This window comes from Populus alba, chromosome 4, assembly GCF_005239225.2.
Source record: "Populus alba chromosome 4, ASM523922v2, whole genome shotgun sequence".
NCBI lineage: Eukaryota > Viridiplantae > Streptophyta > Magnoliopsida > Malpighiales > Salicaceae > Populus > Populus alba.
This window is the reverse complement of record NC_133287.1, coordinates 22498543-22602327: the sequence shown is the minus strand read 5'-3', so window position 1 is coordinate 22602327 and position 103785 is coordinate 22498543. Positions and strand designations below refer to the sequence as shown.

The window sequence follows — 103785 nt, the reverse complement described above, 5'->3', positions numbered from 1 at the left end:
ATCTGGGGAATACCAAGTGACACTTCACTGAATTCTTTTTATCAAAACATGTTAGAGCAGATAATTTTTTAAAAAAGGGCCCTCGCGTGGGCCCTTTTGAAATGGATCAGGCACTAGCATGGTTTGCTAGGCCTTGTTGCAACTAGCATTTTTTTTTCTTTAATTTTGCCTTTTAAAAGATTTAAAATTATGTTTTTTTTTTTAAATGTGATTTTTAAAATAATTTTTTAATTTATATTTAAATTAATACCCATTTTCTCTGATATTTTATTTTAACAATTTTAAATAGTGGTTGTTTTTCAATTATTTTGTATGTATTTAATTTTTAAAGATTACAACAAAAATTAAAAGGCATCAACTTTTTATTGTGCATGAAAATACAATTCACTCTCTTGTAACTTACTATGGATTGTAATAGTGTATTTTTTTTTTATAAAAAAATTAATTTTAGTCCTCAAACTTTTATTTTTATGTGATTTGACCCTTTTAGCCTAAATTGGCCCTTAATTGCATAGTTTTTTAGGAGGGAGTGTTGAATTAAAAGCTAAGGACTTGAAATGAAAATCTCGAGTAACATGAGGGGTAAGTTGAAAGTCTCATTAAAACATTAATTTTAATTCTTTGTATTTTTTAGATATTAGATGATCAATTTCTTAAATTTCAAGACAATATATTTGGGTACCTAACTTCATTTTTTTTTCCAGTCCTTTATTATTGGAAGGAGAGAGAGAGAGAGAGTTGCTGGATTCCGTCTTAGAGAGAGAAAGTCATCGTTGGGGAAAGATTCCGATCACCAAAATTGTTTATTTTTGTGTCAAAATGTTCCATATAATAAAGGAGGTTATGTTTAGGTGTTTTTTTTTTTACCTTTAAAACATGTAAACCAACAAATATGAGCTCGGAAATAATTTTTGTTTCGGGTGGATTTCAAGTTTTGGGTTGGTTTTTTGTGGTCATGGATTCATTTAACAAGGTCGCTAAGGTGTTTTTTGGTCAAAATGAGATTTTTGATAGAAAAAATAAAGAACTAGTTTTTCTAGCCACCATAGTGGCTGGATTTTGGATTTCCTAGGAGACACATCATTTTTTAAAAACATATTTGGGGTGTATTCAAACTTTTTTTTTTAAATAATGGCCTGCACTTGTACCCGGTGTTGTGGGCCTACATGTGGGCCGATGCTTTATTGGGCCAAGCACCCAACAACACCTGGCCTAATTCCTTTTTTTTTTTAGTTTTTTAAAAAATAATGCATTATTTGTCTATATTTTTTTGATTAAATTTTTGGTTTATGCTTTATAGATTGTGATTATTTTAAAATGATATTTGGTGTGTTTAATTTTTAAAGAGATGGGTATTATTAATCTGTGGTTTTCTCTTAATTTTATATAGATTCAATCTTTTTTTAATATTGATTTTTTTATAAGATTTTTCATATGTGTAGCGTTGCACTTTCTTTTATGTAGTGCTCAATAAATTTTATATGTGTGTTAGTTTCCATTACAAATTTTATATATTTTTCTATTACAAATTTATTTTGATAAGGAAATTTATTAAACAAAACCAGTTAAATTACTTGTGTTGTGATTTTAGATATCTCGATATTTTATTTTTGACTGGCTTTTCTCAATTTCATTTTTGTTTATTGTTGATGAATTTTTTTTCATTACTTTATATAATGATTATTGAGTTGTTTAATTTGATATATGCATAAATTTTTAATTTACATCTAAGAGTTACACACACACTATTTGACTATTGCTTGCTCAATAAAGTGTAAAAACTTTAGATGCTCTTAGGTTGCTTTCTCTTAGAGGAAAATTTTATCTTTCAAGATGAGTGTTTGAGGTATGTATCATACTCATTTTATACATTGGATCCAGACATATGATAGATATATAAAATATTTTTGTAGATACTTAAACTAAGTTATTCATGTTCTTGTAGTAACAAAAAGTTGACAAGCATTTGTTAATTTTTACTTACTAACAGCTGTTGAGACTTCACTTCTCACTCAAAAGTTGGGCTTCAATGCTCTTTTTGTTTATTATGCCATTTTTTATTTTAAGTTGCTCAAACAATGTCTATGTTAGGTGGATATCTCTTTACATTTTATAATTTTATTTTTATATGAGATTTGAGATAATTTAAGCAAGGTTTTTTGCGTATCAATTATCATTGCTTAAAAGCCAAATTATATATATTTTAATGCTATCAGCTCTTGATTACAAGCTTATAAAAATGTTTTTTTTCTTTCAATTGTCTTACAATAAAAAACAACCCATGTTTCTAGAAGTAGCTCACAGCAACATGTGAGCAACCTATCTAGTATTATTCTTAATATATGATTTTTTTATATTTTATATAATTGAACTTTATTTTTAAAGATTAAAAATATTTATTTTTGGATATTATTTCTAACAAGTGCAACCTTGTGAGTTTTTTTCCCTTTGATTTTATTCAATCAATTTTATGTGTGTATCAGTTTCTACTTTCATTTGATTAAATAAAAAATTAATTTTAATAAACACAGTTATTGAATACAATCAAGTACATGGATCGTGTTACGAGATAAAATATCTTGATTTACATTTACCTCATAATTTTTTCAAATATGTATTTAATTATCGTTAATGACTTTTGTTTTTAATTTGCTGACATAAATGATTCTCAATTTATTTAATTAAAAGTGTATAACATTTTCAATTATGTAAAAACAAATGTGTTGCAAATGCATGCATTTTCAGTTTTTTTGTTGATAAAAAAAATACCATGCTCGTTGCAAAGTACGAGCCAAATAAGTAGTTTATTTGTATTCTAGAATCATTATGGACCTTCAATGTTAAAAAATAAAGCTCATTTTTTTTTTTAAAAATCCAACCCCCATTTTTTTATATTTTGTTATTTTTTTTCTCAATATCATTATCATATTTTTGTTAAAAGCCGTTTGAGTTATTTTTATACCGATCAAGTTGATTATATCATGTTGAGGCAACTCTCACGAGTTTTAATTTTAAACTTAAGCTAATTAAGGAGTCAAGTCAAGATGTTTTTTTCTTGTTAATTTCTTTATTTTTTTTCATTTCATCTATATAGTGTTTTTTACCGGTTAGTCAGATTATTTTTGGATTGATTATGATGATTAGATCATATAAAGGTAACTCCCACATTATTTGATTTTAAACAGGACAAGAAGAAGAAGTTGGTTAATGATGTTTTTTTATGTCAATTTCATTTGTTTTTTTTTTTAATTTTTTTATCGTTAGAATATGATGCTTTTAAATTAGATAAATTGATTGGATTAGGTCATAATAACTTTTACCTGATTTGATTTTTAAATCAAGGTTAGATAATAAGTCGAATTAAAAAAATTTAATATTAATATGATGAGTTGCATTTAATAATAATATTAAATAGTTTTCAATAACTTAATTATTTTTTAAAGACAACTTAGAGCATAATGCCACATTGTGAACTAGTATTATTATAAGAAAAAGTTATAATTCTTAAAAATCTCATTTTCTAGAATGATTTCTAACTAATTTCTTATGGTACAAACAAATAAAAAATTATTTTATAAGAAATTATTTTCCATGAAATTCAATTTTCATTTTTTTTTTTCACATTTTCGGAAACAAACGAGTCCTTTAATATAAATCCTTACTCCTTACTCTCTCACTACTTGCGTATTTCAACTTAAAAATCAAGACAGAATTATAAGCTACTCCACTCCTCCTTCGTTTCCACTGTCAAAACAGCCATGGAGATCGACAGCGAAGATAAAACCCTAGAAGAAGAACTAGACGACGAAGACAATAACAACAACGACAACGGAGACCAACTTCCGAACCCCAAACTCCAGAACCCCAAACTCCGGTCCGACTCCGATTCCGATTCCGATTCGGACTCAGAAGACGAATCGCAGCAAAATCTAGAGCTTAAAACCCTAGAAACTGAGCTCTCCGGTAACCCCGCCAATTATGACTCTCATGCTCAAGTAATTAACGCTAATCCCTCTTTCTTTCTGAGCTTCTATTTGTAAAGTAAGTAAATTTATTGTATGCATTGATGCTGCTTGCTTGCTGTTTTTTTAGTATATAAAACTGTTGAGAAAAATGGGAGAGATAGATAAGCTTAAACAAGCAAGAGAAGCCATGAACAATGTGTTTCCACTAAGCCCTGACATGTGGCGTGATTGGGCTAAAGATGAAGCTTCTATTTCTGGGTAATATTTTTTTTTTGTATTTTCAATGACTATTTTGTTATGCTTTATTGATTGTTGCTGGTGGTTGTTGAGTTGATTCATTGATTGATTTGTTTTTATCAGGCCAGAGGGTTTCGCGGGGGTTGAGAAGATTTATGACCGTGGAGTGTTTGATTATCTGGTGTGTTCTTGTTAAACTCTTTTAGTAATACTTTAGGGTGTCATTTTGTTTTTTAAATGTTTTCAGGACTTTTGGTGCTCTGATGCTCTACTACTGTATATAGTGTGCATTCATAGAACGACTATTGTTTGATAATGGAAGAAACACATAGGATAATAGTTAAATTTTGAAAAAAGGAATGCTATGCTCTCAGGAATCAGGACCATTATGTTATTGTGTTGTTTGCAGATAATTTAGTTTTATAGAATTATCTATGATTTGTTTGGATATCCCTGCTTATTTTCATTGGCAAGCTTTTATAAGATAAATAGACCTTGCGTTTATTCAACTTATGTCATTTTTGTGTGGCTTTCTCAGCTAAAAAAAGAAAATATAAAAATAAATTCCAGTATTATTAATTTAAGAAAATTGAAGCTGATGGTTTCATGGTTTTAATTCGTTGTGTGATTGTCTTTACATATTAACTAATGGCATGTGCTCTGAAGCTCGTTGCTTCAAAAGTTGAGGTGGTTGACTGTACCATTTTTCAATGCAGTCTGTTTCTCTTTGGTGTGACTATTTGAATTACATACAAGAACATGATCCTTCAGTGCGAGAATGTTCTCCTGATGGCATTTCAAAGGCCCGAAATCTCTTTGAGCGTGCTCTTACTGCTGCTGGTTTGCATGTTGCTGAAGGAAACAAAATTTGGGAATTGTACAGGGAATTTGAACAGGCGGTACTGCACACCATTGATGAGAATGACATTAAGGTTGGAATTAACTGTCTATATCCAGTTTCCAGTTTGTTTTGCTCGCATGTGATATCTAAAGTGCCCATATCCTTAGCTGCCAAAATTTTCATTGTATTCGCTGGATCCTTTTTTTTTTCTTTTGTATAATTCATTAAATGTCCTTTCTGTTTGCTTAGTCTAAGACCATAGTTGTATTGTGTTTAAGCTGGACAACATTCATCTTGGAGCTTGGAATTGTGCATCGTAGATTTTTTTTATTAACTTCTCTAAACAACTGTGATACATGGGAAAAAAGAAGAAAAAAAAGGTGCTGATTAGGCATGTCTTAACCCGCCTGAGCAAATTAATCCCCGTCAAGATTTTTGAGTAAACCCTTTAAACCTCTATTTTCTACTGCAACATGACCTGAGAAGCTGTTCTTGCGGCTAACTTGATAAATATGACCAAGCCTGATAAGAATTGCTTGTGAAAAAGTTCGTTGATGCGTCTTCTTGCTCTTCACCTTGTTTGAATCAACCACTTCATCACAACATTCCTCTATCTTATTGGAGCTCTGAAGACCTAGTCAAGAACATGGTACAGGTCTGCATGATATCACAAGAAAACTGCAAAGATTGGAATTAATTGATGGAACTTGATAGTTGATATAGCTGATGTATTTTCAACCCGATGATAGTGTTAATATAGTGTTAATGCTTAACTCATGTTGCCTCATAGCATGAAAGAGCCCTTACCTTGGACCCAGCAGATACAATTTCTAAGTCCAGATGCTGCCAACAGATGAATTCTAAATAAATCCAAATTCTCAAGTTTCTAAATTTGCTTTATATCCCCTGGAGCAGTTTGTTGTGAAGCAGGTTTACAGAGAGAAATTTTTCAAGTTAGTTTTATGGAATTAGTGGTATCTTATGTTAAGTAATTAGCTTTATGAGTCTTCTAACATGCATTTAAGAGTTCAAATTCTTATTTGCAGGCAAAGGAATTACAGGTCCAACGCATTCGCAATATTTTCCACCGCCAATTGTCTGTTCCACTTGTTAACTTGAGGTCAACACTCCTTGCGTACAAGGCCTGGGAGGTGAAACAAGGGATTGATCTTGATGCCAAATCTAGTGAAGTTGATGGTTTATCTTCTCATCTTGCCTCAGCATACCAAAAGGCCATGGAAGCTTATAATGCTCGTGCTCCGCATGAAGAACAGATTTCTATGCAGAATATATCTGATACAGAAAAAATTCAAAATTTCATGGTATGTAGGACAACTGTTATAATTTAATAGAGCTTTTGATAATTAATAGCTCATTGGGGACATCCTACTTGTACTTTTCCTTTTGCTTCATTTTTTGTCCAAAATTTTTCTTGCATTATTCCTTCAATTTGAAGTTCATTTACTTTTAACTGCAGTTTGGTCATTCTGGTTATAGCAAGATTTTTTCCTTTTTGCCTGCTTTTCCTTAGAGCCTCAATTTATCAAGGTCCCCTGTTTTTATTGTGGTATTTTTTGTTTTCCAAAGGAAGTTCATATTTTTATTGTTTTGCAGAACTACTTAAAATTTGAAAAGTCTGTGGGCGATCCAGCACGGGTTCAAGTTTTATATGAGCGTGCAATGGCTGACTTTCCTATATCAAGTGATCTATGGCTTGATTATACTCGCTATCTGGACAGGACTTTGAAGGTTGTCCTTGAATTTCTCTATTCTCATGTTTTTCCATCTTCCAATTCTGTAGATTATTTACACACTGTCCCTTTTCCAGGTAGGAAATGTTCTGAGGGATGTTTATTCCAGGGCAACAAAAAATTGTCCCTGGATAGGAGAGCTTTGGGTTCAGTATATGCTTTCCTTGGAACGTGGTCGTGCTCCTGAAAAGGAGATATCTTCTGTATGCTTCTCTTATCACCCTTAGTTCCAACCATATACTTTTTGAATGGAGTTCATTTTGATGCTTTGTGTTTTTAGTACAAGTGTTGCCAGCCAAATTATTTGTCTCCCCCAATCCCTTTAGCTTCATATGACAGATGATGTCTCTTTCCATCTGTATCTAATGACAATAAAATTCTAGCAATTTGTTTCCTGTTGATTCTTATCTGTGCATATTATAAATATGCAGTATTAAAATATGCTCTTTAAGTTACTCATTTGATTTCTTCCATGATTTCAGGTTTTTGAAAAGTCCCTGCAATGCACTTTTTCAACAATTGAAGAGGTACATTTATGAAAAGCTCCTCAAAATGTGGGCGTGGTTTCCAATCTATCCCTATAAGTCTAGTTGCTCCCAATTTTTCCTTGTATTGTAGGTTATTCTCCAATCTAAACTTCTGGTAAATATTTTAATGCAAACCAAAAAAATGCCCTAACATGAGAAAGACAAACTCAACTTGATTTACTATTTTTTTTTAAAAAATTATTGTTGTATGATATTAAAAATTCTTTTTTTTTTTTTCATTTTTTATATAATAAATTGAGTGAAATTTGAATTTCTCATGTGACAGCAGTTAAGTTAGTTTTGATGAGAATATTTGATAAAATGATAGATTGGAGAATAGCTTTATGTCACGGGACAAATTTGGAATAATTAGACTTGTAAGAATATATTGCAGACTGGGGAAAAAATAAAAGGACAAGTTGATCTAATTCCTTTTTTTTTTTAACGTCTCAGTGTCATTGTTTCCTGTTTGCATCAGTTTTCTTTGTTTATTCAGTGACTTTTATTTGTTTCAGTACTTGGATTTGTTTCTAACACGAGTACATGGTTTGAGGAGGAGGATCGTATGTGGTGGTGAAGTGAATGGTGTCTTGGATTATTCATTAATAAGGGAAACTTTTCAGGTTTGTATAAACATGTCGTTTATTATGCTTTTACTCCCTTTTCTTTTCCTTTTTATAGAATTGCTTAGTATGTTACAAATACAAGGAAAGCTTTAACTTTTAAAAAATCATAACCTAGCCTAATGTATAAACTATTCTCCAAGCTTCTAACCCACCTTACCAAAAATAACTTGTAAAATTTTATTATTAGGTGCAGAATTTAAAGATTGCACCAGTGTCTTTTTTATTCTATATATTTGGCCGAGCTACATATTTGTTCTATTCATATTCTTACCTTGGTCTGCTACATCAGTAAGACATTGGAGAAATGTTGACTCACCAAGAATATGTCAACTTATGAGTGAGGGTTGAATCAATTGTTACCTTGGATTGTCTGTGGCTGCATTACGGTTGGATGTAGTGGGGTCTAAGCGTCATCCTGTAACTAGATCTGAAAAGAGACTTCTCTGTGTTCCTTGTACTAGCGAGCTAGGTATTGATGCTATTGAGCTGTTTGTGTATGCTTTCCTTTTCTTTTTAAGCTTGGCAACTTCTGTATGCTCACTGTATACACATGAAGGAGATTTGAATTCATTTTTCTCTCAAATCATAACCCTTAATATAATACCACATGAACTTAATGATTTGTAAATTAAATGTACGTGAATCATAATTCATTTCATGCTTGAATCCTAACCAGTAATTTAATACAACTTGGGCTTAATATTCAAAAATAAAATATATGTGAATCATGTCAGAGTGAGTAAAGAAAGCTTGCATCACTTTTTGAGGATAAACTTTTTTGGTTAACATAAATAAAGCCCAGAATTTAAATTATGCTTTTAAAAAATAATAAATTATTATTTTTTAAAAGATTAATTTAAATTCTGGCAATAACATATGGCTTTTGGGGCTACCAATTTGGTTTTTGTAACCTACCAAGAAGTAGAAATTAGAGTAAAGAATGGAACTAACCAGTTTTTAACCTTTTTTATTTTTATTTTCTTGGTTCAGTTTTTTATTTTTACTAGCACTGGTTCAATTTTTCCGTTCATTGTTTTTTTTTTTTACACGCCTAGTTTCAATGCATTTTCTGTGGATGGTAGGTGCATATTGTTCTTTCAAGAATTAGATATCCAAGTGTTGCTTATATGAGCTTCAGTAAGATTCTCTTAAGACAGTTGATTTTAATTGCTCTAGCTGTTGAGGCATTGGTCAAATAGTAGAACAATCAAGCCGGAGGTCCTGGGTGTTAGCATGCCCAAGTTCAATCTCCCTACCCCTAACCATCATAAGATTGCTTGACCTGTTCATTGTTTTTCTTGGCACGCCTGCTTTTTTCTTGGAGGGTATCCACAGTTGTTTCCAGAATCAAAGATGCAGGCAGTGCTTATATGAGCTTCCATAGTACTCTCAAGTCAATTACTTTGGATTGTTTTAGCTCTTGAGGCATTGGTCAAATGGCAGAAGACTCCAGCCTGAGGTCCTGACCGTTAGCATGCCCAAGTTCAATCTGCCTCCATCCAAACCATAAAAAAAGATTGATTTTGATGCTTCAAGATTTACAGAGATCTTTATTCTAATTTTTAACAGTACATTCTGGGATGATTTGTGTATAAGTAGATAATGTGTGTGGTGGTGATGAATTCTCTATATTTTGTATTCTTTATACATTTTGGAGCAAGTAGTTATATAGTTGCATTCACTCAATTTTAATCCTAATACTGAATTATTTTCCATCCAGCATGCCTCAGATTACCTGTCACCACACCTGAAGAACACAGATGGTTTGCTGCGTCTGTATGCCTACTGGGCTCGTCTAGAGATGAATTTGGGAAAAGATTTAGTTGCAGCTCGCCGAGTTTGGGAGAGCTTGCTTAAGATCAGGCAGACCATATATTCTATTCATCTAGTTTTACCAAAGTTGTTTTATTTAGTACTAGTTGTCTTCCATATTCTTTAATTTAATGTAATGCTTCTTAATTCCTTTTCCAGTGGCTCAACGTTGGAAGCTTGGCAGGGTTTTATAGCAATGGAAACTGAATCGGGTCACATAAGTGAAGCTAGGTCCATATACAAGCGATGCTATAGCAAAAGATTTCCTGGAACAGGTTCAGAGGTATATTCGTTTTTTCTTCATTTTCTTTTGTGCTGTGATATTTTTTTTGTTTTGTAAACATACATATTCTTTAGCATTAATAGTTTGCTTGTTTATTTTCTAAACAACAGTGAAGATGCAATTCATAGAAACAATGAAGCCTATTGTATTATCTTTTCTCCATTGCACATGGAGGAGCAGAATGCAATCACAAGCAAAGTTAATGTTGAATAAAAAATGATTCATACTCTTAGTGAAATCTTTTTGACTTTTCTTCATCCGGAAGAGATTAAGATTCCATGTTGGAAAATATGTAAGAGTACTCAGACCTTCAGCTAACTCATTTCCTAGGAGAATCTAGACTTGACAATTAGGCAATATACCCTTGAATTTTGATGAAAGAAGACATAAATTGACAATTAAATTAACCCTAGTTTAACGAGGCCTACCAATAAAACATTGCATGTCTTGCCTTACCAGCCACTAAATGCCATATAAATGATCCAGTAAACCAAAATCTATAGTTGATGCGTTGAAACCATGAAAAAGAAACCACTAATTTCTTTCTTGGCTTCATCAAATCAAGAGAAGGCTAGATGGTTTTAGCTCATATTGTATCCAAACATTGGCCTATCTATTTGCCATAATCTGTGAAATGGAATCATGGAATTGGATAATTGCTTGCTGGTTGAAAAGTACAAATAATGAAATTCTGGTAAGACTAATTATGCTGTATAATATTCTGAAGGGAAATAAATCATGGTCTCCTCATAAGGAAGTGGTTGTTAAGGTTAACCGCAGTGAGTTATATTATAAATTTAAATGGAAGCGCTGCACACGGTTGTATCTGATTGTCATGTTCTCTGTTTTCCTAAAATCTTATTACATTTTTTGTTAATGCCATGCTCCTTAATAAAGAAATGCATTAGGCAATAGCATTTCTTGAAAAGTTACAAATTCTAATCACTTAAAAAAGATGCTGATACATATATTTTTTGAGTCAGGACTGAAAGAAATTGCCTTTTAGCCATATGGAACCCTTTTGCGAGAAGTGTTGTGATTTTGGGTTTGAAACAAGGAGTATCATTTTCAAGGGCTTACTTTGTAGTATAGGCCAAAGGACCTTGTATTGAAACTCTGCATGCGAGTGTGAAAATGTTAAGCCTTGCACACACAATTGAAGGCATAAAAGATAAGACCAATTGTGTTGCTTAACATTTTTCAATTAGCTATGTTTTATTGTAAATCTAACATGGTGGCACCTAGGATATTCATATTCTGTTGGTTGACAATGCTGTTTTTGATCTCTGACTTGTGATGTTTTGCTCAATATCTGTATACTGCATTTTGGATTAGATGATACTTTCCTTTCCTAATTAACAGAATCATTCAGGACATTTGCCATTCTTGGTTGCGATTTGAAGAGGAGTTTGGTACACTAGAAGATTTTGACCATGCTATACAGAAGGTACACATTTCTTTTGATATATATGATGAAATTTAATGTTTAATATACTTAATGTGCATATGTAGTGCATTTTTTATATAAATGGATCTTTCCAATTGATGTTCTTCCATTAGTATTCATCCTGGGATCTTTTGGAGTTAGAACAGAGAGGAGGGTGAAAGCCAAAATATTATTTCTGAGAAAATTTTGTCTTGTCTTTCTCCATTCCGTGTCACCTTTTCACTCCCCAATTTTGATAGGTGATAAATGAGTAAAGCACAGATCTTTCTTCAAATAGAATGGAGCATTACCTAGTTTTCCAACAATTTGGCTTGGTACTTCAGGTAAAGCATCCTCTCCAACTGATGTTGGTGGTTGAGGTTGACAAGACTTGGGTTGTTTTTCACTGAAAATGGCTTTGGAAATTTGTTGTTCAGAGAGACTTTCTTGGGAAAAAGTGATAGTTATGACATATGGCAAGACATAACAGATGGGTATGAAAGCAAATGTGTGCTTGTTTTGCTCTACATATTGCATATAAGATTGGAGGTTGGAGATGAGTATTGTTAAGTTTGGATATCTTGTGTGAGGAACTCCCCATAAAGAAATTTCATGATTATAATGTTGTTACATAAATGGGAGCTGTTGTGATTATGTTGAGTGACAAGCTATTGTCGTGCATTTTATCCACTGTATGCAATAATGGCAGGCACTATTGTTGATAATTTGTCTAGCCAGCAAGACATGATTCAAGGAGTTGTGGTGCGATTCTGGACTGGGGAGAATGTTGTATTGGCAACCAAGTAACTCAAGGTTAAATCATTACCAGATGCTTTTTGACTGTAATTCTAAGAGGAGGATTGGAAGGAATAGCAAGCCTTTGATGGAGTGAAACATTGTGGTCATGGAGAAATCCATGACGTTGAGAAACTTATCTTAGTTGCTGAATGCTTCCTGTCCATAACTTTCCTGGAACCTTCTTTAAATTTTTGAATGAGCTTCATTTTTTACCTTCTTCATTCTTGTTTTCTTTTTGGTTCTATCTTTTCATCCATAAGGCTTTAATTTTTGTAGATTCCTAGAGTTCATGGGTTGCAGATAGTTTGGTGTATTTTGAAATTATTTACTATCCTACCGATATATGACCGAGTACATGTCTTATATATTGGCCATGGAGTAGCTGGATTGGATGGCTTGAGGGACTTAACAACAGCTAAACTTCAGAGCACTAGCATGGCAGTTAATAGCCATTTCATAGTACTGAGTAATTGGGAATAGTTGTTGCACTTGAATTCAGAAGTGAATAAAAAATGTTGTGCCCTATGTAACTTGATGCAATCTTAACTTGCATCTCTTGCCTGGAAGCATGTTTGTTTAACAGTTTTTTACAAGATAAATTTTTTGCCTCTCTCCTTTCTCAGGTTACTCCTCGTCTAGAAGAGCTGAAGTTGTATAGGATACATCAGGAAACAAAAGCATCAACAGATCAGAGTGAGGTATCTGGGAAGAAAATTGCTCGTGAAAAGAGAAAGGGTGGTTCAACAGCTACTGGCAAAGAGTCTCCAGCAAAGCGGCAAAAACAAACAGCCCAAACTCAAAAGAAGGGGTATGAGGATAAAGATCAGTTGCAGAAATATGAAGTAAATGAGGTCCAGGAGGCCCAAATTGATCTTGAAAAGACAGACAGCGCCCCTGATGAAAAACAAGTGAAAGGTTCTGATGTTGTAAGAACAAAAGGCTATACAGACCAGTGCACTGTGTTTATCTCTAATATCCATTTCAAGGCAAGTAAACTACCTCCTCCCCTCCTACCAGTGCCCTGAATAAGGAGGACCTTTATTTCATTTTTGATATGCGGGGATGGGAACTTATAATTTCAATATTGACTACTTTTGCAGGCAAATTCTGAAGATATACGGAAATTCTTCAGTGATGTTGGAGGGGTGGCCTCTATTAGAATTTTGCATGATAGAAATACTGGAAAATCAAGGGTCTCTCTCTCTCTCTCTCTCTAACACACACACACACGCGCGCGTGCAAGCAAAGGAAGCATACATCTTTCCCCCTTGTCATTTCTGCTTTTACTTTTCCCCTGGACTTCCTTTATGTGCTTTCAGAGATATATAAGATACTGGCCACTTTAGCTGTTATGGAAAGTGCACTTTGGTAATTCAGTTGAATGTTCCATATCAAAGATCTTAGTTAAGACTTGGATTGTCTGCGCTTCTTGTTCAATTGAGCTATAGAAAAATAGAAAAAAAGTGCACCCTAGAATGTGGCCTAATGCAAGGAGATCAACTTTGTTTCTCATAGCAACCTACTGTTAATGGCATTACATTCTTTTCAAGCTTTTGAAAGGTTTTATTGTTCTCCTTTTTGCTTTCATATAGCTTATCAATTATCTTATTGGAACATTCAGGGGTCTCATGGTGAATTTTGTGGAAGACACAAGTCTGGTTAGGCACTACAGATCACAGGCTGAAAATCTGAATCAGTTGATGTTAAGATGTGCCTTATCATGTGATTGCCAGTTGGTGGAAATACCTATGTTTTTTTTTCATTTTTGAACTTGGCCAAACTTTTATCCAGGCATATTTCTATACTGTTTAGCTAGGAAAAGAGGATTCTTTTATTTTCTTTCTTTTTTAAAAAAATTCCAGAATTTAGGTATTCCATACACTGGAAAAGCTCCATACATCAGGCACAAAGAATATGTAGTAGATCATATGCATGGAGCAGAAGGTTTAGTGAAAAGTCATCATGTGATAGTCATATGGTATATTTTGCATCATTTTATGGACAATTGCTTTCGGATGCTCAATATCCTATGTTGACTTTGTGAAGGGACTGGCTTATGTGGATTTTGTGGATGACGAACACCTTGCTGCAGCTATAACAAAGAACAAACAGCTGTTATTTGGGAAGAGGCTGAGCATTGCCCGGTCAGATCCCAAACAGAACCGAAGAGATGGTCGTAGAGTTCCCAGGGAACAAGGTACATTTTGCGTAACATCTATTACTCTCTTTGGGTGCATGTCCAGTTCAGCAAGTTATTAAGCTTAGAGGGAGTAGTTAGTTTCTGAAGTTACTGAACACTTTATACTCAAGGTCATGCTGTCCTAAGGGTTTTAGATCATACTGGAGAACTTAAGGTTATAAACTGGCAACCTGCAACAATAAGCAATTATGTATAAATTGCGTATGCTCAAAGCAAACTGTCAAATGGTGTTGTATCCTTTTCAACATTACAAACTTGGAATAGTATAAACTATAAAGAGTAATCTTTATAAATATTGAACCAAAATTAAACTATAAAAAACAAGAAGCCAATATTTATAGATTTGCATACTGCTTAAAGCGACTGTCAAATGGTATTTATTTAAATCCAGCCCAACATTACAACCTTGGAATAGTCTAAAGAGCAAGATTTATTAATATTGAAGCTCAAATTAAACCACATTTAAAAAAAAAAAATTATAATTTCATGCAACCTTAGAATCAGCCTGATCAAGGAAGTTGAGATATAAACATAAGCATTCTGAGTTTGACACGGACTGTAATTGCTAGAGTAGAAGTTCTATGAAACCAAAGTTTGGTAAAGAATAGAACATGGTAGCATCAATGTGTGAAATCTGACTACTACCTGGTATAAGAACTGTGTGACAGTCCAGCCACAGATAGCCTTGAAGTACAACCAATTAAAATGGAGAAATGCCTGGAAATGGTAGAGAAGAAACTGGAAAGAAGAGCTTCAGTAGTAATAGAAAGAATGGATGGAACAAAAGAGAGATCCGAAGGGGAAAAGAGGGCAAACAGGGAGAGAGTGTGGCAGCATCCTTCCTTTTTCTAAATTTTTAAATCTGTGCCATCAGAAATAGGCCTTAAACATGCATAGAAGATCCTAGAAAAAAGTTATAGGGATCAGCCACTAGCCTTCTGCTCAAGAGTAACTTAAAAAAATTGAAGTCACATCAGTTGAATAATAATTGCTCCTTGTGTCTCTTGAGTGGGATAGCAATGACCTCCGCTACTCGTGCCTCCATGCGTGCAAGCGCACATTCCATTTTCTGATGTTGATTCTTTTACTTTGATTATTTGTTTGCTTTGAACAATAACGAATGAACTTAATCTGCAGCTTTTGCTAGTGACCGAAGAAGGCACAATTGGGAATCTGCATCCAAAGAGCATGTTGATACACACAATGCATCGGGATCACAGGAGGCTTCGCAGACTGCTACTCTCAAGTCAGATGACAACATCCAGTTCAAGGGGAAGAACATATTCGCAGTGCCAAGAAATGTTAGGACACTTGGCTTGTCTGCAAACAAGTTGAAAACAGTGGAAGAAGGAGATGAGAAACCAAAGTCGAATGATGAGTTCAGAAAAATGTTCATTAAAGAATGAGGTATGACCCTCTACAGACCCTTGCTAAAAGTTCTTGGTCACGAGGAAGTTATCTCTTCAAATGTTTTTGGCATACACTGGCAAGAATTTAGTACTTGTTTTAGGATGAAGTAACTGTACTAACTAGCCACTTGAGGAAACAAATCTTCCGAGTTTTCTAAACTAGTCATTCTGGTATATAGCATCGACTTGCTGGGAATATGCATGTTGGGTGCAACTGATTTGATATGTATCAGATAATGATCACGGTTTTTGTTTTGGGATTGGTGTTAGAGCTGTTTCTTGTTTGCTGTTCGTACTGATTAAAATGTATCATTTGAATAGAGTAGAGGCTCTAGGAATACTTCAAAATTGTCTGGCCAAGCTGAAGCATAAGCGAAGGCCTCCTATGTAGACCTGTCTTTTGAAGAAAGCAGAACCTGCAAAAAGTACGACAGTTTTTCATGACCAAACATGGTGTTCTCCTATATATATCACCATCTTAGAAGTTCATGTAATATTTGCTGATGAAAATCCTGCAGAACAATTGCGGGGCACAAGAGAGCACTGTTCTATGCTAAAACAGGCATGGGCTGATGATCTTGCTTTTAGCCAATGATTTGGATGGGATCATCTTCTTAGGTTCATGCATTGTGATTTTAGTGTATTTTCAATTCGCGACCCTACCCGCGACGTTGCCCTAATTCTGCCATCCCCAGTGACCATATTTTCAGGTTGAAACTCGAGCTGGGTCCGGTATGCTTTTGTTTCCTGTATTATCAAAACAGGCAACAAAGGTATTCGTTCAATAGAGTCAGCTTCATCATGGGCTCAAAATTCACATGTAATCTCATGGATAATTTAGCCCCGGAACAGGCTAGCCATGAGTGGCAATGGAAAGGGCAACTTCCTATGGATAAGAGGCCAGAACTTCTTCTTCAATTATTGCTGTGACTGCTTACCTCTCTTTTTTGTTACGGAGAAAAGCATCTGTTTACGTAATTTAGTTAAATAAAACTCACCTGAGTTATGGTTTAAGTTATAAAACCAGGTCTGACATGCTCACTTACCCGGTCTGCTGGGTTCGGATTATGTTGTCTGAACCGGGTTTTGTGATCATGGAAATGGTTATATGGAAGAAAAAACCGTAGTTTCTATATATTTCATAGAAGCACATAACCTTCCAAGTGACCAATGCCATGCTGCGTCAAATCTAGAACTGAATCAGGTGTAAGGTAACAGGAACAGAAACCATTTCTCAAAAAGAGAAGCATCTGTGCAAGCTGTTAATGCCCAAATAGGCGAAACCAAAACATGTAATGAGATGGAAATATATCCCTCTTCTCTACACTCTCTCTATAATTGTGGTACAGTCCCCATTATTGGTCATGGCTTCAGCAAACGCAGGCTGCTGGTGACAACTTTTCATTTTCAATGCATAAACAAACACCAACGCAAAGGCGCCATTGTAGGTGCAGAGTGTGGGGGTGGATCATGACCACATAAATACTCGGATCCCAGATGGTGTCAGAATCTTTCACCTACAGCAGCTAACCCTCATAACTTCTCTGAGAAAAAGCCATCAAGCCATAACCGCCCATAAACATGCATGGACTTCTCAATTTGCGTACTGATCCTGCTATGGCGGTGTGCAACTGTACTCCTACGGTACTACCAGGACCCAAAAAATTCTCTCAACGGGTTCTTCTTACTCGCTTCAACCTTGCCTTTCCACACAGAATCTTGATTAATCAAGAGTGAAAGGGGGGAAAAAAACAGGAAGACGGCAAAACCAGAGGAGCTCGAGAAACCCTAATCAGGATGTTAATAATCTCACACAAGGAGGTAAAAAAAGTCTAAAAGGTATTATGTCACATGGTCCGATGGCGAGGTAATATGTGACAACTCAATCCTCCAAGCTCTGCTGCATCATAACCAAAGTTAAAAAAAGAATAGAAGAGACAAAAAGGAAAGTGTAAAGAAAGGGGAAAAGGATGACTGCATTGGAAACCAATTATGACTTGTGGCTTTGGTTTCATGTGCTTTGTATGATTAGTTGAAGAGCTTTTATTGCAGTCTGTTGAAAGTGATTACCCACGAAGACATGGGTGGAGTTTGCATCAACCATGGGGAAGGAGTACTGCCACCACAACCTACCCGCTGCTGCTGTAATCGCTGTCCTTTTTTTTTTCTTTCGTTGTTGCTGCTATAGAAAGACAAGAATGTCAACAATTTATGGAGACATACTGCATGTATTATAAAATGCAAATATATTAACTATGTTGGTAGCTCAACTAATCAAGTTTTTTGTTTGTTTTTTAGTAGTTCCGAGTTTGAGTTTTTTTAAAGTCATTAAAGACTTATATGGTTATTAACTATTGAGACTGTGAAATTAATTGAGATGTGCACAAGCTGACCCGAATATCCAATTTAATAATAAAAAAATACAAATATATTTTGGTTATAGCCTGCTTTAAAATCCCAAATGTTACATGTAGTTTTATAATTTACATTTGAAGGTTTAGATTGCAAATTACATAATTAATGTTCAAGTTGCTTATTATAAAGTTAAAAATAAAATAAACATCAATTAATGCTATTTCATTTTTGATATAGTGCAGGGACATATGAATATATATATATTAAAAAAAAAAAGTATTTTCTGGTTCAAATCTCATCTTTGTATATAAGCAAAAACTAAAACTCTTTGTATTATTGTTATTTTATTCTTTGATTAGTTTTCATACACTAAAACTAATTTAATCATGTTTCTAATTGTATTTTAGAGAGAAATATCACATATTCCCCTAACTCTCTCTTAATTAGATTAATATGGAAGATGATTGCAGTAAAAAAATGTAATTGGTCGATAATCAGATTTTAACTGCTAACAAGTTTTAAATTAAACTCTATCTAAGATAAAATTCGAGTCAATAAATCAAAAGAATAAATTTTTATTATGAATAAAAAATAATTAATAGGTTGAAGATCGTGTTTTGACTATATCGACAAGCTTCTTTCCTTTTACCTAAAAGTCAGGTATTAAACACAATGGATGAAACATTGAATTGCACAAGGAGGGAGACCCAAAAGCTTATAAAAGCTTCTCTCTCTCCCTCTCCCTCTCCCTCTCTCCCTCTCTCTCCCACTCCCTCTCTCTCTCCTTCTCTCCCTCTCTCTCCTCCCTCTCTCCCTCTCTCTCTCCTCTCCCTCTCTCTCCCCCTCCCTCCCTCTCCCTCTCTCTCTCTCCCTCTCTCCCTCTCTCTCTTCTTTGGGATCATGAGGCATTAAGCATGCGTTCTCTCTTTTTACAGAGACAAGAGAGTCTTTATGGGATCACGTAAATGGACTGCCCTTCCATTTCTCTCTCTCTCTCTCTCTCTCTCTCTCTCTCTCTCACACACACACACACACAGTACTATTCTTTTAATCATTATTGCTTTTGTCTTCTTTTTTTTTAATTGGTATTCTTATATTTTTTTAAATTATTCCATTTTATTTCATCTAAAAGTCAAAGTTTTACGAATACTAAATTTTTTATTATATTTTTAAATACATTTTAAGCTTACAATTCAAGAATGCATAGCAGGACAACAATAAAATATTAAAGTCAACAATAAGTAATAAATCATTGATTTTAAAAAAAATAATATTTGAGGTTTTTTTATTATTATTTTTATGAAGGATCAATAATGATTGGACAGAGAAAGCAATATATATTTTAAAAAGAAATGGGAGGGAAAATCAAAGGGTTGACTGCCCTAAAGAGTTAATGCTTTACCTTTTATTTATTTCTCTTTAAACGTGGCCATCGATTGGGAGGTAAACCTAAAGAGAGAATAAATAAAATGGAATAGAGTAATGGAAAGAACTAATGTCATTTATCAAGGAAAGAAGAGAGAATGGTAAAGTTTTTTTTTTTTTTTAAAAAAATATTTTTTTATTTGAAAATATATTAAAATAATTTTTTTAATTTTTAATATTAACACATTAAAATCATTAAAAAAACACTAAAAAATATTAATTTGATTTTATTTTTAATAAAACACACTTTTAAATCACATGTAAAAACAAAAGGTATCGTAATCTTAAACGAATCTTTAACAGATCTTATCATTGTAAGCTGTTGGATTTGGAGAACTAATGTCATTTATCAAGTAAAAAAATTAATCATAGCATTTTTTTTTTAGGGTTTTTGAGCAGCTTATATCATATATCATGCATGCCCATATTCTAATTTTTAACCTCAAGGAACTCTCGCTATACATTTTGCATCCAATTAATAATGCTATTTCAAGAGAACAAATAACAAGAATATAAATAACAAAATTTAGAAGATATTCAATATTAGATTGACATAATTCATCAATATATAACTACCATCCATATTGATCATCTGATTTGGATTGCTCATAATTTTTCTTTTAATCTATTCTTATTATTATTGTCATAACCCGATTTTAACTCTCTTTTTTCTAGAATATTTTTCAAAAGTCTAAAAAATATGATAAATAATAAAAAATCTAAAAAATATGTTTTCAGTCATGTGCGTGCCTATTTTACAATTTTAAATGTGTTTTAAAATCAATATATATATATATATATATATATATATTTGTTGATGTATTCACATCATTTTCATGATTTTCAATGTTTTTTTTTTTTAATTTAAAATTCAAAAATATGCTTAGAAAAAATAATTTTTTTTAAAAAAAAATATTTTGAAAAAAAAGAGTTAAAATCAGGTCATGACAATTATAAATTGCAGTATAACATTATTATCCATGTTAACAAGTATATTATAGCATTAATTAATAAACCATAACTTTTGATTTAGATGTCTGATTAGGACTTGTAAACTTTTAATCTGAAAACTAATTATGAGATCTTATAAAAATTCACTTTTAATTAGCCTTTTCAGGAATTTGATTCACAAATCATGTCCATATTGCACCTATATATTTCGAGATTTAAGTTACCATATCTTTGCAATATTTCAACATGTTCTTTTCTTTAATTTCTATGATCCGAACTTCATATTCAAGTCCCTCTTAGATGAGTTTGTGAATAGAAACTATGGAAAAATCCTGAGAGAGAGAGAAGAAAAGCAGCCTAGAAAAAGCTTCAACGATTCACATCAGACCAAAATAATTAAAGACCCTCGAGATCGAGGAACATCATGCATGGATTTTACAGGCTTGATTCTTTATGTTAGAACAAGCCCAAAAAAATTAAAGAAAAGAAGACGAGGAATATTCATACAATAAAATAAAGTTATAGTGAGCCAATGAAAATAAAAAATATAAGGAATATACAAAACTATAATAAAGGCAATCGATCCAAGGTAAAATGCTAGCTTTTGTCCTAGCTAGCTACCTAACTTCTTTATTTTTTTTTATATCCCAACCAAAAATTACAAGGTGGTTTTGGACAAATTTATTGATCAGATCAACTTGTTTCTTGATTTGAATTGAATATAAAAAAAAATCAATTTTAACAAATTTATTGAACAATCAACTTGTTTCAATTTGAATTGAATATAAAAAAAATTAATTTTAACAAATTTATTGAACAGATCAACTTGTTTCTTGATTTGAATTAAATATAAAAAAAATCAATTTAAAATTGATTTGAATTAACCCGGTTAAAATTCAATTTAATTTAAAAATTTAATAACTTAAAGTCATTTTAAAAATTTTAAATATTAATTAGATCAACTCTTTCAATATTTAACATAATTTTTATACCGGATTATGAATTAGGTAGGGTTTATTAATTTCGGTTGTTGGAACATATACAAGAAGGGATGCTTATGGATTGTGTAAAAGTAAAAGCATATGATCTTTTTTCTTTCTTGTTGTTTCCTTGCTTTGAATCTCATGCCACACCTTGGAGAATGTTATGTTGTTATGCCCTAATTAATATGTGGCCTTTAAGCCTAAGTCAAGACAAAATCAAAAAGTTGTGGGAATATTCCCAACGGCTAGTCTTTGCCCTTTACCCTTTGTTCTTTTAAAAGAAAATAAAAGAATAAAACAAAAAAAATTGTAGATTCTGTTGTATATATTATAATGCGAAGGGCCCAAAAAAAAATCATCAAGGGCGAATTTCCTCTTAATTTGGTCTATATTGGTTCTCAACGGGTGTTTTTTTTTTTTTTGGTGTGTGTAGTCAACATTTAAAATTACAAATTGAATGGGACCGGGTATTTATTTGGTCCCTCGTGTTTTTTTTTTTTTATTTATTGTGTATGCATTTCACCACCATACATAGCTCTTAAATGTTTAGGATTCATTGCATTGACACCCCTACTTGATGCGTAATTTGGACCACAAGGACACCCTCCTTAGCCAATACTCTCTTGTTTTTATCACAACCACACAAGTCTTTATATACAATACCACTGGTTTAAATATGGGGTCAATTTGGAAAAACAAAATTCAGACACATATATATATATATATATATATATATATAAGGAGAAAATTTGGGTAAAATTATATATTTCTTTTAATGATATTGTATATATTACCATGTTGTTTAGTATTATTTTTTCCTCACACGTTTTTATGCACCAATGAAAAGATTAGTTTCTTACATTTTTTTTTACATAATACTCACCTTAATTACTTTAAAAAAAAAAGTCTTTTTTCTATACAAAGTACCGTCTTAATATCCATCTTTCTAATTTATTATGAATTCATAACTTTCATTTAAAAATGTTTTTTACCCATATTTAGACCTTGTATATATACTCTTTTTTTTTTTTCTTATTGAAATCTCTTACTCTTTTGAATCTGTAAAGATTTCTTTATCACAACGTTGTTAGTTCACACCAATACTAATTATAGTTTTGTTTTCTTGTTTTTTTTTTTTTAATTATTTAATTACAGAAATAAGAAAAATAAAAAAAACAAGAAAATTAGTTTATTTTAGTTAGCTAGGTTCATTTAGTTATTTTTTCTTAATTAATTTTTTTAATCATTTGATTTTCATCTCAATAGAAAAAAAGAAAAAAAAAATTGAAAGAGTTATTTGTAGGTCTCACGAAAGAATCTCTAATTCACACAAATTTTTTTTCTTGATATTTTTTTTAATTTTAATTTTTTACATTAAATTATTATTCCTTGAGTTTTGTGATTCATTCACCTTTTTTTATATGAAGTTATTCCAGGTTCGGGTTAGTCAAGTTAATCCTGGTAGACTCATGATTTTTTTCAGTGTATTTTAGTTGATTTAACTATGATATTTTTTCTATATCATTTTTTAAATTAATCATTTAAACAACATAAGTGCAAAATGAGGTAGAATGATAGCTTGGCAGCTTCGAATCCTAACAGTGTAAGAAAAGAAATTGCTTTCTACATATGCCTTGAACATTTCATGCTCAAGCCAGCTAGAAACATCTTGAAGAGATGTTCTTCTTTTTGGGAGAATGAAAACGATCGTCAAACAATTCACACATATGTTTCAGAACATGAGAGAGAGAGAAAGTGTGGAGACATGAGTGTGAAGTTAGCAAGAATTAATGATGCCTATTGTTATGTGGTGGTCACTCTTGCAATATTTCATATTCCTGAATCTATAACAAAGAGACAATATAGATTATTTGTTGATTATGTTATTAAATTTGATTCGATTTATAATCTAGTTTAAGATATGAATTATAGATTGAGCGAATTAACTCAAGTAGATGCAAAATGATATATTTTTTAATATTTTTTTTAAAATTAAAACAACATTATTGCTAAAATGATCAATTAGGTTATAGGTTAATTCGCTGCAATGACCATGTAAAACTAAAATAATTTTAATTTAATTTTTTCTAAAACTCGATCCAAACTAATAACCGGTTCAATAAATTATCGAGTCGATTTGTAAAGCTAGGAGGATTGTTGAGTAGTTGTCAAACGAAGAATAAAAAGGTTTCCATAGATAAGCATCTCCTTTTATCAATCAAAACATAGGATCACAACTAAGTCTTGTTGTTATCTCATGCATAAAGTAACCCTAAATGGAAAATAATAATGGCTAGTCGTGTTGTCTAGTTGGGTAGCATGCCCTAAGCTAGCTAGCCAAAGCAAAACCAGAAAATGAGATTTACATAGTTTCATTTGAAAATGGAGAATGATTGGCATCTTTTAGGAAAGCTTTGTTTCCTAAGACAAGGCACCAATAAAATTAGAAAGGGCAAAAAAAAAGTTGGTATCTAAAAGTAATATGTAAGGGGATATCTTTTTTTATTAATTTTAGGGTAACCCTACGCTAGCTAGCTAGTCGACCATAGTAATAAATTTCCTTTCATTAATTAACCAATAAATATCTAAGAGATATGACTGTATAGAAATAATTAATAATTAATAAATTTCTATTTAAAATTGTATGGATGCTTGTTCTGCCTTTTCCCAACTAAGCAACGAATTGCTTTAGTCGCACATTGTGAGAAACATAGCCCTACACTCAAATTATTCATGTTCCTCGTTCTCTTGCAAGGCAAGGGAAATATTGTGCATGGCAATATATCATCAAGCTTTATTTTCATTTGAGAATATAATAAGAAAAATTATATAAATTAACCCAAATGCCTATGTTTTTCTATTCGACAACAAGAGAGTATTTTTAAGCCAATTTACGCATCAAACTAACAAAATTAGTTTTTTTAAAATGATTTTAAATACACATTATTTATATTTCATATTGATATAATTATAGATTCGTAAGGATATATATATATATATATATATATATATATATATATATATATATATATATATATATATATCAAAAGGCAGCAAAAGCATCAAGGAAATTAGTTAATTTATGCTAATGCCTATCGAATGGTTATATCAACATGAAGGAAGTCATTTATACAATTAATGCTCCCATCGATGAGACTACGACTTGGTTTGAAGCAGGCAAATCATCATACATTTTTGGACCCATCTTATTATTAATTGACCCCATACATACATACTTACATACACACATGTATGTATGTGTGTGTATGTATAGACACACACTCATAAAATATCAAAGGTTAGTAGGTGGAATAGGAAGGGGAAAAGGGATAAATAATATGGAGAGAATTTAATTAATTAATTAATTAATTAATAATTTTCTTGTGGCATATATATACTAATTTAATATACGTAATCAAACCATTATTCAACACGATTATATCTATTGAAAATAAAGTTGGAGAAAGAAAGAAAGAGTAAATAGGGTTAGATAGAGCACATCGACATTCTAAAGGTTTTGTTGGATAAGATATGAAAGGTATGTTCAAATGGGAAAGCTATGTCTTTGCTTACATTTAATCAACAATTGACAATGATTAGTAGCTTTTTTAATTTATTAAATAAAATAAGATAACAAGATTCTGACTGATGGATTTGATGTTCTGAAATAGCTAATTAATATTATATCATTTTTTTTTTTTTTTTTTTGAAGTAGTTGTCATGTGTGATCTTGATGGAAAGGACAATATAATTTATTTATTTATCTACAATAACCTAATGACAGGAAATTGGCATGAGATTTAAATTGGGTCATTAATTTTTTTTATATAAGGGATTCATTGTTTGATTTGTAATTAAAATTAATTACACCAAAAAGTAAAATCGTAAAAATATTTTTGCATCGGCCGGCAACTTGATAATTTCAGTGCTTGATTTTAATGTTTTTTCAAGTTAAATTCGTCATGATTCACAAAGATAAATTAAAAAATATGGCTTCCAAAAACATATTTAATTTGATGTTTTTCCTCTTAAATAGAAATAATAATATTTAGAATAGTTGATAAATGGTCCACGCCCATCAAAAGATCCCTGGCCCCAAAAAATAAGTATATATTACCTTAGAATAAAAAGGAAAAAAGATGATACCCACGATTCTGCATGATTGAGCCAACAAATTAAAAAAGCTTGGCCAAATCTTCAAGCTTTTTGACATTACATATATATACAGAGGGCAAGTTCTAAGCCACTGTTTTTTTTTGAGTTTATATATATATAAAGAGAGAGGGTATATAGATCCTTAAATTCCTTTTCTTTTCATATTACTTTTTTTTTTTAAAAAAATATCCTTATTAATTCTTATATCATGACAGTACCTATTGTGTTGGGATAATATTTGAAGATATCCTTATTAACTTGATGGATGGAGACAAAAAGAAAATCTAAGAAGAGATATAAATTTTGAATATATTTTTTTTTTATCTTTTCAAAATATTCCCTCTCTATCATCTTTATTATCATCATGTATCTTTTATTTGGACACAGAATACGGTCGATTAGAATTACAGACGTTAGTAACTTATCTAGAGATTACTAATAAAGCTTGGAAAAGCTGAGGAGAGGGTCTGAGAGCAGTACAGAGAATTTGGGCTGGCAGTGATGGAGATTGATGGATATGCGTGTTCCTCCCTCTGAAAGCAAGAAATTTTGGCTCTGAACATCTTGAAAACTGTGATCAAGGTTCTGTCATCACCACCATTTATTCTTGTGGACCCTTTACCATAATTAACCATCCTCTCCTCTCTCTCTCCCAGTTTCAGTGCATGATTTGCAAGGATTTATGGCTTTTTTAACTGTTGTAACGTTGTTTTTTTTTTTGAAAAAAAAAAAAAAATTTATTTTTATTTTTTAAAAATTAATTTTCATATAGTATATCAAAACAATATAAAGATATAAAAAAAAATTTAACTTAAAGCAAAGAAAAAAAAAACAAAATTATTTTTTTAAAAAAAATCACTCTTTGAATGTAAAAAACAAATAGAATAAATATTTTACTTATAAAACTTGATATAATTTAACATATCAACATGGTATCCTAGATGTAAATCGAATTAAGTTTTATTTTTACTAATAGCCTGGTGATATGACAATGTTTTTTTTTTAAAAAATAATTATAATTAAATGGACTTGAATCGAATATTAATTATATGCTAAGCAAGATATTTTGATAATGAAAAAGTAACTCTCTATTTGTAAAACAATAATTCATATGCTAGGAAAATGATAGTAGAATAAAAAAAAAAGTTGAAAAAAGATAAAGTAATAGTAATAGTGGGCATGAGGAATTACTAGAAGAAGGGACAACAAAGATGAGAACAAAAAACCTAAAGAGGGATAAAGTCTCTAAATGTGGTGTGGATTGTAGAATAAAGGCAGGGATAATGAAGAATAAAGTGATTTGGATAATCACATTTAATAAAGGTGGGGCTAAATTTTTTTTTATTTTTTTTTCTCTCTGGTGTAAAATGTGGAAAGGGAAGCAATATTACATCAAAATTACAAGAATTATATAGTAAAGTATTTTTTCTCTCTTTTTTTTTTCTTAAGCCCAAAGTTCCATTCAATCGTGACCTTTAAACCTAGTTTTGCATCTTGCTTTTGACAATTCCTTGTGGAGAGCAATTTACCATTCGAAATGGAAACATGAAAGGTATATTATAAGCTTGATTTACTTTCATTTTCGTTGTAGCTCTGCGAAATTAATCCACCGGATTGTGTTTAGTTAGTATTTTAATAGGGTATATAGAAAAGATATAAACATATTTAGTTAAAATTTGAGTTAAATAAATTCAGGAATTTCATAAATCAACTTGATTATCAGTTGAACTTAAAACCTAGACAAGTGAAGTTTTAGATCATAAATTTTTGAAATCAACCTTTTAATCAGGCCGAGTTTAACAACTTGCTATTATAACACTTCTTTTAACGATTTTTTGTGTTTTTTTCTTCTCTATTTTCAAAATAACAAAATTGCTTGCAAAGATAAATGATTGGTGTAATTGATGCCATGGTCCGGAATATAAACCATTCACATGGGTTGCATGACACTGTATATAGTTCAAATTAATGGGACAGTTGCTGCATTAAGGTGCTATAGGTAGTGAGATTATAAACATGAGCATCATTTTGAATCACAGACTTGGTCGGACCAGGCCCTCTTCGACGGCTCACCATCATCAAATTAACCTCTCAAGATATGGCAGGCGGGGTGTTCTTGGTAGCAAGGCATATAACCATGGCTCCAAGTAGATCGAATTGATGGGATTAGCCTCTTTACTTTTTAATTTTGAGTTCTAGAGGGAGGGAGAGGGAGGGAGAGAGATTTAGGGTCCAATTTCTTTTCGAAGAACATTTCTTTTCATAATTCTTTTTGTGGTTCTCTCTCATTTGTCCTCTCCACTCTCTGACACACTGCTCTCTACATGGCGTAAACCATTGATGCCTGATAGTGCAAGCAAAGCAAAGGAAGCACCCCCACCTTCTTCTTCTTCTTTTTTTTAATGCCCTTCACTAAAACACACTGTCTTCCTCTTTGTCAGTAAAAAAAACTGCTTTTCTCTCTCTCCTCTCTCTTCTTTTTGGCCCTCAGCACTTCTATAAGCTCCTTGTTTAGTGCTTGCTTCCACAGCAAAACCCACCTCCCAAACTCTCTCCCATCTCTCTTCTCTCTTCTCCTTCACCACCCATTTGTTACACTCTTTTTTCTCGTCAAATCCTCCCCCTCTTAGCCAAAACCTTCTTGTTTTCTCTTACAACCATTGCGGAAAGTGTTTAAGCTCGGTGTCATCAAATTAGACGAGTTCATTAATTGTTGACGGTATATATCTTGTCTTCCTCTTCTATAAGCCGCTTCTTTCTTTCCTTCCATTTCTAGAGCTAGGTTCCCAACTAGCTAGCTCCCATGCTCCATCGTTTTCTTACTTGTATTTTATATATATAGGGTCTAGTGTTTGAGGGTTGACTCTCCCTTCCCCTCCCCCCCGATCTCTCTGATCACTCTCTTTCAAGAAATGGAAATGTGTGGAGAGACAAATTAAGTGGTTCTTTTGATCATACATATTGGTATTGACAGCTCCTGAGTCTACACCGCTACTGAGTCTCCTGCTTCTTTCCTTTTCTTCTAATTAAGTTGACCGTTGAAGTAATTAAGAATTAAGATGGGTGTTCATGAAGGTCTAGGTAGTTGCTGAAACTTTTTTTAGCTTTAATTGAGCTTTTTTTATCAAAAGATTGACCACCCTTGTCTGGCTTCATCATATTAGCAACTCTCTTTCTTTCTGCTACTCGATCACCTTAAGCTAGCAAAGTCCAAAGCTCCTGTGATTCCTAAGATTAGGTCTTTTGTTTTTGCTTTTGTCTCCTTTTAGTTTTCGAGAGGGGGTAGAAGAGTTTCTAAGATCGATAAATATGGTGTCAAGTGTTCAAAGCTAGGTTCTGTAGTCTCCAAGTGTGCTGTGTTGCTTCAAGAAAAGGAGACCATTGCCATTATTAAAAGGGAAAAGGCCTGGGATTTTAAGAAAACAGCCCACTTTTTTAATTCTAATCATTAAGCCTCTTAATTGTGCTTCCTGTCTGGTTCTTTCTCTTTTGGTCTCCAAACAAACAAACAAGAAACAAGTAAAATATTTGTCGAAAAAGTGGAGAGGAAGGAAATGGAACTTTCAAGTCATGAGGCGGGGATCCCCATCCCACTGAACAGTACATTTGGGCATGGACATGGCCACTTGATCCATCATGATCATCCTGTAGTGCCCCACAACCACAACAATATCATCTCTTCCACCGCACCACAAATCCCAAGCTCCAACAATGGCACCTCCATAACAACAGCAAGTATAGACGACAATCATGTGCCTTACAAGAAAATGGTCAGGTACAGGGAATGCCTCAAGAACCATGCAGCTTCCATGGGAGGGAATGCCACTGATGGGTGTGGTGAGTTCATGCCCAGTGGTGAAGAGGGTAGCATCGAAGCTCTCACCTGCTCAGCCTGCAATTGTCACAGAAACTTCCACAGGAAAGAAATTGAAGGCGAACACACCTCATGTACCGAAGATCATTGCTACCATAACAGCCCCCATTTCAACAGGGTCGGGAGGAAAGTTATTTTAGGTCACCACAAGAGCATTCTAGCCCCTGAGGCCTTAGGCTACCCTACAGCTACTGGTACTCTTATACCCTCGAGAGCATCAGCACCCCACCACCAGATGATAATGTCCTACAACATGGGGTCTCTTCCTTCAGAATCTGACGAGCAGGAGGATGGAGGTGGGGTACTGCTGGCCAGGCCTGCTCAGCTGATGAAGAAAAGGTTTCGGACAAAGTTCTCACAGGAACAGAAGGAGAAAATGCTCAACTTTGCAGAGAAAGTTGGGTGGAAGCTACAAAAGCAAGAAGAAACAGTGGTGCAGCAGTTCTGCCAGGAGATTGGTGTCAAGAGAAGAGTACTCAAGGTTTGGATGCACAACAACAAGCACAGTCTTGCTAAAAAGAACCCTTCCACCACCACCACCACCACGACCGCCACAACCACTTCAAACAGTTAAGAAGATTAACCCAGCACCAGCACATTATCATCTCTCTTAAGTAGCCAGATTTGGTTTAACCCTACTTGTCAGTGAAAAGTAATGACTCTACTACTGCTACTTTTTTACACTATCTTTCCCCCCCTTTTTTTTTTCTTTTTTCTTTTGGACCTGTTTCTAGTATTTAGGAAAATTGGGGTTTAATTAATCATTGGAGATTTCAGTCTCGGGTGGTGTTTTTGTCCATTAATCCATTTTTAGTACATAGAAGTGGATTGATTATGCAATGCTTGAGTTTAAATTAGTACTCATCATCTATTTAATAATATATACTCATCATAATTAATTAATCCATTATATACTCCATAATTTAATTATGATACTATTATAAAACAACCATAACATAACTATGCATCAATTAATTCGCATCCATATTTTATAATATATCGTACGTGCATATTCCAAGTGCTAATTACTTAGCATGTTGAGCATATCATCCATATATATTGCACATAATCAGGTGTAAGGATTTATTCAAGATTTCTGTAACTATATATTTGTTAACTTAAGATTGGTTAAACGGGGTATACAGGTTATAATATATAGTTTCTTATTTAATTTAATATAACCCTAAATGAGAGTAAATGGCCATTTTCAATCTCAAATAGCAATGCCAGTCAGAGAATGAAGATCTAGAGAGAGCGAATTCAGGGTTGGATTAGTGATTTTTTTTGTGTAATTATTAATCTCATGATTAAATAGGTTGATGTTAAAAATCTAAATAAATTTTTAATTGAATGATATAATAAAATCTAGACTTGATTGATTTAATTTAATTTGGATCGGGTAGATAAACACCCACAAAAAAATAAAAACCTTAATTTGTGATGTGGCATGTTAGTTTCAATGAGTAGGTATTGATGGTTAAAAGAGCAGCTGCATGCCAAGCTAGCTGCTCCATCAACATTAATTTCTGCATGGTCTCACATGCATCACTTTGTGTTATTAATTCTGTTTTGCTCTTTCGACTTGACCTGTGTCGTTAATTCAAACACGTATTTCAAACCAAAGCAGCGTGTTAGTTGTTGAATTTTAAAATGTTTTTTATTTATAAATATATAAAAATAATATTTTTTTTGTTTTTTTTTTTAAAATAAATATATCAAAACAATACAAAAACACTAAAAAAAATAAATTTCAAATAAAAAAAATAGAATTGTTTGAAATCAAACAATTCACCTTGTGCCATAGGATGATTTCGGTGAAATCGGACGAGGAATTAACCAACTTGATTACCGAATACGATAGATCTTGTCGGGGTTCCAAGATTAGATTGTTTCCTCCGAAATCGCTCAAGAAAATCTCTCCTCCGACCTCGAATGCTTCCAGCAGCGAGTTCTCACCTACCAAATCAGTTTTTAATCATGACCGATCTGGCAGTTTTTCCCCTCCGATCGGGTACAAAGGCCGTCGTTACAGTCCAAGCCGTCCACGAGAACTCCTACGTCATAATCATCAGTGTTGCGGTTATTGGCATTAGTACTTGAAGATTATATTAAATTTCCTAAACGCTGGAGTTAGTCAATTAGTTTATTTTTTATACAGAAAGAACTATCGATGATGACGACGACGACCAAGAAAAAAAGAAGAGTAAATTTGTGTGTGTTTGGAATTATATAAATATGAGAATCAAATCTTCTTCTTTTTTTGCCTCCACCGCCAAATACTTTAGTCGCCGGACAATATTTTATCCATGGCCTTTAAAAGAGAGGGAGGGGGTTCCGTTGTTTGCCTGTGTGCCATTTTAGGCACCACCCGTCCGTCGGCTTGTTAAGTGGAGCTTTTGACACGTGGTTGAGTGGGTTTTGGTTTGGGACCAATTCTTTGGACTTGGGAAGAGAAGATAAGGGTAACCCAATTCATTCCAGATTAATTCTAATTTTAAAAAATTAAAATAATGTTATTTTTTTTAAAAAAAATCAATTGAATTTGACCACTTAATCAAGTAATAGATTGACTAGCCAAATAAAGTGAATCGATACACCAAATTGCTTTTTTTAAACTCAGTCTAGACTGAGAAAAAGGTTAATTATATCTCCGGGTTTACTTGCTAGATCTAACTAAATTTAATTCTAGTGATTTAAATGCATCTCTCTCAGTTATATACTCAAATAATAAAAATCCACAACATTAGTGTAGGAATATAAAATAAAAAAGCAAGCAACTTTACATTCTTCTCAATTGGCATCCATCCCAAGATGCAGATTAATTATGCAGAGGAAATAACAACATAGATTCACCTATATATATTTCTGTCTCTTCTGAAATGATATTGTGCATAAATGATAGTGTGTGTGTGTTGGTTAGTATTAATAAAAAGACAATAAAAATATAAACTTGTTTGGTTGAAGATCATAACATAAAAATAAAGCAAAATTTCAGTTAATTTTGATGGCAGAAGACTAAAAATAATATATATTATTATATATTACATACTATTACCAAACATAATTTCATCTTCATTTCTAGCTTGTTCTATTTTATTTTTCTTATTTTTATTTTTTTTCTGATTCAACTTAAAAAATAAACCTTGAGGAAGCCGGGTTTGACAGCCATGTGGGTAACAACTGAAAATGAGAATGAAACAAAAAAACAAACGAAGTCATCCTCGTTAAAGAGTCCGCATGATCTTCTGGGCCAGTGTTTAATACTATTGAGGAAATATTTTATGAGATGACATCCCCGTTGACCTTTTCTAATAAAAACTTGTGCGAAACTCTGGTGAAAAGTGCTGGGACGTATGGCCAATCTACCACCCATACATTGCTAGCTCCTAGCTGTTTGAATTGATTATGTTCACAAGAATTGGGCCCACAAATCAAGATTCCTGGAAGAGAAATATAAAAATAACGGCAACTTCTTGAAGAATAATATATAAATTTTTGAAACAACATGGCTTGTTCGCCACTGAGATATATCTTCCTCGACAATCCAATCAATCAGGAAAGCATACTTCTCATGTATGTGAGAATATTTGTGTGCGTTTGTGTATACTGTAAATGCATAAGCATGGCAGTTTTCACTTTACACTTGGTTAAAATTAAAACGACAGCGAAAACAAAACAAATCTGGTATATACAAGTACCAAAAAAACAATGTCTCGTCACTTCTATCCCCAGAAAAAGCAAAAGCTAACCAGTCATGCACAGGACGCCAAGAGATAGGTGCAGCAGACAGGAAGCAGATGTGATTGAAGTTGAATATGCTGATGAAAGGCAGTTCTATTATGACCTGCACTGTTAAAAATAATGGTGCTCGTGACTTGGAAGTTACTGTGTACAGAGAATGGTCGCAGAAAAGAAAATAGCACATCATTCTTTAATCTCTTCTAACATTTGAGCAAACGTGAAAAGCTTTGATCTTAAAATGCATTTCAATGGGTTCTTACAGAACATTGAGGCAATGCAGACTGTCTACAAGAAGAAGAAAGACAAGCAACAAAGAAAGAACCTACATAAATAAATAAAAAAAAAAAAAGCAAAAATATACAAAAAGAAAACCCAAAACTTTTCTCGTATATGTATTACGATACAGCTTCATTCTATAACATGCGATGACTTGAATATACAACTCAAAGCCACGCCTTGCATATCCAACTTTATCTCCAAGCAGCACTGTAAACTGCATTGAGGGTGCTTAATGGAAAAAACTGACCAGCTTAATGTGCCCATGTTCACAATGGCCCTGCCATCTATTGTTAGCTCTTGATTATAGGTGCTTGTTTTACATGATTTGGCAGTTGACCTGTCCACGGTATCCAATGTTGTCTGAGCACCTGACTTCACAAAAATGGAAGTTTTGAGGGTAAATTGTCCCGTTTAGCTATTTAACACGAGCCTAGCTCTGCCGGGATTAAGATGCGATTCTGACATTCTCCAACCCTAAGAGAACAAAAGAAAGCATGCAGGTCAACATGAGTATCATAACCATATCAGACATCAAGCATCAATGTCCAGAACACCCAATCACATTGTGGAATTTGATTTCATTCTTGGGTTCATTTGCAACAGGGTGGAGATGTTCAAAGATGGCGCTAGCTCGGGCTAAAAACCGAAATGCTTTCCAATAGCAACCCCTGGGCAATGTTGCAACAAAAGGCACTTTTGGGTGTTTTCAAACACCAAGTTTAAGGTAGTTAATATTATAATTTCTAGAAGCCTGATGTTGGGCAGTTGGGCACTTGAACCACTGATTATACATCAATTTAAAAGGGGATGTCAACCGACCTCATCTCTTCTACTTCTTAAAAGAACTGCAATTGTAAATGTCATCTAGTTGCCCAACATTCTACCGTATACAAGTACATGTCTAGTCTTCCCATTTGTTGGCACTTAAAATATTTCTCAAGAAAGGAAATCATCACAAAAGCCAGCAATCTGGAAAGCAAGCAAGTGCAGTGCACGGCACATCAAGATCTTTCCCTTTCTACAGTGAACAGTTGTTTGCTAGCAGATATAATGGTCATAAACAAGATCAGTCGACTTCTACTTACTTGTTCTGCAGCTTTACTTTTGAAAGGAGCATACAAGGTTGAGACCATCTTGCACGACTCAGCAATATGAGACTCAAGATCAGCAGCTGAGAGTATAAAGTTTGAATGACCATATTCCTGCTGCTTGCTGGGTGAAGAGCAATTGTTGTTTGATGAATGTATGAAATGCATAAGCACATGGGCCTGTAATACAAATAATGTGTATAAATAGGAAAATTCTTTCTTCCTAATGTAACAAGTACAGAATTCAAAGCAGTCAAATATCTCTCACGTGGAATGCTGCTTTTACTATGTCATCCGGCTTTGCTTGATCCTTGAGTAATGCATACACTTTATCCTTTGATGGATTATAAGTCACTATATATCTCTCTCTCTGTCATTGTTCAGTGACACACATTCAACAGATGTAAGAAATATAAATGGACAATCAATGCAAAAGAAGTACTTGATCCGTAGTGGTAAAGATAGATTTCCACCCTCAAATATGCTTCCTATCAGATAGGGGCATTACCTCGAAGAGAGGCTCAATGGCAAGATATGCTCTTGGATCTTGAAACGCATCTTTAAACCTTGGTCCTGCCAAACAGTGGGAACGAACCTCATATAAAATCAGGGACAGATGATTCATGCATGTGTGATTGTATGCTTGTATGCTTGCAAGAGAAACAATCCTATTTTGTAAGCATACCTAGAGAGATAGACCTATCTTTCAACCACGGAAAATTGAATATATTTTCCTTCACATTCCCCTCGTGCAATGAGGGAACTTGCCCTGCAGATGAATATAAAACATAATGTGCGTGAGAAAAAACAAAATCCTGCTTAACCAAGGAACTCAACTTAATTTAGTAATATCATGCGTAGCCACCAGATTGAAGAAAAAAATACAATAATCTTGTTTCATGCAGAGCACATATAACCTGTCTTAAGAAAAGACTCCACAGCCACACTGAATCTGGCCCGGTTCAAGGTGTGCAAAACTACAGATTTAACCTATAAAAAAGCACATGCTGGCAGTCAGGACAATTAACTCAACCTCCATTATCACATAAAAAGAAAATTAGAAGTGTGCCAATATAACACCAATGCTCTCTCTTCATAATCATACCTCTTGGTAAGAGCTGAAGACATACCCGCATGAAAGTAATGCAAATGTGGTAACCAGGGATGGATTTCTTTTTGAGATCATTATGCTCAGCCCAGTTCCCAGCTTCAAAAGGCACAAGTTCCCATAAATTAACATCCAAGCAAGACAAATACTTGCATGGTTCATTTGTTATACAAAGAAGATATTCTATATGAACTTCAAAGCATCCAAATTGCAATACCTATTCGATACTTTTTTAAGTAATTGCATTAAAGCAGTTGATAAAAACAATGCAATGCCGTCATACAAAAATCAATTTACAAATACTGTTTTGGCAATCTTTATTATGTTAATAAAACTGATCCAATATTGTGGCGTTTTTTTCTCAGAGAATCGCAATTGGTTAAAAATTGATTTCTAAATCAGAGTCTCTGCACTTCATAAATTTGAGTAGGATTTGAATACCATACCAAATCAGCCACATTGCCAACACATTCTCCCTTGGCAGTGACATCCCCTATGTTTTCTCCTTTGGCAAAGGCTTTGTAAATTGGTGTACGAGTGGATGTTGATGTTACAGCAGCAACATTCTATAAGAAGTACTGAAGAATATGAAACTGCAGAACCAATTCAAACATCTATACATTTTGCAAACAAGTGACTATCAAACCTTCGCCACATTAGCAGCACAAGCCAAAGGAAGAAAAAGGTGTGGGACAGCTGCAGTTGCCAACTCTACCGCAGCACCCAATTCCATGAGAAGGTCTCCCGCAAATCGCAACTACAATGCATTGTTAAGTCAGCTACCACCCTGTAAGAACTGCCTGTACAATTAACCGAAAAATGAGCAACTGTACCTGTTTTAGATCATAATCGAATTTCTTTCCTTGCCGTGCATAAAGCATTTTTCCAACACGACCGGCTCCATCCTGCAAATATTAGATAACATGATGAATTTACACCCACAATTTATATGCTACCTTGGTATAAAGGCTTGTTTGGTTTATGATCGCATGGACAATGCAAAAATCCATGATGCGGAAACCCAACTGATTTGTGTATAAGGCTTTTTTGTGACACAGACACACAAACATATGTTTGTATATCTTTGAAGAATGTAGTAGTGGATAGCCACTTTCTACCACTCATTTATAATTCCCGTGGATGAAGCAATTCTACAAGGTAAATCTAGGCTTGGCATGCATTGTCGGCCATTCATGCACCTTAGAAATTGCTGCTTGGCAAGATAATTGAGCATTTTTAAATTGTTTTGAAAATCATGAGTCTGTGCATTGGCCCCATCGAATATCAAAATTCAAAAAGACATCTTTATGAATAAGTCCATTTTATTAAGAAACAATAAGGCGCAATTGGCACTCCCTGTTACTATTAAGGCATACAACCAGTTAGTCTGCCACAGCAAATCTCTATTTGCAACTAAAAGCAAGTATCAAAATTATAAATTTAGTGTGTGAAACCTTGTTCGGCAATGCCATACATAACTAATAAATGACAAACAAAAAAACAAAAGCAAAATGACATAAAAAAACTTGCATTTTGCGAAATGTATAACTATAACCCTTACCTTGAGAATCCAATTGATAGCGACAGCCCCGGGAATAGCTTGGCTCTTAGAGACTCCAACTGAATTCAAAAGGGTTTTCGTTGTGAAAACTCCCATCGCTCCGCCAAAGAAATGCTGCAATAAAAGCGGAGCAAAAAAGTAGTTAAGCATATTGCCCCTCCCCCTAAAAGCCAAGCCAGCCCTAACCCCAGCCTCGAAACAAACGCACGCATACCTTCAAAGCTCTCCAAGTCATGTATGGCACATAGGATGGAATAACACTGTCAGGAAAACCTTCAGGGACTACATAGGATCTAATGAATCCCATCAATTCCTGCACCGTTAAATCACTTCATGATAAAAATCCACAATTTCTTTAACAATAATAAATAGTTCATCAAATAAAATCCAGAAACCTCAACGGGAGCTTGCGGAGTCTGCAATCCAACGGCGCGAATAGAATTCTTCTTGAACAGTCCAGAGTCGTCTCTCTCAGCGACATACTTCCATCTCCGGCCATCAATTTCCTCACAACAAATCAATCTCAAGGTGGAACCGAGAAATTCGTCTTCTAGAAGAGCCGATTGAGAGAGTGTGGGTGGATTGGCAGGAGGAGAAGGAGAAGAAGCCAAGTTAGCGCTTATACGCAGCGTTTCACGGACAAGACGACGCGCTTCTTGTGAGGAAGTGGTAGACGTGGTTAGGGTTTGCGCCGTGTGATTCGGCGATTGCTTCATTTTGATCGGAGGCATTGAAGATATTGTGTCGTTTTGTGTTGTGGGGGCTTGGAGATGGGAAGTGGGTGTGATTTATTGAGAGAAGGGAGGGCTTTGGAATTAACGGGAAAAGGAGAGAGGAAACGGGTGCCATTTAAAAGAGGCAGGTGGCCTGTCCCTACACGGAAGAAGATTACAATTGGCAACCAGCCAACCACTAAGGGGAAAACTGAAGTGCGTGTTCGGGATTCTGATAAAGTTACTGTTTGAAAATATGGTATTTTTTTTTTACTTAAAGTATATAAAAATAATATTTTTTTTTTATTTTTTAAAAAATATTTTTTACATCAATATATTAAAATAATTCAAAAACATATAAAAAAATAATTTCAAATAAAAAAATTTATAAATAATAAAACGTGGTTTTAACCGCAAAAACAAACACCCTTAAAATCTACTGCTTTTCAAAAGTAAAATAGGTTATAAAAAAATATTAAATTGATTTTTTGTGATTTTAATATGTTAATTTGAAAAATAAAAAAAATTTGATAAAAAAAATTTTAAATACATTACCAAGTGGAAAAGTATTTTTAAAAAATTCATTACACTGTAATACCAAATATTTTTTAAGCTTTGGTTTGATAAAAAATTTTAATATATATTTTCAAGTGAAAAAAGTGAAAAGTATTTTTAAAAAATTCATTGCAATATAATACCAAACATTTATTAAGCTTTGGTGGTGCTGCGTAATTATGTTTTGATTTAATCATGTATTTGAAAATATTTGGTTAATTAATAATTATTTATATACATCCAGCTAAAAACTCTCTGTTAAAACTTTAATTAAACAATGCTACAATTTATAATATTTTGAAACCTAATTTTTTAAACTATAACCACAAAAATTACCAATACAAACACAAACTAAATAAAAAAAATATTTTCAACCAAAACAAAGAAGAATAGCTTAAGCAAACGGCCTCTGAGAAGAATGCCACAAGCCAGATTAATCTTTGACAACAAGAAATGGTCATGGCCGGGTAAAAAAAAATTTATAGTGTAAAAAAAAAATTGAGATGATTTCAATGTTTTAAAAGAAACAAAAAAAATATAAAATCTAGAGTATTGACTTAACATGGTTTGGCAAGCAGGTTTAATTTAGTAATATAATTTAAAAAATATATCATAAACAACACGACAAAAAAATAATAATAGTTAACCATAGAAAGATAATTTATCAATATTATACTTGAAATAAAAAAGAAAGAAAATTATGTTACATAATTACTCCCTGGTGAACACTGTTCAATCATCAGAAAAAGCTTTTTTAGACAGTTCAAACTTCGTTGTGAAAAGGCTCTATAACGACAACAAAAAAGACCATGCATGTTATCAAAGCAATGATATAAAAAGTAAACCAAATAAATTATCATGAGATAAACATTCCATACTTATATTTAATCAATTATAACAACACCAAAAGAGATCACATGTGTTATCAAAGCAATAATCTAAAACAAACTAAATAAAATATCATGAGATAAATATTTCATACTTATATTCAATTAATTAATTTAACACAATTGAAAAACAATATTTCAAAAAAAAAGTAAATTTATCAGGGATATAATAAAATAAAAAACTCAAAATAACCCGGGTCATCATTAAAATTAGTGGAAATCCTACAAAAAACAAATAAAAAAAATAAAGGAGTCCAGTCACCAATTAAATAATATATTAAAGGATAAAACTAAAAAAAACTTAAAAACATGGAGAGAAAAAAAAAAGCAAACATGGGTGAATTTCCTAAAATTCGGTTATATATATATAGCAAACACGGGTGATAATCACCCGTGTTTGCTATATATATATAACCGAATTTTAGGAAATTCACCCGTGTTTGTTTTTTTTTTCTATGATTTTAAAAAAGTTAAGGGCAAGAAAAATAGCAATTGAATCATTAATCATTTTAGATAAAACAAATATCAAATAATAGACAGGGGACATAATCTAAAAAATAAAAAAAATTAAAGGGGGTGAAATAAAAAAAAATCAAATTTTATAAATAATTTTATACAAAACAAATAATCAAAAGAACATGGATCAAATGTGAAAAAATAGCAAATTAAAGGGCTGTTTTTAAATCTTGCAAGGTCAACACGAAAATCAAGAAGAGAGAGAAGGTTATACACACAAAAACGAAGGTTTATTTAGAACACGTGCCGCACTGGAACAAAAAGGAAGTCGAGACAAATTGAATGTCGCTTTAGAAGCTATTGCATGACTATCATATGACATCTCGGCACGTGCAATGCACTCATTAACTAGTTTTTTTAATAATATTTATATCAAGTCAATCATTAAAGAACTTTTTACTAATATGATTATTATAAGAAAAGAAAACAATATGAAAGGACATGAAAGCCTGATTTAGAAAAAAAAATAATATGAAAATAATATATTTTTAAATTTTTTTTTTAATATTATTACATCAAGAAAATATAAAAATATAATTTCAAATACAAAAATTTTAAAAATAATAAAATACGGTTTCTATGGTAAAAATATACAGCAAAAACAAATAGTCCCCCCGGGAAACAAGAGAGCCACACAGTTTTAAAGCAAAGAGCATCTTGCTCATGCTGACGTGGGAACGGCTGGTTACAGGGATTGAATATAGTAGACACGTGGAACACTGCATCTGACGTCTCTCTGATTCAAGATCAGTCCACGTGTTAAAAGCAACTCGGTTTCACAAAACAACTGTCCTGTCTATGGTATCCGAGCTTCCTTCCATCTAGCGCACGTGGATGTGCACCGCGACAAATTAATCCACTTTTTCGATGAAATCAAAGCCAGAGCTGCGAGACAATGAACCTGTCGTGGGAAGTTAAGTACGATCAATCATTTATTATTAATTGAATAAAATAGGTTAATCTTGTCCTGTTATATCAAATTAGTTATTGGAAAGTGTTTTTATAAAAAAATTCAATTTTTTTTAGTATTTTTTAATGTGTTTATATTAAAAATAAAATTTTAAAATAAAAAAATATTATTTTAATAATTTTTTAAATAAAAAGTTTTTTTAAAAATAATTATTATCACATCACCAAACAATTTTTAATAATATAGTTATTTAGATGAATTTTTTTAAAAAAAAAGTGATTTGATCACATTTCTTTTTCATTCATATCAAGATAAAATTCGCTATAATAGTTATTTTTATGCAAGTGAAAAGTAGCAAATAAATATTTATTTAATATAATCTAATTCATGAATTAAAAAGAAATAAAAACTTAAAATGCATGGAAAACTCATTATGCAACTATAAACTAATTATTATTCACCACAATAGTATAGTTACCATTTTGCTTTCTTAACAAAAAAATCAATGGTATTGGAGTTGGGGGTATAAAGATATTTTTCAAAGATTCATTGGTTATTATATACAATTGATTGAGGACAATAAGTTTTTCTACCTTTCAAATACACATTATAATGACTATATTATTTAAAAAAACAAAATATTTAAAATTATTGCACGAGGGCAATTTATTTTTTTTACATTTTAAAAACACAATGTTAAGACATCAAACACGCAACAAATGGTAAACTTGCATCCATGAGTTTATTTGTAACAGCCCAACCCAGCATGCTGTATATTATTTATTTTGGGCCTTCTGCTCTCACGGTTTTTGTAACAGCCCGGTCCAACCTGCTGTATATTATCTGCTTTGGACCTTCTGCCCTTATGGTTTTGTTCATGGTGACGCAAGCTCATCACTGAACCTGGTGCTCTAAAATACGTATAATATGTTAGCAACTAGTACTATTAATAAGGCCATCAACTATGTAACAACCTGGCCTAACCTGCTATATATTGTTCGCTTTGGGCCTTCCGCCTTTATAGTTTTGTTCCCTGGTGACACGAGCTTATCACTGAGCTTGACGCCCCAACGCAGACAATATACAACAGGTTAGGCCGAGCTATTACAGATGAGGAAATAAAGAAGATCAAGAAAAGGATGAATCAGGGCATAAAAATGTATTTTCAAATCTTTTTATAGGGATTGATGTCAACGACAAACAAATCTACTTGCCTAAGAATAAGGCATTGAAAGACAAGGTGCTGAAAAAAGCCTATAAATCTTGGTTTATAATGTATCCCGGGAACCCCAAGATGTATAGAGATTTAAAAGAATACTATTAGTGGTCTAACATGAAAAGAGAAATAACAAAGTTTGTGTCAAATTATGGGATTTGTCAGTAAGTGAAAATAAAACATTAGATACCGGTAGGGAAATTACAACCACTATCGATTCTATAATGAAAATGGGAGGATGTTACCATGGATTTTGTAAGGAGATTACCAAGGGGCAAGAAGAGTAATGATATTATATAGGTAATTATGGACCATCTAACAAAGTTGGGTTTATTCCTACTTATAAAAACGACGAATTTAGTGGATAGGTTAGCCAAGTTACATGTGAATGAGGTGATTAGACTTCATGGGTGCCAATATTAATTATATCATATTAGAACCCAAGGTTCACATCAAGGTTATGAAAAAGTTTACAACGAGCATTAAGGGCTAAGGTGAACCTAAGGATAACATTCCACCCTCAGACATATAGTCAGTTTGAAAGAACTATCCATGCTTGTGAAGATTTTTTAAAGTCATATGTGTTGGAGTTTAAGGAAATTGAGAAGACCTATTGCCATCAGTGGAGTTTACATTTAATAATAGCTACCAAACTTTTATTGGCATGACTCTGTACGAAGCACTATAAAAAGAAAAATTGTACCCCAATCATGTCAAGATGTATGATATTCATATCATTTAAAAAAAAAAATTACTTATCAGACTATTACAATATTATGAATTTCGTTCAATACATTAGAATTTAGAATGCATGAATCTAATTTATAATGTTTCTTTATGAATCTGCATAATGTTTTGTATTTGTTTATTATTTGTGAAAATTTTGAATCACAAGATATAATGATGTGAGATAAAGTTCAGGATAGTTGGCTTATGAATTTACAACTATGATGTGAATTGTGATACAAAAGAAGTTGTTTATAATTTAATATATCTAAAAAAAAGGATAATCTATCAAATATTTGGTAGAAATGTCATTTATTCATGAAAATAAATAATGATAAATGCTTCACTAAAAATAAATAAATAAACAAATGATAACTAATAAAAATGCATGATTTGGTAGGCTTGTTTATTTCTGCGTTTCAATAGCGTTTTTGAAAAAAAATTAAATTTTTTTTATTAACTTCAAATTAATATATTTTTAATGTTTTCAAACCATTTTGATATGATTATGTTAAAAATAATTTTAAAAAAATGAAAAAAAATCATTGGCATGCATTTTGGCACGGAAAATAATTTGAAAAGAAACCGCAATCACACTACCAAATAAGCTCTGAACTAATTTGGCTGGTCGTTTGATAGAATGAATAGTTAAAATTGTATTGTCTTAATTAAATGATGAAACAAGTCAGATCAATTAATCATTTAATAAAAAAAATATGAATTTGTATTTTTATAATTTGTAAATAATAATTATTTTATAATAAAAAATTATGTTGTCTTGATACCTAGTTCAAAGATTGAAGTACTAAGAAGCCATTATGTTATTACCGACAAACTTTCCTTCGTTATTTTTTATTTTATTTTGAATAAGTTTCAATTAACTTAAAAATAAAAATAAAAATAAGAAAAAATTCTCTAAAAATAAAAAAAAAATCATTAAAAGTAAAACTAGAGCCTGTTTCCTTAGCTTTTATCAGCTCCACCACGACCACCACTTTAACCATCATGCTTCCGCTTCTCAAACACTCCACATCCATCGTAAACACCACACTCAAACACCTAACCACCAAAATTTTCACTTCGCCACCAACCAAACCCCTAATTCTCTCACAAACATCAACAAAAACCCTAGGTTTAGGTTTATTCGGCGAACAATTAAGCGACAAGACTACAACATACTACAACTACATCAAGGTTGACATTAATTGTCCTCGATGCACCTCTTATATGCCAGTCCTATTCTCGAACCGGCCTTTATCAATTACTGGACAAGAAACTGGTATCTATCAAGCGATCAATTTATGTCCTACTTGCAAAACAACATTTTATTTTAGGTCGTTTAAGTTAGAGCCTCTACAGGGGAACTTCATTGAGCTTGGTAGGGTTAAGGGTTTGTATAACAACAACAACAACAACAACAACAACTGTAAGGATATAGAGGGGATTATTGAGAAAGAATGTGGTAAAAGTGGGAGAAACGCGGAGGAAGTTAGTGGTGGCGGTGGCAGTGGAGGGTTGGAGAAAGAGTTACCTATGCCTAAAGAGATTTGTAAAGGGCTCGATGAGTTTGTTATTGGTCAGGAAAAAACCAAAAAGGTTTGCCTTTTTTTCTTCTCTTTCGTGTTGAATTTGTGTACTTAGTGATAACTTGTATAAAAGGGTTTTCAATGATCGAGTTTGTTATTATAGTTGAAGTTAGTGGAGTTTTTATTGATGTTTTGCGAATTGCCTTTACATGTGTGGTTTTTCTTGTGATTGTAAAACTTGTTGCAGTTATTAACATCATAGTGTTGTTGAATTGCTAATTTTATAGCTTGATAGAGGAGTATTCCTAGTAAATGAAAAATTTACATAGAAAAATAAAGTTGGAATAAATGGTGCCAAACAAGGTTTATGACAGCTGAAAACTCACGTAAAAGGCCCAAATTTTAGGATTAATTTAAAGGAAAAACTGTATTAATTCTACAGAAAACACTAGGCAATCTATCCAATACTAGAAAGGTACGCTTGCCTAGTTTCCAATGCTTCAAATGGTGCGAAAATCGAAGCTCTTTAAAGGGAGTTGTAACTATTTTACTCCCAAGTGTGTTGCTAGTCAGGGAATTCGAAATCTCTCCTAACATTGAATTTAAATTGTGTAATTTTGCCTTCTTGGTCAAAACCAACTCATGGAACTTTGACAATCATGCCATAGATCACATGAATGCTTGTGTAGTCAATAAGTGGTGACTTTTTTTAGAATATTTATGATATCAGGGTTACTTGATTAATCTAGGGTCCTGTGATTAGCTTGACTTTTTAAAGCATTTCCTTTATAAGCCAAGTAGTTTTACTTGCGAACCAAGACGAGGAATCCTTTTCCTATAAGGATCTAGAGTTTTAATTAGTATTTAAGTGTTTCTATTCCGGTAATAAACAACCACCTTGATATTTTGATAACTTTATAAAGAGTTTGTCCTCTTTTTTTGTCTTCAACCCAAGAAAACTAGCCTTTAGCTGTGTTAGCTATCTCTAGCTATCTTTTATCCTTTCTTCTACGTCAGTTGATATAAAAGCCTAAAATCAACCCTAATTTTGGTGATGGCATCCAAGTGAGTGAGAATGCCTAGGTTCAACCAAAACCAAGAGATGTTGGAGTTGCGAAGGATGCTAAACTAACTCAAGCAAAAGGTATTAACCGTGTTTGAAATTAGACTTTGGAAGGTGATCATAATACATACTGAAAGGTAGTCATAAAGATCAAGACTCTTTTCATGATACTGGAGCCATAAATCATATGGTGTGAGGTGAATTGGAAGAGGGAAAAAACATTGCACTTTAGTGGAGGAAGAGAGTTGAAGAGCAACAAGCACTATTTGTTGAGAAAGAGTGGAATTCTTCACCATTCTATAATGTGATAAATTGTGATTAGGATTCTCCACCAATATATGATTTTTTTATGACAATTATGATGTTAATTATGTCATTAATAATGAAAGTAATAGCAGCGATAATGTCATCAATGATATCCTCATTAATAAGCAAAAGGTTAAGTGTAAAGAGAACATAGAAGCTGTTTAACAAAAGAAAATTGTTGATTTAGGCAATGTTGATACTTTTGATTACAAGTTTGCTATTATCACAATGGCAAATTTGTTTAGGGATGATATGAATACAACATATGTTGCAAAGCAAGTTTGAGGTTTGCAATTCATTACTGTAGAAGTCAGTGAAAAAGAAATAAGTTGTTAATTGATGTTTCTTATTCAAAATTTAATGTGAAAAGACTAAAGCTTATATCTAGAATTGCTATACATCTGAACATGAAAAAGAAAGAAAAAAAAAATGGGTTGGAGAGTTTTGATTGAATATTTATGAGATCAAAGCAAGAATGGTTTCAACTTGAGGACGAGTTTCTTCCACCCTAAGGAGAATGACGCATGAGCTTTCTTTAGAATATTTATTATTTCAGGGCTAATTAATCTAGGGTCATGTGATTAGCATGCAACTTTTTAAAGTATTCCTTTATAAGATAAGTAGTTTTACTTGTGGAATAAGACTAAGAATCTTTTTCCTACTAGGATCTAGGGTTTTAACTAGTATTTAAGGGCTGCTACTGTTGTAATAAACACCAACTTTGATAATTTTATAAGGAGTTTGTTCTGTTTTCCTTACTATTCAGCCCACATAACTAGAGTTTGTTCTCTTTTCTTGGTTGTTCAACCCAGATAACCAGCCTTTGAGCGTGTTAGCTATCTTATCTTTTCTCCCCACGTCAAGTGGTCCGAGTTTGCTTCATTGAAATCATTATTTAGCACTGGGGATAGAAATCTCATGCTGGCAACCTTGGTAGAAAATCTGCCACCATATAGATCTTATCATCTGCTAATTTGAATTTTGTGTCTAGATGTAGAAATGTAGGCATAGTTGTTTTCCTAGCTTAGAGTGATTGTTCAACCCCATTTATTCACTTTTTCATCTTCCTCAAGCTCTTTTCTCCACCTGGTATCATAACTCATGGTGAATTTCCCATACATTAATTTTATTGTGAATTTGTTAGTCAATTTGAGTTCATTTATGATTGTTTATTTCGAATCAGTAAATGAAAGCTTTAAAGTTTTTGCACTTTTAAATATTGATTTTTTTTACTGTTTCTTTGCAACTAAATTAAAAGGGAATGAAAGTTTATTTTGATGGATCTAAATCTAGTTTTATATTACAGATATATTAGTTTCTCCATATTTGGTGTTTGTTTTGACACCTATTATAATATATCAGGTGCTTTCTGTGGCAGTTTACAACCACTATAAGAGGATATATCGTGCCTCCAAGCAGAAAAAGTTAGTTTTTTATGTTCTTTCTTTTGGAATTGGTTTGGGGTTTTTATTGCTTTTTTACTCGATCATTTATTATGATATCACATTGAATGCTCTTTTCAATATCATTCTTAATGTTAATTGACAATTATGATTGGGCTATTGTGAATATCAAAGTCAGATGTTTGTCTATTTGATGCTTCTTTACTTAACACATACTTTGTGATACTAGGTCACATGCACCTTGGAGTCACAGTGATGGTGAGAATGATGAGAACGAGTTTATTGAGTTAGATAAGAGCAATGTATTGTTGATGGGTCCCACTAGCTTAGGTATGACAAATGTTGTTCATGCTTTTATGATTTGGTTTTTGCACATAGCTAAATCATTATTCTTCTGAAGGCATAATTGCAAACCTACTACCTAGATTGACTGTTGTCTTATTCATGTAATTTTACCTTGATTCTAAGGATAGGGAAGACATTACTGGTAAAAACACTAGCTCATATTGTGAATGTACCCTTCGTCATTGTCGATGCAACAACGCTAACACATGCAAGTTTATTTCATTGCACAATTTTGTATCTTCACATTCTCCATATTTTAATGTCATTTCTGGTGCTGTTTGTTTACATACCCTTATCTAAATTGCTTTACTTTCCTTTGCTTCCACTCTAATACTCGTGATGGTCTTGGTAAGTTGTATATTCATGATTCCTTTTCCATCTTGAAATCAAAGTAATTCCTATAAGTTGGAGCTATGTTAGGTTGGAAAAATCTTAAATGAAGTGGGCACTGCTCATATTTGTTTATGATATGAACATGGAGCATATGATTTGTGGGCTTAGTGTTACTTTTCTGAACTTCTTCTCTGCAAAAAATAAATAAAGAAAAGGGATGGAATTTCTACTTAGTGTACTACACCATATATCTTAAAAGGATGTTGATGTTATTTGTGAAAGCTTTATCCAGTTACTTGGCTAAATTCTAACTTTTAAATTTTACTTTTACACCATATATCTTTTTGCTTATGTTCATCTTGGATAACCTTTTTTCTAGCTGGCAATCTAGGTAGCTAAATTCAATGTAAAAGCAGCTCAACGAAGGATTGTTTACATTGATGAAGTTGACAAAATAACCATGAAGGTCTATGATTTGTTGACAAGTGGATTTTGCCTTTATCTATAATTTGACTCACAGTGTATGATAACTGCTCAAGTTATGTGCAGGCCAGGAGTTCCAGCATTGGAAGAGATGTGTCTGGAGAGGGTGTTCAACAGGCATTGTTAAAAATGTTAGAAGGAACTGTGAGTGAACTATTTTTTTCTCAGTTAAAGAATTCTAACTTTTTTTAGCTATACTATCTGGTTGAACTTGTACAATTATATTGTTCACAATTAATCTATTAATTTCTTTCTTTGATTTTGCACTTCTTAGTTTTAGATGAATTGAGCTTGGGAAGAAAGTCAAATTTGTATTATTCGATGTCTTATCCCTAATTTAATATGCAAGCACGATTGAAATTTAAAATCTTAGAATATGCTCAACACGGGGGGAATTTCTTTCTTAAAGTTTTTTTTTTCCCACTGTTTGCATTGTTGTTGCACTTGGCTTAGTTTGTCTTAGGTATTACAGCATTGTGATACTAGAAATTTATGGTAGAGATATCATAGTGTTAGGTAGCTTATTGATAATTATCAAATTGTTTGTCTTAGGTATTTGTATTATTGAATATGTTCCACTGAAGATTTTGGGTTTGAAAATTTTGATTTTAATTTTATCTGGTTTTATATGATCTAATATTTCCTTTTCCAGGCAGTAAATGTTCCAGTTCCTGATAAAGGACCGGGGAAGCATCCTCGTGGTGATACAATCTAGGTATACTAGGTCTAAAGCTATATGGTTGTGTTCACCCAAGCATCCTTCTGTTCCTGTGCGTGTGTATGTAACTTCCAAATTGTGCTTGATTTTGCTTGGCAAGTTGTTAAATAGAAACTTATCTTCGTTGACATGCTCAGTGTTGATCATGTCTAGGAAGCATAATTTTGTTTGATATTTCTTATTTATTGAGGAATATTGGTATTTTATATTCAATTAGGCATTTTAACATTCAAAATGTCAAATATCTAGCACGGGTGGTTTAGTAAAATTACTGCTTTTGTTGCTCTAGTCTGAATGAAAACTCGAAAAATTCATTTTGGTTTGGTATATGATTTCCCTTTGTTCGATATGTTGCCTGGGATGAATACTTTGTACCTTATTGTTAAATTAAATTTGAAAATATTGTGATGGGAGTGGGGTGATTCTCCCAGGCTAAAGAATACAAAAGGAGAATGAGTAAATATATAGTTGTTGCTTCTTTCTTCTAAGCTAAAGGAATAAAAAGAGAAAACGTAACTTGGTGATTTTATTCCGAGTGTACTTCTTGTCTTATGTCATCATAAAGGTTCTTAATGCTTGTTTTTCTCTTCTTTTTCTTTGACTGATTCCTCAAGTTATTAAGTTTCGTAATGGCTTTTCTTGCAGAAAAAAATAAGGCCTATGCCCAATGCTGAAAAAGCTCTAAGAATGTCAATCAACTAATACTTCATTGTTTTCTTGTCTTTTTTTTTTCTCTGCATACAACCTGAGGACCATTCCTTGTTTCTGCTTTTATTTCCCTGGTCATTAATATCGCTATCTTGTGCATCTTATAACTCAGTTTTTATGAGGCAGGTAGATACAAAAGACATCCTTTTCATATGTGGTGGGGCATTTGTAAATTTGGAGAAAACTGTTTCAGAACGGTAAATTTCATTTTCTAGGTGATGTATGTTAATAGAATTTGTTTGCCAAAGTTTGCTTAGTTTGATAGATCAGAATTGTCTTTTTTTCCCCAAACAATGAGATGCTTCTATTGGCTTTGGAGCACTAGTTCGTGCAAACATGAGGGCTAGTGCAATAACTAATACAATGGTGACATCATCACTGTTGGAATCTGTGAGAACCAAAACCCAAAATGGTTAAAGAAATAGATGCATTCTTTTATGGTGTTATACTTTCTATTTCCTAGCTTGATGTTATTATGAGTTGTTTTGTCACAAATATGCACTAGATCCATGGTTTTTAATTGTTTGAGCAGGAAGCCTCGAGTTTTGTTGGACTTGCAGGTAGAAAGTGGTGATCTTGTTGCGTATGGCCTCATTCCTGAATTTGTTGGATGATTTCCTGTTTTAGCAAGCTTATTAGCTTTAAATGAGGACCAACTTGTTCAGGTGTGTTCTGTCTTTCTAATGACATTTGTTATTCTTTTGATTCTTGTTTGGTGTTATAGTATTCTTGTTGAGAAAATGAATCTGTTTTGTTAGCATGCAGAGATATAAAGGAGTACTTAAATTTTCTTTGAACTTTCTTTTGTTTCCTCACTTATAAGTGAATGATAGTATTTTATTTACTAAACAACAAACAAAAGAAGACTTGGAACATTGAAACTGATGATTTGATTTCACTGTTTACCTTATTTTGTTTGTCAATTACAAGGATGTGCATGGTTTTTGTGCTACAGGTCCTCATGGAGCCAAAAAATGCTCTTGGTAAACAGTATAAGAAGATTTTCAATATGAATAATGTAAGTTTGCGTCCCTTCTTTCCTAGAGACTGATGTTGACAAGACAAGCCTTGTCAATAGTAACTTGGTAATTTACGAAAATAGTATTAACTTATTATACCTATAATAATTCTGGTGAATTTACATTTCACGGGGAATGCATTGAGATTGATTGCAAAGAAAGCAATGGCAAAGAACACTAGGGCTCAAGGTTAAAGAGCCATATTGGAAAACATCCTAACAGAAGCAATGTTTGAGGTATACATTGATAGATCTGAGTATATAGTCAAAGTTTGATTCACCCTTTATTTTTATTGCATTTCCTTGGATGTTAATTATTAATGCTTCATAAAGTTGAGTTTACATACTTTCTCTGTGAAAGAGAGTTAATAAACCTCGTGTCCTTGATATGAAAGGTGAAATGATTGGCAGTGCTAGGTTCTATTTTTTTTTGAAAAAAGTTGTGATTGACAATATATCAGTATTTTGCAATGAGTTATGAGAGTGATAGTTTGATGAAACTGGTTAAGCTACCAATTTAAAGTAGGAAAAGGAGACATAGGGAAAGAAAATTAAGGTACGAACTTCTATTCTTGACAATTATCCTCTTAATGCACAGATTCTAGAAAACAAGTCACAATCTAATTGCATAACTGTTGTTTTGGTCGATGAAGAGGCTGTTGGCTTGATGGATACACTATGGAGACAGTGCATTGGAGCATAAATTGCAGGAGAGAAAGGTAAAGGAGTTTAAAACACAATTCTCCTGCCCCACCTATTTTGTCAACCTAGGCTTTTCTTCTAACCTCGTTGTCTGTTTTTCAATATCTTCCTCAGTTTGGCATGCTCTTTATGCCAAACTAGGTTTTCTTCTACCCTTGATGTCATTATTTGGAGACTGGATTTTTTTTCTCATTTGAGATCAGGCCCTAGTGTTCATCAATATGGCTGCTGTTAGTAAATAAAAGAACAAGCTTCTACACTGACTGTTTAAGAGGGGAGAATAGGGAGGGAAAGAGAAGGGAATATGATGAAAGATCCTAATTTCTCCTTAATTTTTTGGGTGGTTTGAACTAATGGAAAGAAAATAAGAGAGAGGATCTAATGCAAAAGTTCTTTATCAAGATTATGTTAGGTTATGTTTGGCATGACTTTTGATTTCAATTTTGAGTTAGTTTTTAACTTTTGACTAAAAGAAAAGTGGGAATCATGTTTGGTTAGAAATAATTTGACTTGAATCAAAAGTTCGTTACAAAATTGACTCAAAATTTTGATCTAATCAAAAGTTAAATTTTAAACTTTTGATATATGTATTCCAACTTATACTAGCTTTTTCCTTCATAATAATTACATCGAATCATTTTCTACCTAACATACTTCAAATTTAACTCATTTTTATGTCAAAAGTCATGCCAAACAGACTCTTAGTTCTATGTCGGTGTTGTTGAACTATATATAATGATGAATCTGTTATGCTGATGATAATTTCAGCTTCATAATTATGTTAGTCTTTTTTTTAAAATGCCATCTAGGAACACTTTTTGGTGTGTTGAATTACTTCCAAATTAAACTTTTCCTTGTAGGAAGAGGTGGTAGGGTTGCCTAGGGAGAAATGCAGGGTGAACCAGAACCTTGCTCAAGGGCCTTGAGCATGTCATTAACTAATTTACCGTGTGTATATAACACCAATATGTAGACATTACAATCACTAGGGTAAATGGATTTTTTCTCAAGCTCTTGTTTCATGTTCTTCTCTTAAAGCGCGATGCACCCCACCCAAAATGAAAATTATGCATTCTAGTAACTAGGATGAGAGAAACCTAGGAAAAAAAAAGATGATTTAGCGTTGTTTGTTTTTGTGTTTGGTTGAAAAAATATATATTAAATTGATGTTTTTTTAGTATTTTTTTGGTGTGTTTTAATGATTTTGATGTTTTGATATATCATGTACTATAATATGAAATACACATGAAGAAAAGAGGAGAAAGAAAAAAGAGTTGGAGAAGAAAAAAAAAAGAGGAGGAGAAAGCTTGTGGCTCTTTTGTGTTTCATCAAAGACTTTCAAATAATGAATGAAATTATAAACAAAATAGCAATCCAAATAATGTATAAAATGTTCAATAAAAATAATATAATTTAAAATAACATAGACCTTAATATGCTTAATCCCTCTACCATCCGAGCCTTTACTTTGCTACCTAAAAAATAAAAATAAAGTAAATCAAACACATAAAAAGAAGATAATTTGTTTAAAGTTTATAATAAATAGGTAGCCATATATAATATAGATGAATGGCATTTACCAACTCAAAGAATTGAACAAGTTTACTGTCATACATGAAATATAACATAATATAGGCATTGTTGATGCATCAATTCAATAATTACATCATTGTAACAACATCTAACAAAAACTATAATGATCCCAATTTTCCAATACTAAAATACATATTTTCATAAGAAAAAATATATTGGAATTTTTTTATTTAAAATTTTAGCAAAATTTCTCTTATAATGATGATATTTCATGTTATTGACTTAAATAGATGCTAACTAGACATTAATATGAAATGGCCCCAAGTAAAGATACTTGCACATAAGTTTACATTAACATCGCAAAATATTTCATACATTACATTAATTGTAAGCACATTAGTTTTTTTTTGTATTAAGAGGAAGTTTTGCTTAAACTATAGCAAAATAATTATAGTCATACCTAAGAACTATTCTTGTCTCAAACGAGATGAACCTGTAAGCAAATATAAACACAATAAAGTTTATAAATCTCTAGGTTGTTTATTTAACATTAATGATAAGAATGTAAATCATTGTATTTCAATAATCCAATGTGGTGAATCTTTTTCTTTTCATGGCATTACATATGCGAAAGAAATTCCCATTATCAAATACCCTTATGCCCTCTATCATCTGTAACTCAAGTTAACCAAATCAATGTTAATATCAATTCTAGATCGATATCATTAGTCATCATCTCATTGGTGACAAATCAAGGTTATATTGATACCATATATATTTTTTTTATTCTGATATCATTAGCTTTTACTTCATGGATATCTAATCAAGTTTTCAAATGATGCTGATATAAATACATTAATGGGGTTGCACTGGCATTAACATCATTAGCCTCCTTGATCTGGAATGACTAATCAAGTCTATGTAATTGCCAATACCCATATAATGATGTTGTTATCATTAACCTTCATGACCTAGAAGGGTAATAAAGTTTAGTTTAACATTTTCCTTTCCATACTTTTGGTAACATACTGATGTCAATATAATTATATTGAGATCATTAGCCTCTGTATCCTGGAATGGCTAATCAAGTTTTTATTCGAGTAAATTTCAATATTAGAGTATCATCAACTTTCAATTTATCTTTGACAACTAATTAAGTTCACATTTCCTTCTTTTCTCTCACTTTATTATTTTTCCACTTATTGTTCACAAATTGTATTCGCAAATGAAATTATAACTAACACAATTTAAGTGAAACAATTTAGATATACCATGATGTAAGATACCTACTGGTCTAGTATATTGATCTTGTACCTCCACACTATAAGGTCTAACTGCAATCATATCCCCTATTAAACAGGATCATCACATTGCCATTATTACATAAATTCTGGATACATACCAATGACACAAATTTATGTATTATACAATGTCTCATAACAACCTAATTGGAATAATTCAATACCATCATTATCAAATCTCATCTGAATGGCCATCCATGTTGTTGTGGGGGCGACGTTGGGCTGGCGAGCTATTGTGCCTCTTGAGAGGTATTGTTGTTGGGAAGAAAAGGAGTTTTAGATTTAATCTTAAAATTATGATTAAGATTCAGAAGTTGCCACTTAGTATTAAGGTTACTAGGAAACCTAATGGTATATGAGAGTTTGAGTAATGGATTGATTGTGCAAGGGGAAGACGCATCACCCCAAGTGTACCCTACCTAAGGTAAGTTGCATTGTTGTTTGATTGTTTTTTTAAGTCGAGTTTTTATTTGCTGGTTTTGTTTAAGGTCCCAAGCAAATCCTTTTTCATAAGGATGTCTTTATTTCATAAAGTTTAATCTTAACCATTCTAAAGTCTGAATTTTAGCAACGCGTTCATTTTGCACTTTGTATCATTAATACTTGAGGGTATGTTCTACCGTGTAATTTTATACCTCCAAATATTAAAGTCTACATCTAAACCATAATATAAAATGAACAAAATGATTGGCAAAGAGTTTTTGGCATTTTGATCAAATCCTAATGGATAAACATAAACTAGTTATCTATTTTTTTGCATTTTAAATATGAAAAAGATGCATTTTTTTTTTGTTTTTTATGAAAATATGATTGAAAAACTTTTTAGAATTTGACTATATGCATGAAAACACAATATTTTTTTGTTTCTTTAAAAGGGGAAATTAATTTAAAAGTTTTGAGATTTCTTTTAAATTTTTTTAATAAATATTTCAAAGAAAATCATATTTTTAAATACCGGATATGTATCTTATAGTGTAAATATATAGCCCGATATTATGCAAATTTGATAGAAAAATATGCAAGAAAATCATAATTTTTTTGAAAGGATTTTTTTTGGTTTTTTTAGTTATATAATATTATATTATTATAATAACATTATAATTATTTAATACATTGAGATTGGTCGATCCAACTAGGCTGAGCTCAGTCTACAAAGGTGTTGGGCTGATCTCGGCTCAACAAATTTGTTTCCTTCCTCAATTTTTAATATGGGTCATACTCGGCAATCTGGGATGAGCCCAACCTAGTTGGGTTGCATCGTCCCCAAAAGGGTTTGTCCGATATTGGCCTAACGGGTCTGGTTTTTTTTTTTTAATGGGCTGGGCTGGCACGGATCCAGCCTAAAATAAGGGTTAATTATTTGTGCTGCATGCAAAACAAATTATCGTTCTTTATGTAGCAACCTCATTGCAGGCAAGGAATGAGGATGAAGGGGAAGAAAGGATAAAGTTACCTGGCGTGGGGTTCGTGGCCGTGATGATGAGGTCTGGATAATGGCTCAGGGGGCATCGCTTGAAGGAATGGTGGTTTGCATTGGTCATAGGGAGAAGAAGAAGATTTTTGCAGAGGAGAAAGAGATGTTCATGGTGGCTATTCTGTCACCGGCGAGGGGATGGGTTGGAGGAAAAGGTTGAGTTGTGGTTTCTTATGATGGTTTTGAGGTGGTAGTGGTTGAATAGGTGGTAGGGAGATAAAAGAGAGAGAGAGAGAGATGTCAGCTAGAAGAAAAAAAAAGGGGAGAAAAACCTGACTTTTGGCTAACTTTGAATCCGATTTTCTTCATGCTCAGGCCATGAAATCCACACCTATTTGTAGGGGGTGGAAGATTTTTTTTTTTTTTTTTAATGATGCCACATCTTGGCCCTTGGTTCGGCTGGGAAGGATCCTAACTGTTAATTCAAAGTAAGTACCATGAACTGTTAAATTTATCAGTAGAAGGCTGTCTGAGTTGACCTGTTTAGGCCGATGCCATGACCGTTGTGTTGTCAATTGGCCTAAACGAACCATATTGGATATTAGAGAAATGTCAAGTGATCATTTTGATTCAGATGTTGTCAAATTTGATGGAGGTTAGAGGCGTTAAATGCACCTACAAAGTAGCCTCCCTAAGCTGTTATTTCAGATAAAATTAAAGAAAAAGATGGCCAACAACTAAAATGGCACCATTTTGGTAAAATTCATTTTGGTCATTTGATTTCTGATTTATCTCATCTACACACCTGATCGTCTTCAAACTTTAAAGTTTATGCAATTTGGTCTCCAGAAAAACTTTAATTTTAGCTCATGATTTCAACACCTTTTTCATTTTGGTCCCAAGTCTCGGATTTCTTTAATTTAGCCCCTAATTCACTACTAAAATTTCAATTTTTTTAATTTTACCCCTGATTTTTGTCAATTGGATCCCATAGTGCGACGCCTTTTGTAAAATAGTCATTGGTTTTGAATTTCTTTAATTTGACCCTTAATTGATCCCAAAACTTTGATTTTCTTGCGATTTTATCCCTATTTCAATTAATTGACTTGCTAAAAATTAAATTTGATATCTTAAAATTCCAATGTTCTCAATTAAACAAAAAATAAAGTCCCAAACTTAATTGTTCACCAATTAAGCCCCTAATAAAATTAAGTTGACTATTTTAAAGTATAATTAAGTACTTGCACTAAATTAAATCCTTCAATTGGACCCAAATTAATTCTTAAACATAATTAAACCTTAATTTGGCTCATAATTAAATCAAATTAGCATATTAAAAATTTAATTATGTCCTTGGATTTAATTTTTATGCAAATTCGTCTAATAATCTTTTAATTTGACCTTGAATATGCATTGCTTTTTCAATCTTGGGTATAATTAGATACAATTAGGCTTCGAAGTTCATCCAAAATTGCAGCTTGATTTTCTTATATGTTTGAAATCATCCTTAACTTGATTTCTCCACGTTACTAGCCTTTATTTTATTTTATTTGTATTTTGGAAGAAGAAGAAGTGACTTTGTGGAATAACCTTGAAATGGGTTATGACAGTTGCCCGTTTCTTCACAATGCTTACGGTGAAAAGTCTTGTAAGAGAGAGGGAGGAGAGAGAGAAAAAAAATCCACTAGTAACAAATTGCCAATACAACACCCACACGTGCTATACCAGGAAAAAGAGAATGTTGTGGTGCATCCAATGACACAATAGAAGGACAAATTTCAATACTAGAAGACACCGTTCGTGTTACCTAAAGTGCAAAAACGCTTCTTATGTGCAACAACTCTTTAAAATTTAACATTATATTTTTATTGAAAGACCACAATGCCCTCTTCAAAGCACTAAATAAAAAAAAACCTAACTTAAAGAAGAAAAAAATAACCCTTCACTAAATGTGTGTGTATATATATATATATATTTTTTTTTTATCTTGAAGGGCATTAAAGTAATCTAAATGTTCATTAAAAATGAAGAACCAAGAACTACCCCAGACTAGTCATATATTATTTGTCTCAAAGGACATTTTTAGTATTTTTACTATTCATAAAAATTAATAAAAAGATTATTATTTTATTTTATAATTATTAATTGGCATTAATAATAGACAATCTCTAATTCCCTCTGGGCCGTGGACTGTGCAGTATATGGAGAGGCTTGAGCCCACAACTGGAAAAAGGAGGAGCCAGCCAGCCGAGTCCGATAAAAAGAAAAAAAAATCAATTCCAAAATCAAAATCAAAATCAAAATCTTCTTTGCTAAGCTCTCTCACTGGGTAAGTTTTGAGCTTTGATTGATTATTGTTTGTTCTTTGCTTTCTATTTCAGTGCAGGGTGGGAGTGGCCCTCTCGATTTCTTGGGTTTTTACCGCATCACACTGATCACACTTAACTATTTAGGGTTTCGGCTTTTAATATATTGGAGGAAAACAAAACATTGGTTCTTGGCTGCTTAACTTAGATTAGGGTTTTGCTTACTAGTGTGCTACATTGTTTCTTTTAGATACTTTCCCTTTTTGCTCTTTCAATATTTTTATTTTGTATTATTTTTTTTTTAATTTTTATTTCAAATTATGTTGGATTATTGAATCAAGAAATTGTATGATTAATTGTTTTTTAAGAAAAAATAGTGCTTTTAATGCCTTAAAACATTAGCTTTTGTATTGTTTCAAATGAAATTTTATGTAGTTTGGTTATGCAATTGCTTTATCTTTTGCTTTCATTGTTGTGCTTAGGGTGTGATTCTATTTAGAAGAGTGTTTTTGGTCGTATAGCCGTGCAAAGATGGCGAATTTACAAATGACGGGTATTCTGGAAAAGGTATGGTTTTTATTTTATCAGGGATTTCAGTTGATGAACTGTGTGTTGGTAGGAGATGGTGTTGGAGATTTTTTGTGATGGTTCATTCGGGTGTTTCAGCTGGTGATAGTTAATTGTATTTATTTTTTGATTTTCTTGGTTTTTTTTGCAGATGACGGGTAAGGATAAAGATTACAGATACATGGCAACATCTGATTTGTTGAATGAGTTAAACAAGGAGGGATTTAAAGCTGATACTGATTTGGAGATAAAGTTGTCAAATATTGTTCTACAGCAACTTGATGATGTAGCTGGTGATGTTTCTGGATTGGCTGTGAAGTGGTATGTCTCTCTCTCTCGCTCTGATTGCTATAACATTATGACATTTGTGTATTTGGTGTTGGCCAAATCCATCCAAAATTTTCCAGGAATGTTTCCTCAAAATTTGGGAGAGATATAAGGAGAGATATTTCACTATTGTCATTATATTTCCACACGTTAAGACTTTGGTCCTTGTGTATTGTATATCCTTTAGAGTGTAGACTACATAAATTGTAGTGCATACTCTCATATATATATGTGTTTTATGTGACAATACTGATTTAGCATCAAAGAGTTGATATTTAAAATTCCAACTTGCATGTGGACAAATTATGGATGCTTTGTGTCAATAGCGTTAAAAAGTTACTGCTGGAACTCTTGCTTCCTGTTTCTCGTGTTTTGATGCGGGGCTTGTTTTTTCTTCATTTATGCAATATGGACATTGTAACTTCTGAGGGGCTCAACTTGGCATGGTTGTTGCCTTGTGGATGCCCCATATACATGCGCTCTTTCAAGTGTGAACAACAAGAGGGAAAAGAAGATGAAGGAGATGCTAAATATCAGTGTTGCTGCAGGCTTGATTTTTATGCTTTTTATTAATGTGGTGTTGCAGTCTTGCTCCATTGGTGAAGAAGGTCAGCGAGGCTCGAGTTGTGGAGATGACTAATAAACTATGTGAGAAATTGCTACATGGTAAAGATCAGCATCGGGACATCGCAAGCATTGCTTTGAAGACTATTGCATCTGAAGTCACAGCAATATCTCTGGCTCAGTCTATTCTTGTCACCCTATCTCCACAGTTGATAAAAGGAATAACAAGTCCGGTGTGTTCTAAATACAATGTGTCAAGGTCTTGTCATCTGGAAGTTTCTTCTCCTCTTCTCCATAACTTCCTTTTGCATTCTTTTCTGCCACAGGGAATGAGCACGGAGATCAAATGTGAATGTCTTGATATTTTGTGTGATGTTCTTCATAAATTTGGAAATTTGATGGCAAATGATCATGAGTTGCTTTTAAATGCACTTTTGTCCCAATTGAATTCCAATCAAGCCACTGTTAGAAAGAGGACAGTTTCGTGCATTGGTAAGACTGAACTGATATTCGTCATCGATTTCCCTTGCAATACCATTATTTTGAATTAATTGTAGATATTCTTGATTCACTCTTTGGGGGAAACAGAAAGGTTTTTGCCCTGGATCCTAACCAAAATATCAGAGCAGTCAGAAATTTGGCACATCCTCAACCATTAGGCATGGCTAAAATTAGGTGTTCTGCTCTCTCTTTCCCTTCTTTCATCTCTCCCTCCCTCCCTCACTCCTGGGTAACAATGAGATTTTTATGCAACTAACTTGGTAGCAGCTGTGTAGCGACACCTAAAACCAGATATGCACTTGAGAAGGGGTGGGTGTTGTTTTTTATAAAAAAAATTCAAAGTTCTTTTTACTTAAAATTAAGATGGGAGATTCCTTCAAACCTGCTGTCTCTATGATTTTTTCGTTATTTCTGGCTAATTTACGACTTTGATAAGTTTGATGTGAAAATCATCCACCCTCAAGATTGTTGATATGGCTTAAAACTATTCTTTGATGTTCAGCATCTCTTGCTTCAAGCTTGTCAGATGATTTATTGGGGAAGGTGACAGTTGAGGTTGTTCGGAAATTGAGAACTAAGGGTGCAAAACCTGAGATGATCCGAACAAACATTCAAATGATTGGTGCTTTGAGGTAATGGTATGCTGTATCTGTTTACCATATGGTGCTGTCACTTTCCTGGGTTCACTATTAAAGAATTTTCTGATAACTGTGGAGGACAGGTCAAACTTCGTATTGTTGAGGGTAAACCATTGGCACTACAAGATGTGATCCAGTCTGATAACAAGATTTGTAGTCTGAATGTGTGAACTGTGGCATGCTTATGTATATCTACTTGTAGACTTGGAACTTTAAATGTATCGAAGTGTGAAATGAAAAAGTTTCTTCTTTGAGCTTTAGATTACACCTGTCCCACTGTCTACTCATCCTAACAAGCTAACACTTTTTTATGCTTACAAATTGTGTGATGCTCTGGTGTTTAAGCCGTGCTGTGGGATATCGATTTGGACCCCATCTTGGAGACACGGTGCCAGTGCTAATTAATTACTGCACAAGTGCATCAGAGAATGATGAGGAGCTTCGTGAATATGGCTTGCAGGTGCTGTAAATGTCTCCATCCATTTTATTACTCTTTTGGTTCTAATCATTTGCTTGTATTTGATCATGGCTTACGGTTGCATCCTCAAAATTTTTGCTGTAGGCACTGGAAAGTTTTCTGCTCAGATGTCCCAGAGACATTTATTCTTACTGTGATGAAATTCTTCATCTTGCCCTGGAGTACCTAAGTTATGATCCAAACTTTACTGATAACATGGAAGAAGATACTGATGATGAGAGTCATGAGGAGGAGGAGGAGGAGTATGTTTAAAAAAAATGCATATTTGTAATTCATATCAATATGCTTCCTGAACTTGCTATTAATCTCTTCAATCCCGTTGTTGTTTGTAGTGAGAGTGAAAATGAATATACTGATGATGAAGATGTCAGCTGGAAAGTTCGAAGGGCAGCCGCTAAATGCTTAGCGGCATTAATTGTTTCTCGTCCAGAAGTTCTTGCAAAACTGTATGAGGAGGTATGCTGCCATAATTGAGGCACATGTAAAGTGATTTCTTAATGTGGTCTGGTATGAACCTGCCTAAAGTTTTGGTTGGTTGGTTTATGTTTGAATTTGGATTTAAGCCTTTAGGCGGATGACATGAATGGTTTTTTTCCTTCTTTATTTTCATGTGATATGGCATGCTTTGATTTATCAAAGAAAATGGTTTTCAACTTCTTTATATTCCAACTTGCTCAACATCCTGGTATCAAAAACAAAATTTGTTAAGCTTCCGTTTTTCTTTTGTGCAGGCCTGTCCTAAATTGATTGATAGATTTAAAGAAAGGGAAGAAAATGTCAAGGTAAGGCCTGATCAATTAACTGGAGAAATTTGGGCACTGCATCTGAATCCTCATCCGAGTTTGTTGTGATTCAGATGGATGTCTTCAATACATTCATTGAGCTACTACGTCAAACTGGAAACGTTACAAAAGGGAAGATTGACATGAATGAATCAAGGCAAGTTTCTGTATTGTTATGCATGGAAAATTTACCTTATATTAAATTCATTTATTCGAATTTATCCTGGTAAATGTCTAGGTATTTTCTTTCTCTTTGTTTACCATGTGTTTCACTTCTCTTTTTTGAGTAAATTTCTTGGTTTTGAAACATTTTTAGGGCAGAGACATTGCTTTTAAATCAACTTTAAGAGCTTGTATAGAAACCAAGTGGAGTGTCATTGACATTAATGGGTGTACTGATAACCACAGCCCTTCTCTGCCACTATTCCATTGAGACTGGTTTATCAGGGTTAGTCCCCTAGAGGATGAGATTCTTTATTTAGTTTTCTTTTTTCTTTTTATTTTATTCTTATAAGCCTAATGAATGGTTTTACTCTGTACCATCAAAAAGGACAAAATCACAGTTCCTGAAAGTTGTAAACTACAATGCAAAACAAGTTGGCCAAGTGTTAAAACTTGGGTTCATGGGCCTACATATGGCTATAATTTGGAATTAGATGATAAAATAGCGTCCACAAAATTGCTTTGTCTGTAATTAGCTTATTGTTTCAGGAGTGTGGTCTCCTAGTTTACTAATTTTGCAAGCATTAATGTTATGCAGCCCAAGATGGTTACTGAAGCAAGAAGTGCCAAAGATTGTCAAATCTATCAATAGGCAACTGCGTGAGAAATCCATCAAGACTAAGGTAAGAGCTGATACATGTCATGGATTAAGGGTCGCATGCTCAAAAAATTGTATGCCATCTCTTAGATGAATTGTACCCACACCTTACAGAAAATAAATAAAATGTATTACCTTTGTCTGCCTACAGGTTGGGGCATTTTCAGTGTTGAGAGAACTTGTGGTTGTCTTGCCAGATTGCCTTTCAGAACAGATTGGGTCACTTATTCCAGGAATCGAGAAGGCATTAAATGTAAGTGAATTTTCATCGAGTCAGATGTGTATCACTGGTGCTTGATTTTCCATTTCACATTGTCTATCTTTAATTGGTGCAATTTTTCCTGTACAACATTCCTCAGGACAAATCTTCGACCTCAAATTTGAAGATTGAGGCTCTTACTTTTACAAGATTGGTACTGGCTTCACATTCACCTCCTGTTTTCCACCCTTATATCAAGGTAATTAATAGTTTTATTCAGGAATTTGAAACCTCTTATAATAATCAAGTATCCTTAAGTTCATTTCTAATCTTTTTGCTAGCATTTTTCTCTTACGCAATGTTCTATTGGCTATAAACTTAAAATGTCAAAAGATAGCATGTTCATCCTCTTTTTTTTTTTTGAAGAATTCTCTCTTGTATGGCTTGAGGATATATGATTTTTTGTTAACTGTTTAAAGTATGGAAAAACTTTGCTGGCCAATGCTACATTGTGAAGATCTTTTCTTTTAATAGGATTCGTTGGGATAATGATCAGTCCCTCTGAAAACAACACCATGATCAGAATTGATGTAACAACTCATCATCTTCAAGATGAGTTTTAATAGTTAATGGAAATAGTGTTTTTTCATTTTTTATAGGTGTGCAAATTTTCCAATTTGATCTCTTATTTATTGCTGCCCTTAGTCTGCATTATGAATGCATGTACAAATTTGGTATACATTCCTATTTGTATTGCTATGAATTGGAAACTTTCTTGTGGTTTGATTATTTTCAACAACAGCCTCTATGAATGAAAAACAATCATGCCTCGTGAGTAATAATAAGATTACTGTTATTTATATTGCTTGTAATTGCAGGCCCTTTCTAGTCCTGTTTTATCTGCTGTTGGTGAGAGATACTACAAGGTCACAGCAGAGGCCTTAAGAGTATGTGGGGAGCTTGTTCGTGTTGTCCGTCCCGATATCCAGGTTAGATATTTATTTTTTAACTTTGATGTTTTTCAAGATTTTGTTTGACCGTTTCTGATTACTATTTTTTTTTTATGAAAGTCCATTTCTGATAACTTAATTGTTGTTCTGATGTAGGGCTTTGGTTTTGACTTCAAACCTTATGTTCGTCCAATATATAATGCCATAATGTCACGCTTGACAAACCAAGATCAAGACCAGGTCAGTAGAGTTGATTCTGCAGCCTTTTCTCATACTGAGAATCCTTTTAACCTTTCTGTATTCTTTTCTAAAGCGGCAAATTTCTTCTTATCCAGGAGGTCAAGGAGTGTGCAATATCTTGCATGGGGCTTGTCATTTCGACATTTGGCGATAATCTCAAAACAGAATTACCTGTGTGCCTCCCTGTACTTGTTGATCGAATGGGGAATGAGATAACACGACTTACTGCTGTGAAGGTCAGTATTGCATAGATTGCCATATGATTGTTTATATTCCATGGTTTTTTTTGCACCAGTCATGGGTGTCGTGGTGACAATTTATTTAGGCCTTCTCATCTGAAGTTATAATGTGTTTTCTTGATCACAATGATGCACAAGTACTCAAGCCATTTTGAATTTCTAAATCCAGGCTTTTGCTGTAATTGCGACTTCTCCTCTTCGGATTGATCTGTCATGTGTCCTGGAGAATGTCATTGCAGAGCTGACTGCATTCCTACGGAAGGTATGAAAGTATGAAAGTTTGCTTACTTAAAAATACACACACACTAATATGTTGGATTCATGATTTGTAGATAGGCTGATGTGCATTTGAGTATGTGTATAAATTCTGAACTCTGCATTATTGTTTTGAAACATAGGCTAATCGAGCTTTAAGGCAGGCAACTTTGGGGACACTGAATTCTCTAATTGTAGCATATGGTGACCAAATTGGTTCATCTGCTTATGAAGTTATTATCGTGGAACTTTCTACTCTGATAAGGTTTTGCACACCTTTGATGCTATGCTTTTGTGGGTTCTTGGAGCGTGGAATGGTTATTGACTGTGATTACATTCGAAATGCTAATTCTCTTGGTTTTGCCTGTGTGCCAGTGATTCAGATTTGCACATGGCAGCTCTTGCTCTGGAACTTTGCTGCACCTTAATGACTGACAGGAAATCAAGCCCGAATGTTGGTTTGGCTGTTAGAAATAAAGTTCTTCCTCAGGCACTAACATTAATTAAAAGCCCATTGCTACAGGGTCAAGCCCTGTTGGTAACACTCTCGTCCGATACCAAAGATTACATCTGGTGCAAATTAATGCTTGGTTTTAAACTTTGTCTGCTTGATATTTCAGGCTTTACGAAACTTTTTTGCTGCTTTAGTCTATTCTGCAAATACAAGTTTCGACACTTTACTGGACTCGCTCCTTTCAAGTGCCAAGCCAGCTCCACAGTCAGGAGGTGTTGCAAAAAAGGCTTTGCATTCAATAGCGCAATGTGTGGCTGTTCTCTGCCTTGCTGCAGGCGATCTAAAATGTTCATCTACTGTGGACATGCTTACTGAGATTCTTAAAGATGACAGCAGCACCAATTCAGTAAGTTTGCCACTATCAAAATTTTCTATCAAGTAACGTGCTCTTTGGATTGATAATACCCTTCTCTATAAAAATATCTGAATTCTGCATTTTGTAACTGTTTTTCAGGCTAAGCAGCACCTTGCACTGTTATGCCTGGGAGAAATTGGGAGAAGGAAAGATCTGAGCTTGCATGCAAATATAGAAACCATTATTATCGAGTCATTCCAATCCCCTTTCGAAGAGATAAAGTCTGCTGCTTCTTATGCTCTTGGCAATATTGCTGTCAGTAATCTTTCCAAGTACCTACCATTTATCTTGGACCAGATTGATAATCAACAGAAGAAACAGTATCTCCTGCTTCATTCTCTGAAGGAGGTATGTTTATATATATATATATATATATATATCAAACTGAAGGTTATTTCCTCAAACCATGTCTCCTTTTCTAACATCCTGAATATGCAGGTTATAGTAAGACAGTCGGTAGATAAAGCAGAGTTCCAGGATTCCATTGTTGAGAAGATACTTAAATTACTATTTAATCACTGTGAAAGTGACGAAGAGGGCGTCCGGAATGTTGTAGCTGAGTGCCTCGGTAAAATTGCACTTGTTGAACCTGCAAAGCTTGTTCCTGCGCTTAAGGTATCTAACACATCAAATAGCATTCTGGGTTTCATTTAAGTTTGTTATTAGCTTTTGTGGCTCCAAAGGCTTGTGTTTTACTCATGCACTAAATTCATTATAGGTGAGAACAACAAGTCCAGCTGCCTTCACCAGAGCAACAGTAGTAATTGCGGTAAAATACTCAATAGTTGAGCGACCTGAGAAGATTGATGAGATTATATACCCTGAAATCTCATCTTTTCTTATGCTTATCAAGGATCATGACCGGGTAAGTTGCAATTATATATTGCTCTAATGAATAAGCAGTGTTCTCTTTTGGTGGGCTGCATGGTTTTTGAACCTAATGATTATTCTTCAATATGGCATTGCAGCATGTCAGGCGTGCAGCTATCTTGGCCTTGAGCACATTTGCTCACAACAAACCTAACCTCATTAAGGGACTCCTTCCTGAATTATTGCCACTTCTCTATGATCAAACAATTGTTAAGGTAATTGAAAACTTGTTCTTCTTTGAGCTAATGATGAGTTTCATGCGTTGCTTGTCTAAATACAGTGGAAATAGTGGATTATTGCTTGAGCTTTTTAACTTGTCCTGTCTTTTATAATGATATCTTTTTATCCCATTGCATCATATTTGTTTTAGCATTGTGCTGAGAGGTCATATGCACTGCTCATGATTTCAATGCTTTAGTAATATTATAACTATTATTTGTGTTTAATCTTTTTGTTTCTAATTTGCTTATTGCAGTGCTGAGAGTTTGTGTTAGCTAGTCTTTGTATGAAATGTTGAATTAGTTATTTGAATCTGTCTGTATAATGTCCATGCTGGCATCATATGTGGGAGCACAATCATTGGTTCATTTTGCATTGAGCCTAGGATTATGCATTCTTGTATGCATGAAAAATAGCAACTCCAGTGGATTTCATAGGATGATTGATTGAGATGAACTTAGATCAGCTAATAAGGGCATGTATTCTCCTGACTTCTGGAAATTTTGTTTTTAGGTCTGCTTTGCTATTCAAGTTATTATAAATATTTTTCAAGGAGCTTAGTTACAAGATAATGCTCATTAAAATTTTTTTGGTGGTTTTATTCCTTGTGGCTTAAGCTATTATAACAATATATGTATGATATGATTATATTAATCCTGATTGAAAGATCACCAAACAATAAAAAAGTTTTAAGTGAATTAAAGCTTGAGCCAGTATATATACTGCTATTGATCGGAAACAATGAATAAGGGGATGCAAAAGTGAATTGACCTGAAAGGATTCTCAGTTGCTAGGGCAGGATACCATGGGGAAGGCTTGAACTGATGGAATTTTCCTTTAAATCATTTTTTTTACTTTTGCACTGCCATGATTGAGTATCAGTATGTGGATGTTGTTTCCTTTCCACGACAAAAAAAAAAAAAAAAAAAAAAAAAAACACCATTGAGCTGTGCCTTTTACGAGTTCTGCAACCAAGTTTTCAAATAATGGCAGCTCTGATACAGCTGCTACATCACATTATGTTGTGGCTGTCACATTGCAAAATAATTCAGCTGCTAGACTTGAAAAGGCCGCTGTTTCATTGTTTTTGCACATTGTTAAAAATCTCTTAGTTTCTGCTGTGTACATTACAATATTTAGGCTTGCATTATAGATTGTCCGCATGCAAAATTATTTGGTTTTCAAACAAGTTGCATCCACAATCCCAAAATCATTGTGACAGTTATGAAACATCTGCGATTGTCTGCAGCACCATGGCTGTGATTGTAACTTCTTTTTAAAAACCATTTTTCTGTATCAGATTTTGTGAGTAATATTCTTGTCATTCACAATGATTCTGTTTTTTTCAAATTGTCAGATTTTCTGATTTTTACCATACTGGCTATTTTATAATGAATGAATCACCCATATTATATCTGTCAGATTTTCTGATTTTTAATTCCTGCTTGCTGCAGCAAGAATTGATACGAACAGTAGATCTTGGGCCTTTCAAGCATATTGTGGATGATGGCCTTGAGTTGAGGAAAGCAGCTTTTGAATGCGTAGACACATTGCTGGACAGTTGTCTTGATCAAGTGAACCCTTCATCTTTCATTGTTCCTTACCTCAAATCAGGCTTGGATGGTTCGTGTTCCAGACTCTCCTCCCTAAGCCCACTTATTTTTTGTATGGTTATTTTAATTTTGTGATTCATTTGGTTTGGTTTTATGCATGAAAAGTGATGCAACCAAACAAAAGAAATATAAGGAAATTAAGAATTATATTAATTTATTTCTCAAGCCTGATTTCTTTTATTTCCTTCATTTTTTCTTAAAACCTATTTATATAAGATTCAATCTATCTTAGCAATCTTTAATTCTGTTCAGGATTAAATTTATCTATAAATAATAGTATTAACCTGGAGTTTTCCTTTGTTATGATTTCATTTTCCTATTTTCATCTTTCTAGAAAAACTAAAATTTTCAGAATTAAGAGATAAATGAAATTAATTACTAAATTTCTTTCTGTATCTGCATCTTTGGGTTACAACATTTCAAACATGTTTGGTTTTTTTCTAACTAGGACAAGAAACCATTCAATTTGTATTCTGAGGGATAAAATCCATGTACATATATGAATCTTATTTTTCAAAAAGACTATTTGTGAGAAGAATTCTAATTTCTTTATTCTCTTAACTATCTAAATTTCACTAAGACTACTTGTTTCATTGGTTTTCTGTATGATAGTGAGATTAATTTCAAATGATTATTCAATATCAATAATTAGATCTAGTTAGCTAATGACGTCTGTGAAGATTGAAGTATACATGATGGTTACCGTTAATTTTATCAACTGTTGGCTGACTTGACTATTTTGGATGTTCCAGATCATTATGATGTTAAAATGCCTTGCCATCTTATCCTCTCAAAACTGGCAGATAAGTGTCCATCTGCTGTATTGGCAGGTCAGTGAGTTAATCAACCTACTTTAGTCTAATGGTTTCTCTGTGCTACAAATTTTCTGATCTCTTAATTGTGAACTGCAGTGTTGGACTCATTGGTGGACCCCCTCCAAAAAACTATCAATTTTAAGCCTAAGCAAGTTGCTGTAAAGCAAGAAGTGGATCGTAATGAAGACATGATTCGCAGTGCTCTTCGAGCAATTGCATCCTTGAATCGTTTAAGGTTTGTGGATTTTATACTGTTTAAATTGAAGCTGTTTGCTCTTCTGCCAAAATTATAGATAACTTCCCTTATTGTGCCATGGTATGACTTTAATGCTTCAGCATGGCTTTCATCTGTAGGTAGAAAACACGTTAGACATATTTCTACCCTGATTGGATAAAAATTGTTTTGGATTTTTATTTCTAACTGCATAACGGAAACACGACATGAGCTGAATGAATGGAATACTTCCTCATCTGCTGGTGCTTGATCATTGCTTTCTTATTTTGCAGTGGAGGAGATTGCAGCCTTAAATTCAAAAACCTTATGAGTGAAATTTCAAAATCTGCAACCCTCTGGGACAAGTATTATTCCATCCGAAATGAATGATGAACATGCTGATTCCATGCTATCCAGTCATCGTTCTGAAGTTCTTGTTAGGGGGTGAGAAAATATTTGATGACTGAGGCTGCAGTCCAAGCTCTTTTGGGGTAAAAAGAAAATGGTGAAAAAGTTATAGCCTGAGTTGGATGTATAATGGAGGTTACCAATCCTAGGTTTTGGTAGGATTATGTGAAGTCCCATTTTCGTGTCCCCCCGGCATACTAAAAAACATTTTTAGAATTTCTGTTTTCGTGTATAGGGTTTCCAATTACTTCACTCTCACCTTGAAAAGTACCCCAATTGTGAGCATAGAAAATGGAAATATTGCTTTTCCCATTTGAAGCCAATGAGCACACAATTGGTTGTACTATGCAAGTGATATGGTTCATAGAATCTGACCTCAATATTTGGATTGGAGACTTGATGTTTTTGCCTGGCCAGTCTTCGTTTGAGCAAATGAATTTTTACTTGAATAATTGATTCATGTTTAGGCCTGTTCAGAAAAGCTGTTTGATTGTTTTTATGTTTAAAATAATTTTTAAAATTATTTTTAATACGTTAATATTAACAATAAAATAAAATATTTTAAGTATTGTAAATATATTACATTTAACCTGTGTAATAATTTTATTAAAACATTGTGTTAAGAAAATATGTAATTATCTTCAGTTGCATTATTTCTGTTGTATTTAACTGAGAATGATATAGAATTGGATGCTCGTAAACTTAAAGTGCTTAATTTAAATCCTAATTTTCTTTTTATAACCATTGGATCCTAATGCTTGTAGGTATTAACAAATTGGATTGTTTTTTTTTTTTTTTTTTTAAGCTAGGACGTATTTAATATTACACGTCCAATCCAGCCCATTCATTTACAAATTTCGCTTCAATTTAAATTCTTAGTTCTTGTTGATTTATCAAAAAAAAATTACACAATTTTATTACAAGAATTCAATTAAAAATAATAAGGGTAAAAACATTTTATAATTAAGCTTTCATAGTATTATAAAATTTTAGCATTAGGCTTCATTTATTTGTTGGAAAGTAATTTTTTTTTTTTAAAAGTTTTTTGAAAAAGTGAAATCTAGAAAAATAAATTATTTTTCGATGTTTGGTAGTGTAATGAAAAATAAATTGAAAAATACTTTCCAGTGTTTGGTTATGTCATGGAAAATAAACTGAAAAATAATTTATTAATGTTTTATTTTTCTCAAGTTTATTAAAATAATAAGGAACAAATCTTACAAATTAAAAAGTTGAATGAAAATGAAATTAAAAAATAATATAATTTTATAAATTATCTCAAAAAAATAAAAATAATAATCAAAATAATAGAGATCAAATCTAAAAAGTAAATAAAAAAAAATGAGTAAAAATTAAAATAATAATAATTAACATTTCATAAATTATTTCACATAAAATAATTAACAATAAAAAAACGAGAATCAAATTTCAATAAAAAAATAATAAGAGAAAAACAAATAATAATTATAAAAATAAGGATCATAAGTTAATATAAAAATTAAATTTTAAGAGATGAAATTGAAAAATAAATATTCAAAACAAAATATACATATAGCAATCAAAAGTTTGAGTATCAAATTTGATATAATCAACAAATAATATGACATTTCTAATTTTTTCATAACTTTCAAAAAGTATTTTTCGCCCAAATTTTTCAGGAAAACACTTTTTTTAAAAACTAAGCTAAATTTTTCTTTAACTGAAAAATATTTTTTGGTTGATCAATTTTTTTTAATAAAAATAAACATAAAAAAATTTTAAAAATTTTTTTTTTTAAAAATAACTTTCCAAGAACAAATATAACCTTAATTCTAGTAGCAAACTAGTCCTCCGAAAATAAAAAGTGGAAAAATAGAGAGGCTTTTATGCAAACAATTGAATGCTTTCACTGCGTAAAGTTTAGGTTATAAATTGAAAGAATTAATTAATTATTAAAAAAAATTAAAATAATATTATTTTAATAAAAAATTCATAAATTTAAAATTAATTTAATTTAATTGATTAATGAGTTAACTCATTTTTTTATTTTTTTAATGGTGTCAGCCATGGTTTGTTATTCAACTATTTTTTGAGCAAAATCGGATTTTATTAAAATCGTTAAAATCGGCGATGATGAGTTTGGTGCATCTGCCACGCGAAGATATATCGATAGTCGTCAAGTACTCCTCTGTAGGTTCGTGCCTGTGTTTTCTTTCTCAGTCAAAATATTCTCTCGCTCTCTCTCAATCAAAATAATAAAAACGAAACCCTAATAAGAAATAAAATCAAATTGAAATAACATAAAAATAAAAATGCAAGGAGAAGAAGTAAGCATAGAGGAGCTCGCTTCTAATCTCTCCACTTACAAAGAACAGCTTCACCAGGTACCTTTTTTATTGTTTCTTTATTTTCGAGATTACTGTGAATTGGGTTCCTCGAATTAGGGATTTATTTTTTGTTTCATTTGTCAATTTGGGGTTAGTTAAAGTAATTTGAGGTTTAAATCATAGTTTAGGTTATTATTCTCTTGGAAGTTTGATTGAATTTTGAGATTTTGTTTTGCATTTAATCTTGGATTGTAATGAATTTTTATATCGAATTAAGGTTTTTGTTTCCTCTTTTTTTCTTTCTTTCGTTTTTATGGAATTAAGGGTTTCTCTTGGTTAGTATTATACTCTTGATGCCTTTTTATGGGTCTGATTTCAATGTTGATTATTATTACCCTAAGTGATAGCCGGATTGAATTTCAAAATCATGTGATGTAACAGTTCTAAAATAACAGGGGTTTGCGCTGTAGATAAAGAGATGGGTTTTCTTTTCATGATTTATATTGGTTATTTAGCTAAATTTCTGATGATATACATGTATATCCCTTAATAAATGCCCGCTTCTTATTATGATCATGTGATTAGACGGTTTTGATATTGTCAAGAAGTGTTGTGTTTTAGTGGACTTTCTGCCATCACAATCTAATATAAAAGGCGAGTAATCTGTATCATAGAATTATAATTTTCTGTTTGGATATTTGCTGTATTATCTGCTAAGTTAGCACTAGTGTTTTTCTCTTGGTTTGTCTGCATGTGTTGCTGCATCTTATGTGTTATGACCTCTCTCGTGCTTGTGGACCAGGTCAGACAGCTTTTGGTTGATGATCCTGAAAACTCTGAATATGTAGACATGGAGAAGGAGCTTATTGAGGTGATCTTTTCTTATGATTGCTTGTTTGTAGTTGGTTCTCTCTTTTCTTGCAGGTTTTCCTTGGAAATGATTGCACAATGTTTATATGGTTTTATCTTCCCATTTTGTGTTGTGTACTGTAGTTACGGTTTGTATAGTTGTCTTGAGGAAAATGGACAACTTTTTCTCTGTCACTGTGGGTCACAAACCAGTTGATGGTGTTAATATTTAGGTGTCTAGGTAGGTGTTACTATTTGAGCGTCTAGGTTTTTGATGCAGTTACCTTTCTTTCTGTCTTTACCGCATCTCTCTTGAAGGAATCAACATGTTGCTAAAAACAAGCAACAGTTATTAGCTGCTAATGGCTCTCGAGGAGATTTGTTTTCATTTCAGTGTTAAAAAGGTGAGGTGGTTTTTGTGCTAACTCTAGTTCAGACACTCCGGAAATTGGAACTGTGTGGAGTTCTTTCTAAAAGCTTAGAACTTCATCAAGATGCCCATCACTTCTATCTTGGTTCATTTGCAGGTGTGCTATGTGTCGTGATGGCCAGCCTGCTTCCCTTCGTCACCTGATTTGTGATGTTCACACTGAGATATTAAGTTTGAATTTTAATGAAGATAGCCATTTATGTATTGTGATGTTATATATTTCTTTTGTATATTATTAGACTTGGCTAACATAGTCAAGATGCAGGTCATTGCTCTGACAGAAGAACTCCTTGAAACTGCAAAGCAGAATGAGGTTTCTGGATCACATCTTGGAACAGGAGCTAGTGCATCTCCTGGTTACCCTGAACCTCAGGTGAATAGAACAGTAAATTACACTTCTTTGCTTTCATTTTGCATTTGTTGGGAAACTTGTTCCATGCTTTTGTGCAGGGAGGCTGTGCTTTAGAATGGAGGGAAAAAAGTATATATAAATACCATATTTAAGTATTACACAGTTACAGATATCTTACGGATATATGTGAGGCATTGACACAACTCCTCCTTTTCCCCTAAACAGGAGGCTGATCAACATGAGAAGTTCCCCATCGGTTCAAAAGTTCAAGCTGTATGGAGTGAAGATGGGGAGTGGTATGTGATAAGCTCAAAGAGATTCCAAAAATTATCATTCTGCGTATTTTTCATTTGTTTTGTCTTTTATCTTTGCTATGTTTGATTAGTTAAATGGTCAGGTATGATGCAACAGTTGAGGATCTTACTCCTAATGGATATTATGTAACCTTTGATGGGTGGGGAAACAGGGAAGAGGTATGGTTTCTGTGGCCCCATTTTCAATTTTTTCAAATTCATCGTCGTCGTCATCATGGCTATAACTTTGTGCATGCATCTCCTTCTGATCTAGGCTTGTAGCCATATTGCATCTATCTTTACTCTCAAATCTTGAAAAGTTGTAGAATATTCACTTGTTTTTTCTTTCTTCCTAACTATTTTCTGGTAGTTATTTTGAACAAAAGCAACCATCTCACTATTCTGTCATAACAGTGGGCTTATTTCATACTTTTACATGATTGTTTTCTCTTTGCTATGTATTACTTATTCATTCTTGTGCCTTGCTTGCCTCATCCTACGCATTCAATTATGATGTCTCTCTGTGTTTTTTTCTTAATTGGATTGTGGATCATGACTGGCTGTTGCTAAACCCAGGTGGACCCTGACAATGTAAGGCCAGTTGAATTCAATGCCTTACTGGAAGCAGAAAAAGTAGCTGAAGCTACAAAACAAGCTATCAAAAGAAAGATTGCCCAAGCTGCCTCTGTTGACTTTCAATCACGAAGTTTACCAGCAAAGCTTCGGATAGAACCTGACGACTCAGAGGATGTGGTAAGTAGTGCTTACATATACTACTTTTACAATGCATGCATGTTACTGGTGTCTGTAGCAATAAAATGGCATTGATTAATCTCATTTTTCTCATTCGGAAATCCTTAGTTGCTTTCCGTGTTGGTTAGTTTCATTTAAAAATGAATGAGGATACCTGGTTCTGGCTTGGCTGGATTCAAAATGTTACCTATGTCTGGGCCACCAGTGAATACTTTCTGTCTCTAATTTGAGCTTTCAAGGATTAGCTTTTCTGCAACTGGCTCTTTCATGTGTAACATGGGTTGGTGTATTGATAGTTTTTTTCCTAAGCAAAATGGTTATATGACATTTCTCTATCTCTTATTCCTCTTCCAACTCAAAGTTTTTGCTATGCTATTGCTTTTCCTCCACAAGCGTTTTGATTTAATTTTTGTTTTTTCTACAGAAAGCTGCCAAGCGTAAGAAGATACATTCTTTCAAGTCAAAGATGCGTTTTGAGCAACTTGAAGTCGCACAGAATAAGCGACAGAATGCATGGCAGCAGTTCCAGACAACTAAAGGCAAGACTAAGAAGGTAAATACTTGCAAAATGGAGAACGCCCATGTTTGTAGTAATTTGATACTTGGGAAACTGCAAGCTACATAAAAGGGCAGCCTTTCCCCATCCCTTTAAACCCCCACTTCCCTCTCCCAATGGGATTGAACCTCTGGATTTTCAAGGTTGAATTCTAAATTCTTATCATCAGGTTCTTCCGTGGGGGACTAAACATAACAAAACTTTTAGAATTCGACTTCTACTATACCATCTGCACTTATAAGATGCCCTTTTTGTTTATTCTTTCAGGTTGGTTTCTTCTCAGGGCGCAAGAGAGAGAGCATTTTCAAATCTCCTGATGATCCCAATGGCAAGGTTGGTGTGACTGGAAGTGGGAAGGGCTTGACAGAGTTCCAGAAGAGGGAAAAGCACTTGCATCTCAAGGATGGAAGCGTTGAGATCGATGATTAGATTAGAGTTACATAACATTAGATGCTACAGTTACATTGTTTTTTTTCTCCCCCCTGCATTGTAACCTTACGCTATAGGCTTTTGCACAAACTGATCCAGTAGCCAAGATACTGGACTGCTGCTTAGGCAATGTACTGCCGAGGAGTCTCGATGATGTGGTGAGCTTGTTAGTATCTGTGCTTGTAGGTCTTGCTTTTAGAAAACCTCTTCTACGGATTTATTTTTCGCCGATTAGGAGGGTGCCTGGCTCTTTCTTTTTCTAACCCTTGCAAGTATCTGTCGTTCTTAAGAACCTTTTCAATCGGGTGCGGAAAACAAAAAAGTAGCAGTATCGTGTATAAATTAAATTAAAAACAAAATTGACAACTCGTCAGCTGCCTAATGCAAAAATAGAAAAGCATATATATTTTCTAAGTTGATTCGGCAGGTTGTGGGATCAAGTTTTGTATTATTCATATCAAATATGAATCTATAAGAAATATCCAAATTCGATCCGAACATGTATGAATTTTGTACCCTTGAACCTGTCATGGTTTATTTTTGGGTACCCATTAAATATTCATAACCGAATTGAACCCGAAATCCGAATTCAAATATTATAATTTTGAATCATTTTGTGCATAATTAACTTAGTATATATGTAACTTTAAGGTTATATATTTATTTCAGGTTCGGATTCCACACTCAACCTCAAAACCAATCTTTTTAACCTTCGGGCTTTACTCGAGTTCGATTGAATTTAATAATTTCCTACCCCTTCAGATAGTTTGAGTCGGTATCTATTCTTGTCTCGGAGTTTGAGCGTAAGATTGACACGAAAAAAAAAAACCTACTTGGTGACAAAATTGATTCTAGGAAAATAGCTTGGGGGTATGTTTTGAGGTTTGCTCACTAATAAACGAAACCGAACAGGGCGAAGACTTGAAGCTGGGAAGAGTTGTGGGTGTTGGAAGGAAGAGAAGGAAGGAGAAGGGCAAATCCAAAAAGAAATGCTAGCACCCAAACAAGTAGCAAAATCTTCAAGGGTTTTCCTCTCTTCCCTTTTTCTCTTCAACTTAAAGAACAACAACCCTCTTATCTCCACCATATCCCCATCGTCCCCATCCTTGTACTGTTGCTTCTACTATGATTACTCAACAGCTGTAGCTGCTGCTGCAGCAGCAGCAGCAAGAGGAGGAGGCACTCGTGATAGAGTCACAAGTGCAAAGGACATAGCCACATCCTTCAAAGAATGGTTCAAGAAAGGAAACAACGAGTTGTTGAATCGAATTTTCGTCACAATTCAGAAGCACGGTGAAGACAAAGAAGCTCTTGGGCTTGCTCTTTCGCAATTGCGTCTTCCTTTGAATGAGTCATTTGTGTTGGATGTGCTTGCTTATGGTAAAAATAGAAACGAGATTTATTCTTGTGTTAAATTCTTTGATTGGGCTGGTCATAAAGGTGGTTTCTTTCATACTCGTGTTACTTTTCATGCTTTTTTTAAGACCTTGACAGAATCGAAAGGGATGAGTGTGATGCTTGATTTCTTAGAGGTCTGTAAGGGGACAGGAGATGTTTATGTTCATCATAATATGAGATTTCAGACCGTTTTGGTGATGGGTTATGCTGTTGCGGGCAAGCCGGATGTTGCACTCCAAATGCTTGGTAGAATGCGCTTTCAAGGTCTTGATTTGGATTCTTTCTCTTATCATGTGCTTCTCAATTCTTTGATTGAAGGGGGTTTTCTTGAGGGTTTTGAGGTTATCTTTAAGCAGATTTCGTTGAGGGGTTTTGAGGGTGGGGTGACCCGGGTTTTGAAGATTAAGTATTTATGTAAGCAGAAATTGTTGGATGAGGCGGAGGCGTATTTTCGTGGGCTGGTCAATGAGGGTAAGGTTGACAAGTGTAGAAGAGGTGAAATTTTTGGATATGCACATGCTTTGAGTGTTCTTGTTGATGGGTTTTGTCAAAATGGTTTGTTTGTCAAGGCCGGGGAGTTGATTGAGGAAATTAGCAAGTTGGAGTTGGTGCCAATGGAGTCTGCTTATGGGATTTGGTTGAAGAACCTTGTTCATGCTGGAGAGATCGATGCAGCTTCCAAGTTTATGAAGAGCAAGAAGTCCTTAGAAGGGTATGTTCCAGACCTTTTTTGGTGTAACTTATTGCTTTTCAGGCTTTTGAAGGACAACCGTCTTGAGGATGCTTGTGATTTGCTGATTGAGATGAAGGAGAATCAGATATCTGCTAACACCGTCACCATGAACGCTGCATTGTGTTTCTTTTGTAAGGTTGGAATGGTAGAGGTTGCACATAAGTTGTACAAGTCGAAGTTGGAGTTTGGATTCTCGCCTAATACCATGGCGTATAATTATCTTATCAATTCTCTATGTGGAGTAGGGTCCTCTGGTGAAGCTTATTCTCTACTGAAGAATTCTATTAAACAAGGTTATTTCCCTGGTACAAGAGCATTTTCTATTCTTGCTGATGCTTTGTGTAGACAAGGGAAGCTTGACATGGTGATGGAATTGGTTCTTCTTGCTCTATCAAAGAATTTTAGGCTGAGTGATTCCACGTACGAAAGAGTCATATCAGCATTGTGCAGGGCTAGGAGGTTTGAAGATGGTTATGTGATGCATGGGGAATTTAACAGAAGGAATAGAGTTGCTACAGTAGCTACTTACAGGCAGTTGATTCATGGTTTTAGCAAGTCCAATAGGGGACATATTGCTTCTAGGCTTCTTATTGAAATGCAGGATAAGGGTCACCAGCCAACTCGGAAAATGTTCAGAGCTGTCATTCGCTGTCTATGTGATATGGAAAATCCAGAAATGCATTTCTTCAAATTGCTGGAGATGCAATTGTACCGTCACAAATTCAACTCTAAGGTTTATAACTTCTTCATTGATGAAGCTGGGCGTAGCAAGAAACCTGAACTAGCCAGAGAAGTATTTGAGATGATGCAGAGAAATGGAATTGAGCCCAACGTTGGCTCACATGTTTTTATGTTGAAGGCTTTTCTGAGGAATGAAAGAATTTCTGATGCTCTAAATTTCTTTAAAGCAACGCATGATAGCAAGATGGATAAAAAGCTGTACCGTGCCATGGTTGTTGGGCTCTGTGAAGTCAAAAGAACCGATCTTGCTCTGGATTTTCTGAAGGCAATGCAGAGTAAGGAATTGGTTCCAAGCATGCAATGCTACGAGGCTGTTGTAAAGTTGCTTTGCTCAACCAAAAACTATGATATGGTGGTAATAATTATTAATGACTTGAAGAAATGCCAGCGTAAGCTTACATCCTTTATTGGTAATGTACTTCTGTTGCATTCCCTGAAGAGTAATGAGCTATATGAGTCTTGGGTTCGATCAAGAGATGTGCAGAATGATACATCTTCTGATCTTTCAAACCTTGGACTCCTAATTGGTGCATTTTCTGGTCATCTTGAAGTGAGCCTCGAATACTTGGAAGGACTGATTGAACAGTGCTTCCCCCCCGACATCTATACTTGCAACATGTTGTTGAGGATGCTATGCATGAGGGATTTGGACCGTGCTCAGAAGTTCTTCAATAGACTATGTGACAAAGGATTTGAACCTAATCGATGGACTTTTGACATCATGGCACATGGCCATTTTAAGCATGGAAGACAAGTTCAGGGTAGGCTGTGGGTGGATGAGATGTCGAGGAGGGGGTTTGATCCAACTTAAAGTACCCTACAACTCTTTCCCCGGTAATTGCTACTTTTTGCTTAACCTTTCACAGAGTTCTACAAAAAAAATTCCAGATGAAAATAAGATGCCTGAAATTGATTGATTACATGGAATATCTCGTTAACCTCATGTAAATTATGATTATTATTAAAAATTGTTATCATTCCCTTCTCTTTTGATGTCTCATGGTTTTGGAAATCAATTACAAGAAAAGAAATAATGCAATTTTATTATTGTTACCATCCATCATGGCCTTAGATAAAGAATGATATGGGACTGTCTCGAAGTTAGATTGTATATTTGGTGATCAAAATGAGTGGGGAAGGTTTTTAAATATCGAGAGAACATGGGTTTTTTTATTTTCCTTCTTTTTTCTTTTTCGCGTAAGGTAGAAGGGGTTGATTTGGGGGCTTTTCTGGTGTTTGTATAGTAACTGCTAACCATCCAAAGGGGTTGATTTATACATTATTTTAAACCTGGTAGTTTTGCTATCGCCCTTGACGAGTCTCATCTGCATCGAAGTGAACCTAAAAGCATACTAGTTTTGAATTAGAATGCAGGTTGCAACTGTTTCTGATCCAAATAGATTTTATTGTTTGAACTAGTAGAATACCACTATACACAGATGGCAATGACAGGCAGTCAAGTTGAAGGGATGCTAAATTACACATTCAATATATAGTATCTTGTTGTCATGCTCTTGACATATATAATTCCTTACAACAAGTAATATTTGTACCCGCGATTCTGGATGATAACTGTGTGTGTGTGTAGATAAACTTTCTTTGCAACTGCGTGTTGCTCGTTTTACGCTGTCTTACCAGGGCAATAGCAAATTCTTTTTTTTTTTTATCTTTCAAAGGAGTATCCATGAATTGTTCTAATGTGATGGATTTTACCCTTATCAGAATTCCCTGCTCTGGCAATAATTTCAGTCTAAAATCTTCTCTCAGGTTCGTTTGGTGTTGATTGTCTTTACCACTAGTTATATGGAGCCTCGTTTTAGGTCATTGAATACATGTATTATTAATTATTAACAAAAAAAAACTAAAAGAGATTGGTTTTTACTGTAAATCATTCCGTTTCTCAACATGCGATTTGCAGATTAGGATCTCACGGAATGAAACTTGACTTTTGTTTAAGCATGCTGTGCTTGGATGGGAATGAAAATGAGGATATCTTCTCTGTTTATGCTAGAGTTACAAAGGAAATTTGATAATCTTGATCAGCAAACAAGTTTAACATCTTCAGTTTCTTGAAAGTTGAAAGTATATTTATCATGCATACTTGTGATTTTCTATCTACTAAAGAAACTTTATGACAACTAAATTTAGATACCAAAGTTTTGTAATTTCTTGTGTTTGCTTCTAGTGGATTTAAAGTTTTAATGTCAATAATTGTGATAAAGTTATCCATGTAGAACTCAAAATATCTAGTTTTGATTGAGTTAGGATTCAACGGAATATAATTTATAAGTTTGGCTGGTATAATCAATCTTGGATTTGTTTAGGATATTGGAGGTCAATAAGACAACATAACACTTATAATAACAAAAAAGAACTAAGGACTAGCAAACTTTACCTTGAATCTTGAATTTGAAAGCTACCCATGATATTGAAAATGATGAGTTCAATAAACCTATCAAGTCCAGCCAATTGTAGTACTAACATTGCCATAATATGAATGGTCAAAGTGGTTCCAAATTAATTTTCATTTCATTTCTAGGGTTTTGGTCTCTATTTTCTCCTTTTATAGTAGACTTGTTGTAATTGCATCACTCACACTCTGTTTTAGATTTTCTTTGTTAAGCCCACCTTGAGCACATTAAAGTAATGCCAAATGATTTACCACCTCCTTTTATTTATATTACTTTGCTTTTATATGTTAAAATTTGAATGCGTGGTTATCTTATAAATCAAGAAAAGCTATTTTTTTTCTCATTTAGTCAAGGCTTGATAACTACTGTGTAATTTTATTGATTATATAACATATTGTTTTTTTGTTATAATCATTTCTTTATCATTTATCATTTATCATTGAAAATCCATGTTGGTTGTTCATATAATTAAAAGTAGATGAGAGTAACTATGATAAGTGTATTAAGAGATGAAAGTGGAATTTCTTCAATGACATTTTAATTTTTAATTAACAACATCAAAAGTAAACTAATGTAAGATAATATTTTTAACTACAAAATCAAAAAACATATTACAAAATATTCAATAACATTCTATTTGAATTTTCATCTTTATCTCTTGAATATCTAAAACAGGATAGGGTAAAGGAGTCAATTTTTTATGTTCACCTATAAACCTTGTAACTAAATAAGAGCTTGCAAACTTGTAATTATACAGCAATGTCTAAAAATCTATATAAGTATTGACACTTGTTTGTTTGAAATGTTCTTATGCAGCCTCACCTTGCTCTTCTAAATAATCTAGTCTTCAAGTATATGAATGTGAAGAGCAAGGTTGCTCTCCCTCATTATTAATTCAAGACAGTTTTTTTTAACCTGACAATCAAATTAAACAATTTGATGGAAAATAAAATTGTAAATGAAGACGGAATATAAAAATAAACATAATTAATTATAGAAATTACTCACTCATATAAATTAAAATTTACAAAGTTAGTATTGATAAATTTTTTAGAAATTTCTAACGTAGAATACATCATTAGTAGTGTAGAACTTCACCTTTTATTTTTAAACCTCATCTCCGTTACAAAATCTAGTCCTTTCTCAACCATAATCTTAGTTTTTGATATGATATTTACTTGCATAATTTTTTATCTATTATAAGTTTTCCAAGTTTTTCTATTCTAGTACAGGATAAAAGCTTTTAATGCATATTTGATAGATATAGTAGATAAATTAGATGCGTCGGTTGACAGTAATAAATCATAAGAATCTTCTAGGTTTTAGGCAAAGAGAGCTATAATTTATAAATATGGCTGATTAATTTGCGTTTAAAATAATCTACTTTGATGTTTTGGTTTTTAAGAAAATCAATAACACTCTTTTAGATTTGTAAGAGTTTGTTTTAAAATACCATACAAATTCACATTGAAAACATAACTCATTACGTAGTTGTGAAATATAAGTGGTATCAAGAAATTTTTTATCTATATAACTATTAATCCTTTTGTTTAATTTATATAACAAAACAATAGTTAATTATTTTAAATAAAATGATAAAACACACCCGAACACAAAATAAATTTAAAAACTCATTTGATCAATAACAAACTAATAAGATTTGTACTAAGAAAGATCAGGTTTTTTTTTTTTTACTTGCTTTCTCTTCTTTGCTTGTTTTTCTTCTTATAGTTTGTTTCTCTCCATAAAAATCTCTTATTCTTAGAAAATAAACAACCATGAACATATTATCTAAAAAAATATTTTCATGCTTTAAACAACCCATGTTATATTTTAAACATTTTAGTAAAAGCAAGTCTAAGTACAAATCCTATGAATTTATTGTTGGTCAGGTTTGTTTTATCATTTTATTTTTTCATTTTAAAATAATTAATTATTGTATTTTTTTATAGATTAAATAGAGGATTAATAATTATATAGATAAAAATTTATTGTTATCACCAATATTTCACAACTACAAAAAGTGTTTCTACATTTTCAAAGTGGATTTGTATGGTATTTTAAAACAAACTCCAACATATTTGAAAGAGTTTGTTAATGATTTTTTTAAAAAACCAAAACACCAAAGTACATTATTTTTTTTTACAAACACAAATTAATTAGTTTTATTTATAAAATACAGTCCTTTTCATCCTAAAACCTTGAAGATTTTTATGATTTTTTTACTGTTCACCAATACATCTGGTTTATCTGCTGTATCTATTAAATATGTATTAAGAGCTTTTATACTGCACCAGAATGAGAAAACTTGAAAAACTTATAGTAGATCAGAAATTGTGCAAGCAGATGTCATATCAAAAGCTGAGGTTATGACTGGAAAAATAAGATTAGATTTTTCAATGAAGATGGAGTTTGAAAAAAAAAAAAAGTTCTACATTGTTTGTGATGCATTCTACGTTATAATTTTTTATCAATACTGACTTTCCAAAAAAATTTATGAGTTAGTAATTTCTATAATTAATTATGTTATTTTTATATTATGTTTTTATTAATAATTTTATTTTACAACTAATTGTTTGATTTGATGGCTAAATTTAAAAAAAACTACGTCCTGAATTGATCATGAGAAAGAACAACATTGCTCATTACATTCATATACTAGAATATTTAAAAGAGCAAAGTGAGGCTGCAGAAGAACATTTCAAACAAACAAGTGTCGATATTTATATAAATTTATATATGTTGCTGCATAATTATAAGTCTGCAAGCTCTTATTTAGTTATGAGGTTTATAGGTGAGCATAAAGAATCGACTCATCCACTCTATCTTTATTTAGATTTTCAAGAGATGAAGAGTAAACTATGAAGAAATTCAAATATGATGTTATTGAATATTTTGTTATTAAGTTATATCCTTTGATTTTGTAGTTAAAAATATTATCTTAACTTAGTTTACTTCTAATGTTGTTAATTGAAAATTGAAATGTCATTGAAGAAATTCAAGTTCCATCTTTTAGTGTACTCATTATAGTTACTAGTATCTTTGAAAGGACTAGTAACTTCATCTACTTTTATTTTCAAAATAGTCAACATGGATTTTCAATGATAAAGAGATGATTATAATAAGAAAACAATATATCATGTAATCTAAAAGAGTTACATAATAGTTACCAAGCCTCGACTAAGTGAGGGAAAAAATGGTTGTCCTTGATTTCTATGACAACTAAGCATTCACATTTTAACATATAAAACCATAACACTGTAAATAAAAGATGATAAATCATTTGGCATTACTTTAATGTGTTCATGGTGGCTCACTAAACAAAGTGCGAGTGATGCAATTACTGAAAGTCTACTATAAAATGAGCAAGTAGGGACCAAAGCTCTATAAATGAAACTCAAAATTAATTTGGAACTACTTTAACCATTAATATTGTGGCAATGTTAGTACTATAACTGGTTTAGTAGGTTTATTGATTTTATCATTTTCAATATTATAGGTAGCTTTTGAATTCAAGGTAAAGTTTGATAGCCCTGAGTTCCTTTTTGTTATTACAAGTGTCAGGTTGTCTTATTGACCTCCAATATCCTAAGTAGATCCAATTGTGATTGTACCGATCAAACTTATAAATTATATTCTCTATTAGTTGCAAAATCCTAACTTAATCAAAACTAAACATTTTGAGTTCTGCACAGATAACCTTATCATAATTATTGGCATAGAAACTCTAAATCTACTAGAAGCAAACATAACAAATTACAAAAATTTAATATCTAACTTTGATTGCCATAAAGTTTTTTCAGCAGATAGAAAATCACAATTATGCATGATCAATGTACTTTTAAAAAACTAGAGATGTTAAATCTATTCACTGATCAAGATTATCAAATTTCCTTTGTAGTTCTAGTATAAACAAAGAAGATATCCTCATTTCCATTCCTATCCAAGTACATAACATGCTTAGATAGAAGTCAAGTTTTATAGCTCGTTAGCATGACAAACAAAGATAATTGCACCAATGAATGTATTCTATAATGATGATAGAAATCAGAGTCTTTGTCATTTCTTGATATGGCACGCAAAAGGTTATACATCTGCATCTTTATTTTCCTAGGTATCTGTACAAGACTATGAAGTTCAATGATGTTAGCCAGAAAAAAAAAAAAAAAAAATAAATACTTATAAGTTCTTAAAATAAAAGGAATGTACAAAAGCATATGAAGATATAGAAAAGCATGAAATACAAAGTCCACCCACCTTCTTGTAAAAAAAGATTAACACAGACAAAGGAATAGAATAAGTCCATAAAGGCATGTAGTATAAGCAAGTTATGATGGGGTTGCAAAATATTGCACTAAGTTATCCGATATACCATAAACAACTTAAGCCATTATGTTTGTTCTTTTCTAAATTAAAAGGAAATGAAAAAAGTCATTTCAACATCTTCAAATCAAACAATGCTTATATATATAACAAAGTTTTATGGATCTTTTAGCTATTGAGGTTGATAGATTGCATTTCATATTAAACTAACCATAGCTTACAAGATAAAACACACATAAATCAACCAAGAATCAAGTTCAATTATTCAAAATTCTCCAAAATTCTCAAAACTAACATTTTATTCACTTTTAAATAAAACTCTTTGGAAGACTAAATCTCTTCAATTGTTTCTTAATTCATTAATTTCTAAACACCAATTAACTGATCTTTTGTCAACAAACATCTCTTTCATGACAAACTTAGGATTTCACATTCTTATAATTTAAAAAAATATGCCATTAATTATCCAATCATGCATAAATCTCATATGTCACCTTAATTACAATAAATTAAATTCATACATCATCAATTAACACAAATATTTCTAAAATTCCTTATCCTTACAATCATTCCTACTTCTATGAATTTCATGTATTCACCTAAATGTTTTCTTAACCATCTCATTTAATTCAACATAAACTTTTAAATTACCTTTAAAACCTCATAGATGGCCACCCACTCTCTTAGAGTTAGAAATCCAGAATTCTTCTTCAATTTCAATTTATTTTCTAATTCAATAATTTTAATTACCAAATCACCACAATTCTAACCAGCAACAATCAATTCATACAAATTCAACAAAACCTAACAAACCAAATTTAAGGATTTTCCTTTTTCTTTCAAATATAATTCAATTAAATGCAATAAGTTACAAAATTATCTTATCCACCAACAATTAAACTCTATTTAATGAGTTCAAGTTCTTCCACCAATTAACCTTTTTCTTCAAAAATCAACTCCTCACTTTTATTTCTTAAGCTTCAAACCCCTCTCTCTCACTCTAGGTTTTCTAATTTAATTGCTTGAAAAAAATCCACTTAATAAAAATTTTCTTAGCTTTAATCTTTGAGAAATGAAGAAAAATAGAGGAGAAGAAAGATTGTTCCATGACAATTTTTGCCTCCTCAATCTCGTCACCTTCTCTCTTTAAAAAGGAGGGAAATTTTTTTCCTTATTTTAAAAATTTTCACTTATTTACTTCCTTGTATGTCTTTTTCCATCAAACCCCTTCCGTTGGTATTTTTCATGCGTCAAATATTTTATTATTTCATTCAATTTTTTCATAGCTATCTCAAAAATTTTCATCGGTGATGATAATAAAATTTCCCTTAAATTTTATTATTTTTTAATATGTTTATGTCAAAATTATTGATTCATTATTTTTATTTATTAAAACTTAGATTATGAAAAAATTTTATTTAAAAAACAATATTTTAATAAAAAAAAAATGTAAAAAAGGCATTAATTAATAAAGGAAAAAGGGTTTTCATTAAATAGATACCTTTTTTATTGCTAAAATCTTTTTGTATATTTTTTTAATTGCTTTAAGTTTTTATGCAATAAAAACATAGATAAAAAAATATTTTTTTATTAAAAAATACATTAATAAGAGAAGGAGAATTTAAACATAAAATTTTTTTTTTTTTATGAAATACAAGTTATTACTTTTCTTGCAAAAATCCAATTTAATTGCTATATAGTTAAATAAAAAAGCCTAAGGAGTGCCTGGTGGCACAAGATGAAATTTATTCATATACATCTATTTTTCAACTTTGCATTTTAGTTTTTAGTTACCATTACTAACTCTTTTACAGTTTATTGGTTATTTAACATATATTTTAACTTTTTTATTTTCAATTAAATTTTTTTATTAAATCAAAAAAACATTTTTATGATATCTTTATATTCTTTTTACATTAAAAATTAATGTAAACATCCAAGTCCATAAGGTTTACTGGTTTAGGAATTGGGTCAGTGCATGCCTGTGGTTTGATAAGAGACAATTGAGTCCCTGTATTTGATTTTGGCGTCATTTTCCATCCCTTTGTCCACCATCCTCTTCAATTTAGTGTCAAAATAGATTTTCGCCGTTGAGGACACGTGTCACTTATTGATTTTTCAGACAATGTACTTTTTAAAAAAAACTTTTTACTTTTTTGGTGTAGGTTACATTAGTAAATATAATTTTAATTACAGCTATCTTTTGGACATTTTTTTTATTATAATGAAATATAAAATAATTGAGCATTTTATAATGTGGGAACTGTTTTATATTAACCTTTTAGTCACAAAAATTTAATGTTTTGCTGGGCCAACCAGGATTTGGACTGATCTGAGTAAAAAAAAGAAAAAAACAAATATGGTTGATTCGGTTAAAATTAGCTTTAAGCATGTTGAATTTTTTTTAATTAAAATATTTTTTTAATTTTTTTTTTTAAAAAAAGGTTAGAGATCAGCCCGAGATTTTACCGCTATGGCTTTGTCTTTTCCATGTATCGCTTCAATATACCATCACTGTATTTGTTTTGGCTTCCATGTGGTAAAGCCAGCTATTATATGATCCTTGACCATAAGGAGGGAGGAGCTCCAATATTCTTGAAGTGGGGCCCTGTCTTTGCCTGTTTTTAGCCAACATCTTGATGAGTGTTCGTGTTTAGATAAAAACAGATGGGAAAAAAAGGTTTGTGCTTGGAGGGGCCTAGCTCCAATACCAAGACATGTCTGAGACATGTTTTTTTTCGGACATTTCCTGATGGGAACAGCTTCTCCATTGCATTTTGTAACAGGTTTTTGCCCTTGCACTTTCCTGATAGAGCCTTTGATTATGTTCCAGATGCACTCATCGCTTCATAGAAGGTAGATTGCTAGCTAGGAAACACCTCTCTTCTTCAAGAGCTCCAGCAAATTATGCGACGAGCTCCCCATGATCAGGGAAAGTGCTCAATTGAGGAGGATGCGATGGATCTTCTTTGGGACCCTTGACATTTGCTTCTTGACCATATCATTAGAAACTTAAAAATTGATTTGAGCTTGGGATTGCTTGATGCTCAACACAAGCTGCCTTTATAGCATTATTCTAATTATAGATTGGATCCCTATTTTTTCACTTCATTTTACAAAACTCCCTCTAGAGGGAGCCTGCTTCCTGCAGCGAGGCGGGAAGGAAAGAGAGGAGAAGGTAAAAAAACAGAAGGGCTAATGATAAAGGGAGATGATCCCTTAACATTTTTATATTCCTGTGCCTATACTACAAGCCTATATAATATGTAGTGTGATGAAAGCATGTTCTTTTGATCAAGGAGTGGTATAAAAATCAGCTAAGGGATGCTCTCATCCCCAACATGTTTTGAAGAGTTGGTGAAGCCATAGACGTCGCCATGGGTACCTTGTTGTGTTGTGGTGGATACAGATGTTGGACTGTAAGAGTACCATCTAGCCCAGAATAGATAGTTGAGGAAGTTGAGGAAGCCGAGGACTGCTAGCATCCAGTAGAAAAGATCTAGCCTGTCTTTGTTGAGATCATTGTCACTAAGCCAGCCTTTATTTGTAGAGCTTGAGGAGGTGACCTTGTTCACCAAAGAAACTAGCAAGGAGCTCAAGTAAAAACCAAACGAGTAGGAGCAATATGTGATAGCTGTTAAGAATGCTTGCATCCCTTTTAAGGACTGTTTGTAAAAGAACTCGATGAGACCAACAGCAGTGAGCATTTCTGACAATCCAAATATTAGAAACTGCGGGGTGATCCAAAAGATGGACAATATCTTGTTTGAATCTACAGCCGCGTCCCTTCTCTTCTTCTCCATAATGGCAGCAGAAACCATGGAAAAGGTAACAAAAAAGAGGCCAGCTCCTATCCTTTGCAAAGGCGATATTCCTGATTCATGGCCAGTGATTTTTCTTGCAAACGGTACAAAGAAAGTTTCATATAGAGGGACTACAAAGATGAGTATGATGTAAGGGATGGATTGAAGTGAAGCTGGAGGGATGTGGAAGGATTTGGTAAGTTGGGTGTCCATGGCACTCCCTTGTTGGACTGAGAATGTCTGGAGTTGAGCTAAGATGGTGTTGAAAACTATGGTGCAAGCAAAAATGGGAATGGCTGAGATCAGTATCTTCACTTGCTCCACTTGAGTGACACTGCATAATCTCCATGGACTCTCCTTCCCATTGCTTCCATCTTCAACTTTGATGCAGGCCTTGTCCAAGAACCTGGAATTTAGTTCAAGAGAGATTAATGTAATATCTAAAAGGATTAATTAAAAGAAGCGAAAATACAAGTTAATTTGGCACTTGTTTCTGCTTAATTAATTCAGAAAAATTCTGAATTACCTGAACCTTTGTGTATGAACTAGCCTGCAAGGGTCAGAAGATGGGTCTACCAGGCCATTACTTGGCACGCTGTTTTGGCTTCCATGAAGCATCTGCGGATTAGCGGGACAGGTTTGCTTTCTCTTGAACACGGCAGCCACAAAAACCTGAGAAACCCCAGACAGACCATAAATAGAATCCAATTAAACTATTAGAAAAATGAAAGGTCCAGAATTCTTTCATAATTATTCTATAGAAAGTAGGATAAAAATGGCTGGAACAACTTTTTCCATGGCCATGAGTCAGCAGACACCCTTTCTGCTATTGTCTATATAATCTTATGTTGGGCAAGAAATTAAGGAGCAAGTAGCTCTGGTTTTCTATTTTTGTCTATCCCAAGATGACCGTGTAGCCAAAGCATCAACTCGTGTATTTATTTATCTGATAGCATAATTAAGCAAGACAAAATTGCGGACACAAGCAGCAACATCAAACAGTTGAGTCCACAACATAAAAAATCCGAACAACCACTAACTTCCATTTCTTGATGGAGACCAAAAGAGGCACTAAGCAATATGCAAGCGCACTCTCTCTCTTTCTCTGTTAGAATTTAGAGAGAAAACCATGATTTTAATCTACAAGAGTGCATGCATTTCGAACAAAGGTAGCTCATTTTGGTGCTCTTGCAAAGCAGGAGGAGTAAGGATTTGAATTGCATGCAATATGTAGCCAGAGATAATGCACGAAAGAAAAGGTTAAGGTATATTACCTGAGCTATGGGGGTGAAAATGCTTCCTTGAGGGGCTTTGTTCCTGTAATAAAGAGTTCCGGAAACCAAGCTGATCAATCCCATTGCCATGACAGCTGCAGAGACTCCGAAGCCAACATCCATGCCAGAATTTGTTTGAACCCATACCAGAAGTGTTAGAGCAAAAAGTTCACCCATGGAGAAAGCAAAATAGGCAGCATTGAAGTAGGTAGAGAGCTTCTTGGACTGCTTTGGATTGCTTTGATTGAACTGATCACCCCCATGAGCAATCATGTTGGGTTTAACGCATCCACTCCCCAATGCCACCATGTACAGGGCTACAAAGAAGATCAAGGTCTTGAATCCCTTAGCTTCTATACAGTTTTCTCCACCAGTTAACATGTTACACTGGGGTGGCTTTAGTTGGGGAAGATGAGCTTGAACTGATAGTAATATGAAACCCTACGAATTCAATGAACAAAAGAGAGAGTGTTCATCAGAAGGAATCTTCATAGCTTACACACAGACAATTTCTTCCTCATAATTCTTCATTCGTCCTTTGCATACATACATACAAGTTTTGTCTTGTGCTAAACTATAGAAGGGAGAATACGTATGCAAAGCTTAAAAGGAGCCCTTACAGAAAGTTCCACGAAACCAAAGATGAGCATGGTCCAGAAGCACCCAAGATAAGAGTCTGAGAGGTAACCACCAAGGAGGGCCAGGATAAAGATAGTTCCAACAAAGTTTGTCACTATGTTTGCAGACTTTGACAAAGAGAAGTGCATCTCATTTATCACATATGTTATGAGGTTGTTCCCGACAGCAGCTATTGCCATTATCTCAAATGCTTGAAGCCCTGAGATTCAATGCCAGAAAATACATCAAGTGTTTGCAGAAAAGGGTAGACAATATCATGACTTAGAATAGAGAGAATCAAGTCATATCCCTACTTTATGCCAAAAAAACTTATTGCTTTCACTTGGCAAAGTAAATATCCAAGAAAAGGGAAACCATGAAACAGGAAGATCTTCTGGGGAAGAAATAAGACGTACCAAGAACAAATGCCGCTGCTCTCATGCCACCATGCTTGTTGGGATTGGAGGGCTTGCCTCTCCAATCAACTGTAATCTCTTCACTCACCACACACACGCTCTCTCCCTTGGTATCATGTCTCCTTGCCTCCATGTCCATTTCTCTTGCACCTCTTAGCTCTTTCTCCTCAGACAGAAAAATGTAAGAAACAAGTGTTCTCTTTACTCCTATGCTGAAACTGAGGCAGGAGTATTGTCCTAAATATAGAAGGTTCAAGCCCTCCTTGAAACTTCTAAACCCACACGCAGCCTAACAAACGTGGTTAACACCTCTACCAAGAAGGGTAAAAAAAAAAAACAAAAAAGTGGTGTTGCTTGGTATGATTATTGGCCTGGCTTCGTCAAAACGTCAATTTAATATTATTTTTTTATCAGTGAAACGTGATTTTAATCACTGAGACAAATACTCGATTAGCTTGCGCACTTGGAACTTCGAAGAAAGTGTTGGTGTTGTGTTGTTGTACAGGGCTGAAGAGTGGCCTTCTGGCCTTGCATTAATGTTTGGTGGTCCACCTTCTATTTTAACTAATCTTATGGTAAGAAAGTGTGTTGTGTTGTTGGACAGAGTTATAAGTTTATTTATTTATTTATTTTTCTCGCACTCTTCTTGATCTATCCTTATACTTTTTTCCATCCATTTTCATTTTTTTAATGCAATCACAACATAAGAATCAACACATTAGATCTCATTAATAGAAAACTTAGTGTCCCTCCCTGTATCACCTGCCTCCTTCACGTTTATTTGCCACTAAGTGCAGCAAGATAAAATAAAATTAGCATGTTGAATGTGTTTTACTTTTCTTTTCTTTTCTTTTCTTTTTTTTTAATGAAACTGGGATTTTTTTTTTTGTTACACAATCCATTTTAAGATCCATGAACTTATCAACTAAGTAGCCCCAACGATGAATACTATTATTAGAAAAATAATATAATTTATATCCTGAAATTTTATTTAATAATTTAGGTTTTTTGATTGAGATAGTTTTTAAACATGATATCAGAGTCTTTATGATCACATGGTCACGAGTTCAAATCTCATCATCTTTATTTATTTGATACAAACTAAACATAAAAAACTATGAACTTATGCAAACTTCAAACTTAAAAGACTTTCACTCGATGAAGTGTGTTAGAAAATAATATAAATCATATCTTAAAACCTTATCTAACAGCTTAAACTTTTAGATTAAGATAGATTTTTTTGACAACTATCAAGGTTGGGTAATTCAATAATAGATGTTTGTTCGTATTCCAGCTTTCCATGTGTATAAAAAGGAAATTATTGTTTAAATTTTAAATGAATCTAGTTTTGTGTTTAATGATTTAATTTGTCTATCACAATATTTTAAAAATCTTAATTGAATTTTGTTTTGTGCTTTTTAAATTATTAGACAAGGTTTGGCTTAATTCTACTACAAGAGACCTTCCTTGTCGAGGAGAAAAGAAGAAGAAAAAACCTTAAAGCAAAGCCTCCTTGGAAAATCTAGAGATTAAATTAAATGTTTTCTGAATACAAATGTATATGCTAACATGGCCTGTCGAAATTAGTGGAGGATGCAAAACAACACTGCAGAAAGTGTGATGGATGCTGCCATTTCTTGGTCATATGCTCAGTGTACAGCACATAACAACCGATAGTTAGCTTATTCCTATATTTTATATCTAGTTTTTAATCTATTTTTATATAAGTTTAATGTTTAATAAAAACATATTAAAAACTAGACATAAAATATAAGAATGAGTTTAACTAGTTCACATATTTAATTTGCCTTCTTTTCCCATTTTAAAAAATATATATGTTTTAGTGAAATGAAATATACAAAAAAATCTGATCTAAGATCAATACAAAAGATCAATCCAAATTTTTTTAAAAAAAAAATTAAAATGATGATGTTTGAAAAAAAATAAATGGGTTAGTGGTCGGGTTTTGATCAAGAATCAACCTGAATCAGTCTAGATCCCTAAATCGGATACCAAATCTATAAGTCGGCTACAGAATCTAACTATAGACAGGTTTTGAAACAATGTAACAAAGTGAATGTATGGTACTGATATTTATACATTAACCAATAGATTTTAAATTATGTTCACTAAATGGCCTGCAAACTACACAGTACTTAACAAGGATATGCCGACCAAAGTGAAAGAGACAGAGAAAGTGGTGAAGGGGTAGGTAATTAGGTTACAAATCCTCTAGCTAATTAGTGATTAAGAATTATGGAACTTTGAATTAAATTTGCATGGTGCAACATACTGTTGATGATACTAATTATTTTATTATAGTATGAATGTTGGAGGGAGCAGAAAAAAGGGAAACCAAGTCAAAAAGGTTGTCTGTTCTAATGAGCAACAAAAGGAAATGGTTTTGAACTTTTTGACTTGAGATGCTCAAATTAATTTATGTTTTCATTGGATTAATCAAGTCTTTTCTTTTTATAGTTGGGTTTTAATGCAATATGCGGTTTTACCTATTTTTTATATTTTTTATCTTAAAAAATATTAAATTGATATTTTTAAATGTTTTTTATGATTTTAACATCTGATATAAAAATTAAAATTTTACTTTAATATATTTTTAATTAAAAATATTTTATCGCGTTACCAAACATACGTTTCATGCCAGCAAAGTACATTATAATTAATGCATCATCTATTAGAATATTGCGTTTGTATGAAAATAAAATATTATACAATATCTCCTGCTTTTCGGTGCTCTTAGAATATATGAAAATGTTCTCCAAAAACCTAGACAAATAATTCATTATGCAAGTTAAAGGTGGAGGGACCAGGTGGGAGGATGAGAAGGAGAAAGAAGGGCACATAATTACTCTCTCACTCTCATGTATATTGGCCACTTGCATCTTGATTTTTTATTTGTGTGATTTGAGTTATTTTTTATTGAAAATTATATTAAATTAATGTTTTTTTATGATTAATAATTTAATATAAAATATATAAAAGAAATTATTTTAATATATTCTTAATTAAAAATTACTTTTAAAAAACATCATTGCATTAAATTATCAAACACATACACCACGAAAAAATGATGAATAAGTTATAGTTATGACATCAAACGTTTACTCAATACAAGGTCCAGATTATAAATTAAATAGATTGATTTTAAAAAATAAAAGATTAAAACAATATTATTCTAAAAAAACAAAAAATCAAGACCCATTTGAACAAGGGGTTAGGTCAACTTGCAAGGTTAGGTTGAGTTTTGAAATCCAATCACAAAATTCAATCATGAAAAATATAATACGATAATATTTGAAATGGAAATTTGCATACAATAACAAATAAATTTATATTATTACCAATTAAAAAGTCATGATCATATGTTTTGTTTTCAACACATGGCGGCTACCAATTGGTGGTCAGCAAAAGAAGTCAACGTATGCAAAGAGCAAAGCAACCCTAAACAAGGAACACGATCTTTGTTGTGTACATGTATAGTACTTTTGAGAAGACGAAGAGGGAGACAAAGTGGAGACAAGGCATTTGAATCCTAAGTGGATCCCATAAACATAAAACTTACGTATTTGTGACTAAATTTTGGATTCAACAACAAAAATCTCTCAGCGAACAACCCCATTGTTCACCTTTTCTTTCCCTTTTCTTCGATCTTCTATGGCCGGCCGGGAGGAAGAACATGTACCCTCGAAACACTGTTATCTTATGACACAAGGCAACCTGAAACCTATATCCAATTTTGAAGGATTATTAATTTGTTCTCTCTCTCTCTCTCTATATATATATATATATAATATATATATATATATATATATATATATAGAGAGAGAGAGAGAGAGAGGAGTTGTTGGCTATGAAATTTATCTCAGATTAAATTGTTAAATCAAAAACATTTATATTTGATATAGTATAAAGTTTTTTATTGATCAAAGAATAATATGTATGTATAATGTATATAAAAGGCGCATGCCTAACTCTTTTAATTAAAAAATTTAAACTGTTAGTTTAAATTTTTTTTTAATAATTTTGTAATATTTTTTTATCAATATTTTTTTAATAATATTTTTTTATTTTTTAAAAATTATTTTTGACATCAACACATCAAAACAATCCAAAAAATACAAACCGTATTAAATTTTAACAAAAAAAAATACTTTTGATTTTTTAAAAAATATAATTTCAACCGCGTTCCCAAACACTACCGTAATCAACTAAGGTACTTAAATAACCTTTTATTATTAAAACAAAATAAAAAAACAATCGACATTTGAATCTGACAAGAATCTTTCATTAGGGTACCAATTAGAAGGTGGAGCTGATTATGTAATCTTCAATTAATGGTGGCAGATCCTTTGGCAATGAGTATGGGTTTGTGTGATAAAATTAAATAGCCGATAAATATATATATATAGCTTGCTAATTAGAGCATAAATTAAGAGGGCGTTTGCATCATAAATTAAAAGGACGTTTGACACTGTGTTTAAAATATATTTTTAAAAAAAATTAAATTTTTTTCTTTAAATTAATATATTTTTGGATGTTTTCAAATCATTTTAATTTACTAATTTCAAAAATATTTTTTAAAAAATAAAAATATATATTATTAACATATTTTTTTAAATAAAAAATACATTAAAAAACAATTACAGTCACACTCTCAAACACAATATAAAACTTACTAATTAGAGCATAAATTAAAGCTTGGAAAATTAATAAACTAGCAGATGTCATCTTTCACTTGAAACAAATCGTGATGAACGAGAGATCCATTCCATTTTCCATAATTAGTGTCGAGATCCTATCCAAAAACTAACAAGATTCTATAGCTGAGTACATAAGATATTCCTAACGTCATAATTAAGCCCATTAAGATGGTGAAAGCTCCAAGCTCATACATCACCAAATGTGGGCGAAGAACACATTGTGCCCTATGTTGTCCAATATTTGAGGTCTTTATAGCCTTTATAGTCTTGATAATGTGCTGAAAATGAAGAGCACAAGCTTGTCCCCAGTTGAATTTTCATCAAACATGTGTCATGTCGGACCTTCAATACTTGGTTTATTTACAAGAAATATATACATGTCTTTATGTATTTCATGTGTCGGAGAAAAGATAAATTTATTTTTCTGTATTTGTTTTTTCATGTTACAAGACACCGATAAAATATAAAATATAGTAAATGATGGCACTAGAACATGTAATCACAGTCTAACCCACGTATCAAAATCCAGTTCCGAACCAATGAGTCTCATTCGAAGAACCGACCAAAACCAATGTATGTTCAAAAGGCTCTTTTTAGTACTGTATACTAAGATAGTCAAAAAAGGGTTCAAGTTATTATAAGGTGGTAGGTGGGCACGCACTTCTTAATTTAGGGTTTCTTTCTACACCATCCCTGTAATTGTGGGGGTCCTATATATTTCCACTCACTAGCTTTCCCACCTTTTTTTTTTTTTTTGTTAAATTCATCCAAGCATTTCCACAACAAAATATAAAAACTAGTCTAGCTTTGTGTACTATAAATGCATTATCTTGGTACTACAAGTATCTATGGCTCCAACAACATAATTGTACAAACACATAGAGACTCGGTGTTTTCTATGGTACTAGCTCGAAGTAGTGAGATATGGTAGGGGAAGAAATCACCACAATGCATGCTTGTTGGGCTAGCAAGTCGTGAACGGATACGTGAAGTGCACTTGTGTTCTGTATAAAACGCATATTGAGTCATAAATATAAGCGTTGACATTGGACCTAGCTAGTGGCGGAGCCATGAAAATTTAAATGAGGGGGCAAATTATAATCGCTTGATATTGTATTATAGAATATTTTTAAAATAAAAAAAACTTATATTATAAGTATTATTTTTTGTTTTCATATTTTAAAATTGCTTAATAATGACTTCATTATTAATTTTATTAAAGATATTCTTTTTTAATATATAAAATTAAATTTTTATTCATCTATTTCTAAATCTTCTAGGGACTAGTAAAATTATTGGCAACAATTATTTGTTGATTTGATGTTTTATACAAGTGGATTAAATATAAATATTAGTATATTTTTTTAATTTTTTTTTATTGTATCCATAATTTTTTAAGTTGTTTAGTACTTCGTTTTTAATTACTAATAAGTTGATTACTATCATTTTTTATATGAAATTCATAACAAAATACATATTAATTCATCACAACTCATTTCAATTCATATTCATATAATACTATACATACACGTATTAATTTTATAAATTATCATAAACTCTAATATTTTTAATAACTAATTATTAAGGAATATAAATAAAATTAAACAATGAAATAAATAGAAAAAAATAAAGGAAACTTATCTAAAATATAAAATATAAAGCATAAAAAATTATTTACTTATCTAATTAATAGTTTAGGACTTAAAGAAAAATTATGAAGAAGGAAAAGAGGTAGGAACAATAATTCAAAAAAGAAGAAGAAAACCTTGTTAAATTATTATATTAAAATTCCAATATAAAAATTATTTAAAGAAAAAAAGGATTAAGGGGGCAATTGCCCCCTTAATCCCCATTGTGGCTCCGTCATTGGACCTAGCTAATTAAGTGTTACCCTATCTCACCATGTCCAGGGTATAATTCATCTATATAAGTGGTTAAATGAAATCTTATGATATTAAAAATCTTATCAAGATTTCAATAGAGTTTTTTATATACTTAAAGAGTAACAAGTTATTGACATCTTCAATCACAACCTAAATAACACCACAATCATGGTCCAACCATCATGGACCTTACCTCACATCAACACAACTCAAGATTGTCATACAATAAGTTTTCTTCCATAAAATATGAATAATAAAGCTTAAAAATCAAACGATGAACATATAAAAATATATAACAAAAAAATTTAATACATAGTACATTTTAAAGAGTTTACAAAAATGATTAATTTACGGAATAAAGTTAAGGATTCTACTAATTATAAAAAAAGTGTGTGGGTACAAAATATATCCAACACAATAAAATACAACCCTTATATATCAACTCTGCCCTACATTGTGCGATGATACTATGAATGACAACAACAAATAATAAACAATTTATAAAAGTCCCTTTCGATCCAAAATTTTCACATTTTTCTTTATATATCTTTTCCTTAATATAACACATTTTCCCGGATCATTTGATTTTTTTAATTTGTTTTCAAATTTGTTCCTCATTCTTTTAATTTTTATTTAATTTGTTTTGAATCATTTTCTTGATTGATTTTTTTTTTTCAATTCCACTCCTAGGCATTTATTTTCATTTGATTTTTAAGTCAAATTTAGTCATAATTCTTTTAATTGTTATTTTTTTAATCATTTTTTTAATGAAATGTTTTATACAATTTCATCCCTGAACATTGAATTTCATTTGATTTTTTTCCTAGACATTTAATTTCATTTAATTTTTATGTCAAATTTAGTCATGATTATTTTAATTATTTTTTTTTTTGATTATTTTTTTCTCTCTCAATCTCATCCCTAGATGTTTGTTTGATTAACTATATTACTTCTTTGTTTTTTCATGTTTGCCTTTAATGGGATTACCACAATCTTATAACCTGGTTAATAGATCTTAAAAAATTAGCCCGAGTCGACTATTGTTTTTTTTTAAAAGTATTTTTTAACATTGTTTTTGCCAGTGTATATTTTTTTTTTCTATTTATATGGATATCCTAATTTCACATGTTTGATTTGTTGACTCGGTTTTTTTTCTTGATTTTTTTTAATTAGTTTAGCATTAGGTCATTTGATAATTCAAATAGGCTTGGGCGTGGTTTTTTTGTTAATTTGTTTTTTTATCGATTTATTTACTTTATTGAAATTTTTTATAAATATTTAAATTATTAATTTAATTAATAACTATTTTTTTTTCTTTTATATTAAAAAAAATTGTTACGCCAGCTGCAAAATGCCGACAACATATTTAGGGACAACATATTTAGGGTTGTACAAAGATTCTGCGAGGCTGGCTAGCCATTCACAACATGTGGACTTGCACTTGATAATGGTGGCTGTCATGTCGTGTTCTCTTTAGTACTCACTCACCCAGTCACTAAGCTTGGCTAATAACGTTTCTTGCAAGAAAAGATGCCGAGGTGCGTGGGTTGCCATTGCATCGCATCTCTTTTTAGAAAGCCATACGCTCAAAATGCATACATGCTTATTAAACTCGATTTAACATGGCATGTTAATTTAGAAGTTGAATCCAAAATAATATTATTTAAAAAAAATAATAAGTTGATTTGATAGAGTTTTTAGTAAGTTTACTAAGTTAAATTTTAAAAAAATTCAAAAATTAGTAATGCCTCCAAATATGTTTTGATTATTGATGTAGTTTGTAAGTGAATAAAGAGGAAAAGATTTTGATCTTATATTAGAAGGAAATAATCTCTACAAATTGTTACTAGAATGAGTTTTATTGTATAGTAAATTAAATGAAAGTTACGATGGATAAACTCTGATGCGGGCTTTATAATGCTATTATATAGATATTCTATCTTTTTCATCTTATTTTTCAAAAGTTTAAAATGTTTAGCTGTGTTCTAGAAATATTATTTTTATGTGAGACAAATAAACACTTTAGAAACATTGTTTTTATGCCTCTAAGCCAATTAATTTTATTTTTTATTTGTTTCAAATAGTTTACTAATACTAATAGCTATAAAAAAACTGACATTTGATACAATATTATTAAACTTAGCTTGGTCTAAGAGTTATAGGTTTTACAGGCCAAACTAAAATGATATTATTTTAATATTTAAAAAAACCTTAAAACCATGTTGTTTTGAAAGGGGAAAAAAATTAAACCGTTGTCACCTAGATTTTAACAAAATCATTTCATGGATTGATCTACTTGCACAACCAAATTAACTTCTAACTAGTTTAGTGTAAAACCATTAGATATTGAATCAATGAGTCGTGTGTTTACATGAAAGGTTACATTAAGTTTAATAAAAATTATTTGAAGAAAGAAGGATGGAATGAACGGTGGAAAGTCAAAACTCTTCAATTTCAAATACTTGGTTTGAATATCTCAGGTCATGCATCTTCTTCTTGATGTGTGGCATGCAATACAATGCCATGCTTTAACACTGCTTCATGGCTAGCTTCTCCCTAAAGAGCAAAGCTTTTCAGATGCTTGAAACCAATTATAGATCATACCAGTATTCATGGTGAATTTGCTCCATCTAGCCATGCAAGAACCTGCAAAAGTTGTCCGACCGCTGTAATGGCAGCAGCCTGTTTTTTGTGTTCAAGTCAGATCAACAAACAGTCTTTTTAGTGTCATCAAATCACTTTACCTTTTCAAATCCAAATTGAAGCCCTCCAAATGGTCGACTTCGACATTTGACACAGTGGTACTTTCCTTCCAATTCACAAAGCAGCATAGGCTCGTAGCCATAGCCATTGTCGAAAGCAAAGTCACCCCATCCCATCCCATCCTTCACTAACTACAAGCCACGGAAAGTTGTGAGAGGACTTTCGAGCTGGGCAAATTTAAAATAGATTAAAAGCTCGAGAGTTGAGAGCTTGAATTCTCTCACCACCACCACCACCACCACCACCACTACGAAGAAAGCGGAGATAGACTGCCCTTTAACCACGCTCCATTCGTCCTCTGCTCGTTATCCAAACTTTTGCTCATGCACTAACATAAAAGTTTCAATAATTAGTCAAGACCTAGCACCATGCACTTTGGCCACACACCTTTTGCTTGTGCTTTGAAAAACACCAGCTTTACCCGTTCGCATTGCGTTTCAGGTTGGTTTTTTGTTTAAAAACAGCATAGAAAATAACATTGTACTCTTATACAATGCCAAATGAGAGCGAGCAAACACTGGGGAGTAAAGAAAGCAATAGCAGGTTAATGTTAGCGGGCCCTCTCTACTTTTGATTCTATTTTTTATGATGTTCATCTACTTTTTTTGTCTTATTATTTTCATCATTTTATATTTAATTTTTATCTTTTAATTAAAATTAAAATTTTATTTCATTTGATGAACTAAGATTTTATCAGCATATTTTCATATCTTTATCAAAAAATATCAGATAAAAATGTGCGAGTATAATTTTTCCAAACATAAACATATCACAATGGAGGCATATTAGGTCTTGTGCTATCCAAACTCAAGCACCATCAAATGCTAGTCAGCCCAAACCTATATTAGGGACCGACAACTTCTTTCAATCCTATATTTGGGTCTAATAGATGGCGTGAGACCCAGCATTTAAGCCTTGCAATACGTCAGGCTTGGGTGCAATCTGAATCTTGCGCTATCCAAACTCAAGCATTATCTGGATCTGGCAAGTGTTGTCAAGCCTAATAGCTTGGCCTGGTGCATTGTCAAGCCAGCAAGGCAGGCTTGACACGTGTTTCCTAAAAATATCAAACTTGAGGATTTTTATCATTAGGCATGTCCAGATTCACTACACCCATGGATTCAAATATAGTCCATGAATCTAACGTCTTCAATTCTGTAGATTTTAATATAAAATCTTTGAGGATTTATTCTTTAACAAAGCAACTTAATTAAACAAATTTATACTTTGTCAATACCATTAGGTGTATTAAAACCTTCCATGGCCGATCATGTTACTATTTTTTTGCTAGATAAAATTAGTAAAATACAATTCAAAATATCATAAAGGTAAAATTACATTTCAGTCTCCTCTTCACAAAAAGACAATACTAATTGGTTATAATATACCATGATACCTTCAGAAATAAAAATTTACAATCTTCATTCTCTACTGCATATATATTTTCAGAATATCTCTCTAGAATATTATTGTATTTTTTTTCTAAAAAATTATTTATTTAAATATCAGAGTCCTCACCTCCACTAAAAAAAACCTTTTACAAGTAATAGTGACAATCCTCCTTGACTTACCAAGCATCAAGTATAAACTATCAACCACTTTGACTAAGAATAATGGATAAAATTGCTATGATTAATTAATTAATCAATTATACAATTTAAAAACCTTATTCATAGACTACTTGAATTTTCAAGAATTCAACACAATTAAATCTTATTATTAAGTATAGAAGATGATTACACATGTTCTATATAATTCCTTTATAAAAAAAATTGAAAAGGTAGAGAGAGAGAGAGAGAGAGAGGCCAAAAAAAAAAAAAGTGGTATACCAATTAGGAGAGAGCAGTGGGAATTTCGGTAACTTGTATAAAAACTATATTTTTGGCATGTACTTGGCGCCGTGTATTATTCAATTATTTTAAAATTTAACACTAGCAAATATTTCAGTGAAAACAATATAACACATTAACCTCGACTCAATAGCCTATATTTCATTTCATCACCACTCTGTGCTGTGTAGTCCTCCAGCCTCCATATCTGCTCATATACACTAGCATATTCATCCCTTTCATAGCATTTGAGTCCATGCACTAAAAAATGTCCTAAATATATTTCTCTACAGAATCATCACATTTTAGGTTTAGAACAGATCATCATGATAGCTGAAAAGAAATTCTCTCCAATTGAATGAGGAAAAGAGGGTACTCATGGAGAGAGAAAAAAAAAAAAACCCACATTACAAGCATTGAATTATGCATATACTTCAAAAGGAGAATTCAGTTGCTCCCAAAAAAGATGATAAAAGGCTAATAATGCGAGACAAGTGAATAATCACAGCAGAGGTGGGGGGGTGTTTATTACCACTGCAGCAAGAGAACTTGAGGCCACATTGTCCCCAAAATAGAAGACTTAAAAATAATATTGAATACAGTTAAATTCAAAATGCCAATAGTGACAGATATCAATGCCCCCCCACGTCTCCTCTTATCACCCCTCCCCATTAGATGCATAGCGTAAGACACAACTAAGCTCAAATTATAATTAGGAACCAAAGATTGTAGATTCACATTCACCCTAATGTGAATGGTGAGCTATAAGCATTTCCCTCTTCCACTCTCCCACCACAAACCATCCCCTTAAATCAAAATCTTAATCAGATCAGAAAAACAAATCCATGTTTCACAGCTGTAGAACTGAATTTATTCCAAGTTGACAGCACATACCTAGAAGATAAAATCACTAGGGTAGAAAATATATAGCTGTATGGATATTTTTATCTGTATTACGATAGAGTTCGTCTGTTGAAAGACTCCACTGTTAAGTTGGCTGTGAAAGCTGGGATTGAGTTCATCTTCCGAATAAATATATCAGCCTGAAAAATTGCAAGCTTTGGATGAGTTTCTTGCCCCCGCCCCAAGAAAAAGAACCATAATAATAGAAATAAAATAAGTAGTAGATAACAAAAATCAGATGCAGCTAACAATTCAGGTGACAATTTCTTTACTGAGAATCTTAAGGCGTGAAAAAAGGAAGCGTGAACTTTCAGGGCATTGAAAACCAAGCAACAGTTCTGGTCCAAATTTTGGAAGAA

The 103785-nt window shown here is 32.7% G+C and overlaps 9 protein-coding genes across 16 annotated transcripts in view; 6 read left to right on the top strand and 3 right to left on the bottom strand.

Annotated features, from left to right (window-relative positions):
- Positions 1-3669: 3669 nt before the first annotated feature.
- LOC118031095 (uncharacterized) lies at positions 3670-16817 on the top strand. 5 transcript variants are annotated; one of them, XR_012169588.1, is made up of 18 exons: positions 3670-3995; positions 4093-4223; positions 4326-4383; positions 4919-5134; positions 6090-6365; positions 6658-6792; positions 6872-6997; positions 7277-7321; positions 7837-7944; positions 9668-9810; positions 9919-10042; positions 11415-11489; positions 12890-13252; positions 13367-13459; positions 14313-14463; positions 15604-15873; positions 16202-16300; positions 16394-16470. XR_012169588.1 is itself a non-coding variant. In XM_073408507.1 (17 exons), exons 1-16 carry the CDS (start codon positions 3759-3761, stop codon positions 15870-15872), a joined length of 2550 nt encoding a protein of 849 aa, XP_073264608.1. In that variant the 5' UTR covers positions 3670-3758; the 3' UTR covers position 15873; positions 16571-16817. The 5 variants fall into 5 exon arrangements, 3 of the variants coding, with proteins under 3 accessions (XP_073264608.1, XP_073264607.1, XP_034891273.1); XR_012169587.1 differs by having other exon boundaries at positions 16197-16300; XM_073408507.1 differs by lacking the exons at positions 16202-16300; positions 16394-16470 and adding an exon at positions 16571-16817.
- A 10948-nt stretch (positions 16818-27765) lies between these two features.
- LOC118031096 (zinc-finger homeodomain protein 4) lies at positions 27766-30397 on the top strand. Its single transcript, XM_035035383.2, has one exon. It carries the CDS (start codon positions 29299-29301, stop codon positions 30190-30192), a length of 894 nt encoding a protein of 297 aa, XP_034891274.1. The 5' UTR covers positions 27766-29298; the 3' UTR covers positions 30193-30397.
- A 3175-nt stretch (positions 30398-33572) lies between these two features.
- Positions 33573-38232, bottom strand: LOC118031097 (protein root UVB sensitive 6). Its single transcript, XM_035035384.2, has 13 exons — positions 37791-38232; positions 37610-37708; positions 37396-37509; positions 36668-36739; positions 36481-36591; positions 36281-36400; positions 35832-35933; positions 35644-35716; positions 35412-35495; positions 35235-35299; positions 34995-35096; positions 34724-34906; positions 33573-34112 (listed from the first exon to the last, which is right to left on the bottom strand). Exons 1-13 carry the CDS (start codon positions 38124-38126, stop codon positions 34050-34052), a joined length of 1524 nt encoding a protein of 507 aa, XP_034891275.1. The 5' UTR covers positions 38127-38232; the 3' UTR covers positions 33573-34049.
- A 5691-nt stretch (positions 38233-43923) lies between these two features.
- On the top strand, positions 43924-51524 carry LOC118031160 (CLP protease regulatory subunit CLPX2, mitochondrial). Its single transcript, XM_035035492.1, is given in 13 exon segments — positions 43924-44514; positions 47176-47237; positions 47446-47546; positions 47690-47832; positions 48286-48360; positions 48444-48525; positions 49034-49092; positions 49930-50000; positions 50094-50193; positions 50364-50468; positions 50759-50821; positions 50936-51058; positions 51420-51524. Coding segments are annotated over 13 exon segments (1680 nt in total).
- Positions 51525-57983: 6459 nt separating this feature from the next.
- Positions 57984-70061, top strand: LOC118031098 (cullin-associated NEDD8-dissociated protein 1). Of its 2 annotated transcripts, XM_035035385.2 has the most exons (29): positions 57984-58100; positions 58560-58644; positions 58796-58965; positions 59558-59768; positions 59862-60027; positions 60539-60668; positions 61020-61134; positions 61237-61394; positions 61485-61608; positions 61884-61934; positions 62009-62091; positions 62695-62779; positions 62906-63007; positions 63114-63212; positions 63832-63942; positions 64060-64143; positions 64239-64379; positions 64552-64644; positions 64781-64902; positions 65013-65175; positions 65258-65497; positions 65606-65854; positions 65945-66121; positions 66225-66371; positions 66475-66591; positions 68050-68218; positions 68961-69038; positions 69120-69258; positions 69531-70061. In XM_035035385.2, exons 2-29 carry the CDS (start codon positions 58609-58611, stop codon positions 69625-69627), a joined length of 3657 nt encoding a protein of 1218 aa, XP_034891276.1. In that variant the 5' UTR covers positions 57984-58100; positions 58560-58608; the 3' UTR covers positions 69628-70061. The 2 variants fall into 2 exon arrangements, with proteins under 2 accessions (XP_034891276.1, XP_073264733.1); XM_073408632.1 differs by lacking the exons at positions 57984-58100; positions 58560-58644; positions 58796-58965; positions 59558-59768; positions 59862-60027 and adding an exon at positions 60192-60210.
- A 1724-nt stretch (positions 70062-71785) lies between these two features.
- Positions 71786-75871, top strand: LOC118031104 (uncharacterized). The gene is made up of 8 exons (XM_035035396.2): positions 71786-72008; positions 72754-72822; positions 73496-73603; positions 73808-73878; positions 73980-74055; positions 74452-74628; positions 75053-75181; positions 75452-75871. Exons 1-8 carry the CDS (start codon positions 71937-71939, stop codon positions 75611-75613), a joined length of 864 nt encoding a protein of 287 aa, XP_034891287.1. The 5' UTR covers positions 71786-71936; the 3' UTR covers positions 75614-75871.
- A 731-nt stretch (positions 75872-76602) lies between these two features.
- On the top strand, positions 76603-79296 carry LOC118031161 (pentatricopeptide repeat-containing protein At1g71210, mitochondrial). Its single transcript, XM_035035494.1, has one exon. The coding sequence runs from the start codon at positions 76603-76605 to the stop codon at positions 79294-79296; it is 2694 nt and encodes an 897-aa protein (XP_034891385.1).
- Positions 79297-88259: 8963 nt separating this feature from the next.
- On the bottom strand, positions 88260-91553 carry LOC118031103 (protein NRT1/ PTR FAMILY 4.3). The gene is made up of 5 exons (XM_035035395.2): positions 91331-91553; positions 90917-91134; positions 90297-90737; positions 89549-89694; positions 88260-89428 (listed from the first exon to the last, which is right to left on the bottom strand). The coding sequence occupies exons 1-5, from the start codon at positions 91467-91469 to the stop codon at positions 88537-88539; spliced, it is 1836 nt and encodes a 611-aa protein (XP_034891286.1). The 5' UTR covers positions 91470-91553; the 3' UTR covers positions 88260-88536.
- Positions 91554-103022: 11469 nt separating this feature from the next.
- Positions 103023-103785, bottom strand: part of LOC118031101 (mitotic spindle checkpoint protein MAD1) — a 10167-nt gene continuing 9404 nt past the window's right edge. For all 3 annotated transcript variants that reach the window (XM_035035389.2, XM_035035390.2, XM_035035392.2), the window contains one exon: positions 103023-103566. In XM_035035389.2, coding sequence (XP_034891280.1) covers positions 103477-103566 — 90 coding nt within the window. In that variant the 3' untranslated portion in view covers positions 103023-103476. The remainder of the gene's footprint in view (positions 103567-103785) is intronic.

Bases quoted from the DNA above. Each gene is read 5' to 3' on its own strand.
- LOC118031161 (XM_035035494.1), top strand. From the start codon at position 76,603: ATGCTAGCACCCAAACAAGTAGCAAAATCTTCAAGGGTTTTCCTCTCT.
- LOC118031103 (XM_035035395.2), bottom strand. From the start codon at position 91,469: ATGGACATGGAGGCAAGGAGACATGATACCAAGGGAGAGAGCGTGTGT. The intron at 91,135-91,330 runs GTACGTCTTATT...ATTGAATCTCAG, and splicing joins AGCAGCGGCATTTGTTCTTG to GGCTTCAAGCATTTGAGATA. The intron at 89,695-90,296 runs GTAATATACCTT...GGGGTTTCTCAG, and splicing joins TTTTCACCCCCATAGCTCAG to GTTTTTGTGGCTGCCGTGTT.
- LOC118031104 (XM_035035396.2), top strand. From the start codon at position 71,937: ATGCAAGGAGAAGAAGTAAGCATAGAGGAGCTCGCTTCTAATCTCTCC. The intron at 72,009-72,753 runs GTACCTTTTTTA...CTTGTGGACCAG, and splicing joins ACAAAGAACAGCTTCACCAG to GTCAGACAGCTTTTGGTTGA. The intron at 75,182-75,451 runs GTAAATACTTGC...TTATTCTTTCAG, and splicing joins CTAAAGGCAAGACTAAGAAG to GTTGGTTTCTTCTCAGGGCG.
- LOC118031096 (XM_035035383.2), top strand. From the start codon at position 29,299: ATGGAACTTTCAAGTCATGAGGCGGGGATCCCCATCCCACTGAACAGT.
- LOC118031098 (XM_035035385.2), top strand. From the start codon at position 58,609: ATGGCGAATTTACAAATGACGGGTATTCTGGAAAAG. The intron at 63,943-64,059 runs GTTAGATATTTA...GTTCTGATGTAG, and splicing joins TTGTCCGTCCCGATATCCAG to GGCTTTGGTTTTGACTTCAA. The intron at 65,176-65,257 runs GTAACACTCTCG...TTGATATTTCAG, and splicing joins TACAGGGTCAAGCCCTGTTG to GCTTTACGAAACTTTTTTGC.
- LOC118031095 (XM_073408507.1), top strand. From the start codon at position 3,759: ATGGAGATCGACAGCGAAGATAAAACCCTAGAAGAAGAACTAGACGAC. The intron at 9,811-9,918 runs GCAGACCATATA...TTCCTTTTCCAG, and splicing joins GAGAGCTTGCTTAAGATCAG to TGGCTCAACGTTGGAAGCTT. The intron at 14,464-15,603 runs GTACATTTTGCG...CTTAATCTGCAG, and splicing joins TAGAGTTCCCAGGGAACAAG to CTTTTGCTAGTGACCGAAGA.
- LOC118031097 (XM_035035384.2), bottom strand. From the start codon at position 38,126: ATGCCTCCGATCAAAATGAAGCAATCGCCGAATCACACGGCGCAAACC. The intron at 35,934-36,280 runs GTATGGTATTCA...TGCCTTTTGAAG, and splicing joins TTGGCAATGTGGCTGATTTG to CTGGGAACTGGGCTGAGCAT. The intron at 35,097-35,234 runs GTAATGCCCCTA...GAACAATGACAG, and splicing joins CCATTGAGCCTCTCTTCGAG to AGAGAGAGATATATAGTGAC.